Source organism: Cnephaeus nilssonii, assembly GCF_951640355.1.
Source record: "Cnephaeus nilssonii genome assembly, chromosome: 14".
NCBI classification, from domain to species: Eukaryota; Metazoa; Chordata; class Mammalia; order Chiroptera; family Vespertilionidae; genus Cnephaeus; species Cnephaeus nilssonii.
This window is the reverse complement of record NC_137085.1, coordinates 7,584,395-7,706,290: the sequence shown is the minus strand read 5'-3', so window position 1 is coordinate 7,706,290 and position 121,896 is coordinate 7,584,395. Positions and strand designations below refer to the sequence as shown.

General features: G+C 47.2%; 3 protein-coding genes across 21 annotated transcripts in view; 1 reads left to right on the top strand and 2 right to left on the bottom strand.

Moving 5' to 3' along the window:
* Positions 1 to 531: 531 nt before the first annotated feature.
* HSPA5 (heat shock protein family A (Hsp70) member 5) lies at positions 532 to 5,547 on the bottom strand. Its single transcript, XM_079790341.1, has 9 exons — positions 5,426 to 5,547; positions 5,130 to 5,341; positions 4,800 to 5,031; positions 4,278 to 4,415; positions 3,857 to 3,969; positions 3,374 to 3,764; positions 3,014 to 3,251; positions 2,526 to 2,693; positions 532 to 1,440 (listed from the first exon to the last, which is right to left on the bottom strand). The coding sequence occupies exons 2-9, from the start codon at positions 5,249 to 5,251 to the stop codon at positions 878 to 880; spliced, it is 1,965 nt and encodes a 654-aa protein (XP_079646467.1). The 5' UTR covers positions 5,252 to 5,341; positions 5,426 to 5,547; the 3' UTR covers positions 532 to 877.
* Positions 5,548 to 14,313: 8,766 nt separating this feature from the next.
* Positions 14,314 to 70,628, top strand: GAPVD1 (GTPase activating protein and VPS9 domains 1). 7 transcript variants are annotated; one of them, XM_079789765.1, is made up of 28 exons: positions 14,327 to 14,450; positions 18,580 to 18,629; positions 26,519 to 26,687; positions 34,315 to 34,538; positions 35,386 to 36,229; positions 37,706 to 37,792; positions 38,809 to 38,943; positions 39,089 to 39,278; positions 42,559 to 42,719; positions 43,997 to 44,126; positions 45,483 to 45,608; positions 47,417 to 47,590; positions 49,320 to 49,460; positions 50,529 to 50,663; positions 51,102 to 51,221; positions 52,149 to 52,226; positions 52,465 to 52,835; positions 54,994 to 55,081; positions 56,035 to 56,115; positions 59,466 to 59,588; positions 61,280 to 61,409; positions 63,254 to 63,363; positions 63,686 to 63,845; positions 64,711 to 64,898; positions 65,373 to 65,586; positions 67,319 to 67,391; positions 68,241 to 68,438; positions 69,904 to 70,628. In XM_079789765.1, exons 4-28 carry the CDS (start codon positions 34,354 to 34,356, stop codon positions 70,042 to 70,044), a joined length of 4,383 nt encoding a protein of 1,460 aa, XP_079645891.1. In that variant the 5' UTR covers positions 14,327 to 14,450; positions 18,580 to 18,629; positions 26,519 to 26,687; positions 34,315 to 34,353; the 3' UTR covers positions 70,045 to 70,628. The 7 variants fall into 7 exon arrangements, with proteins under 7 accessions (XP_079645893.1, XP_079645889.1, XP_079645895.1 ...); XM_079789766.1 differs by lacking the exon at positions 18,580 to 18,629 and having other exon boundaries at positions 14,317 to 14,450; XM_079789764.1 differs by lacking the exon at positions 26,519 to 26,687.
* Positions 70,629 to 113,267: 42,639 nt separating this feature from the next.
* MAPKAP1 (MAPK associated protein 1) overlaps positions 113,268 to 121,896 on the bottom strand; it is a 193,517-nt gene continuing 184,888 nt past the window's right edge. For all 13 annotated transcript variants that reach the window (XM_079789779.1, XM_079789782.1, XM_079789780.1 and 10 more), the window contains 2 exons: positions 118,530 to 118,627; positions 113,268 to 113,740 (listed from right to left, as the gene is read on the bottom strand). In XM_079789779.1, the coding sequence (XP_079645905.1) occupies positions 113,615 to 113,740; positions 118,530 to 118,627 (224 nt within the window). In that variant the 3' untranslated portion in view covers positions 113,268 to 113,614. The remainder of the gene's footprint in view (positions 113,741 to 118,529; positions 118,628 to 121,896) is intronic.

The window sequence follows — 121,896 nt, the reverse complement described above, 5'->3', positions numbered from 1 at the left end:
CCAAGGTACATGCCCCTGACCGGAATTGAACCCGAGACCTCTCAGTCCACAGGCCAACGCTCTATCCACTATCCACTGAGCCAAACCGGTTTCGGCGTATCCAAGTAATCTTGATGACATAAATGACTGCCTTTGATCCACAATTGCAGTGGAGCTGAATGTGCTTTCAAGGTCACCGTCCTAGCTCCCACTCCAGTAGCACTTGGTAGTGAGAAATTTCAGATGGGGATTCTGACATAGTGAAATTCAAAATATAAAGCCAAAAAAATAAAAAAAATAATAAAAAGGCACCAGAAAGGTTAAGTTTTATAAAGCTAAGGGGAAATAGGACATTTCAAACATGTTCAAGAAAACACCACTCTTGGGCTTGTGAAATGACCCTTGCCTAAGTGAGGATATGGGTGAATTAAATTGAAGTTAGGCAAGTTCCCAATGTTACCTCAAAACCCCAACCCCCACACCCCCACAAGAATCTAAACCTAAAATAAATGATTGACCCAATTAGAAAACTTACCACAAAAATTAGACCAGTGTAAATAACAAACATTTATTGGTGTCACTTATGGTAGAAAATAAAGTTCCTACACCAGATGCACATGACCCAATTGTTAAATAGAACATTTTCACGGTGAACACACGCCCTAAACAGCTTTTTATTCACTTTTTACGGCAGCCAATTTCTCCTCTCCCCCGACCCCAAGACATGTGAGCAACTGCTAATGAAAAGCAGTAAACAGCCACTTGGGCTATAGCATTTTCAACTCCACTCTGAGGTGAAGATTCCAATTACATTTGAGACTTAAGTTCTCTCAATTTTCTCCTAACGAAAGTTCCTGAGTCCAGTATTTACAATATTACAGCACTAGCAGAGTAGTGTCTACAACTCATCCCTGTCTGCTGGTTCCTCTTCCTCAGTTGGGGGAGGGCCTGAACTTCCATAGAGTTTGCTGATAATTGGCTGAACAATTTCTTCTAGTTCTTTCTTTTTAGCTTTGAAATCTTCAATGTCAGCATCTTGGTGACTTTCCAGCCATTCAATCTTTTCCTCTACAGCTTTTTCCATGGTCTCCTTATCTTCAGAGGAAAGTTTACCTCCCAGCTTTTCTTTATCTCCAATTTGATTCTTTAGAGAATAGGCATAACTTTCCAATTCATTTCTAGTATCAATGCGCTCCTTGAGCTTTTTGTCCTCCTCAGCAAACTTCTCTGCATCATTAACCATCCTTTCAATTTCTTCAGGTGTCAGGCGATTTTGATCATTGGTAATTGTGATCTTATTTTTGTTGCCTGTACCTTTGTCTTCAGCTGTCACTCGGAGAATGCCATTCACATCTATCTCAAAGGTGACTTCAATCTGTGGGACCCCACGAGGAGCAGGAGGAATTCCAGTCAGATCGAAAGTTCCCAGGAGATGATTGTCTTTTGTCAGGGGGCGTTCACCTAGAAGTTACACATAAAAATCTTGTTAATGACCAACATTAGTACATGTGGATCCCTGCATTTCAGTCTGTCAGAGCCTACAGTGAAAAGGGCATTCTTATCAAGCCAGAAGTGTGTCACTGGTCTATAAGAAGCAACAAATGGGCTAAGTGAATTAAGTTCCTACTAACTGTTTAAAAATATATATATACATATATATACATACATATATATGTATATGTACATATATATATATTTATATACATATACAGACAGTCCTCGAGTTACGTTGGACTTGACATACGTTGTTTCGTGGTACGTCGTTTCGTGGTTACATTGCCATCTCCCATTTATTTATATAAAAAAAAAGTTCCGTCATTTCGACGAATGTACATATGTGCTTTATGTTTTTTATTATTTATTTACCACAAGTAAAGATCAGGAATTGTTATCTTTAAACATTTTTTTTTACTGTTTCACTTCATTACTGGTGTGTATGTGCTCCACGTAAGTGATGTAGGTGGGTTCCAACTTACGGCGAAAATCACATTATGTCGTGCCGTAGGAACGGATCTCCAACGTAACCCGAGGACCTACTGTGTGTGTGTATATATACAGTATATATGTCTGTATGTATATATATTTATTTCAGAGAGGAAGGGAGAGAGAGATAGAAACTTCAATGATGGGAGATAATCATTGATCAGCTGCCTCCTGCACACCCCACACTGGGTTGCGCGCATGTGCCCTGACTGGGAATGGAACCGTGGCATCCTGGTTCATAGGACAACACTCAACCACTGAGCCATGCCGTCCAGGCGTTCCTACTAACTTTTAATTGAATTTCATCGGCTTTACATGAACCCTTTTCTTGTTCTTATAATTTAGAGCTAACTCAGAAATTGTTTTAATGGGCAGTAGTGCTAGGAAGCTAGATAAGAACTGGATTTTAATGTTCACTATACCAAATTCAACATTAGTTAGGGACCCCCATCTGAAAACAGATATTTCTTTCCCTAGTCTTTTCAATTCAATAGAGTATATTAAAAGCAAGAAGTCATGTTGTTCACACACATACCATGATATTAACAAATATAAGCAATTACCTTCATAAACCTTGATTGTAACAGTTGGCTGATTATCAGAGGCTGTAGAAAAGATCTGTGACTTCTTGGTGGGCACCACAGTGTTCCTTGGAATCAGTTTAGTCATGACACCTCCCACAGTTTCAATACCAAGCGTAAGGGGACATACGTCAAGCAGTACCAGATCACCTGCAAAGGTAATGATAAGAGTTAATTTCTAATTAAAGAGTCATAGAATTACTACTAAGCAATCTCCCCATGACCATTACAACCTTATCTTCTCCGTCTTTCTACCTAGTTAGGTTCTATACAAAACTATTTTAGAAGCAGTTAAGTAAATATAGTTGCTAAGGATCTTAAAACTGCACCAGGTCTTGTCCCCACTGTAGCCTTCACTAGCTATGTGACCTTGTTGCTATATTTTATTGCTTTCTAAAGCAACAGCTAATTATATTCTTCCCATCAAGCTGCTGAAGGCACTGTGGAAGATGCTTACAACATTGACCTACCAGTATCTTGATCACCAGAGAGTACACCAGCCTGGACAGCAGCACCATATGCTACAGCCTCATCTGGGTTTATGCCACGGGATGGCTCCTTGCCATTGAAGAACTCTTTAACCAGTTGTTGAATCTTTGGGATTCGAGTAGAGCCACCAACAAGAACAATTTCATCAATATCAGACTTCTTCAAATCAGAATCTTCCAGCACTTTCTGGACAGGCTTCATGGTAGAGCGGAACAGGTCCTAGAATAAAAGACAATAATTATTATTATGATGCCTGTTATACTGACTTATTGTCTACATTTCTAGATGCCTTGTCTCAATCTTGCTAGATCTCATCAGCAATGCAAAAACAAGGAGCATACCATGTTCAGCTCTTCAAATTTGGCCCGAGTCAGGGTCTCAGAGAAGTCTTCTCCTTCAAAGAAGGACTCGATTTCAATTCTTGCTTGGTGTTGAGAGGACAGGGCCCGTTTGGCCTTTTCGACCTCGCGCCGGAGTTTCTGCACAGCTCTGTTGTCTTTCCTAACATCTTTGCCAGTCTTCTTTTTGTAGAGCTTGATGAAGTGTTCCATGACACGCTGGTCAAAATCTTCTCCACCCAGATGAGTATCCCCATTAGTGGCCACAACTTCGAAGACACCATTATCAATGGTGAGAAGAGACACATCGAAGGTTCCACCACCCAGGTCAAACACCAGGATGTTCTTCTCCCCTTCCCTTTTATCTAGGCCATAAGCGATAGCAGCGGCTGTACTGTTAGGAGAATTTAAAAAAAAAAAAAGTTCAGATAAGTTTACAATTTCTCTATTTAGCAGCTATACCCTCCCTTTGAATTTAACACTTACGGCTCATTGATGATCCTCATAACATTCAATCCAGCAATAGTCCCAGCATCTTTGGTTGCCTGGCGTTGGGCATCATTGAAATAGGCTGGTACAGTAACAACTGCATGGGTAACCTAAAAAAAATAACACAAGGTAATTGTCTGCTATCACATGGCCTTACCCTTATTTAAATTACAGTCAAATCATCACTTTAGTTTTTAAGCTAGTTTGTTTTTAAGATGGGCATAATATATATAGTTTTATACCCAGGTAAAGTCCCTAGCATTTTGTTTGGCCTACAGTAAAGAAAGTATGCACATAATTAAAACTGATATACATGAATGTCATTCAGATTCAAATTATAAAAACAATGAAGGCATTTATACAACACAATCAAGAACAATAATAAAAAAAATACTTAACATGGTCTAGAGAAACTTACCTTCTTTCCCAAATAAGCCTCAGCGGTTTCCTTCATTTTAGTGAGAACCATGGCAGATATTTCTTCAGGAGCAAAAGTCTTTGTTTGCCCACCTCCAATATCAACTTGAATGTATGGTTTAGTTTTCTTTTCAACCACCTATTTTAAAGAATGATTATTATTGCAGACACAGAAGCAACACTTCAAACTTTAAAAAAACGGGGTTGTCAAAAAAAAAAAGGGGAGGGGGATTTTGTCTGAGAGGCACTTCCTCCCTTACAGTTTGATTTACTTTGAGCCCCTGGAGCTAAATACTGACCAACAATACTTCTCTTAAATCTTGAACTATTGTGGACAGAGTAGTTATGTCTGAAGTGTGTCGGTAAATTTTGTAACATACCAGAATTATTAAAATAAATATTATTATATGTACCATGTCTCTATCCTTTTTTGTCTTCAAAACTGTTTTTCCGTAACTTCTCAATCTTAACTACTCCCACCACCACCACCCACTTCCTATCCGGTGAAAAAACCCGGCCGAACCTTGAAAGGCAAGAACTTGATGTCCTGCTGCACAGACGGGTCGTTCCACGTGCGGCCGATGAGCCGCTTGGCATCGAAGACCGTGTTCTCGGGGTTGGAGGTGAGCTGGTTCTTGGCTGCATCGCCGATCAGACGCTCCCCTTCAGGAGTGAAGGCCACATAAGACGGAGTGATGCGGTTGCCCTGATCGTTGGCGATGATCTCCACGCGGCCGTTCTTAAACACCCCGACGCTGGCGGAAAAAAAAACGAACGGAAAGAATCAGCTCAGCCATTCTCTCCGCGGTCCAAGGGGGCAAGCCCCATTCTCCTTTCCACAAACCCCACTTACCAGGAGTAGGTGGTCCCCAGATCGATGCCGACCACCGTGCCTACGTCCTCCTTCTTGTCCTCCTCCTCGGCCCGCGCTGCGCCGAGCAGCAGCAGCACCGCAGCCACCAGGGAGAGCTTCATCTTGCCTTCGCTGTCGGTCAGCAGGCAGGCAGGGCGTCGCAAGCAATCCAGGCACAGGCCCAAGCCAGGAAACGCACCAAGGTTACCGACCTGAGGGAGACACGGGGCCCGGGGTCAGGAGGAGCCGTGGACAAGACGAAGGGCGGGTCTGGAAAAGCAGGCCGCGGCGCTTACCTCTCTACCTCTCGCACTCACGAAACCCCAAAACCAGTAAGCGTGTAATGACTCGGACAGTATCTACCGCGCGGTCCCCCGACTCCGTTTATATACCCTCCCCCCAGCCCCGTCGTGGAGGCCGCCGATTGGTCAAGGCTCTGCTAGTTGGAGCCCGCTGATTGGTCCAGGCCATCAAGCTGGCCGCCACCGATTCGAAGCAGCTTCCTACGCAACTGACGTCACCGCTACGCCCCCAGGGCGGACTCATTGGCTGCTGATCGCGCCCAACAACCACCAATGGGAGTCAACATCCGCTCCCGTGATCTGGGCCCATTGGTTCAGCCGCTGTCCGTTCCTCGTGGCGACCTCTCACCCGGAGGCCGTTTCTACCGGTCACCGCTGCGGTCCCGCCTCCACGCTGGGCCCGCGGGGGCCGGAGCCGGCCTGGGGCCTGATTTCCCCCGAGACAGTGGGGGCTTCAGCCCTCTGCTTTTCCGAAGTCCGCCTGCTTCTCCTCTGTCCCTTTTCCCGAAGCAGGAAGCGGCGCTTTCTCTTCCCGGCCTCCATCCTGTCCCATGCAGCAAGGTCTCAGCGTAGGTGCTATGATCACCCGAAAACGAATTTCTCTGCGCTTTACAGCCACTACCGGTACTTGTACTAGGGGTGTACGAGCCTCTTGCTGCTCACCGGCCGGCGGCCCTCGAGCCGGGACCTGCTCATCGCCCGGCCCGAATCATGGCTCCTCCTAGTCAATATGTCGCCCCTGCTTCCCCTGCAGCTATCTTTGTCTAAACCAGGCCTCCCCACATTGCCCTGCCCCAGGGTAAGTCACAGGACAGGCCGGGCCAAAGGAGTTATCTCCTATCCCCGAATCCCCTCCCCACTGTGACCACCCGCTCCCCGAAGAGTTTCTGATGCCATCCCTCCCACAAGCGTCATTTTTCTAGTGTACGTTACCCCTCTCTTTCCCCTTCCCTGTCCCTCGTTTCCCTTTGTGGCTCCCATTACCATTTACAAGACCTTCCTTATCCTTTGTTATAGATAGCTTTCTACCTTCACTCTTTTTGTCTGATTGTGCTTTTGGTACACAAAGACTTTTTATTTTATTTTATTTTTATTGATTTCAGAGAGGAAGGAGAGGGAGAGTGAGAGAGAGAGAAACATCAATGAGAGAGAATCATTGATCTGTCTGCTACACGCCCCCTACTGGGGATCGAGCCCACAACCAGGCCATGTGCCCTTGACCCCAGTAGAACCTGGGACTCTTCAGTCCGCAGGATCAAGCTCTTTCCACTGAGTCAAACCAGCTAGGGCCACAAAGACTTCTCCATGGTGCCTTAATCTTGTATAGCATTCTGCAGCAGAAAATGATATAGGGTACTATTTACTTGAGGTTTACTATGTACCAATCCCCGTGTCATTCAGTCCTTACAGTTCAGCATTTGGCATTTCCCATTTTCTAGGTGAGAACATTGAGACAGAAAGAGATTAACTAGCTTAAAAGTCATAGAGCTGGTGAGGGATGGATTTAGGATTTCCCCCCCTTTTTTTATTGAATTTATTGGGGCGACTGGTTAATAACATTATGTAGGTTCCAGGTGTACAGTTCTATAATACATCATCAGCATATTGTGTTCACTACCCTGTCAAGTTCCTTCCATCACCATTTATTACCTTCACCCCTTTACTCTCTTGTACTTCTCCCATCCCTCTTTCCCTGTGGTAATTACCACACTGTGGCTGTGTCTATGAGGGGATGGGATTAGGATCCAAATCAGCATAACACCATAGCCAGTGCTCTTAGCAATTTTTTAAAATTAGTGAATACATTCCCCACTAAATGTATTTTTGAGATTCATGGGTATGGACAGTACTGTGTCCACATAGCATTGAAACATCTTACACACAGTTCACTAAGATGCTGAGTGTAGGAGTCAGTACTCAGGAATTTTCATCTATGCTCTTCAAAGGTTATACTGGTGACTCAGGCTTCATTCTTACCATCAAAGTTGCATCAGCCATCTCTTCGAACAGGGCTTGTAATACAACAGTAACACTGACCCTTCTTTAGGTTGCATCAGTCTATTATCAAGATAGAAATCACCATTCAGCACTGGCCCAGTGGCTCAGTTGGTTGGAGTGTCGACCTGTACACTAAAAGGCTGCTGTTTCTATTCCCAGTCAGGGCACATACTCAGGTTTTTGCATTCCATCCCCAGTCCGGACAAGTATGGAAACAAGCAATTGATCACTCCATGTATCAATGTTTTCTCTTTCTCCCTTCCACTTCCTCTCCCTCTAATAATAAAAAAATTTTCAATAAAAAATAAATCTTCAGCCACATTACAGCTTCATATCAATTTGAGCAAATTTCCTGTATACAGGGTGGGGCAAAAGTATGTTTACAGTTCTTTGTATAGGAAATAATACAATAATAAATAATAATATAAGAATAAACGTTCTTGTACTCAAAACTGTAAACATACTTTTACCAAACCCTGTATATCACAGTTCACTTCTATTAAAAACAAAGCTTTCAATTTCAGCTTCACCTTTGATTGATGGAGTAACCTTTTGCAACTCTCTCTAAGATTTAGAAAAGTGATACCTAACTAATTTCTGAGGGGAATTGAGCATATTGGTGGTTGTAATATCTTTTTAAAGCCAATAAATTAGATATATGTTATATTCCAAAGTGTGGTCATATGTGGATTGAATAGGGAAATGTACAGGTAACTCTAGTTTGCTAAATGTTAAATGCTGATAATAGTTATCAGTGCCAATTTATCAATATTTTAGTAAGTGCTAGACACTAAGCTATTTGCTTTATGTATATTTTGTTTTAATCCTTATAAAAACATTTTAACCCCTACTTTAGAGCTAAAGAATCTGAAGCTTCAAGAGGTAAAGACATTTTCCCAGAAAATCACATAGCTGAGAAGATAATGGAGCCAGGATTTGAGACTGACAGTTTGATGTTTAATTTCTGTAGTCTAGGTTGTCATCCTGAGCTTCGGGTTTGTAAGATTTTGTTTTAGGATATAGAGTAGTTATATAGTTTGCAAACATTTTAATAAGGGGTCAGAGACAAATGTAGAGTTTATCCAGTAATTTAAACCACGTTGCTTCACTTGTGTTCCCAGAGGTAAGAAAATAAATTTCCATTTCCCATCTGATCTCAGAAAGCTAAGCAATTAGGACTGATTAGGATTGGATGTCATTTCACTTCTAAATCTTCCTTTCTGAAAGGGAATGAAGGCAGAGGGGTAAAGGAAAAGTCCTAAATAATTGATAAGTTGAATGTTTAGACCCTGATAATTGAGAATTTTTCACATGCTTTTAAAAATATATATTTTATTGATTTTTTACAGAGAGGAAGGGAGAGGGAGAGAGAGTTAGAAACATTGATGAGAGAGAAACATCAATCAGCTGCCTCTTGCACACCCCCCACTGGGGATGTGCCCACAACCAAGGTACATGCCCTTGACTGGAATCGAACCTGGGACCTTTCAGTCCAGAGGACGACGCTCTATCCACTGAGCCAAACCGGTCAGGGCTTCACATGCTTCTGTGGAGAGAATATTCAACTTAAGAGGTAGGGCACATGAACTTGGGAAAAAAACAACCTTCCAGAGCCACAGTTTCTTCAATTGAATTTCAGGGATTTCTGTCCTGCCTGTCTTAGTGGCTTGTTGCAAGGATCAAATGAAAAAGTACTTGGGCCGAAACCGGTTTGGCTCAGTGGATAGAGCGTCGGTCTGCGGACTGAAAGGTCCCAGGTTCGATTCTGGTCAAGGGCATGTACATTGGTTGCGGGCACATCCCCAGTAGGAGGTGTGCAAGAGGCAGCTGGTCGATGTTTCTCTCTCATCGACGTTTCTAGCTCTCTATCCCTCTCTCTTCCTCTCTGTAAAAAATCAATAAAATATATTTAAAAAAAGAAAAAGTACTTGGAAAGTTGTAGAATAGTGATAATATACAATCATGTAAATGTACACTGAGAAGAAATTTCAGAAGCTCTTCATGAACACCACCTCCTTACTGGAAATATTGGGGGGGAGGGAACACTTTGTAAAGTATATGATTATCTAACTGTACACCTGAAACTAATACAAAACAATATTGAAAGTAAACTGTAATTTAAAAATGTAAAAACTCTGCCTCTTAAGAGCCAATTTTAAAGAGTTCTTTCAATGAGAAATAACAACTTTGGTGATAAGTTGAATTTGACAAAGATTTTTGGAAATGCTGCTGCATCTAATTACTCTCTTAATTGGCCACATAAATGTCTTTTATTAAAAGACTGAGAATAATTTCTCAACCTTCATTAAACAACACTGAAGTAAAACAAAAGTATCCCCCTACACCTGAGCTGGGAGCAGTACTAGGGAAAAATCGTCATTTTTTTTCTTTTGAAAGTGTAATATGCTATGCAATAAGTTTTCTTCTTTGTCTTCACTTTTTAAAAGATAATTTTTAATTAATAGATAACCTTCACCTCCCTTCCCCTACACACACACAAATGAAAAGTAAACTGCATTTTTTGTTATATATATACACACACACCCATCTTACACACAGTTCATATATATACTAGAGGTCTGGTGCACAAAGTCATGCACGGGTGGGGTCCAGCCAGCCCACCTCAATGGGAGCAGATTGGGGCTGGGCTGGCCAGGGGGAGAGGCTGCAGGTGGTTGGCAGGCTGGCCCCACCCCTGATCAGGCCGGTTGGCCAGCCGCAGTGTCATAGCGACTGGTCATTCCAGTTGTTCCTGCATTCCAGTCGCTGGCTTTTTATAGATATATAGATATAGATATAGATATATACATATATATTTTTGGGGGGTGGCAGGGTGGAAGAGGATATGCTATGTCAGAAAATGTGATAGGAAAGACCATAGAGTTTAGAAGCATAAAACTATGAGCTCCAGTCACTTAATCTCTCATACTATTTACTAATCTGCACAATGGATATAATTCTGCCTCCTCACAAGATGGTTGTTATGTTTAAGGTATTTGATTAATTGTAAAGCATTTTAACTTTATACATAAATTTCTTTTGAAGTAAAATAATCTTAAGTATAAAGAACTATATGGAATTTGAGTAATAATACTTGCTATGTATATCTATATCTCTTAAATCTCTATATTTTAAAAATAGGAAATATATGTACATGGTATAAAATTCAAAGAGTACAATATGCAATGAAAATAAATCTGCCTGCCACCCATTCGCTAGCCCTGTTCTTGTACACTGGCAAAGGTAACCACTGTCAATACTTGCTTGTATAGCTTTCCAGAGATGTTTAATTCATATACAATGTGAGTGTGTGTTTCTCACATTGATGTCTCTCTCCCTCTCTCTAAAAATCAATTTTAAAAGTTTTCATGAATTTAGCATTTAAAAACTTATCAGAAATAAACAATTTTGCCTTAGCTGGTTTGGTTCAGTGGATAGAGTGTTGGCCTGCAGACTGAAGGGTCCTGGGTTCGATTCCAATCAAGGGCACATGCCAGGGTTGCGAGCTCAATACCCAGTAGAGGGCGTGCAGGAGGCAGCAGGTCAATGATTCTCTTTCATCCATGTTTCTATCTCTCCCTTTCCCTTCCTCTCTGAAATCAATAAAAATATATTTTAAAAAAGGGGGTGCCCAATCTACCATTTAATAAATAAATAAATAAATAATTTCCGTCTTAAAATTATAATCATGATATATCAGTATGATAAAACATATAGCCATTAAAATTGTTGATATCTGTGTTTTTCTCTTTTTGACTTTATTGAAATGACAGTTAATAAAATTATACAGGTTTTAGGTATACAATTCTTCGGTACATTATCTGCATATTATATTGTGTGTTTACCACCCTAAATCAAGTCTTCCATAATATCTATGTTTTTCAGAGTAAATTGTATGTTACTTTTTGGTCTACATTTTCTTGTTATTAAAAAAATCTCTTTATCAGGAACTTACCAAGTTTGAAAAACGTTAAGAACTTTAAAATTAATACAAAAGAACAACAACAAAAGAAAAACATTGTCAGTGAAAAATATGTAAGATACAATTTCATTAAACATTATAATTAATCATGTGTTAAATTAAAATACAGGTAATGCACCAAAGTTATATGGTGACAGCTCCTATCAATCTGGACATCACTGGTACTGGTAGAAAAGTAAGGTTTATAATAGATTTCAATGGGCTGAAGTGTGAGTTGCATGATTTATGACCCTGTTCTACAGGAACCACTTTCCTCATTTTCATTTTCAGTATTCTCAAGTTGTCCTCAGCATAGCCAAAAATTAAAATTCATTGGCAAATGTTATAAAACTGTATGACTACATGAATATAGTCCTCTGACCTTGAAAGGGTCCCCAAACAAGTGAGGGGCCCTAAATTATAAGCTCCATCAGCTTTATAGTAAATTGACCTCTGAGTACTAACTACTATTTCTGAGCCTGCCAGTTGGGGCCAGTACAGGACAACCAAGGGCCCAGAAGACTCGAATGTGTAACTGGAGTCTTGTCCTTTACTTTTCAATTGGGTTACTCCAAAGTGCAAAAAAATATGAGGGAATACTTCTGCTTCCACATATGTCTTCCTGGATTTTTTTTTTTTACAGACTCTAGAGCTTTAGAAAACCTTTTCCCATTAAAAAATAACATATAGCCCTTGCCTGTAAGGCTCAGTTGGTGGAGCACTGTCCCGTGCATGGAAGGGTTGCTGGTTTGATTCCCAGTCAGAGCACATACCTGGGTTGCAGGCTCAGTGCCTAGTAGGGGGTGTGCAGGAGGCAGCTGATCAATGATTCTCTCTCAACATTGATGTTTCTATCTCTCCCTCTCCCTTCCTCTCTCTGAAATCAATTTTAAAAAAAACATATTAAAGTATTTCTTTTAAAAAGTTATTGCCGGAAATAATTTTTTTTAAAAGATGGGATTCTCTATCCTCAGTGAGTATTATTTATTGATTTTGAGCCTCTTTTAACCTTGAGTTCTTTTTCTCATGTGGAAAAGGTGTTGGGAATAATAATACATACTCATATTCCATAAGAATTACTGTTGTAGTGACCCATTGTTTGATGTCTGGGCCTGTATTACTTAGGTGTTCTGGATGCAAAAAAAAAAAGACAACAACAAAAATTGAAAACTGCTGATCAAGTTCTTCATTTGTAGATGACAGCATAGGCCTCCGAACAATTAATTGACCATCCCAGTGCTCTTTTTACTTACCACTCCCAGTGCAGATTCTTCAGGACCCCAGAAAGTTTTTGCCACTTTTGGGGTCCTTTCTTCTCCTCCCTGGCCGGTGTGCTCCAGCCCATTTAGAGTATTCAGTATTGCCTTAACTGGTTTGGCTCAGTGGATAGAGCATCAGCCTGAGGACTGAAGGGTCCCAGGTTCGATTCCGGTCAAGGGCATGTACCTTGGTTGCGGGCACATCCCCAGTAGGGGGTGTGCAAGAGGCAGCAGATCGATGTTTCTCTCTCATCGATGTTTCTAACTCTCTATCCCTCTCCCTTCCTCTCTGTAAAAAAAATAATAATAGAGTATTCAGTATTGAGAGCAAACTGTGAACATGTTCATTTGCGCATTTTGCTTAGGCTGGGTTCTTTCTTCACAACCCTCACGTGCCCTTTTCCTTCTTGAAATCCCACCATCCAGTGTCACTTCCTTCTAGGATCATGGCCTCTCAACTTAATGAAGCCTTTGCTGGAATCTCAGCACTTTGTACCTTAGTTTACTATTACTATCCTTAACCTGCGTGAGCTATCTTTTGAACCTGGAGTGCAAACTGTGTCCTGTTGCTTTTTTTCATTCCTGTGGTGCTTTGAGCAATGCTTTATAATAGCTGGTAAATACTCTTTGTTCAAATTGAATTCTTGAATCAGATTAATGGCAATATGAGAACAATAATACCTGACCAGCTATTGTGGTAAAAAAAAAAATAAGGCAATAAATATGAAGCAAATTTTGACAGTTTTTAAAGGTAATACGTCAAGGATGACTAAATGGAAAGTAGTCTGGGAGCTTATTCACATTTGAAATAGTTCGAAAAATGATAATTACTTTCTTTTTTGCCTGAAGACTCAGAGTGTTGGGAGATATAATCATTGCTTTCAACTTTTTGAAAGGCTGTCAAGTGGGAAACATTCTATATTGCTCCAAGCAGCATAACTACTAGCAGTGGGAGGCAGCACAAGGGAAGCTGATGATTTCAGTTCAGCAGGTGGCAGAACGTTCTAACCCTTAGAGCTGTCCGACAATGGGGCGGGCTGCCTGACTTAAAGGCAGTGAATTCCCTGACATTTGAACTGTGGAAATAGAAATTGGGTGACCGTTTTCTGGTCTGGCTGGAATGTGGAAGAGAGAGAATTCCTGCCCGGGCGGGAGTTGGACCAATGACCTTTAAGGTGTCTTCAACTCTCAGGTTTCTATGATTGTTCAGTTCAGTTGAATATCTGAATTGTTTTTGTAAATAAACAAAAAAAAATTAAATAGATAAATTGTCAATCAACTTAACAACTGTATGGTCAAGTCTACAATAAGTAAAATTTGATAAAACGAGGAGTGAGAAATCAGGTTTAAAAGTCCAGATACTACTAAAGGGGGAGGGAGTTTGTGTTTGGAATGGTGTGTCCCGGGCAAGTGACGGTTGCGCTCTGAATTGTTTCACTTTTCGCTAATACTTGCGGATTTCTCAGCAGTACCGTAAGCGGAAGCGAGAGCCCGTGTTGGGTGAAGAACAAATTTCCCGGAAGGCGTTTGGCGGCACCGCGGCTGTCCAGGTAGCCGACTGGGCAGGCTAGAGCGGAAGGGGCGCCGCTGGCCGCCCGCGGGAACTACCAGTCCCAGGGGTCCCCGCGGCTCCGCGCACGCGCGATGGCCTGGCGGCAGCGCCACCGCAGGACGCAGGGAAGCCAGCTAGCGAGTGGCGGCGACGGCGGCGGCGGTGGCAGTTCGCGGAGAGGGTGACTGCTGCGAGGCCGGGTGGCGATCGGGCGGAGACCTCGGTTCCTTTCTTCGCATGATCCTCTTGGTGAGTGTCCGTCCTCAGTTAACCCGCGCCGAGTGCACGACTCCTTGTCTAGTGACCGGGCTGCTCCGGCCTTGGGCCGCAGCCTGCGCCTGACGGCCGGGCCGAGGGGTTCAGCTGACCCCTGGGCCCTTCCCTCCAGTGTCAAGGGAAGTGGGGGTGGGGAGAGTCACTGTTAGGCCGAGGGGAGTGGTGCTGCGGCGTGCCGGGGCCAGGGCGGGCTGGGGCGGGGAGGGGAGGGTCGCGTGGGGGATGGGACGCGAGGCGGAGCAGGTAGGGAACCGGGTATGGGAGGCGAGAGTGAGATGGAATGTCTTCTGAGTGCCGCTGGTGAAGACGTCGTGCTTCGGGGACTCTTGACAAGCGGGACTCACCCATCTGGCGGGCAGCCCAATTGCCAAAAACACACACTCTACCAGGTATCTTTCCATTTGCTGTTGGAGCTATGGGAGTGAGGGGCCGTCGGTTGCTTTCATCTCCTTTCCTTCAATCTCACCTTTTACTGACTGGCAGAATTCAAATGGGTGCGCTGGCGAGGCAAACCGTAGAAATAAACAGGGCTCTGTGAATAAGTCTGCATAAAAACAGGGAAGTATGGTGATTTGTTCAGATTAGAGCTAGGTCAAAGGAGATTTCAGTGTTTTTATTTTTAAATTGGTGACAAAAATCAGTTTGAGCAAAGATTTGAGCTAGAAAGGCTTTTTAACCTGAGATTCACTGGTTGGTTGGTGAATAGAACTGACGGGGGTCTGGGGTGGGATGGGGGGAGGAGGTGGGGGAGGGTCCTTGAGCTAGAATGAGGATAACTGTAATTTATTATTTTCTCCAATTATGAATGTAGGTAATAAACCACAGTAGAATTAACAATGTCTGGGCTTTTGTCACAATAAAAATTATAGATATTATTGTATAAAGCTTACAAATGTTGCAGATATCTCAAAATATCACTTATGCTTATAATTTCTTCAAATTTATGGTATTGCTAGACTCACTGTTAGATCTTGTTATTTTATGTGATGATAAAACTGCACATATATTACTATATCAGGGTTTATATGTATTCCTGAAATAGAAATACATTTTTTGGGATATATAAATCTGCCTGGAAGAATATTTGAATCATTGAATGAGAAAGAAGACAAGCAGATAGGATGATAAATGTAGGTGAAAGAGGGAATTTTGTAATGAGGGAAGTAAAAGAAAAGACTTGGTTGGCTGAGACCAGAGTAATAGTTTTGAAAGATAGAATAGACCACAGATATTTCATTCAGGGTTCTGGGGAATCAGCAGAATAATCTGAGGAAGAAAGGGTATTGAATGCTTTGGCTTTGAAATGTTCGTATTATTGCATCTCCTAGTTCCAAGTGATGAAGCCCTCCAAGCTCTTGTGTAAGCCTGTGATAGGAAGTTATAGTGTGTGCTGCTTTTCTTTAAATCATATGAATAGTGTGGCTTTTAAAGAATTGTGTCCTTAAGTGAAAAGCCTCAGGATCTCTCTTCAGATATATTTTCCTATTGCTATTACCTTCTTTTTATATTTGATAGAAAGTAAATGTGCAGAATTTAGAATTGGAGAGTTGGTAAGTCATTTATTTTGAAATTCCATTTAAAATTTTTGCAGTTCTTCATTTTGGCATCAGACTTCTCCCTGACATGTCACTGAACATTTTTTTTCACAATATGTGTGACTTAATATGTGCACCTGTTTGTAAAGCACCTGTCAACATCTGGTGTGAGACCTTCTCCCACCCCCCAAGTAATAGCCATGATGGAAAACCACTGCAGCAAACTTTTTCTGGAAAAAATCCAGGGGGGGGGGGGGGGGGGCGCGGTATGGAAAGATGAGGAAGAGTATTTTATGAAGCAAATGTTGGTTCTGGAATAGTTTATGTTGAACACGCCATATTACACATCACTGCCGTGGAGAGGTTTTGCCTGGTGCTTTCTGTGCCCTTACACTGTCCTCTTGTCATTCTTTGTCTCCTGTCCCTACATTTTATTTATAGCATCTCTCTATCTGGTAACATATAATTTGTATATTTATTTAGTATTTTAGTCTTTGTCTCCCCATTCAAATGTCAGCTCTGTGAGAATAGGAACTTTGTCTTCACCACTGAGCTGGAATAGTGGCTGGCACATAATACGTACTCAGTAAATATTTGCTGAGTCAGTAAATGAATAAGTTAATTTATAATGCTAGGTTTTTTATTTCTAGGAGTCAAACACATCCATTTTACATACATATGTACATATATGTATGTATACATTTTAATCCTCACCTGAGGATATTTTTCCATTGATTTTAGAGAGAGGGAAAGACAGAGAGAAACATTGATGTGAGAGAAACACATTGATTGGTTGCCTCCTGCACACGCCCTGACCAGGGCTGGGGCCAGGGAGGAGCCTACAATCGAGGTGCATGCCTTTGACTGGAATCGAACCCGGGACCCTTTGGTCTGCAGGCCGACGCTCTATCCACTGAGCCAAACTGGCTAGGACTAAATATATTTTTTTTTATTAATTTCATGCCAGAGAGGAAGGGAGAGGGAGAGAGAGAGATTGAAACATCAGTGATGAGAGAGAATCCTGTATACCCCCTCCTGAAACATCAACAACATGGCTTTCATTCAATAATGGAGCTCGAAACCCGCAACCCAGCATGTTCCTGGACCTGAAATTGAACCATGACATCCTGCTTCATAGGTTGACACTCAACCACTGAGCCATGCTGACCGGGCTAAAACATACCCATTTTTAAAATTTTGTAAATAGTATTACATATGTATGCTGGGTTGAATTTGAACTTTTTTATTTTATATCTGTATTATTTAATATAATTAATTAATTAAAATAATTAATTGATTTTAAAAAAGATTTTTTAAAATACATTTTTAGAGAGAGGAAGGGAGAGAGAAAGAGAAACATCCAGGTGAAAGCAGAACATTAATCTCTGCCTCCTACACACTCCCTACTGGGGATGGAGCCCACAAACCTGGGCATGAGCCCGACTGGAACGGAACCAGCAAACTTTCAGTGCACAGGACGATGCCCAACTGAGCCACACAGTCCATGGCTTTGTTTTGGGGAAACATCAAAGATGAGAGAGAATCATTGACCACCTGCCTCCTGCATGTCGCACACTGGGGATCGAGCCTGCAACCTGAGCATGTGCCCTGACTTGGGAATTGAACTGTGACCTCTTGGTTCATAAGTCAATGCTCAACCACTGAGCCATGCTGGCCAGGCCAGTTTTTGTTTTTGACCCAGGATTCAATTAAGGATCTTGTATTTAGTTGCCTGCTTGTATATAAAATACTTTTTCAGTTTCTTTTGGGTCTCTTATGAGAGTAATCAGCCAGACCAGTTTTTTTGTAAGATGCCCCTCAGTTTGATTCGTTTGATCTTCATGATCAGATCCGTGTTAAACATTTGGGGCTGGAATGCTACATAGGTGATTTCAGGTCTCTTTTAATGTATCACACACACAGTGAAATTGCTCACATGGAATCTGAAGTCAATATACTGGAGAAGAACCAGAGAGCAAACAAATCTAGTTTTGAATTCCTTCTCTGCTGCATAAAAGCTGAATGATTAGGCAGTAAGTTATGTGACTTTTCTAAACCTGGTTTCTCATCTGTAAAATGGAGGTGACAAATACTTATCACATAGGATTAAATCTAGTAACATCAACAACATGGCTTTCATTCAATAATTGCTAGTTATCTTTTGGCGTTCCAGCTCTCAAACGACTTTCACTCTTTTCCACTTTGGCACCACATCCCTGACTTTAAAACAAGCCCTGCTCCTCTGGTGCCTTCTTGGTCACTATCACAATGCCATCACTTCCCACTTCGCTCAGTTGGCGCCACTGAGTTTATGAGCTGCTTTCCAGTGATGGCACACAGCGCTTACCACCTTACAAGGGTGATGCAGCCGATAATGTCATCCTGGAAATTGCAGCAATATATATTAACTTCATTCTTGGTTCAGTTCACACTACAACATTTATCACTCTTTAAATGTGCTTCAGTTTAAATTAGTTTTATTTGGAAAAATTACCCCTAATATTTGTAGAAAATTGAAGAGGGAAAGTGGATATATCACATTTCATTTGATGTTTAAATTTTTTTAGGAGTGAGTGTACTGGGAAGAGTTGGTTACATTATACTAGGATTCTCTAAGGTAAAGTATGATTTTTAAATATTATTATTATTTTGGTAAAAGCTTGATATAGGTGGAATCCTTCTTACTTGTTTAGGAAAGACCAGTACTTGAAAAAAAATTTCTCAAATGGTGAAAAATTTTTTTTCCCTCCCCTTAAACTTTCTGGTTTTTCACCACACATGTTTTCTTCCCTGGAGTTAATGTTTTCTTAGGCAAGAAGGACTTCAGTATTTTTTTACATTTGAACTGCCTAGCTTGTGTCTTCATAGAATTATTTGTGGTTTAGCTCTTTAAGTAATCCTAATCAAAATGTTTTCATTTGTAAAAGAACTGGAAACCCCTAATTTCTGTATCATGTATACATTTTTAGAAGAAGCTTTAGGTACAAAGCTGTTTGATTTCTGTTTTTTTAAAATTATAGGTAATTAAAATTCCCTTCTTTATGCATACCTCTGGTTTTTCAGAATGTTTTACTATGTATTCAGACTTGGTAAATACATTTTCAGAAGGGCAGTTTTTCATTGTTCCTAAGCTGAAACCATGTGTTGAACTCTGCAATGCAGTGGTCAAAGGAAGTGGTGAATATCTGTTGACACTTCAAGTTCTCTTATTAATATATATGAATGAGTGGTTGAGCAAATGTTTAAAAAAAATTACAGGTTTTTTTTAGGGATCTCTCTAATGTCTTTTTATTTTTGAAGTTTGAATATGAAACTTCAACGTGTATACCTTTTTTGTAAGCCATTTTTTACATGTAAGGCTTTAAGCATACTGTTGTACCATGAAAACAGGCAAGATGTCTGTCTGTTCATTAATCTAAGATGACTGTCCTGAAGGTGCTTGCTTGGTCTTGCTCCCAGGCAACGCTGGTACACCCACGCCGCAGACTAGTGGAAGGCATGTTGTCAAACGTGTTCAGTTCTTCTTCCTTATTAATTTGTTTTCAGTATATTTTCTGTGAGTCTTTAAAAGGATTAAATTGTTCTTTTTCTATTAGAGACAAAAAAATTAGTCGAGGGATATTAGCCTTATTTTAGGGTCAGAGTCGAATTACCTTCCCAAGCAATCTTAATTTTATGCAAATACATGTATTTTGAAAGTTTTTTAAAAAAATATATATTTTATTGATTTTTTTACAGAGAGGAAGAGAGAGGGATAGAGAGTTAGAAACACCGATGAGAGAGAAACATCGATCAGCTGCCTCCTGCACACCCCCTACTAGGGATGTGCCCGCAACCAAGGTACATGCCCTTGACCGGAATCGAACCTGGGACCTTTCAGTCCGCAGGCCGACGCTCTATCCACTGAGCCAAACCGGTTTCGGCTATTTTGAAAGTTTTTAGAACGTATGCTAAATTAATCTATTTTCAACCCACTTTGAGCTGTGCTTTCACTTTCTAATATAGGACTGTGACCCATCTCTTGAGTTTACTTCCATTATTTATAAATCCTGACTACTTCTCAAAAATGCATCAGGTCTAAAAGTCATAGCACTTAAAGATTTGCAAAATGTTTATAAATACTGATTTCTGTATCAGAAAAACTTAGGAAAGAATAGATTAATTCTTTTTGAAAATTTATTTCATTTTTACCACCTCCTTTAGAACTCAAGGCATCTTTTTTGTTGTTGTTGTTAATTCTCACCCAAAGATATTTTTCCATTGCTTTTTAGAGAGAGGGGAGAGGGAAGAGGGGAGAGGGGAGAGGGGAGAGGGAAGGGAGAGAGAAACATCGATGTGAGAGAGACACATCAGTTGGTTGCCTCCTGCACATGCCCCGACCAGGACCAGGGATAGAGCCTGTAACCTAGGTACGTGCCTTTGACCGGAATTGAACCCACCGATACTCTATGCATTGAGCCAGATCGGCTAGGGCAAACGCAAGGAATCTTTGATTCCTTTAAAACAAAATGCCTTTTAATATCTCGCTATTCAAGGTTGGGATGGGCTAACTTGGATTCTGATGGAAATTGACTTACTAAGGCTCTCTATGAGTAAGTTTCTGTTCCATCATTTCAAAACATCATAATAATAGTAATGATAATAATAGGTAACACCAAGTTATTTTTTTTCTAGGTATTATATAAATTATTTAAAATTGCATATTCCATAATTCTATGGAGGTTTACTTTTTTAAAAAAAAGTATGTTGGCCCTGTGTACCAAAAGGTGGTGGGTTCAATTCCCGGTCTGGGCACAAACCCAGGTTGCAGGCTTGATCCCCAGTCAGGGCATGAGTGGGAGGCAACCAATTGATGTTTCTCTCTCACATCAATGTTTCTCTATCTCTTTCTTTCTTTCTTTCTTTCTTTCTTTAATATATTTTATTGATTTTTTTTACAGAGAGGAAGAGAGAGGGATAGAGAGTTAGAAACATCGATGAGAGAGAAACATGGATCAGCTGCCTCTTGCACACCCCCTACCGGGGATGTGCCCACAACCAAGATACATGCCCTTGACCGGAATCGAACCTGGGACCCTTGAGTCCGCAGGCCGACGCTCTATCCACTGAGCCAAACCGGTTTCGGCTCTATCTCTTTCTCTCTCATTCCCTTCCTCTCTATAAAATAAAAATATTTTAACTAATATTTTTTGTGTGTGTTCCAGAAAGTTCCTTTTAGGTTAACACAGTCAGTGGTAGTAATCTTGTTTGAAATTTGATAATAGCCCTAGCCAGGTCTGCTCAGTGGTTAGAGCATCGGCCTTGGGACTGAGGGGTCTGGGTTCGATTCCAGTCAAGGGTACACACCTAGGTTGCAGACTCCATTCCAAGCAAGGTTGGGGCGTGTGCAGGAGGCAACCAGTTGATGTGTCTCTCTCACATCGATGTTTCTCTCTCTCTGTCTCTCCCCCTTCCTTCTATTCTCTCTCTTAAAAAAAAAATCAATGGAATAAATATCCTCGAGTAAGGATTAACAAAAAAAGAAAGAAAGAAATTTGATAACAAATATTTAAAATTTTATGAACCACCATTCTTGGAAATGTGATGACAGCCTGCTGTTTACATGCTTCTCTTAATTTTGAGGGTGGACTCTTGTGTTTTGAAACAGGCTTTACCAGTACTACAGCTCAGCAAAAATGTAGCCAAAGCTTCCTCAAAGCATGTGGGTGGTGACGCTTCCTCTCAGAAGTTTGCAGAGGGTTCTAAGGGTTTTAGATTTTTCTTCAGTTATTTGGTATATCTTGACCTCCACATTTACTGGTATATATGTTTTAATGAGTTGTCACTAGAGATTATTGACTAGGAGGAAATTAGATTGGTGGTATTTAATTTTAGACTAATAAAAATAATGGACAGTTACTGTATCTAAATGTGAAACTTCCTGATACGCACTCATTTCTGGATTGGGCAGATTTTTTTTGGTTTTGTTTGTTTGTTAATCCTCACCCAAGTATATTTTTCCATTGCATGCAGGAGGCAGCAGATCAGTGATTCTCTTTCATCATAGATGTTTCTATCTCTCTCCCTCTCCCTTCCTCTCTGAAATCAATAAAAATATATTAAAAATATTATATATATATTATTTTCAGAGCATTTGTATAGTCCTGAGTGTTTAAGTAATTGCACTAGCAGATCTTTCAGTGGGGAAGAGCTTAGTACCAAGTTCTTATATATTTTTTTAAATTACTAAAGTAATAAGTGTCCTTTGTTTAAAAAACAATTAAAGACAATGCAAAAATGAAAGTTTTTTTTTCTTCCTCATAAATACTATATGCTTTGGGTTTTTCTTTCATCCCCAAAATTATACTTAATGCTTCTGATTCTAAGTGCTTTACATATATTAACCCACTAAACCCTCACAACTCTATGAATATGCCCTATGAAATAGGTTCTATTTTATATCCATTTACAAATGAAGAAACTGAGGCGTGGACAGGTAACTAGTCAAAGGTTGCACACTGAGTTAGCAGCAGCACTGAGATTTGAGCCCAGGTAGTTTTGCTTTATGGTGTGTGTTTTAGCCTGTGGGATCTTACCATGCATAATGTTGTGTGGTTTGTTTTTTTCACTTACTTATACATGCTAGACATCTTTCCATGTACCACTACCTCCTTCTTAATAATTATGTAGTATTCTGGGATAGAGGTGAACCATAAGTTAGTGTCTTTCAAATTTAATCTTCTTTAATATTTTCAAACCCATTAGTAATTATTTCAAGTAATATTTTGAAAATTTCAAGATTTTTGAATTGCAGTAGTGAGGATATATTAGTATTTGTTAAGTAATGCATACTAACTGTCCAGATGTTTTGCTATTCTCTCAGTTGAGTTGTGTAGTGAAACCTGGCTTACCTCACAGCTATTTGTTTTGCGTGGATTTATTATTTTTGTGGTTAGCCTGAGTAACTCTGGAAATTCAGTGGTGTGTTGGGGATAGAATTAACATCTGTTTGGATTTTATTTATTTACTTTTGTTAGGGTCTGGAGTTTTGGTGTTATACCAAGAAGTCCGTAGTATTAGTTTGAAATTTGAGTACTATCTGACTTGATATGACTTGCATCCTCCAAGTAGCCTGCCTTTCAATTTCCTGTATTTGTGCCAAGAACAGTTGTTACTATGTCCATTCTTTCTTCTACAGCGCTTTACTCTTGTTTCAAATATACCAACTAAAGATACTAAAGTATCTCTTGTTTCCATTTTTAACCACATTGATATGCTTTTCTTTATTGTGAGGAAATATTTTTGGTTCATTAATAACTATTTTAAATACGTTCATTGGAAAGTTAGTAGATGTTTTCAACTTAAATTCAGTTACTGTTTCTTAGTCATTTTGGAACTGAGTTAGCAGCAGCTTGGTTGATAGCTAACTGGAGCATTGCTCTTCATCAGTCAGTCACTTATTAATTATTTATAACTCAAACATTTATTCAGCACCTGCTAAATGCTAGTCCCTCTGCTAAGTAATGGGGATACCAAGAGGACTCTGTCCCTACTTCAGGGAACTTGGAGATTTGTTCAGATAACTTTTTGTTGCAAACAGTGTAAAATGCTATGATAGAGATGAGCCCAAATGAGAAAGAATCTGAGTTAAGAGCAGGGGTCCTCAAACTTTTTAAACAGGGGGCCAGTTCACTGTTCCTCAGACCGTCGGAGGGCCGGACTATAGTTTAAAAAAAACTATGAACAAATTCCTATGCACACTGCACATATCTTATTTTGAAGTAAAAAAAACAAAACGCAAAAACACCCACATGTGGCCCGCGGGGCCGTAGTTTGAGGACGCCTGGTTAAGAGTAAAGGCTCCTTCCTCGGTTTGAGCTGGGCCCAGATGACTGAGTGGGATTTAACTGGCCAATGAAAAGAGAGACAAAGGATTCTAAATGGAGTATAGATAGAAATCTGGTCTGTGAAAACCACTAGAAATTATCATTAGAATGCCATGAGAATGTGGGCCCTTCAAGGGCAGACCTCACTTAGCACATAGTAGCTGTTTAATAAACATTTGTTGAAAGGAATGTGTTAAGTAACGTTTCCTGTGCTTGTCCATATTTTTGTAAGAGATGAACTCATTTTTAATACCTGGCAGTTTTTAGATCATGTGGCTTAACAAAACATTGTAAAATGAGTAAGAAACAGCTCCTGGCCCTAGCTGGCTTGGCTCAATGGATAGAGCATTGGCCTGTGGACTGGAGGGTCCCAGGTTCAGTTCCAGTCAAGGGCACATGCCAGGGTTGCGGGCTCAATCCCCAGTAGGCGGCATGCAGGAGGCAGCCAATCAATGATTCTCTCTCATCACTGATATTTCGATCTCTCTCTCCCTCTCTGAAATCAATTAAAAACATATATTAAAAAAAAAGAAAAAAGAAACAGCTCCTTCGTTGAGATGTCTTGTAAGGGAAAATACATGCAGACAAACCCTTGTAATTAAACATGATTATTTAGGGACTCTTTTCCCCTCCCCATGTGGGAGTCTGTGCTTGTTTCTCAATAAATTTCCACCCTTTGCTAAAAAAATAAAATAAACAAGATTATTTATGATTATGAAATATATTTGCAAGGGGTACCCACCTCTCCTATGGATTGGCTAGATCCCTGAAAAGTGGTAGATAATATAAATTTTCAAATTAAACTTATTCGATTGATAAAATACAGGGGCTAACATTGTAGTAGGTCATTTAAAAATGGCAGTCCTGTCCTTTTTGTCCTAAGGACATTAATATGAATTTTATATAAGTACTATGAGGAAAGTGCCTATATAATGAATGAAAAAGTTACTGACAAGGTAAAAGTTCTGTCAAGGGGCAGCCATCAGTGTATACAAATGTTTCCTATGCTTAATCTCTGAGTAACATCATGATTTTTCCCAAATCTGCATACTATCTGTACTATTACTAATTTAATGACTTCTTTTATGGATATACTTTAAAAATATTTTGGCCTGGCCAGTGTGGCTCACTGGTTGAGCATCGACCTATGAATCATTGATGTTTCTATCTTTCTCTCCCTCTCCTTTCCTCTCTAAAATCAATACAAATATTTAAACATATATATTTTGAAGGAAGCTTTATGTTACTACCAGAATGAAAGACTAACATTTCTTACCCTAAATAAAATGCAACTTAAACATAATAAAAACAAATCAGTGTTATAAAACCTAGCTAGCTGCTGTTCGCAGAGGGTAGTGAATTTGAGGCCTGCCATCCTTTAATTAAAAGGAGAGATTAGGAAGTGTTAGGGAAGAGTTGAAGACAGATCCAGCACCTTGCTTAGATTTACTCCATGATGTAAACAGAAGGACCAAAGAGACTCAGTGAAGTAACTTTCCCTCTTAGTGATTCCATGTTTAGTGTCATGGGGAGGAAGGGATGCACTCTGTTGGCCAGTGATTCCCCCAGAACTTGACAGAGGGCAGAGATTTGGAGGCTGGGCCTTAAAGGATAAATCTGAGTTCACTTGACAATAGGAAGCATACGGGCCTCTTAGACCTGTATAACAGCATCTGCAAATATTAAAGACTAGGAAATGATATGGCAGCAATGTCTGATTTGGGAGGAGGGGAAGTGGAGAAATGTTAGGAGATGAGATAGATGTAAAAAGAAGGATTTAAGGGATTAATCCCTGGTAACTTTTTCTAAACTTTCACACATGCTTACTTCGTAGAATTTGAGGGAATTTACATTATTTATTTAGCCCTGAAGTCCAACTAATCCTGACTTTGTCAGTTAGTTTGAAACTTTCAAAGAAAGGGGGGTTGTCCAGATACTGACATATATTAATAGTTGTTGAAAGAGGGGGGTAATTAGAAGTGACCTTGACCACAAATAAAAGCTGGGTGAGCCCGATACACCTGGATTCTACGCTCAGCTTTGCCAGTTGTTAATTTGACCTTGGGCACAGTATTTAATTTCCTCCGTTTCCTCATCTGTGAAATGTGTATAAGAATGCCTACCCTACCGTTCTCTCTCCCTTTCTCTCTGAAATCAGTAAAAATATATTTTAGCCCATCTGGTGTGGCTCAGTGGATAAGCATTGACCTATGAACCAGGAGGTCAGGGTTCGATTCCTGGTTAGGGCGCATGCCTGGTTGTGGGCTCGATCCCCAGTAGGGGGCCTGCAGGAGGCAGCTGATCAGTGATTCTCTCTCAACGTATATGTTTCTATCTCTCTCTCCCTTTCCCTTCCTCTCTGAAATCAAAAAATTAAAAATATATATTTATTTAAAAGTTATTGTTGGACTTACTAGAATAATAAAGAGATGATTAGTTTGTTTACTTGAAGTCTAGCTGATACTTAGAATTTAGAACTATTAGATGCATATCATTAACTTAGAATGTCTTTACTAGGTGTACCGGTTAATAATGGTGGATTTTGTAATCAAAGAAAACACGATAATTTCAAGAGAAACATCAAAAGTGCTTTATTCAAAGTAATGTCCATCTCTAGCTACACATTTCCTCCATCTTTCAGGTAATTTGTGGATATCGTCCCAATAGAACTTTTCTTGTTTTGAGGCAAACCATTCAGAGACCCAGTTTTCCACTTCTTTGTACGTTTTGAAGTGCTGCTTAGAAAGTGCGTGTGCCATCGATCAGAACAAGTGGTAATCTGAAGGAGCAAGGTCTGGTGAATACAGCAGGTGGGTTAATACTTCCCAGGCAAGATCTTTTAACGTGTCTTTAACTGGTTTTGAAGTGTGTGATGGTGTGTCATCATGAAGCAAAATTACTTTGCCGTGTCTTCTGGAACATTCTGGTTGTTTCACAATCAAAGCGTGGTTCAAATAGATTATTTGTTTTCGGTAGTGATCAGTATTAACGTTTTCACCTGGTTTTAGAAGCTCATAATACACCACACCTTCCTGATCCCACCAAACGCAGAGCATTGTCTTCTTTCTGAAGCGATTTGGCCTTGCAGTCGATGTTGATGGTTGACCTGGATCAACCCATGATTTTGTGCATTTGGGATTCTCAAAATAAATCCACTTTTCATCACCAGTCACAATTCATGCAAAAAAGACTTTCTTTCATGCCGTTGAAAGCAACATTTTACTGATGACTTTTCGGTTTTCCATTTGTCTTTCGTTCAGTTGATGTGGCACCCATTTTCCTTCTTTTAAAATCTTTCCCATTGCTTATAAACGATCGGAAATTGTTTGCTGAGCAACATTTAATCTTTTTGCAAGTTGTTTTTGAGTTTAACACGCATCTTCATCCAATAATGCTTGTAATTGTTGGTCTTTGAACTTTTTCGGTTGACCTGGACATTCTTTGTCTTTCACATCGAAATCATCACTTTCAAAGCTTTTAAACCAGCATTCACAAGTATCTTGAGATGGAGCATGTTCACCATAAGCTTCCCGAAGTATTCAGCAGCACTTTTCTTCAAAATAATGAATTAAAACTTCCCGCAAATCCTCTTTTTATGGCACGAAATTCGACATTTTTAAGCTTAAAAATATCTATGATAACACCTTCAGCAAATTTGACATATGAAGTTTTTTTTTAAATTTAAAAAATATATATTTATTGATTTACGAGAGGAAGGGAGAAGGAGAGAGATATAGAAACATCAATGATGAGAGAGAATCATCAATCGGCTGCCTCTAGAGTCCTTCTCTTGAGTCACAAGAGTTTGTTCAGGCACAGTTGCTAACATTTATAATGTGTATCCTCCTTGGAACTTTTCATGCTTTTCTAATTCACACATTTCACCTTATCAGGCTGTGCTTCCTTTCTGTGCTCTGTGTTAGAGTAGGCATGTTTGCTTATCAGGAGTTGGCAAACCCTTTCTGTAAAGGGCCAGATAGTAAATATTTTAGGCTTTGTGGGCCATATGGACTCTGGCACCTGTTCAACTCTGCCACTGTAGCATGAAAGCAGTTTTAGATAATGTATAAACAAGTGGGCATGACTCTGTTCCAATAAAACTTTATGTATACAGACTGGCAGCCAGCTGAATTCGGCCCATGGGCCTCAGTTTGCCATTGTGGAAGGATTTAGAAACCCAGTGCACTTTGCTCTTTCAATTAAAATCTCCCCATTAAAATCTTGTCAATTTGGGCTCTCAGTGATAAGTGTTCATGAGTTCAAAAGCTTAAGATCTGATTTAACTTGCATGGGTATAATCAACTTTATTTTGTAGAAATGTGATAAGCGGAACTGAATTTAATGTTCTGTATTTTAAAAGTTTAATTTTTGACCACTCCAAAAAGAAATGATCTAGCTTGGGAAATGTTTGCAAATTTCAGGATACAAATTCTTGTTGTGATTGACCTGGACAGAAATACAGATCAGGTGAAATTGAGACCTGGTGGTCCAGGGTAGATTTTGATGGAGTTGGCTGTAGGGGTCGATGGAAGGGAGAGAGATCTTGCCAAATACATTCAAAGTTTTCTGGGGTTTCCATTTTTGAATCCTGCTGTTGGAAACCTGGAGAATTAATCAAGGGGTGATCTTAATTGAGCACACAGCCTCACTTCTGACTTCTGCAGGTGATTTAGTATATTCTGGCATTTGGGAAGGTTTGGGAAGGTTTTTATCAAAGTGCTTTGAAAATACTAACCTGTCAGCATAGGATAGGTTGAAGAGAGAAGAATTAGGCAGAGAAACACATTAGGAAATATTTTTCAATTGTCTGGATTCCTGTGACTAGGGAGCCTTGACCAGTGTGGCTCAGTGGGTTGGGAATTGTCATGTGCACCAGGAGGTTGTGGTTTGATTTCTGGTTAAGGGACATTCCTGGGTGGTAGGGGGCTTGTAGGAAGCAGCCAATCAATGTTTCTCTCTCATGTCGATATTTCTCTCTCTTTCCCTTTGCCTTCCTCTCTCTCTATAAAAAAATAAAAATCAATGAAAACTTTTTTTTTTTAACCCTTTGCACTCGCTTGCTTTTTTCTCGATTCCTTTATTCTACTCGGGATTTAATTTTTTAAATACCCCAGATTTTACAAAGCACGGCAGTAGAATAAAAAACTGGAGTTTCTTTTCATACAAACTTATTTATTTGGATTTTTTAATATTTCAAATTATTGATACATTCAAAGAGTAATTTTAATCTCGACATCCGAGTGCAAAAGGTTACGTATTGTTTTGGAGGGGAGGCCACTATCTGTTATTTGACAGCGTTCTGACCTGCTTATAAAAAGAAAAGCAATAAAGCTTATAATTTTTGGACTTGATTAAAGAAAAAGTCCTTAGCAAATTTGTCTGGACAGTGCTTGCTTTGGCAGCACATATACTAAAATTGGAACAATACAGAGAAGATTAGCATGGCCCCTGAGCAAGGACGACACGCAAATTTGTGAAGCGTTCCATATTTTTTTAAAAATGTCTCTACAAAAATGTCTTTGAAGACATTGGGGCTATTGAAGGGTTTGGAAGGTGAGTTCTGGTTTAGATTAGGTGGAACTTTCAAGTGTTAATTTTTTAACTGCAGCAACATTTGAAGGTTTTAATTTCTGAATTGCATAAATTGGTTCATGTTTTGCTGTTATTGGAAACATTTGATGTATCCTCTCTTCTTTAACAGTATTTTGGTTGTAATTAGACTGTGAGCTCCTTGAGATTGGGGGACCTGGCGAGGTGCTAGCAAAAACTCAATCATGTTTTTTGTTGAATTAAATTGTATTAAAGCAGCAAGAAGGGCACCATTTGAGAAGTTCTAAAATACTTTTTCCTGGTTTCTCATTATGAAAAATTTAGGATACACAGAAACAGTTGAAGGATAGCACAGTGATCACCATATACCCACCACCCAGATTCAACAGTTGTTGAAGTTTTACTTTTGATATTTTTTCTGAATCATGTACAAGAAATTGCAGAAATTGTAACACTTCCTCATACTTGTGTGTGCATCTCCTAAAAATAAGATCTTTTCCTGTTTAACCACAGGATTTCTGAGTCATTCTTGTAGAGATCAGGGTAATAGTGTACTAACTCTGTCACCTCTGTGTGGCCTTGCACAAGTTATTTGATATTTCTGACCTCAGTTTCCTAAGCTGCAAGTACCTATCTCAGGAGGGATATTATAAAGGTTAAGTGTGTGAAATTCTTAGAACCATAGCAGGCACAGTTTTAAGTTTATAAAGCATTTTCTCATATAAATTCTCAATTGTGGTGAAGAACACCACACCCACCATTGTTCCCAGAGTGGGAAACTTCTACCTCACCTTCCCCATATGTAGGTATCAACAAATCTCATAATTTCTACCTCCTAACATCTCCCAATTTTGTCCTGTTCTTTCCATTGATACTGCAACAATTCTTGTGTATCAACAATTTCTTTTTTTTTTAAAATATATTTTATTGATTTTTCACAGAGAGGAAGGGAGAGGGATAGAGAGCTAGAAACATCGATGAGAGAGAGACATCGACCAGCTGCCTCCTGCACACCCCCCACTGGGGGATGTGCCCGCAACCAATGTATATGCCCTTGACCGGAATCGAACCTGGGACCTTCCAGTCTGCAGACCGACACTCTATCCACTGAGCCAAACCGGTTTCGGCATCAACAATTTCTTAATCTGTCTTCATCTAGTTCCATTTCCCCAGACTCATCCCCACCTCCTCATCCTTTTCTTTCTTTTTTATTTTGAGAGAGAAAGATACGCTTCGATTTGTTGTTCCACTTATTATGCATTCATTGGTTGATTCTTGTATGTGCTCTGACCAGGGTTTGAATCTGCAACCTTGGCGTATTGGGACGATGCTCTAACCAGTTAAATTACCCAGCTAGGTCTCTTCATCCTTTTCCTTACTGCCAGAGTTTATGTTCTCAAATACAAATTTAATCATATTAACTCCCTTTAAAACTCTTTTCCTAGCACCTACAGTGCCAAGTCCAAATCTCTTAACTCTAGCTTCTATGTATCTTCTGTCTCTGTAGCCTTATCTCTCATTATACACTTTCTCCCCTTCTCCCACCTCACTCTTTTTTTTTTTTTTTTTTTAAATATATTTTATTGATTTTTTACAGAGAGGAAGAGAGAGGGATAGAGAGTTAGAAACATCGATGAGAGAGAAACATCGATCAGCTGCCTCTTGCACACCCCCCCACTGGGGATGTGCCCGCAACCCAGGTACATGCCCCCGACTGGAATCGAACCTGGGACCCTTGAGTCCGCAGGCCGACGCTCTATTCACTGAGCCAAACCGGTCTCGGCCCACCTCACTCTTAACACACACAAACACATGTGCCCCCAAAGTAGTATGCCCCACTTGGTTCTCTAAATATATTCTGTGTTACAGACCTCTGTGCTTTTTGCTAATTGGCTTCCTCTGTTTGGAATTCTACCCCACCTACCATCCTCTTTATGGCTGGCAGAACTTGACTTTTAAGACTAGGTGCAGGTATTTAACTCCTCAGTCGTTCCTTCTCTCTTGTCCCTACTCTACATTGTAGTCTTATAAGTAGTAGTAGTCTATAAGTAGTAGCATAATACTCATAATACTTTCGGGCAGCCATTTACTGCATGTCTGTCTCATTGTAGTAGATTGAAAAGTCCTTGAAGGCACACACTAGTTTTTATCCTTTTTCGGATCCCTAGTATCTAATATGTTGCTTGTACCAGACACAAAACAAATGTAGATATCATGTCCACGTTTTGTGGATGAAAAAAAAAATGAGGTTCAGAGAATATGCATTATGTACCCAATGTAGCAGAACTAATTAATGAAGCATACAGCTCTTTAAGGGCCCATTTCAGTACTGCTTTCATTAATTATACTACTTCAAATAATTACATTTGATGAGTGACTCTGTGCTTAGTCTATGGACTTAGAGCCCCCTAGAGGATCTTAGAGTTCCCACATGGGAGTCTACAAAGTCATATGCATTTTCTGTAGACTGAGTTAGTAAGGTTATATACGTGTATGTATGCATGTCACCAATTTTTGGAATGTACACAGATGTCCTTGTGACTAATAGTGAATTGTCTTGGTGAAGTAGACATACTTATATCTTTTCAGAAGAAAGTAGGAGGGGGCTTTAACCATATAGAAGAGTTAGAATAACATCTTTGCATAGTTTACTAGGGAATTGATAAGGTACAAGAAAGTAGTGTTTGAAAGCAATTAAATTCAGATTGATGGTAATATCTGAAATTTTCCAAGTCATCAGTAGTTCATTAAAATAAAAGAAAGTAAAAAATTTTCTGAAGCCAAACATAATTAAAAGTTGTTAAATCTATTTCTTTAAATAAGGTGGTTTTAAATATATTTTCAGCTGGTGCCATAATGTTTAAATTTTTTGACTTAGCACCAAAATATTTTATATATATGGATACGTTTTCATTGGATCTCTAAACACATTGAAAGTTCTGTGGTCTAGGTTGTCTTCTCTTTTCAAATCTAAATTCACTACAAATTGTATTTTATCACTTCCAAATAGGTCCATTAAGAGCACTTAAGAATCTGACTGGCTGGAACCACTCTCCACCCCTTCCCCCCCAGCTTTATTGAGATGTAATTGAAATATAATGTATATTTAAGGCATATAATGTGATACAAGTATGTATTGTAAAATGTTGACCATAGTAAGGTTTAGTCAACACATCCTTCACCTCACATAATATCATTTTCTTGTTGTGTTGTTATGGTGAGAACATTAAAGCTTTATTCTCATAGCAACTTATGAGTATACAATCATCGTGCTTAATTCTTAATGAGAAGTATTTTTCTAACTTAATGACTGCCTGCTGTCTGGACACAGTGTTGTATTCTGCTCTCTAGGCCACAGGCACTTCTACTGTTGATATAAAGCATTTGTGGTCTGGCAGGCATTCTAGGTTTAAGGGCATAGCTTAAATAATAATGCTTTAAAATATGTGTGCTATTTTAGCTACTAGGTAAACAAGAATTGTGTGATGGCATTCATTCCTTTGGCAAATATTTATTCACATCCTGCTGTGAACCAGGCCCTCTCCTCAGCCCCGAAATGACAGATATGAGTGAACAAAACCGACAAGCCTTGGCTCTGGTGGCCCTACCTTTTGGTGGGGGAGCCATGCTCTAAGCATGATGAGCATGCAAGTGGGTATCTGTGATAGAATTCTAGATAGGGGCCAGTGCTTTAGAAAAGGCCAGGAGAAGGAATAGGAAGTGGTATTTTCTAGTTTAGAAAGAGTTCTTTGAGAAGGCCTTCTTAAAGAGACATTTGAGCAGAGAGGCCTGCATGAAGTAAAGGCCGGATGCAGTAACCTTGCAAAGACAGCAGGAGGAATAGCCTTCCAGACAGAGGGATCAGCAAATGCTGAGGCTTTGAGGACTTTCTAGGAGGGGAATAGAGTGATCTGACGGAGTTTGAAGGGTATTACTCTACGGCGCCATGGAGAGAATAGACTAGTAAGAAAGGAAGCAGGAGATCAGTGAGGAAGTAGTGGTTATGGAGCTTCAGGTGAGAGATGATGATGGAGTGGTGAGAAGTAGTCAAATTTGAGATGTATTTTGAAGAGTCAACAGAATATGGTGATTGACTGCAGTGTGAAAGAGCTGTCAAGAAAACTTCAGTGTTAGTAAATAGGCACTGGACTTGAAGGATATACACAAGGTTTTTGCAGTGGCTTTCTCTGAGCAGTGGCCTTGGTAGGAACTTTTCTTTTTTTAAAAAAATATATTTCTTTATTGATTTCAGAGAGGAAGGAAGAGGTAGAGAGAGATAGAAACATCAATGATGAGAATCATTGATCGGCTGCCTCCTGCAACGCCCCCTACTGGGGATCGAGCCCGCAACCCAGGCATGTGCCCTTGGCCAGAATCGAACCTGGGACCCTTCAGTCTGCAGGCTGACGCTCTATCCACTGAGCCAAACTGGCCAGGGCAAGCTTTTCTTTTTTTTTTCTTTCTTTTTCCTTATCTGTATTTATCTATTTTTCTTTACTGAACCCATAATGCTTCTGTAATAAAATAAATATAGGGATTACTTTAAAATTAGAGTTAACCATGCTACTAAATATAGCTTAATTCTTTTTGTTTTAAGATTTTTTATTGATTTTTAGAGGAAGGGAGAGGGAGAGGGAGAAACATTGATGTAAGAGTGGAACATAGATCAGCTGCCTCCTGCATGCGCCCCCTACCCGTCATCAAGCCTGAAACCCAGGCATGAGCCCTGACCAGGAATCAAACCAGCAACCTTTCGGTGCACAGGATGACACCCAACCAACTGAGCCACACCAGCCAGGGCATGTAGCTTAATTCTTAATGTATTCTATCCCTTTTGATTTGGTAAACAATTTTAGTAACATAACATTTTAAAATTTGTCTTTTTAGTCTTAGTGATCAGCCTCTGTACCTTTTCCACATTTGAAGATGGTGAAGTTAGATATTCATACTCTGGCCCATCACCTCAAGCAGGAACGCTTATATGTGAACTCTGAGAAACAGCTCATTCAGAGGCTCAATGCAGATGTACTTAAGACAGCTGAAAAGTTGTATCGTACAGCATGGATTGCTAAGCAACAGAGAATTAATTTGGATCGACTTATCATAACCAGGTAAATAAAAGATTTTGAGGTCTTAACTTTTATAAACCATTATGGTTCTGTGTTAACTGCTAACTGTAAATAAATGAATCTATTTCCAACAAAGTGCTTGCTTTAAGGTAGTTTAAGTCAACATTAAGGTGAGTCTGCTTATTTTGTTTATTTTAAATCACTTAACACTGTTATGGAGAATTATAACTTAAGTATTAGTATTTTATACAACACCAATTAATTTTGTATCTTTATACATATACATTTTATCAGTGTAGACAGTAAGTTATCTTTGTTCTACTTTTCTTCTAACATAATTTAAGATGTAAATTTCCATGTTTTGCTATTGTATATCTGCTTTTCAGTTTTAGAAACCTTGTTTTTCATTGTGCTAATACCTCATGTTCTGTTGTTCCAAGAAGCAGTTTTTAGCTCTAAGAATAGTGGTACTGAAGCATAATGTTGAGGAAAGAAGCCAGGCACAGAAGAGTATATACTCTGTGTGCTTCCATTTATGTGAAGTTCAAAATGAGGCAGAACTAATCTTTGATGAAAGAAATCAGAACAATGGTTATTTCTTGGTACTTTTCATTGAGCCTGATTTAATATGAGGAATTTGTTTTTGTTTTTCCTTCCTTCCTTCCTTCCTTCCTTCCTTCCTTCCTTCCTTCCTTCCTTCCTTCCTTCCTTCCTTCCTTCCTTCCTTCCTTCCTTCCTTCCACATTCAGGTGCTGATGGTCTGAAAGATTTTAGCAATGAGTGATTTCGTTGGGACTGTAATCAACTCACATTCCATGTTTCATATAATATGTGTGTGATATTATTATTGTTGTTAATTTTATGTTTTGCTTGTCTGCTCATTTTTTAGTGCTGAAGCTTCCCCTGCTGAATGTTGCCAACATGCCAAGATTTTGGAAGATACACAGTTTGTTGATGGATATAAGCAATTGGGATTTCAGGAGACTGCTTATGGAGAATTCTTGAGTCGATTAAGGGAAAATCCTCGTCTTATTGCCTCCTCTCTGGTTGCTGGAGAGAAACTTAATCAGGAGAACACACAAAGTGTTATATACACAGTTTTTACCTCCCTCTATGGCAATTGCATTATGCAAGAAGATGAAAGCTACCTCCTTCAGGTTTTGAGATACTTGATTGAATTTGAACTTAAAGAAAGTGACAACCCCAGGCGACTTTTGAGGAGAGGAACTTGTGCCTTCAGCATCTTATTTAAACTTTTTTCTGAAGGACTGTTTTCTGCCAAACTTTTCCTCACAGCTACTTTACATGAGCCAATCATGCAACTGCTTGTGGAAGATGAAGATCATCTGGAAACAGATCCAAATAAACTAATTGAGAGATTCTCCCCATCTCAACAGGAAAAACTCTTTGGAGAGAAAGGCTCAGATAGATTCAGGCAAAAGGTTCAAGAGATGGTGGATTCCAATGAGGCCAAGCTAGTGACTTTGGTGAACAAGTTTATTGGTTATCTCAAACAGAACACATACTGCTTTCCACACAGTTTGAGGTGGATCGTGTCACAGATGTACAAAACTCTCTCCTGTGTAGATAGACTGGAAGTTGGGGAGGTCAGGGCAATGTGCACTGATCTCCTGTTGGCCTGCTTCATTTGCCCTGCAGTTGTCAATCCAGAACAGTACGGAATAATTTCTGATGCTCCTATTAATGAGGTGGCAAGATTCAATCTGATGCAGGTATGCTTTGTTATTATTAATATGGCATTCAATTTAAAATAAATTGATTAGGCAGTGGGGGTGGGAACAGAAAATGTGATGACAACTACCATTCATAGATTCCTACCATTCTCTTTCTTTTGACTGTCCTAAATATTTGCTTCTTAGACATAAAAGCAGTCATATTGGGATTTAAAAATATTCTTGTCATAAAACATTCTGTGTTAGTTTTTAACTGGAGTCCTCATACACGTGAATGATTGCATTTTCTAGAGCAAGCACATTGTCCTCTTCCCATGATTTCAAAATCCAGAATGTTTGAAAACTGAATCTTTTTACTTCATTTGTTAGCAAAACCCAGCCTGAACTAACAGGCTATTTATAATTGTTTGTTATTCCACTTAGTGCTAATGAATACTCATGTTTTTCTGCTGAAATGTTAACATGTTTGACTATAGGATGCTACCCTAAAAACTAAACATGTTACATATATGTACTAACCAACCTTTCTAAAGTCTCCAAAGTTTGAAATATGAAACTCAGAAAGAGGATTTTTGGACCTGTATTAACACTCCCCCCTCCCCCTAATTATCTGAAGTACTGAAATCATGTTATTATTTCTTAAGCAAATCTTTTAATCATGTCTTATCACTCAGAAATACTGTGAAGAAGAAAGACTGAGTTTATTTGGAATAGAATCTATCTTTGGATGAGTGGTGTGTTTTTTTAAATGATAAGTTTTTTTTATGATCAGTTCTGTCATATCAGGATATTGAGCAATTAACTATATAGAAATCCTTGAAATAAAATTAAAAATTTGTTTTCATCTGTGAAATACTAAATTTATTCTTATGATAATGTAGTTGTAGTTTTTATTTTTGTCATTCTAACAGAGATGGAATCACATATTTTCAAAATGAGTAATAATGGGGAGATTGTCCTAGATATTAAGAAGATGATGCTATATGATGTTAACTTTCAGCAGCGTGTCTTTAAAGAGAATGGGTTAACAGTTCACTTTTGGCAGTAAGGAACTTGCTCTGTGAAGTTTACTTTCCAAACAGCATATGTTTTGTAGAAATTGTTTGTGTTTAAATTTAGAAAAGAAAATATCTACCTGGAGTACTTTACGAACTATGTAGAATAAAGTACTCAACAGTAACTTGAAATAGTTTGAGTCAGCTTTTACAAATTAATTTTTTAAAGTTTCTGAGCATATGAAAAGTACACCATCAGAAACAAAGATGTTGTGTTTTTATTTCCTAATGTCGATATAATATGTTAACAAAAAATTAAAGCAAAATCTTCTACTTATTCTGTATAACTCTAAATATAGTAAAACCTGGTGTTGACAGGATGCACAGTGGGACCCTGTTTTGTATGTCTGGTCAGGTGGTATGAGCATTATTATGCACTAGCATGGAGTGGAAGTGCTTTCATTGAGAGAGGACTTTGTGTCTATAACCTGTGTCTCCCCACCACTGCTTTGGGTTGCAGGTTGGCCGCCTGTTGCAGCAGTTAGCAATGACTGGCTCTGAAGAGGGGGATCCCCGGACAAAGGGCAGTCTTGGAAAATTTGACAAAGTAAGAGTGAATACTATGTCATGTGAAATACTGTTTATAGAAAATTCTGTCAAAGTATTAGCAAATCTAACTTTTCCCTTTCTTAAATCTCGTCCTTAGGTGTTGTATAAATTAGTCTTTCATTGACTCTTGGTGTGTCATAATGTTGGATCAGCAGCACTTAACGGAAAATGTCACTAAAGATGACTAATTCTCACTTATAGAAGTGTCGAGGAGATGCCATTGTAATGAGAACCAAGGAGCTATTAAGATTATTTTATTTCTTGCCCTAGTCGGTTTGGCTCAGTGGATAGAGTGTTGGCCTGCAGACGGAAAGGTCTCGGGTTCGATTCCAGTCAAGGGTACATGCCCGGATTGTGGGCTTGATTCCCAGTAGGGGGTTTGCAGGAGGCAGCCAATCAATGATTCTCTCTCATCATTGATGTTTCTCTCTCCCTCTCTTAAGTCAATAAAAATAAAAAAATGAAAAATATTATTTTATTTTAGGAAGTTTAATTTTTTAAAATTGTCACTTAATCAATAACTATAATTTTAATTGTATTTCATAAATTAATATTTATGGTATTGTTCAATTTAAATAAAATTTTAATTATATTTGAGTAGGCTACATTCAACCTATTATAAAATTCAAAAGTTATACAGTGAAATATCCCTTCCACCTTTGATCGCTAGCCTTAATTTCCTCCCCAAAAGGTTATTGACATGTCTTTTGTGTATGCTTCAACAGTTCTATATGTATACCAGCAAATTCCTTCATATATTTTCCCAGTCACCCACCTTTCCTTTCACAAATGGTAAGATAGTGTGTAATCTTCTGTATCATGTTTGTTTCTTGTACCAGAGTATCTTGGAGATTATTCTGTATCAATTCATAGGGAATTTAATTTTTTAAATGTTAGGTTTAATATCATTTTTAAGAAGAAAACCTTTTTGCATGCTTGACCACCTTCATCAGAAATTTGTTCCCTCATTTTAAAGGGGAGGTCGTTCACTGTGATCTCTTCCTGTTTTAACAGAGCTGTGTTGCTGCTTTCCTTGATGTTGTGATTGGGGGCCGAGCAGTGGAAACCCCTCCAATGTCCTCTGTTAATCTTCTGGAAGGATTGAGCAGAACTGTGGTTTATATAACCTACAGTCAGCTTATTACTCTGGTAATGGCTTTATTCTTTAATAGGATTTTCTCAGAAGTCATTTATCTAAGCCTGGGCAGAGTCATAGATGAGCACATTGTGTCAGACATATATATCGTGTATGAAAAATTGATTTCAGTAGCTAATGTCCTTTTATTTTTGCCAGGTGAATTTTATGAAGAGTGTGATGTCTGGAGACCAACTCAGAGAAGATAGAATGGCTCTTGACAATTTATTGGCAAACCTACCCCAGGCAAAGCCAGGGAAAAGCAGCAGTTTGGAAATGACTCCCTACAATACTCCTCAGTTGTCTCCGGCAACCACTCCAGCAAATAAAAAGAATCGATTGCCTATAGGTAAAGAGCCTTTCTCATATTGGACTTCGCCTTAAATTTAATACTTCTTTGTTAGCCTTTGTTATTTCCCAGTGCTTCAAAATATAGTTTTAAATAATTTGGAAACATCTTTCTCCATGTTTACTGATAGTAATTCAGTTTTTTACAATTGCACTAGATTAATTAAGGTTTAGCAGTAGGCTTTTGCTTTATCTAGATGTACTTTTCATAATTAATTGAAATCATGCCACGTATGGTATACTTTGTATTTTAGTGTCTTATCTTGGAAAATTTTGAAAGTGACAGTTGTTATAACCAGTCATTATTTAAATTATGTAGCCCCGCTAAAACCGGTTTGGCTCAATGGATAGAGCGTCGGCCTGCGGACTGAAGGGTCCCGGGTTCGATTCCGGTCGAGGGCATGTACCTTGGTTGCGGGCACATCCCTAGTGGGGGTGTGCAGGAGGCAGCTGATCAATGTTTCTCTCTCATCGATGTTTCTAGCTCTCTATCCCTCTCCCTTCCTCTCTGTAAAAAATCAATAAAATATATTAAAAATAAATAAATAAATTATGTAGCCCCATCCTTTCTACAAAGTTCTGAATAATATAATAAAATAATATTAGAAGTTTCTATCAGTAAAGTTGAAACTACATAAGTACTATTTTTTTTCATTATTGTTATTAATAATCAGTCTTGCCCTAGCTGGTTTGGCTCAGTGGATAGAGCATTGGCCTGAGGAGTAAAGGGTCCTGGCTTCAATTCTGGTCAAGGGCACATGTAGGGGGCGTGTAGGAGGCAACCGATCAATGATTCTCTTTCATCATTGATGTTTCTCTCTCTCTCCCTCTCCCTTCCTCTCTGAAATCAATAAAAATATATTTAAAAAGTAATAATAAGTCTTTTATCAGCTGAGCAATCTTTTATATTTTAATAAAATAAAGCAAAAGTCCTATTTTATTTAGTTGTTTATTCATTTATTTAAAAATTAGGCTTACGTTTTATTCATTTAGTAAACATCTATTATCTAGATATGCACCAAAAATTTAATTGAGCATATATTGAGTACCAGACACTGGGTAAGCACTTTATAAATGTGTTTCATTTAATCTCCATGCAAAAATCCACGCTAAAGAGTAGGTATTACAATCACTGTCCTGCAGGTAGGGCACTGTGTTAGACACTGGGGATATAAAGACCTTAGGACATGCCCGTACTTTAAGTTAGCTGCCCTAGTCTAGTTGGGGAAAACAAAAAGAGACATTGCCCTTCAGTGTACTGTGTTTGATGGAGATGAGCACAGAGGATTACCGGACACCGAGAGAAGGTGACCCTGGAGCAGGTGAAGCCTGCACTTACTCTTGAAGGACGAAAGGGTGTTCCACAAAGTAAACAAGACTGGGAAAAAGTGTTTAGGCTGAGGGCATGCAGTAGTTCACCACCATTTTTTCTCATGATAATGAGGAGCTCAGCTATAGTTACTAAAGTTTACACATTTGGAAGAATGAGCTGATGTGTTAACTATCAGTTTCTTAAAATTAATCTACCTTACATTTAATATAATATGGAATAATATCATCAACAGGAATGTGACATCATATTATTCAAGTGTTTGGCTTTCATCATTCCAAAATGTAAATTTTCAGAATTAAAAATAGAAAAAACAAGTTTGACACTCAATGATTTTTAATGTTGTAGGCTATTTTTACTATTGTAGCATGAAGAAATGAGTGATTTTTGGTATATTAGATATTTTTTCTCCATATTCACTGCTATACATTAGTTCTTCCGCTTCCTAACTTCCAGAAGTATTATTAAATATGGGTAGAATGGAAAGTAAATTTCAGTTTTTCCAGGAGTATTTTGTATAGTCATGTGACTTGGTCATTGAATTTATTCCCTATTTTTAAAAATGTGTCCATTATTCAGAGGGTTGATTTTCTTTCTGTTTAATGCTTTCGCAACCCAGGACAACAGTTAGCAGCCATCACTGCCTGGGATTCCTCAGCCACCAACCTTACAGCTCATATTACTCTAGTAACCCCATTTGGTGGGTAATAGGCTGTTCTTACTCTTCTTGTGTAGCTTTTATTTAAGAAATAATTTATAAAAGTGTGCTCCATGTGCATGTTGCTTTTGCTTTGTGTTACATGAATTTTGGTCACTTGCATTTTTATAAATTGTGAGGTTTGTTACTTAAAATTCATGAAGTTCATGAAGCTGAATTTAAGTTCACAATTCAGTAGAAGATAGTGAGGTGAACCTAACTTTTGAAAGTTGACGTGTGCCCCAAAATTTTGAAAGTAAGAGTGATTAATCAACACATCTACAACATGGTGGAGAGAAGACGATTGTCTATATTTTTGTCTTTAAGTAGGTCAGCTTTCACTCAAAGTGAAGTTGAAAGACTTGTTACTATAAAGTGCTTTGCTTTATGTCTATACTTTTGATTATTTTGCACTGAAGTAGACTTTCTAGTTAGTATTCTGGTTGCATTGAATTTTATTGACCTCTGAAAGAAAATAGAAACTTACCACAGAAGACTACAACTCACAGAGAAATTATTATCAACTACCCAAATCTTTCTGAAGTTCTTGTAAGATCTATAGGATGAGTTATTTTAGGAAAAAGTATTAGGTAGGGGAAAACACCCCCAAATAATTAGATTCTGTATTAATTTAGAATGTTTCCAGTTAGCAGAAAGGAAACTTGTATTCAAACATAGAGTAATTGCTCCTCTATCTTTGGGAAGAGGTTAATACATTTCAGGAAAACAATGTGTTTTCAAAATCGGATTCTGGTTTTTCAATAGTTACCTAATTAATTATTAATGTACATTACTTTATATGGCTATCAGATTTCTATATGAAATTTTCTAATGCTTTTGAGTTATTAGTATGGGAGACCTGTGGCAGTTAAATCATTTTATAGGAGAAATAATTGAAAGTGTCTTGAACAGATAAGAAATAAGGTAGGTAATGCTTTTCTTGTCATCCCAAGTCTTAAATTGATGGGGACATGTTTGCTGTTCTGCAGGTGTGGTCATCTGTATGTCACTCCCTGTCAGGTGAACATGGGTCATTGTTTCTGATGATCAGTCTTAAAGAAGAATATGTATTAGTCATCAATAGAGTAACTGGGAAGATACAGGGGTTTTTTTCTTACACATATTTTCACCATTCCTTTTTTGTGTGTGCATGTGCAGATGTTCTACATTAATAAAAACATTTTTGTATTTAGTGTGCCATTTTCTTCATTTTATCTTTTTCTCTAAATTGGCAAATTGAACTTCTTTTATTAGCAACTCGGAGCAGAAGCCGCACCAATGTGCTAATGGACTTGCATATGGACCATGAAGGATCATCTCAAGAAACCATCCAGGAGGTGCAGCCTGAGGAAGTGCTGGTCATTTCCTTAGGGACCGGTTCCCAGCTTACTCCAGGGATGATGTCAGAAAATGAGGTATGAGTGTATTGTTCCATTTCACTTATAGCCACCAGAGTTTAGAAATGTGGATTCTATTCTTCTAATTAATGGCCCCTTGCTTCCATCATTCAGTATGCGTTAAATGAATATTTTTCATTATCATCAGTGGGCCTACCATGACGCACCATCTAGTGCTAAACTTCCTGTGCATAGTGCTGGAGGCCCTGCGCGTTGATACATTTATGTCACTGTAGTCGGTGACCAGGCCACACCTAAAGGAATTTTCCTGATAGTAGAAGAGCCAGGGAGCCAGAAAATTGTGGTGTGGAAATCGAAGAGACTTTTCCAGTGACTTGTAGGAAGTGATTTATGTTTATTTTCTATCTAATGATATTCCAGTGGTATTCCTGCTTTAAAGAGCCAAACATTCTTTGGCTAGTTAGGAAGAAATGGAAGAGATAACTGTGGAAAAAAACCTAAAAGTGTAAAATATTTTGAAGAAATGGGATGGGGGGTATGGGAATCATTTTTAAGATGTTTGTAAACAAGAGCTTGGGACAGGGGCAAAGGGAAAGAAGAAATCTTGCCTCCCTAAAGGTAGAAGCCCCTCCTCACATATTGCAATGTATTACATTCAAAAGTGAGTGCTTACTCTTCAACAAACTAGTCCTGGCCTGGGAATAAGGGACCAGTTACAGGGTTGTTAAAGTGATGGTGGTCGTTGGCTATGTTTGGAATTGTGACATCACTCATAGGAAAGAGAACTGTCAAAGTCCCAAACTCTGTCCCTACACACACACACACACACACACACACACACACACACACACACACACAAGAATGAGCTACAAAAACTGTCAGGATCAACGTTTTAGGAAGCCTGGAATGTAATAAAAAACATAACAACCACGGGAATTTGCTTAATAAGGAAAAAACCAAACAGCTGAATGTCACTCAGCGAATTCTGTGCATTTACCTTACTATGTTACTTTTCTTCAACCCTCAGTTTAGTGGCAGCCTTGAAGACCGCAGTTTGTATTCCTACGCAGGGAAATGATCCCTTCTTTTAGTTAATTCATACCCCTCTCTAGGCCTGTTCAAACTCTGGCACCCGTAGAGTGATGGAAGGGCAAAGGTTCAGTTCTTCTCACTGATTCTTACACTTTTCTTCTAGCAGTACTTCAAGCTTGGTCAGAACCTGGTAGATTGGTTTTAAATAAAAAACAATTTAAGGTTAAAAATAACTTAAATATGCATTTGCTGTAGTTTGTTTTCTTTCAGTTGTGACAAACCAATGGCATTTATTTTTTCAGGTCCTAAACATGCAACTTTCGGATGGAGGACAAGGAGATGTCCCTGTCGATGAAAACAAACTCCACGGTAAACCTGATAAAACCTTGCGCTTTTCCCTCTGCAGTGATAATCTGGAAGGAATATCTGAAGGTGAAGGGTTACTTCATTCAAGGAGTTGTGTGATTCAAGTAATGTTTTGTTTTGTGTTCTTTAAAGGAGCCTTATAAATTATAATTATACCATCTGTGCCCCTGACTGAGGAGGCTAATTAAGTTTTCCTCTAATGATCTTGAACAGTTGGCTATAAGATTCGTTCTTGAATAAAATTAAGATTGCAAGAAAAAAAATGTTAGAAAAAGATTGCTAGAGATCTATGGTCATAAAAAATGGAGGTCTGAGTCTTCACTGAGACTTGAATAATACCAAGTTTTGTTTCTCTGACGCTGATACATACCAAAGCGAGTAGAGCTCCTTTAGAGGGATGCGATGCATGTCTGAATGGAAAGAATGGACTCACTAGTGTTTCAGGATGCTGTGTGTACTTCTAACGTTCTGCATATTCACACACTCACACCTTTTATGAAGCAGAAGATAAAATGAAAATAGGAATAAAAAAGAAATTTAAAGGCAAGATTAGGCAGTAAGACTATGTCATTCCATATGCTAGGATCAACTTTTTGTTTTTTTGTTAATCCTCACCTGAGGACATTTTTCCACCCATTGGTTCTTAGAGAGAGTGGAAGGGAGAGGGAGAGACAGAGAGAGAAGCATCCATTGGTTGCCTCCTGCATGCACCCCGCCCGGGGCCCGGGGCCCGGGGATCGAGCCTGGATCAAGCCTGCAACCGAGGTGGTGCCCCTGACTGGAATCAAATCCGAGATCCTTCAGTCTGGGGGCCAACGCTCTACTCACTGAGAAAACCGGCCAGGGCAAGAGCAACTTTTTTAATGAATAAGTTCAACTTTACTAACATTTTAAAAGAAGCATAAAATATAGTAACTTTTTCTTTCCTCTAATTTTTCAAAGCATAAGTAACAGTTTCATTCTAGAAAATGCTAAAAAGAAATGGAATCATTGTAATCTCATCATTCTGTTAATAACAGTTAACATTTTGGTTCATTTGTAGCAAGATTAAGATTGTGCTGTTTTGTAACCTTTTTTTGTTTAACAATATAACAGTAACATTTCCCTTGATGATTTAACATTCTTAAATAACGTGGTGTTTAATGACAGTTTTCTTTCATAGTTTATTTAAACATTATTCTCTGATTAAAGATGTAGATTGCTTCTGCTTTCCACTTATAAGAAGCCCTGAAACAAGCAACCTTAGATGAGTTTTTGAACTTTCCTTAGGATAATTCTCTAGAGGCAAATTACTGGCCTAAAGGGCATATATATATTTTTAAGGTATAAATGCACTACTAAAAGCACTTTAGTCTTTATCTTTAGTGCCTTATCAAGGCATGAAAAATTGCATTTCCACTTACAGTAGAAACATTTCTCTAGGTCCTTCCAATCGCTCCAATTCAGTGTCCTCTCTTGACCTGGAAGGAGAGTCTGTGTCGGAACTGGGAGCAGGACCTTCAGGGAGTAATGGGGCTGACGCTCTGCAGCTACTGGAGCATGAGCAAGGTAAGCTGGAGTGGAACATAGCTGCTCAAGTGGCAAGAACTCCCCTGGTTGCAAGGTGAATGATGTGCTGCCATGTAAGTTGGCTGTTGCAGTGAGAATACATTTGATTATATAATGAGCATTAAACTTGCACTGACTCATAGTTCCTTCAGTTCTTAAAGATATGGTAAGTTGGTAAGTGAATTCTTTAGACTTAAATTACATAGAATAACCAAAATGAATTGCTTGAATTCTGTAATATTAAAATTTTCAGAGATATAAATATAAAACCTGAGGGCTCAAGGTATCTGGAATAGGGAGAGAATGGTACACAAATGATTAGAAGTATCATAAGAGTGCTGTGGCAGTTCTGAATGCGAGACACAGTGGTTGAAAGTGTAGGAAAAGCTTATTGGAAGAAAATATTAGCCTTAAAGCCTGATTGGCATTGCACAGGCAGAAACTGGAGATCAGGCATTCTAGGTGAAGGCATAGTATAAGCAAGCCAGAGAGGTGGCAAACCAAGTCCTTATTCAGGAACTCCCAAGGAGGGGACTGGTATGAGGTAAGGATTGAACAACAGCTGGGTCCCTGTTGTGCTTTAGGAAGATTAATTTGAAAAGGGCCTTTGGATTTATTTAAAGATCCCTGGTGTCCTTCCGGGGAGTGTGGAGGGCATATGCCCTCAACTGGGTTTGAGACTGATTCTTAGACTTCAGTATGTATAAAAATTACCTGGGGAGTTTTTTAAAAAGCCATTTTCCATGTCTCATTTCTAGAAATCCTGATTCAGTCCATTTTAGAGAGGAAAAGAGCATTACCAGTTGGGGTATGTGTGGCTTGAATAAAAGCAATGGTATATTTTACTGGTAATTTGTCATTGTATTAATTAGGATTAAATTTTCTACAAATAACAGAGGAAGAAAACCAAAATAATATTAGTTTACAACAGAAAGTTTTGAAAGACTGTCACTTGCTTAACAGGCCCTCTAGATCATTCGGATGTAGGGGCTTGGCAGCGTACATGTTGTGAACACTAGATTTAAGACATGAATTGTAGACTGCTTCTAATTAGTCAAGGGAAGAGAGAAAACTAGTCTAATGAAAAATATTTTTTTTTAGTATAGGTTTATCAGGAATTATTGCCACAATGTTATGTAGCATACCACCTCAAAATTTAGTGACTTAAAACAATAAACATTTATTTTTCTGTCAAGTCAATGGGTCAGCTGGGGGGTGGTTCTGCTTTGGACTGGGCTCACTCATGCATCTGCAGTCACCAGTGGCGAGTAGGGAGCTCTGCCAGTCTGCGCTGGGGGTCAGGGGGAGCTGGCTGGTCTAGTCTGACCTTTGCATTGCTCCAGTGTGGCCTCTCATCCTCCAGCTGGTAGCTTAAGTGTGTTCTCCTGAGAGAAGCAGGGTGAGAGAGAGAGCAGAAGTTTATAATGTTGCTTGAGGCCTAGCCTCACCACTGATGACACATTTCCTCCATACCCTTTTGACCAATGCAAGTAGCAAGGCCTCTGCAGATTCAGAGAGAGGGGAATATATCCCGATTCTTAATGAAAGTCACATTACAGAGGTTGAGGATACAATCGTATCGATGGCCCCAGTTAATCTACCAGAGGGGGAATACATATACTGGGCTCAGTTCACAGAGGGAAAGCCCACATCTGTGGGGGAATAATTCAGTGTTTTTTGGTACTATGTACCTCATGTTAATTATAAAATATGTAAAATGAAGTTCGAAGACATAAAGTTCTTCGAATTTGATTAAGAAATCATAGCTGTGCTACCATTTTTTAAGTGCTTACTTTTGTTTCTGATAGCCACCACACAGGATAATCTTGATGATAAGCTGAGGAAGTTTGAAATCCGTGACATGATGGGACTGACGGATGACAGGGACATATCAGAAACAGTGAGTGAGACCTGGAGCACAGATGTCTTGGGAAGTGATTTTGACCCTAACATTGACGAAGATCGTTTGCAAGAAATTGCAGGTAATTGTTATTGAATGTCTCTGGAATACGGCTGTTTAGTTATTCACGTCCGCCACCCTTCATGGGAGGGAACTTCAGTGCTCTGACAAACGTGGTGTGTGTGTTAGCCCTGACTGGGAAACTGAGACAGCTGCATATAGCCAGGCATTTGTGTATTTTTTCTTTACTTAAATATAGGTATGTTTTTTTCCTGTCTACATTTAACTTCACCCCCAACCCCCAAAAGAGAAAAACCAGTCTTTTGAATTAGCTTCTCGTCTAGTCTTGTTCGTAGGGCATAGTATATGTTCTTAGTCTATAATTAGGACGTTCTTTAGAGACTAAACGCCTACCTTAAAATGAAAATTTGGACAGATTATAGCCATAAAATCTTTCGGAATAATATGATACTAGAGTCTAAAAATTGAGTTTACTTCTGGAAGGATTAATACAGTTCCAAAAAGTAACTAGCTTTTTTAAAGTATATTTTTATTGATTTCAGAGAAGGGAGAGAGAGAGATAGAAACATCAATGATGAGAATCATTGATCGGCTGCCTCCTGTACGCCCCGCACTGGGGATTGAGCCCACAACCTGGGCATGTGCCCTTGACCCGAATCAAACCTGGTACCCTTTAGTCCGCAGGCTGACACTCTATCCACTGAGCCAAACCGGTGAGGGCGGAAAAATAACTAGTTTTGTCTTTTTTTACATCAAGTTTATTGATGCACAGTTTACAAACATTAAAATTCATCCTTCTGTGAGTTCTGAAAGATTCATACGGTCTTGTCACCACTTTCTTCATTTTTTAAAAAATCATTTCAAACAAGTACAAGAGAGAATAGTGTTATAAACTTTGTGTACCCATCAATCAGCTCCGACAGTTACTCATACACATGGCTAGTTTGTTTCATCTCCTCTCCCACCCACTGCCCTTTATCCCCTCCCCCATTATGTTCAAACATTATATTTATAATTATAATTATGTCATGGGGGTAGGGGCAGGGTGGAGGGGGTTAATGGGGGGGAAAGGGGACATTTATAATACTTTCAACAATAAAGATAAATTTTTAAAAATTATCTGCCAGCCAGGGCAGAACTTTAGTATTTTTAACACAGGTGTACAGTAATGTTTAATCCTGTATGTACTTTTAAGTAGTGTAAATAGATTTCTTAATTGGTTTCTATATTACTTTGTTCCAGATGCTAAGTATTTAGTATTTTTTTCTGGCAGTAAGCTGTATTTCAGCAATGAGCTGTATTTGCAGTTAAACAGGTACTATAGAGGCAGTGTGTTTTCCTGCAAATACATTTTATTGCTCTGAATATGTGGCTAATGTGCCAGAAGAGAACATACTTCGGCCAGTGTAACTTGATGTGGTTAAATGTCTCTGAGTGGTTTTAATCCTTGTAGGACTATAAATTTGAGAGAGCTATTAGGAACACACATAAAATCTGCTGAAAAACCAAGGTGAAAGCTAGTTGAAATGACTTGATTCAACAATGTGTTTTCTCTACGGAGAGTTCAAGGTGCACAGGAGGCAAAGGATGAAAAAGAGCTCGAGTCACTGTGACCACAGTGGGAAATGTGCGTTTTTAGTGGTGTTATTGATTGAAATTGCTCTTACCTTGGCTCCTTTCTTGTGGCTAGAGTAGAGAGGTTTTGTGAGGGTTAGTGTTTGGCTTTTCTCCGTTATCATTGCTCTCCATCAGGACCTTTGTTAACCCTTTGCTCCCCACTGGTTATACAGGTGCAGCAGCAGAGAACATGTTAGGCAGTTTACTGTGCCTGCCAGGGTCAGGGTCAGTGCTTCTTGACCCCTGCACTGGTTCTACCATATCAGAGACAACAAGCGAAGCTTGGAGTGTAGAGGTTTTGCCAAGTGACTCAGGTTAGTATGCTGTCATTTGCATTTTGATTTGCACAGACGTTTTAAATGTAAGGTATTCTAATTTCTGTATTATGGACATTTTGTCAGATATACATTTGACAAGTATGAGGCAATGCAATTGCTAAGAATTTCACATGGGAAATTAGTATAAGGCATTTTCTTTCATCAAGAAAAAATGCAGTTTTGAATGGCCTGGGCTAAGATGGCAGGTGCTTTCTGACTGTTCAGTTCTTTTGGAAGCAACTGTTAGTAACTCATCAGGGTTCTGTGTGGATTGAGTCCAGCCTCTCCCAGGAACTCAACACAAAATAGGAACCCTGAGTGGTTGGATACCTGGTAAGCATGTTTAGATTTACATGGGGAGAACTTGACCCTTTAAAAGATATCGAATGTATTTTTGAAATGTGCTGAAATTCAGACTCTGGAGTGCTGCAAATTATTTTGTGCAGAATTATTATAAATGTATATGAAGTGTTTTGTACTTCGTTTTTTCTTATGTATTGCATTTCTACTCGCCCCCCCCCCCCCGATTATGAAGATAAATCTTTGCCTTCAACTAAATGTCGACTACCAGAATGCAAATATAAATAACTATGCCTGAATTACATTCTGTCTGATCTGCTTGGCTCAAGAATAATAAAGTGATCCTATATGTGTTGAATAACGTTAACATACTCAGACATGCTAACCTTACATAAGGAGCCAGTAGGATTGGCTCACTACCTGTTGAGCATCCATAGGAGTTGTTTTTTAGAAAGTGGTTGATTTAATGCTAGGTTATTTCATATTCTCTTGTTTAGTTGACTTGCTAACCAAGAACACATACTATGAGATTAGTGACCTGGAAGAAGTTTTCATTTTTACACAACTAACTGGCCTAGATTGGGGCTGAAAATAACAACCTTGACTTTCTTAACACTTGATCTACTAACTTTGCTAACTGGCCCAGACTTAGAAATCTATTTACACTGGTTTCATTCATGCCCTGGTAGCTTTCATCATCTGGGTCACAAGCTAAAACTGGCATGCTAACAATCACTAATGTGACACCTCACGTCTTCTGTTTAGAGGCCCCAGATCTAAAGCAGGAGGAGCGTCTGCAGGAATTGGAGAGCTGTTCGGGACTGGGTAGCACATCTGATGATACGGATGTCAGGGAGGTCAGTTCCCGCCCCAGCACACCAGGCCTCAGTGTTGTGTCGGGTATGTCTGTCTTGTTTTAAGGAATAAGGATCTCAAGGTGTGTTCCCACATCTCCATTTACAAAGTTGATAGCAAAGAAATAGGTTTTATTTAAGAGCTGAGTAATTTTTAGGAAACAAAATTATTTTTATGGGCCCTTGAATCTGAGAATTTAATGTGTAGCTTTATAGAGCCTGTTGAAGTAACTGGCAAACAGTCTGGATGTGTTCCCTCTACTGCTCTGTCTGTTCTTGGTAGCTCCGTTACTGTGTTTAGATAGCACATGGTAATTCTGGTTATGTTGCACAAGTCCAGGCAAATGTATTTAAGCAATAACTCACATGTTTAGAAGTAGGGCACAAAAATTTGAGAATATTTATATTTCTCCAAATCTCATATACTTTTTGTGTGGTTATTTTATTCTTCTTGCTGTTTATTTTTTGCTTTCTTTTTTTAAAGGCATAAGTGCAACCTCTGAGGATATTCCCAATAAGATTGAAGACCTGAGATCTGAGTGCAGCTCTGACTTTGGGGGTAAAGATTCTGTCACTAGTCCAGACATGGATGAAGTAACTCATGGTAAGAAGGGAAAATGAGATGACTTTTTAAACAGTCACATTCATGGTGAAACTGGCAATCTTACACATTGCTGGTGATGATATCAACTGTTATAACACTTTGGGGCATAATTTGGCAATACGTATGTAAGGCCTTAAAAGTTCACATACCAGATTTGGTCCACGTTAGGAATCAGTCATAAGGAAATAGTTCCATGTATGGAGAAAGTCTTATGCACAGAGATGTTCTTCATAACATTATTATTTGCAAATAATTTAGAAATAACCTAATCATTAAAAACCAGAATGGCTAAATGAATTTTGATATAACCACTTATTAGAATTTATGTAGTTATTTTTACATTGGGGATCAAGCCCGAAACCCAGGCATGTACCCTGACTGGGAATCGAATCGTGACCTCCTGGTTTATAGGTCAACGCTCAACCACTGACCCATCCAGCCAGGAAGTAGTATTCATATTAATATGAGTTATTTAATAAATTGTCACTTGCTGAGAGCAGTATTAGAATTTCACATTTTCCAACTTTTTGTTTATACTCCTTCTGTAGGTAGTGTTGCCCCTCTTTGTATAGGCAGAAGCTGAGGCTCAGGGAAGTTGTGACATTCTGAAAATTTTGAAGATTTACATCTGCCTCTGTGACCTTTGCATTAACTATGATATAATTTGGCCATCAAAAGTAGCAGGCAGATAGATGATAGACCACTTAAATGTAATTAAAACCCATATATGTAGAAAAAACATAAAATGAATTTGGAGTAATCAGAATTTGATCTTTAGTAGATTCTTCTTTTTTCCTTATATGCCACTCAAGCTCTAATTGATGAAAAAAGTTTGAAAAGTGTGGAAAATGTCAAAACCATTTTCACTGTTGAAACTCTCATTGAGTCCTGAGTTCTGACTTGGTCTCACTGTTTTGTCTGTTTTAGGCGCCCACCACCTGACCTCTCCCCCTTCTCAATCAGAGTCTCTGCTCGCCATGTTTGACCCACTGTCTTCACATGAAGGTAAACTAGTCAAGTGAACTTTTAAAAAATTGAGATGTAATTGACATATAGTATTATATTCGTTTCAAGGGTACAACATAATGATTCAATATTTGTAAATATTGTGAAATGATCATCAAGTGAGCTTTTTGACTCTTGTCTTATCAGAGTCAGAAGTAGGCAACCAAAGCCCATTGTTAATAATGCCTTGGTTAGATCAGTTGTGTTTCAGTTGCAAACTTTTCCCCCTGTGTTCCAGGGGCTTCTGCTGTGGTAAGGCCAAAAGTTCACTATGCCAGGCCTTCGCATCCACCACCAGATCCTCCGATCCTGGAAGGAGCTGTGGGAGGAAATGAGGCCAGGCTGCCAAATTTTGGTTCCCATGGTTTAACTCCAGCCGAAATGGAGGCATTCAAGCAGCGGCATTCTTACCCTGAGAGATTAGTTCGCAGCAGGAGCTCAGACATAGTATCTTCCGTCCGGAGACCCATGAGTGACCCCAGCTGGAACCGCCGCCCAGGGAATGAAGAGCGAGAGCTCCCTCCAGCTGCAGCCATTGGTGCTACCTCTTTGGTGGCTGCACCTCATTCGTCATCTTCATCCCCGAGTAAGGACTCCTCAAGAGGAGAGGTATGGGACACAGGCCACGGAGAATTTGCTGATGTGGTCAGCTTTAATGTCTGTCTGCCTAATTCTCTTAATATCTGAAATTAACATGGATTATATACATCTAGGGTTAAGAATGGACAGTAGTCATCATTAACACTTTAAGCGCCCAGCCTGTTTGGTCTTCCGGGCGGAAAGTATAGCGTCAGTCACCGGTGACTGACAGGGCGCTTAACGTGTTAAAGATGATTTGTCAAGTATATCCACAACCTTATCCGTAGGAAACCTCTAGTACTTTGTTTTTGTAGTGTTGTATCTTGCATTTTTATGATACTTTTAACTTTTTCCAAATAATTTTATATCAAATTTAATTTAAACCTCTAATTTCCTTCTGAGATGGTTAGCTATTATTTTTTTCAATGAGGCATTATTTTTTATTTTGTTCTTCATCAAATTTTTAATTTACTTACTTATTAATTATATTGATGGTCCCATGGTTTTCTGTTTTAGTCAGTGGGTTTGTTACTGTCATTATTTTTGTCCCCAATTTGTTCAGTGGGAGCCCCTTCAAGCTGTCAGAGTTTCTTTTGATATGCTGCCATCATTCTTTGAGTATTTCTTTCCTTTTGGCACAAAATGTTATAAGCTTATATTGTACTGTGTCTGTCCTAGTCCTGGATCAGCCGTTTCTCCAAGGAACCCTTGTTCCTTTTAGTAGAAAATGGTTTTTAGAAACGGAGATCTGGATACTAGGTGTGCTCTTTGCTGTAGGAGTGTTGCTACTCCCAGGATCTCATAGTAGACAAAGCCATGGGGAGAGAGTGTGTGTGAATATACATGTGCATACACACATTTACATGTGTATTTATTTTTATATGTATCTTTCCCTTTATATGTAGAGAACTATGAACGTACACCTATATATTTCATTCTTCTCTAAAAACAATAGTTTATTTCATCTTTCTCCCTTCCCATATTTGTAACTCCCTTCTGCAATAGAAACCCGTTTTCATTATTCTTCATGCATATACTTACTTGATCAGTCCTCATGTATGTAGTCAATATCCCATCCCCACTGCTAAACCGTCGCCCACAGATGCCCTCATCTGTCTCCTTGGGTTCTGACACCTCATCTACAAGGATGCCCTTAGAGAAAATATTTTTAGTTCCAGTTTTGTAGGTGAAGAAACATATTAAATGATTTGTTTAAGGTACATGATTGACTACTGATACGTGGTCTTAATGATAACTGAACATAACTGATGATCAAAACATGAACTTTGAAGTTGGTCAGAATCTAGGCTTGAGTCCCAGCTGTGCCACACACAGGCTATATAACTTTGGGGAAGATGAGTAATAACCTTTTTTAGCCTCATATTTCTCATCTACAGAAAGGGCTTAATAATAGTATTTATATCCTAAGGCTCCTGTGAGGTTTAAATGAGATAACATATATCCTTACACTCAGTGTTTGGCACACAGTACAGACTGGGTTTTATTACTTAACTAGAGGCCCAGTGCACGAAATTCATGCATTTGCAGGGGACCCTCAGCCCGGCCTGTGCCCCTCGCAGTCCGGGAGCCCTGGGGGATGTCCAACTGCTGGCTTAGGCAGTCAGACATCTTTAGCGCTGCTACAGAGGCAGGAGAGGCTTCTGCCACCGCTGCTGCGCTTGCCAGCCATGAGCCCAGCTCAGGGCTTCTGGCTGAGCGGCACTCCCCCTGTGGGAGCGCACTGACCACCAGGGGGCAGCTCCTGCATTGAGCGTCTGCCCCCTGGTGGTCAGTGTGCGTCATAGTGACTGGTTGTTCCACTGTTTGGTCGATTTGCATATTAGCCTTTTATTATATAGGATACTACTGCTACCATCTCTATTACCCTTCTAGACTTGATTTGCATTGCACTTACTCCTAAGACTGTATTAAGTGCCTACTCTATGCTAGGCTCCATTATAGGCTCTGAGTTTACTCACTGATGAGATAGTGCCTACCCTCAAGCAGATCCTTGTCTGGTTTAAAGGTATACTTCCATGTTCCCGAAGCTTCCTCTACAGCAATAGGAACAGTTTTGCTTTTAAGACAAACCTGAGGGGTATTTGTATTTCATAGACTAACTGAAATCCTTTTCGTAGTAATTTGCCTGCTGCCCAACTCCAAATAAATCATCAAACTTTTCCTACAGACTGAAGAACGCAAAGATAGCGATGATGAGAAATCAGACAGGAACAGACCTTGGTGGAGAAAGCGTTTTGTTTCTGCCATGCCTAAAGGTAATTTTATAAAATATTAGAATGCCATATTAGCAACCAGAAGCAAAGCCCCGAAATCTCTCTCCGAGCCCGCATCTCAGCTCCTCTCTCCCTGAGGTTTGCTGGGCTTGTTTCCAGCTGTTTTTGCGCAGGTGGATGCTAAGGCAGAGCTTTAGCTTATTCTTTGCAGGAAGTGGTAGTGGTTTCATAAATGGAAGTCATGAAAGTGGTTGTTTAAATAAAATATCATGTACCCTGATGTTAGACATGTAGGACTTTTGACATATGTATTGCCAGTAATTATTGCAGGAAAAAAGGGACGCTATCAGTAATTAAGCTGAAAATTTGAAATTCATCCTTTACATTCCTGGAATAAATTTAAGTTTTTAATGTTTATGTGCTTTGAGATTGTTTATACCCTGAACATTAGTGAGTGTTTATTTTGGAAGGCAGTTGTATAAAATTGTTTGCTTCTTTTGTGAATAGCCTGGCATCATACTAGTAGACATTGAGATTTGAGTTTGCAAAAGTATCTCTTCCTGAAAGGAGAGATCATCCAGGATTGGAGTTAGGGACTTCTTCCGAAGGCCTCTTCTCAGCCCTGCGGCGCTCGGGAGCTGAGGCGCACCGCCTTCGCCGTACTCCAGCCACTTGAGGACGAGGAGAGCATGGCTCAGAGTTTTGAATGTGTTGTTTCTGAGCGGAGGTTAAGAGGCAGTGGTTTTGATTTAGTCCCAATAGATTCCCGTTAAATCATTCTTCCTGTGGCCAATGACTCTGAACGCTTCTTTAAGAATCTTCAATGCTATTTTAAGAACGATTATCAATTGACACTTGGGATTTCTTAGCTTTTAAACTTTTCACCTTCCTTTCACTTAGAAATGTTGGCACACCAGTTAACTCCAGAATGACTGCTGTCTGCCGAGTAGTGCAGTATGTTGTATGTCACACTACTGACTTTATTTAATTTCCAGCTCCCATACCATTTAGAAAGAAAGAAAAACAAGAAAAAGACAAAGATGATCTGGGGCCTGACAGATTCTCAACACTCACAGGTTTGTAGACCCATGGACTTCCTGGCTCCTTCATTCCCAGAGCACATATTTCATAACACTTTTTCTTGGGTGCCATTAGCGTTGCCTTTTTAGAAGAGTGTGTCTGTGTGTGTACAGTGGGGAGTATGTTCTTCATAGCTCTGTGGTTTCCAGTTGGCGGCCACAGTGAATCTGTGTGCTCTTCCTGTAGACCGCCACCACCATCATCATCCTCATTATCATAACCTCCATTTATGGTGAGGCCCCTGGTCCTGGGCCTCTAGACACACCCTACAATTCGACATCTTAGTGGGATGATGCCACGTAGTGCCTTTTAGGAAAGTGTGGTGATGGTTTTAGCTCTGTGCATGCCATATCTTTGGATCATTGATTGAATAATTTTTGCTAACGTTGATCGTGGAACTCTAAATTTATTTTTATCTGTAGCTCTTGATTATTCAGGATCATAGTGAAATTCTGTTTTACCTAATCATTTCCTTTTTTCATAATAAGGTGTTTGTTCAAACAATATAATAAATTTATAAACTTTACCAATTTTTACAGCTTGAATCAGTTTACCATTGCTCTCTAACCTGAGGAAAATACAACTAGGGTTTGGGTTCTTACCTTATTCAGCATTTGTATTTTTACAGCTTGTTCTTGGCACATTATGATTGAGCACCATGAAAGGAAAGAGTGTGAAAAGTAGTGTTAAGGACTCAGCCTTGAATTTGATAGCTGTGTACTGTAAATTGTATACAGGGAAATTCATTTCTCACCTCTTTTTTTCTTATCTTGATTTGACATTACATTCTAAGTTAAAATGAAGAGTTTTATTTAGAAATGGGATAGGTTTCAAAAGAACATCCTCCTCAAAGCTCAGCATAGTACAGGTAGAATCCCATTATAATGCATGGCATTCTAATGTCTAGTTCTGTTAAATTTAGATGTAATTCCTTGGCCTAGCACACATCCCTGCTTTGATGCATGACTTTCCTGGATAAAGGGTTTTGAACAGCAGGCGCTGTGCTTCCAGGCCACCGTCCCTGCCGAGAGCAGTCAAGCCCCTCTTATTCAGTCAGCCAATACTTGTTGAACATCTGACTCATGCTGGACACTGTGCTAAGTGGCGTGGGTAGTAAGTCAATTCACACATGACCCCTGTTCTTCAGGAACCTACTGTCTGAGACACGTTGGAAAGGCTTCTTTTTGGCAAGATATTTGTGTTTCTTGACCATTTTCCTAGTGTTAGGCCACCACCAAGTTTGCAGAGTGGAATCTCTTCATGAAATCTCGTGTTTTTACAATGTTGAATTGATAATTTTGGAGAAGTTATAAATTATTTTTTACTTGACTTTGGGCAATATATTTTTCTTGGTTCTTGGTTCTTAAACTGGAAGCTAGGTAGAGTACAATAAAATTTTAAATAAAGTATTTCATTTTCTTTCTGTTCAATTCAAGCCATTTAACTTCTCCACTGGTGCAAAAACTTCTACCCAATCCTAACTAATGACCCATTGGAAATTATTAAATCTATTTTAAAATGCTATGAAAGGAAATTTCTTAACAGTCTGCCCATAATACCACCATGCTAACTATTCTTGTGGGGTTTTTTTTCATGTTCTCTCCCAGTCTTTTTTGTGTGTTTGTACATGGCTTTTCATGATTTAATCAGATTATGTATGTAACTGTATTCTTTTAACACATGTTATTTCATAAACCCTCTCCCAGTTTCTACTAGACAGTGATTATTTTTAGTAGTTGTTATTGACTCTACGATAATCTATCATCTGATTTTACTGCAGTGTGAACATTCTCTTGCTTTTGGATATTTAAATTGTACCCAACTTTTACTATGAAAGTACTGCTCACAGCTTCATATATGTAGCATTTTTTGTTTGTTTTCATTATTTTCTTTGGATAAAAATTTTAAGAATGGCATTATAGAAATAAAGTCTATAAGCAACATTATGGCTTCACTATAGTTAGCCAAATTCTGTTGTCCCTTTTTCAAGAGTCTCAACAGCACTGAAAACCAATAGCAAAAAGTACTCCCCCTCCACAAAAAGATTTTGTAACAATAAAGATTTTTCAGTTTACATTTTGAAGATCAGATTACGACGCTGATCTGGCATTCAAATGTCATTATAGCAGAAAGATTACATTACTTTGGAAATCCTCTCTTTACTACAGTTTTACGGAGACAGAAATACAAAATATTATTTTCATGGAAAAAATAAAGAAGAGCCTATGAGCATAAGTACTTAGCCTCTCTATACCTCGATTTCCTTTTCTGTAAAATGGGGTGATAGTAGTACCTCCCTATGGAGTAATTGTGATGATTGGTTGAGATTGCTCATATAAGGTGCTTAGCACAGTTCCTGGCATGTGGTCAGTGCTCAATAAATGGTAGCTGCTATTAACACACACATATATAAAGTCTAGTGACTTTCACGTGATTTTAGACTTTTTTAAAAATGGGATTCTACCAGAATGTGGACATTTATGGTAGCCGCCTGCTTGGCCTAGATCTATCGCAGGAGTTTGCATTTCACTCTGGAACTTTCTGTGTCCCATAGATCTATAGCAGTTCTTTGCTTTGATAACTGTTAATTACCTTGACTACAGGAAAACATTGCAATGTGCTGATTTTGCCGACAGGATGGCAGTCCTGTCAGCAAACAGTGCTGTGCTGTGATTGTGATAAGCTTTTTCTCTGTGCACCCCAGGTACAATTCCAGCACTCCCCAGCAATGTCTAGGTTCTCTGGGAGTGCCTCTGACTCCATTGCATGCACACAAGTGCTCTGTTCCAGCAGCTGCACTGTCATGGTGAGATCCAGTGAGATAGCATATGAAAATCGGAAGTTTTCAAATCTGGTGTAGAGAGAGAAATCCAGGAAGACTGGAGGAAGGCAATTTTTATTATTACTTAAAAGGCTTTAATTCTCAGTTTGAATACTTCTTTGTTCCTTCAGCATGGAGATGTCTGAATAAATGAAGTCTGCATATAAAATTGCATTGTGGGAAGTTCTGTTAGCATGAGTTGCTAATACCAGTGGTTTGAGTGTAAGCACTTTAGAAACCCATCATCCATTCAGTCCGCACTGAACTTTTTGACACTGTCATGTGGAATTCTGGCGATGATGAGAAAGTGGATTTAATTCTCCCAATTCCGTGCTTTGGCAAGGCTCTCAGACCCAGAAATGGGAGGAGTAGGCAGCTGCATGGTGCCTCTTAACACTGAGATATGTGCTCTTTTTAAGTCTTACCTCCTAATCGGCCTTTGGGATTATGCTCCTGGTGTCGTACTAACATCAGAATTGGTACAAACCGAAGGGAGCTAATTCTCTCACTCTCCTTTCCCCGCAGATGATCCCAGCCCTAGACTCAGTGCACAAGTTCAGGCCGCTGAGGACATTCTGGACAAATACAGGAACGCCATTAAGCGAACCAGCCCCAGTGAAGGAGCAATGGGCCACTATGACAATGCAGGTGATAACCGTGGTAAAGATTTGAATAGTAACCTTTGTGTCACAGTGATAAAGATGATCTGAATTAATGGTGCTACTTTTGAATCGCTGTCTGGAAAATATGATATAATTCTCAAAATAAATGCAGAGGAACCAGAAGTATATAAAGCATAACTTGTACGATGCATGTATTTATGCTTGTATGTGCACTGGGAGAAGAGACAGTAAGGGGGAGTCTGGAGAGAGGTGAACTTAGCACAGCTTTTGTTTTGAAAAGTTTTTAAATAACAGAAATGTTGAAAAAATAGTACAGTGCAGGTCCACATTCCCTCTGCCCAGACTTATCAGTGTTAACATTTTCCCACATTTCTCTCTCTCTAGTTTTTCCTAAAGCATTTGAAATTATCTTCTAAGAATAAAGATTTTTTTTCCTGTACAAGCACAGTATCTTTATTACACTAAGGAACTTTTTATTCCTTTTGATTTTATATATGCATATCTTATCTAAATTGATCCGTTAAAAACATAAAAACAAGTGTGGAACCACAGATCTGTCCTGGCTGCATTTGTGAGTTCACCCCCAACTCAATCCTGGGCAGAGGGAGAAGCCCTGGGGAGCCATGGCTCGCCAAGGGGTTTGCAGCTGTCTTCTATGGGAGGATTCCGTGTCCATAAAATGAGGGGTTATGTAAAACGATTTTTGAGACCCCTTTTAGTTCTGTGGTTCAGTGATTCCGATTATGGAGTAGTAATATTTTTTAAAAATATGTTTTTATTGATTTTTTTGAGAGAGAGGAAGGGAGAGGGAAAGAGAGAGAAACATAGATATGAGAGAGAAACATCATTTGATTACCTCCTGCACACACCCCTACAGGGGAACTGATCGAACCCAAAACTGGGGCATATGTCCTGACCAGGAATCAAACTGGCAACCTTTTGGTGCATAGGATGACAACCAACTGAGCCACACCAGCCAAGCCCAGATTGTTGTTATTATTATTATTATTATTACTACTACTACTAGAGGTTTGGTGTATGAATTCATGCACCAGTGGGGTCCCTCGGCCTGGCCTGTGTGATCAGGCCAAAACCGGCTCTCTGACATCCCCCGAGGGGTCCCAGATTGCGAGAGGGCGCAGGCCAAGCTGAGGGACCCCATTGGTGCACGATTGGGGCTGGGGAGGGACGTGGGAGGTTGGCCAGCTGGGGAGGGACCGCAGGAGGGCTCCAGGGCGTGTCCAGCCTGTCTCACTCAGTCCTGATCTGCTGGACCTTAGCAGCAAGCTAACTTACTGGTTGGAGCATCTGCCCCCTGGTGGTCATAGTGACTGGTCGACTGGTCGATTGTCTGCCCCCTGTGGTCAGTGCACACAACAGCGAGTGGTTGAGCGGCCTTAGCATATCACTAGTATATTATGCTTTGATTGGTTGAATAGCCGACCAGACGACCAGACACTTAGTATATTAGGCTTTTATTATATAGGATTATTATTATTAAATAAAGACTTTCATTGTTTTCAATTAGGATTGGTATAAGAAGTAAAATCATTCTCTTCTCAGAAAGTGGTCTCTTGATATATTATCATTGCTATAAATATCTTGTTGTGTAAAGCACAATGCTAATTTATCACTGAGTTGCTCAGAATAACTTCTGGTGCCAGAACATTTCAGATTAAGCTGCTTATTATCCTTTTGGGGGTGGGCTTTGTTTAGAGGTTATGGGTGACGGGGAAAGTGCACACGATTCTCCTCGAGATGAAGCACTGCAAAACATCTCCGCCGACGACCTCCCGGACTCCGCGAGCCAAGCGGCCCACCCTCAGGACTCGGCCTACTCCTACAGGTATTCCTTCTACAGGATTAAGGACTTTGGGGTTGGACTTTTCATCACCATTGCAGTCACTTCAGTCATGTGATTCATTGTGTCACTTAATAAAGGTATAAAGCAGAAAGATAAGAATGAAATGGCTATTTCCTGAGAAGACAGCTTCCTGTGTGGATGTCATATAGCAAAGGCTCGAGTTCAGGGATAAAGGAAAACCTCGTGTGCTCACAGGCACCACATAAGCCATTAAAATGAAACAGGTGGCAGAGCCTCTGCCCGTGTAAAGCTCCCAGCCCTGTGAGAAATGCTGGGGAGCATGAGGGGGGCGTGGGAGCTGGGATCAGCCATCCCATAGACCTGAGGAGCCCTCAGTTTGTCGTCCTCCTGACCCAGATGCCACAGTCACTAATACACGGCCAGTGTTGTTTCACATTTATTCCCCCCAATTAGTTTAAAGAAGACCCTAATACATCATTTTATTTATAAACATTATGAAGCTTTGTAATTTTTTTCCTACAGTAAAATTGGAGGGAGTGGCAGACAATTTTTATGTTTCAGCCATGACTTTACCATTATATATTTTACTAGTAGCCCGTTTGCACGAAGATTCGTGCAATAGACCTTCATTCACCTGGCTGCCTGCACCAGTTTTCTGCCGGCACTGGGGACCCAGGCCTTGGCTGTGGCCACTGCCTTCTGCCTTCTTTCAGGGTCGGGGCTTGGCCCCGGGCTGTGGCCTTGGGCTCGGCCGCACCCAGCGTCCCTGCTACTGATCGCAGGAGCCGACCCCCAGTGGTTTCCTGCGATCAGTGCAGGCTCCCCGCTGGTGCCCAAGGCCGGGAAAGCCTCCGCCCGAGGAAAGCCTCCGCCTTGGGCTGGGCCACACCCAGCGTCCCTGCTATGGATCGTAGGAGCCGACCCCCTGGTTGTTGCCTGCGATCCGTGCAGGCTCCCTGCTGGTGCCCAAGGCTTTCCCGGCCTTGGGCTCCGCCACACCCCAACGTCCCTGCAACGGTTTCCTGGTGGGCGTGGTTGGTGGGCGTGGCTTGGGCGTAGCGAAGGTACGGTCAATTTGCATATTTGTCTATTATAAGGTAAGATGAGACTGCAGAGTGGGTGAATATTACATTTGGTAGGCTTAATCTGTAAGTTACTCATTTTATAGGAAGCAAGCCAATAGGAAAGACTCGGAGCTGCCAGGTGGGTGGACAGTGGGGATCCTGCAGGAGGAGCAGACTTGGCCTGTTCGCTGAGGGGTTTCAGTTCCTTTCTTTGGATGGCAGCTTCGGACATTCTGAGAAGCTCTGGTCCATGCCCTGCGGGGTCAGAAAGGGCCACAGCCACCAGCAGAGGAGAGCATGCTGGTGGCATCTCTCGGGGTGAACAGAGAGCTGCACTGCTGGAGGGCAACACCTTACTGCGGGGCGCTCTACCCTCGGTGGTGGTGGGCGCCGCAGTAGTTGGAAGTTGAAAGGAGCAGCTTTTGGCTCCAGCCACAGAGCAGTAAGAAAGGGTTTCCTGCCAGGTTGTGAGCTGTCTGGTGGCAGGATCAACACTTGTTGAGAGCTGTAGTAGATGGCATTCTGAGTTTGAGGCGTGTCTCCCAGATACGCCTTTCTGACTCTCATAGTGCCTGCTCTCATAGCACATCTTGCCCAGAACACTTTTACGTCCTTGCTCCTCGGGTCACTAGAAAGCCTGTTCCTTTAAGTGAGGTGTCAGTAAGTTTAAAATCTCCTTTGATTGTGACCACTTACAACATTTGATTCCTGAGATAGCATATTAATTTACATAGCAAATGTTCATAAAATGTGATCCTATCTGGAAATAGAAATTAATGAATTTTCAACTCCTTTTTTCAGAGATGCAAAAAAGAAACTGAGGCTTGCTCTTTGCTCTGCGGACTCTGTTGCTTTCCCAGTGCTAAGCCATTCAACAAGGAATGGTTTACCAGACCACTCAGACCCAGAAGGTAAGTTTGCTATATGACCATTTATTTTTTCTTGTATTTGAAGGTTGAACCATATGAAATTGCCAGTATTCAACTGTATTTAAGCTTTATAGCAATTCCATATGGTTTAACTTAATAGATTTATATTAGGATCAGTAACGACACTCGATTACTGCTGATTCATTAAATGTTCAATGTTTGAGAGTGGCAGTTCAGCTTAGTTCTACTGACACGTTGCTAAAGCAGAATCAACATCCCAATGGCTGAGGGATGACATACCCCTTAGGTAAGCACGAGGATTTTCTCAGCAATAACAGAATTCTTGTTTTTTTGTTTTGTTTAGAGAATGAAATTGTATGCTTCTTAAAAGTTCAAATAGCCGAAGCAATTAATTTACAAGATAAGAACTTAATGGCTCAACTGCAGGAAACTATGCGTTGTGTGTGCCGCTTTGATAACAGGACTTGCAGGAAACTGCTGGCCTCTATCGCCGAGGACTACAGGTACCATGCAGCTTTGCTTTAGACCTTGTTTCAGCAGCGAGTATTATCTTCTCGGTCCTTACCTCGGTCCTTACATGGAAGTGCCTGGCTCTGTTCACTGGACGTAGATTCCTGAGGCACACATTTGGCTATTTAGTCTGCCGTGTAGTGATGAATGAGCAGCTCTTACAAACAGAGAAGTACCCTCTTCTTCAGCATTACACAAGGGAGCTTTAGCAGAGGCGGGGCCTGGGTAACGAGGGCATCATTTCGCCTTGGTCGGGGAGAGAGGGAAGACAGCTTCCCTGGACCAGGGAAGCAGGAGCAGGCCCAGGAATGTGCTCCCTCTGTCCCTGGCCAGCCCCTTGCTAGCAGTTGAGGAGAAACACGTAATTTAGACGCTGAGGAAGTGAAGAGGGCTTTGAGGCTGAGGGCACGGGTGCTCTAAGATGCTCACATTTAGAGTGTCTGCCAGTAATTGGTGGCGTGTTTAATGACCTAGTGGTATAGTAACCTGTATTTTGTTCTTATTTCAGTTTTCTCTAGCAATCAGTTTCCTGTTAGGTGCGAGGCCCTACCAGCGTGGAGGCTGTGCTCCATTATAAAATAGGCCAGCAATGTGAGGGACTCAGCCGTGTTCAGTGAGTTAGGTAGCTAAGTGCTCAGCCCAGGAGATGCTGTTCTTCACAGACATGCAGCTCTGTTCTCGAGCTGGCGGCATAATTCGTCTTCCAGACTGTTGTCTGCAGCCTGACATGCTAACGTGTAAAACCAAAACCCCTGAAGTAATCCTTTTTTTTTTTTAAAGAAAAACTAGGACTCTTAGTTTCCAAAGAGAGTGTGCACTGTATATATCTGGTGTCCTACAAAGCATGTTTCCTTTCAGGAAAAGGGCCCCCTACATTGCTTATCTCACCCGCTGTCGACAAGGACTGCAGACCACGCAGGCTCACCTGGAAAGGCTGCTGCAGAGGGTGCTGCGGGACAAGGAGGTGGCCAATCGATACTTTACCACCGTCTGTGTGAGGTTGCTGCTTGAGAGCAAAGAAAAGAAGATCAGGGAGTTCATCCAAGGTAACTGGAGACGTTAAATTGAGCATCTCTTCGGCCACAGCATTGGGAAGATTTGGACATTTTTGTTTTGCTAGTTTGTTTGAATTCCTACATGTCTAAGAGCAGCAGTTCCTTAAGTTCCCAGTTATTTTATGGTCTCTTGATAAATAAATTTTATTTTTATTGGTTTGAATATCTGTAGTTTATTTAAAAATGGATATAATTGGTAAAGTTTTGGATCCACACAATTTTTTCTCAATTTTTAAACCTAAGCATATAATTTTTATAACACACTCCTTATTCTTAAACTTTTATCTTACCTTTCTCCTGACTTTAATGATTTGGCCACATATTCTCCTAAAATAAATCATGCCCAGACACTTTTGGCTCTAAGAGCACAGTATCTGCATAGCTAGTGATTAAAGTTATTTCTACAATTTCCTTTTTAAAATTATTCAGATAGTGTATGTTTAAAATTATTATTTTGCATTGGAGACTTTCAGAAACTCACAGCAGCTGATGATAAAACTGCTCAGGTAGAAGATTTCCTGCAGTTCCTCTATGGCGCGATGGCCCAGGACGTCATCTGGCAAAATGCGAGCGAGGAGCAGCTTCAGGACGCTCAGCTGGCCATCGAGCGAAGCGTGATGAATCGCATTTTCAAGCTTGCTTTCTACCCCAATCAGGATGGGGACATACTCCGTGACCAGTGAGTGCTCTCGGGGTAGTGCCTGTGTTGGACCACGTAGGGGGATGTCAGCTAGCCCATACGTTAGAGGAGCTATACGTAAGAGCGGAATCTAATGGAGAACTGCATGTTGTTACCGTTGTCCACCCGTCAGAATACAGTAGCGAAAAGGACGCTGTCCCCTGTTTTCGGGGATGTGGGGACTCAGGCTGAAGGGTGCGCACATTGGGCTGGCCTTTCTGGAAGGCACTGCTGTTTGCCTGGATTTAGCATTTTTGTTTTTCCTCTTCTGCATTTTCTTCTTTTTTTTTTTTAGAATGGATCTCTTGTCCGTTTAAAAAATTTTTTTAAATTGATTTCAGAGAGGAAAAGAGAGGAAGAGATAGAAACATCAAAGATGAGAAAGAATCATTGATCGGAGCTGCCTCCTGCACATCCCCTACTGGGGATCGAGCCCACAACCTGGGCATGTGCCCTGACCGGGAATGGAACCGGGTCTCTTCGCTCATGGGTCTATGCTAAACCACGGAGCCACACCGGCCGGACCTCCCCTGCATTCTCTTGAGCAGGGGTCCTCAAACTACGGCCCGCGGGCCACATGCGGCCCGCCGAGGACATTTATCCGGCCCGCCAGATGTTTTTGCCGCTGCTGCCTGTCCTGCTTAGCAGCCGACTCGTCCCGGGCCCGCAGTGCGCATGTGTGGAATGTGCGCCGCACTCTCCGACTCCCCTCCTTCTCTCGGAGGGACAGTGAACTGGCCCCCTGTTTAAAAAGTTTGAGGACCCCTGCGAATCTTGAGCATTGCTTTACAACCCGTTTCTCCCTCAAGCCCGTTGAGGTGCCCACTGTGCTCCCTAGCTGTAGCAGTGACTGAATGCGCCAGGGACTCTCAAGGGTCCTGTAATAGCATCTCAGGGGGGTCATAGGTGGTTTTTGTAAGTTTTTATTTTTTCATGGAAGTTTTAAGATATTGCATGTATATTTGGGAGCATTCACTTTCCTCTGAATGGTTTAGGATCGTCCCAGCCTGCCTCTCACTCATTCATAGTCTCAGAGGCTGTTAGCCCACCCCGAGCCCCTGTCCTTAATACACCAAGTGGGACCTGTTTTCTCTCCAGAGCACCAGTCTTTGGCTTCCAGCGTGGGGTAAGGAATAGGGACATTCAAACTGTGTTGGCTGCAAAGAGCACTTTGAAGCAGGGGGTGCCTGCCTTCTCCTCCCCGGCATCTCTGCAGGTGTTACAGAGGGAGAGCTCACGTCCTCTGGAAAGAACACCAGCAGTGGGAATGCTGGTTTAATTAAACCTTCGCCTGTTTAAGCCGAATTACTCTCCCCTGTGAAATGAGAGATTGTTTGTTGAGTCCCTTCTCCATCTAAGCATCGTTGGCTTCTGGCTTTAGATCCTCTACCTCGTGACAGCCTGGTTGCTAATCAGTGTAGCCTGGTTGCTAATTAGTGTGTCAGGCAGTTTGTGGGCTGAGCGCTCCTCTCTTCCTTGAATGCTGTCTGGTCTGGGCAAGAAGGACTTCTGACTGCATCCCCTCGCTCACTCAGCATTTCTGAGCAGATCCTGTAAAAATGTGACTTTTTAACAAGATAATACCTACAGCTAAGATAGGGTCTCAACTGTAGTTGTAATCTATATCTAGAACTAAGTCTAAAACAGTTCAAGTGTTTTAAAGAATCAGTTATGACACTGTGTGCCTTACTTTCTGACATGTATTTACATATTTGTTTTGCGGGGTTTCCAGGGTTCTTCATGAACATATCCAGAGATTGTCGAAAGTGGTGACTGCCAACCACAGAGCGCTTCAGATCCCGGAGGTAACGCAGGGTTACAGCCCGGGAGGCGTTGGCAATTAGATCTGCACTCTGTACCGTGTGCATGTTGCCAGTTTTTCAAGGAAACAGAATATAATACAATATGTAACACTGTTTGCGTTAGAGGAGCTTCAGTCTAACGGAAGTTCTTGAAGATACTCTGGGGATTAAAAGTCCTGGCGAGGAAGCGACCTGGGTGGAGGAGAGGGCGAGCCAGGCCTCCGGGCTGCAGAAACCGCTGCTCCGGGGATTAGTTGCACCGGAATATGACGCCAACTTACCTTTTAGTTATTGATGATAGAGTTTTTACCTGCCATACATACAGTTCTTACAAAACAAGGAAATTTCATGTATGTGAGCTTTCTGGTTGTTTCATTAAAATCTCCACTAATGGAGCATTGATTAGCATAAAATTTTTGTCTTTGATTTTTTTGAATCCTTTATTTCTAAAACTACTGCAGCAAAGACACATTAATTTATAAATTGCTTTCTTTTAAAAGTAGCTTGTTTGTGCTTTTGGAATCAGCTGCTACAGTAGAGAAGCTCCATCCTAGCTATTTAAGAAAGATGGAAATTGTATGAATTCTAGATTCTGTGTTACTGTATGCCATTTCCTCCACGAGAGAATATCTAAGTTTTTTTTACTTTAAAATGCAAAGCAAATTATTTTAAAATTAAGCTTCAATCTTCAGTGGAAGGTGAAGGAACTGAGATCTTGTTTTACCGAAGAAAGGGAAAGGCAACACGCGCCCCCTGCCTCTTGACCGGCGGGTGCTGTGGCGGGTGCTGTGGTCGCTGTCTGTGGTTGCGGGCAGATTAAAGACCTGCCTGCCTGTCTGTGGTCTCCCTTAGGTTTATCTTCGGGAGGCGCCGTGGCCATCTGCGCAGTCAGAGATCAGAACCATCAGCGCTTACAAGACGCCGCGGGACAAGGTGCAGTGCATCCTGAGGATGTGCTCCACCATCATGAACCTGCTGAGCCTGGCCAACGAGGACTCTGTCCCCGGGGCGGACGACTTCGTCCCTGTGCTGGTGTTTGTGCTGATAAAGGTGGGCCCTCCCCACTGCTTGTGAGACAGGTTCATCTGGCATCGAGCACGTTGGGGCACACGTGCCCCAGGGTGTTAGACACGTGGCTCTTCCCAGGCCTCGAGCTCTGTGTGTCCAGAAAGAAAGTGTCTAGCGTCAGGGGTTGTTCTGTCCAGAAGTCAGGGTTTTCAGGAGAAAGGGCGGGAGGATCAGATTCCTAGAAGAGCGTTTTGAAGCAGGGCCCAAAGTCCTTGGTTGGGGCTCAGTGTATAACTACGAGTGAAAGAAAAATTGAGCTTTTACATCTTCTTTCACCCTGGTTTTTTATAGTACTTGTCACATAAACTACTAAATTTGCCAATTATCTCTCTCCTCCTTTGGCCTCTTATTTTGTAATTGTACCATATTATTTCAAAAAGCCCTGCCAGCCCCAGCTAGTTTGGCTCAGTGGATAGAGCATCAGCCTGTGGACTGAAGGGTCCCGGCTTTGATTCCAGTCAAGGGACATACCTCAGGTGCAAGCTTGATCCTTGGCCGGCATGTGGGCCAACCAATCAATGTGTCTCTCTCACATTGATGTTTCTCTCTGTCTCTCTCCCTTTCCCACTTTCTCTAAAAATCAATGGAAAAATATCCTCAGGTGAGGATTATCAACAACAAAAAACCCTGACATATTTTGTCCTTAAAATTGAAATTTCATCATCTAAACAATAACATTGAATAGTTATTTTGAACGTTTTGGGGGAACCATGTGGTTTGGGTGCATCACTCATGTGTTCCAGTCAGCTTGCCCATCTGTTGATGTCTAAGGTATGCCTGACACCTCTCTCACGCATTCTTAATGCGTGCAGTATTTCTGCAGCCTCAGCTCTGAGTCAGAAACCCCAGGAGCAGTGTGTGTGGCCTTCCTAACTCCTCCCGTGGGCCCTGCTCTTCTCTGTTCCCTGTGAGAACCGGTGTCAGCTGGCTTTAAGGAACAGGCCTTGGCTCGTTTCCTAACCACCTCACACCCCTGTGTCCTTTCTCGCCACGTGAAGGTGGAAAGCAGGTTCCTGTGTTACCTCCTGCAGCAGAGGGCATGTTATCTTTTTAGTGTTTTCTTTCTCAGCTGCTTCTACCTGCACTTACCACCCAGCTATCACCCAGTTTGCCTGCAGCATTTATTTCCCTCCGAACACTCTGGAAGCCTGGGATACTGAGTAGGTCCACTGGTGGTTCAGCCTCCTTAGGGGCCAGTGGGGTTCAGTGACCTGCAAGCATAGAAAGCTCGGGGCAGTTCAGCTCGGACTAGGACCCACTCGCCTCTGCAGTGCGCTGTTGCTGCTCACAGTGGCGAGGCTTTACGGAATAGTTCCAGAAAGGGAACTCGGGGGGTGCTTTCAGAAGGACTGGTGTCTCTTTCAGAGACAAACATTTGAGAATATTAAAAGATTTTTGCAGAGCTGTACGTCTGACCAATTGACTCTATTATTTCTCATTTCTCTAGGCAAACCCACCCTGTTTGCTGTCCACTGTCCAGTATATCAGTAGCTTCTATGCCAGCTGTCTGTCCGGAGAGGAGTCCTACTGGTGGATGCAGTTCACAGCGGCGGTGGAATTCATTAAAACTATCGATGACCGAAAGTGACCAGGACCCAGGCCAGCCAGGCAGCAGACTGTTCGGCCGGCAGACCAACCTCTAGGAAAACGTGCCAGCTGCTCTGCGGGCGGGAGCTTGTTTTGTATGATATTGTACAGCATCCAGACATTTTAAATCGATCTTTACTAAACAGATTAATGCGCTAACAAGCAGGTTCTCTTTCCTTCGGGCTCTTCTTTCTGAATTGCATATTGTCCTTTCTTGTCCCCGGGTAGAGAATAGTACTGCAAAAAGGGACCACATTTTTCAGGTATTTGAAATACTAAGACCTCCTAGGAACAAAGCAGAACCTCCTAGAACATTTTTAGATCTCCGTTCCCGGATACTCATTTTTTCCTTTTATTGAACAAAAAAGAACATACACGCCTTTCAGGATGCTGTGTGACCCTCTAGGGGTCCAGTGGAGGGAACGGGCGCTGCCCTGAGGGTTAAAGGTGACTTCGTGGCATTATCTATACATACACTCACCTACACTGAGAGCTAAGAAGGAAATGTAAATATAATATATATTTATATTTGATGTAATATGGACATCTTCAGATTCTAATAAACAAGGAATATTGCTGATAGTAGATTGTGATGTACCCTCTTGTGAAATGGTTTCCTTGACAAAACTTAAGCTGAGCTTAAAATCAGAAAACAAAAAAATATGCAGAAATATTTATTAAAGTGTAATACAGTTTATTGAACTTTCTAGGTGTGGGGTTTGATGCCCAGGGCTGCCTTTGGTGAGAGGTATCCGTCATGAGTAAGTCGCCCAGACATTTCTCCCTGCACATCTCCGAGCTCAGGAGGAGAGATCTCTAACCGCCATACACTGCATCCAAAGGAGCAGTTGTGTCTAACACTTCACTGTGGTACTTCTCATCTGAAATACGAAACATCGCATAGAAACCCCCAATGGAACTCCTTACCACCCTTTCATTGCCATATATTTTTGATGATTCACATTGAATGCACAGACCAGGAATTCAGTGAATGTCATTTTTTAAAACAACTAATTTGTATTGTCTGCTCTAGTGATCCAAGCTTTATTAGTGATAAGCTATTTTAACCAACCATACAATTCTTACAGAAATCATCTATTTTGGCTGGTTTCTGTGCCTTTATTCCCTCTTCTGAAGAAAAGTATGTGTTTTGAGATTTTGTTTTGATTGTATTTTGATAATTAATCAGGAGTTGGTTTTAGTGTCTGAGAAATTGGCCAAGGAGGCACACCAGAGCTTTAAGCACAATTCTTGTAGCTGGTCACCACCGACTGGCTTCACTTTGTATGTTTCTAATCACGTTTAGCTTCTTTTATAACAAACTCGGTCCCATACCTTGAGCTCGTTACTGACAGCGCTTCCAGGCGTTTTGGAGCCGATGAATACAGAGGTTGTCTTCTCCCTCCCTCCCAGATCTCCGAAGGAAGCTGGGTTTTCTTTATTCCTCCGCCTCTTCTCATTCATTTATTTTAAAACACCAAATAACAAGTTGCATAGGAGTGTGGGATGTGGTTTCTGCCTTTTGGGGAGAGCTCAGAATTAAACCAGTACTACAACATGTCCTCTGGAGTGTTAGGTCGTGTGCTTCCTGGGCTGTAATGCTCAAACTTGCCCAGGAACAGGAAGTCAAATCCCATCGTAAATACTTTACAAGACAGACTGTCAAACACAATTTCTAAGACCTAGAGGGAGTCCATTTTCTTCAGCATTTGATTCAATAAATGTTAAGTCAACAGAAAACTTGGAATAGTTGAACATCATTGTTACGGGATTTAACTCAGCAGTCAATGAGAGACTTTCCCTCCGTGGTTGCTAAATCTGTTCCATGTTATCACCATGGAAATAAACATGAAGATGTGGACACTGTGCAGGGCTCTTTTCTGTGGAGCAGAAGGTGTTGAGTTTGGGGTGCAGGGCTACTCTGAGGCAGGAGAGGGGCCTCTAAGGGCGTCGTATTTTGTGTTCAGGTCCTGCTTCTGGAGAAAGTTAAGAAATGGAAACACAGATTGAAGACCGTCTTGTAAAATTCTTCTTTTTAAACCTGGTAAACACTCCACTCCAGGTCAAATCGCAATCACAATGATTGCTTTCTCTTTCTTTTACAAACCTGCTTAGGAAAGCCTTTTTTATACAGGCAATTACATCGCTGCGGTGAGAGGAGAAGGCTTTGTGAGGGATTGACACTAGATACGATGCGTGGCTTTTCCTGGAAGCCTTTGTATAACGAGGACCTTCAGTAGACGTGTATTTGAGGTGCATGAGCAATAGGACAAACGCACCGCCCCACCCCGGCCCCAACAGCACGGAGCCCAGCTCCTGCCGTCAGAATCCTGCCAAGTGCGAGTGTCTGACCGGTTCCCTGTTGCCTGCCCTGGGAATTCCGGTTTGGGCCAAGTGGGTGTTTTAAATGAGGGGGCATTTAAGAACTTTCTCTGATGTGGGTGGGAGTGGTGAGGAAAGTAGGACCCTCTCAGAATTGAGTGGATGGCAGAGGCGTGATCCGATGTGGAGTCAGCGTCCTCGGCCTGCCTCGCCATCCTGCTTTGCTTCTTTTTTTAAACTATATTTTTATTGATTTTAGAGAGGAAGGGAGAGGGAGAGAGAGATAGAAACATCAATGACGAGAGAGAATCATTGGCTGGCTGCCTGAAACCCTGGCATGTGCCCTTGACCAGAATCGAACCCAGGACCCTTCAGTCCGCAGGCTGATGCGCTATCCACTAAGCCAAACCAGCCAGGGCTGCTTTACGTCTTCAAGGAGAAGCATTTGCCCTCCTTTGGTGGGCTTATTCTGTATGCGGTTGCATAATTTAGAGGGAAATGGGAAGCAGTTTTGAAGTGGAAAGTAGATCACTAGTGGAGATACTTGAGGTATTGTGAACGCCAATCAACTGAGGGATGTAGCTCACGTGCAGTGAGACTGTGGAGGTGGCCAGAAGGACCGGGGGTGTTTGGAACCCCTAATAGAAGAGGCTGCCACTGCGCTGACTTGGGGCACTTGAGTCTCTGGCCAGTGAACGCAACTTTAGGCACTTAGCTGCCTTCCAACCTTCTTGAATGAACTTGAACCGTGACTGGTAGGAGTTCCTGGAGTGGCAGCCCCCCTCCGACAAGCCGCCCGGACACACGGACAACCTGCGGGCGCAGAGATCACTCGACCCGTTAACTAAAAGGCTCCCTGGTGAGCCCAGGTTCTATGCTGTGGGCACGAGCTGTGCGGCGGCAAGGGGATGTCTGAAGCTCTCCCCTCTGGTTTGGATGCTGCGGTCCTTAGGGCCCCGCCTCTCGTGGTCTTCCCTGCCCCCAACCCCTGGGGCGCCCGAACCTCGGGAGGAACCTCCTGCAGAAACAGCTCTTGAAAGGGCCTCCACTCCACAGCACTTTTCCCACCTCCATTAGCACCCGGCTCCTGACTGGTTTCCATGCCGACCGGCTCTGTCTCCCAGGTGCACATACAACTAACCAAGTCCCATCAGATCCCTCTTCTGCCTAAAATCTTTTCTAGTTTGGTTCCTACTTGCTTTTCAGCCTATGCCTTTGTGCCTTCTTCCTCTCCAGCCCCTCAAAACTCTCCTTTGTACCCCAGGGAAACCATGCTTTGCCACCTCTAGGCCTTTGCCTGCCCCTAACCGCTCCTCGCCTCCCCAGCCCCCATCCTTCCCTCCTTTTCCAATGAGGCCTCATCCCAGGACCTCTCTACAAAGCAGTCACCTCCCTGGAGCCCACGCTCTCCTTGGGGACGTCGGGCCCCAGGTGGCCCGTGTCCGGGACGACTGCAGGTGGGGATGGATGAGGGGCAGGTAGCGCACCTGTCCCCTGTGGGGATGTCACTCTGTTCCTCTCAAATTGGACCCCTGCCGGGACAGGGGCTCTGCCTCCTTCCACGCGGCCTGTGGCCGGGCTGCTCCTCACGTTCCCCGGAAGACACTGGGCCGGGAGCTCTGAGCCAGGTAGGCCAGGTGGTGGAGGCTCCACACAGCCCAGCCCTGGGCCCCCTCCAGCACCCCTCTCGCCAGGCGCTGGGCAGCCGGGCCACCCCCTGCCCTGTACCGTGCATCCCGGGGAGGGAGAGGCCTGGTCACCAAGGTCACCCCTCCCAGGCCGGCACCTGGCACCTGGCACCCGGCCTCCTGGAGGGTCAGGCTGGAGGCCCAGAACGCCCAGTTCTCAGGCTCCAGCTGGTCCTCAAGTCTGGAGACCCCAGGACACTTGGGGCCTCGGCGGCTCCTGCTGCGCTCCCTGGCCCGCTGTGGGGTCCTCAGATCGGGGCTGCAGGCTGCCCCGGGGTGGGTAGGGGACCAGGGCCAGGGTCAGGCCTTTCCTCTTCCACTTTCAGGCCCTTCAGAGGATAAGCCAGTGTCACCTCTCCGCCCCCCCCCCCCCTCAGGCATAGGCAGGGAGGAGGCTCTCAGCCCAGCTGCACCCAAATCTCCCCGAGTGGTTGTCACCTCACCCCACTACCCTGCCCCCCTCTTCCGCAGGCACAGGGTTTAATCCTACCCTGTGAAGTCAGGATTATCACCCCTATTTATTTATTAACTTAGGTGGGGTCTCCACCCCGTGTCCTCTGGGGACACCAGTGCCGTGTTCTGAAGGAAATTCTGGGATTTGAACCCACTGCAGCAGGCCTGCCTTGGGGGGCTCTTCCCTGAGGCACCCCAAAGGTGGGGCGGTGAGCGGGCTGTGGCTGGAATTTGGAATTTGCTGTTGCCTGGGTGAGGTCGGGGCTGGCCCGCTTCCCTGCAGGCCTGCTTGGCTGTTCCTTGGGTGACATCTTGTGGCCAAGACAGGTACAAACCACGGTGGAGAAGGCCGCCGGTGAAGGCCGCCCTGGGGGAGGGGTCAGGATGCCCAGGAGGGAGGGGGGCTCCTGGGCACAGAAGTACCAACCAGCCTGTCACTGACCTCTTTACCAGGTCAGCTCTAGGTGGACCCCCAACTCGTCCATGTGCCCTAGACCCACAAACACACCGGGTTCCTCTCGGCCCGCCTGCGATGTAGCAGGTAATAACCACTATTCTCTCCATACAAAGCTTTTCTTAAATATTTTTAAAATATATTATTTATGGATTTCAGAGAGGAAGGGAGAGGGAGAGATAGAAACATCAATGATGAGAGAGAATCATTGATTGGCTGCCTCCTGCACGCCCCCTACTGGGGATGGAGCCCACAACCCGGGCATGTGCCCTTGACCGGAATGGAACCCAGGGCCCTTCAGTCTGCAGGCCGACGCTCTAGCCACTGAGCCAAACCGGCCAGGGCCCTATAAAGCTTTTCTATAACAGCCCAATGACAGTGAGCCCTGAGTCACACAGCCAGTGAGTAACCAAGACAGGGCACTGACCGTCTCTAACGTAGGAAATTGTGCTGAGGACCGTGGGAGCCACTGCACCCCATTGTCTAGGGGGGTGCCACCCAGGGTAACAGTCACAATACACCTTGAGGCCTGGGGCCCCTCCCATGTGCAGGCGCAGAGCGGCGTGCTTTGCCCACATTGCCTCCCAGGCTCCTCCTCTGAGGCTCAGGGAGGTGAAGCGGCTTATCCAAAGCCACACGGAAAACACGTGGCAGAACCAGGATCTGAGCCAGGCCTAGGCCATCAGGACGCCTTCTTAGTAGTTGCAATGGGACCCTGTGTGCCCCCTGCAAAGTAGCAGCCCCGCAGGATTGTGGGGGCATCACGGGACAGAAGGAGCCTTGCAGGCGGTGGGGGACCCGGCCCGTGCTGGTTCGTTATTGTCCTGATCCTGGAGGGCAGGGCCGGACGCCGGTGGCCTCCCCAGTGCCCGCCAGGAGCCTGGCACACACTGAGCATCAGCAGATCAGACCGAACTTGAGTCTCTGGAGCAGAAGAAGCCCACTCACCCCCTCCTGCCCCCCCCCCCCCCAGGCCCACTGCCTAGAGTCAAGGCCACGGCAAGGACAGGCGGACCGTCTCCGCCTCCTGATTCCCCTCGTTCAGACGGAGGTGACCTTCCCTTCCTCCCTGTAACGGGCTGGCACCTGGCCTCCCACGGGGGGGGGGGGGGGGGGGGCCGGGGAGGGCCCGGGCGCTGGAGCTCCCCCCGGGCCCCGCGAGGAAGCAGCAGGGCGGGCGGAACAGGCGGCGGGTGGCGAGGCCCCGCGGGCCGCCGCCTCCTCCCGGCGCCCAGATTGAGCCCGTGATGAAGACGGATGCGAGCCCTTCGCGGGGAAGCGCGGGGGGCCATCCCGCCGCTCCCCGGGCCGCCGGCCCCCGCCAGCTCGGGGCAGGGAGACGTCAGCACGCGGGGTCCGGGCCGCCGGTGAGCGCGGGACCGGAGCGCCGACGACCGGACAGACGGCCCCGGCGGGCAGGGACCGGGCAGCCCCCGCACACCGAGGACAGCCCGCACCGAGGAAGGCAGCGGGGGGACGGGGAGGGAGCAGGCCGAAACCCCCCATTTCCCTCAATGCGTCCACCGCGACGCCGCACGTGACCCCCGGGCGCAGGCCCCGCGGCCGGAAGAGCGGTTCGCGGCGCGAATTAATGTTGTCGACGAGATGGCAGGGGGCGCGTTTAACTCACTTCAGGTGCTCCAGACGCCTCGGTAAGCTAATTACAAATCATGCCTATTTATGCATTCAACGGGGCCTGGGGGAGACTCACGGAGGCAGCGCCGTCTCCACTCCATTCCGTTTGCAGGCCGTGATGAGGCGGAGCTCGGCAGCCAGGCTCCGGAACAGGCTCACACCCGCCCTCTCCCGGCGCCGGCTGACCTCTCGGCCCTCACGCCGGGCCTTGTCATCCTTCTCCAGACCGTCAGATGCGCACCCGCCACTTGGGACTTCGGGCAAGTCCCTTCACCAGCCCACGCCTCAGTTTCCTCATCTGTAAAGTGGGTTCATGCAGCTCTGGCTGCCAGGGTTCCTGAGAGGAATGAGGTGGTTGATGGATGCTGGGGGGCTGGTCCAGGATCCGGCCAGTAGCTGTGTCGTGAAGGCTTGTCCCTGCCCTCCTCGGATGCACGTGTACACCCATGGACTGTCGCTAAGACAGGGGCCCAGCGTCCCCCAGACAGCCCTTGACAAGGAAAAGCTTAGTCCTCTGCCGCCCTGGGGGCCGGGCACAGCCCTGGCGCACAGAGGCCGCATGCCCAGCGCAGGGTGGGACAGGCCTGCTGTCTCCTACCCATGACCCTGGGAGTCCAGGTCCCCTCTCGGATACGGTGACCACCGTCTCAGTGTGCCCAGGACTGAGGAGTTACCTGGGATGTTGGATTTCCAGGACTAAAACCAGGACAGCTCCAGGCAAACTGGGACAGTTAGTCACGCTGCAATCAGAGCCCCAGGAAACCCTCCTTCTCCAAGTTCCCTCAGATAAACTGAAAATAGAACTACCTTCACCTTGGATCCTCCAAACGTCTGGGAGGCTCAAGGGTTATTTATTATCATCAATAAATTATAAGAACCAAACAGCCAACATTTGCTTAGCATTTTCCAAATCACAAAGGGCTTTTCATTTACAGGATGAGTGTCTTGGGGCTCCCCGCCCCCCCATTTAGTCAGCACCCCGGGCTGAGCCCCAGAGCCGATGTGGGAAATAGTTCAGTAGCAGGACAGGCTCTTGTTCCTCGTTCCCTGGGAGGCCACGGAGCTGGCTGCTCCTGGCGCTCTTGGGCCCTCAGCTCTGAGCCTGGCTTCTGTCCCCACTCCTGCCTCAGCCAGAGGCTCTGATATCTAGAAAGGGTCCTTCACCAGGAAATAATAATATATTAGCTTGAACCATATAAAAAATCACCCTTTTTGTAGATTCTAAACTGTTGAACAGCAGCACTTCCATATGGTTCAACTTAATCTAGGAATGGTGACGTTCAGGCCACGACGCAACTTGGGACAACTTAAATCTCTCTGAGCCTCAGTTTCTCCTCTGAAAAATGAGGATCTTAATAGTTGCTATGTATGGTACTGGTGTTGCTGTTGGAATTATATGAGAGCATCCAAGGATGGCATTTCAGCAGTGCCTAGATGGCACACAGTAGGTGCTCTGTGAATCCGAGCTTTCACTTTCGGCTTGCATCTGTGCTTGTCCTTCGTTGTTCTGAGTTGCCTGTGGTCAACCACACAGCGGGCGTTCGACAAATGTGGGTTGAATGAAGGAGGGGGAGTAAATGTATCTGCCTCCCGCTGGTGCTCCCAAATGACCTTGAACTCAGGCTGCTTCCTTCTGCGCCATCCGAGGGGCTCTTCCTGGGCCCCCCTTCCGGAGGCTTGGACGCCTCTTGGTAAAGCACCCCGGTTTCCGTGGCTCCCGCGGGGGGCCTGATGGGTTTCAAGACATGTATCCATCCCCCCCTGTGGTTTCTAAAACATACAAATCATCTGGCTGCACTTCTGTGTTTCATTACTAGGAATGCACATTTGAAAACAACAGAGGGTGAGGTTTAAAAGCAACATGCAATTTTTATTACATATATCTCCAAATCTGCCATTAGCCCCGTCCCCGTGGTGTTATTGACCTTGATTCTTTCTCATTTGCATCCTGCATTTTTCATCCTTTGGAATATGGTGTTTTGGGACTTCTCCATCATTAAGTGGATTTACAGCAATTTCCCTGTGTGTTTTCTCCAAGGGATTCTGTTATGAGATGCACATTAAATCTCCATTAATACCTCATTATCCGACTGATAAGATTACCATGATAATGAGGCAGAAATTCTAATTGTTTCACTTCTTATTGTGCCTTCCACTTAATCCTTTACTCTACCTGGAAGTCGGTCATGAGCTGGCGAGCACCAGGCAGAAAGAGGCTTTCGGGAAGGAGGCCTGGAGGCTGGGATCGCTGTGATCAGCGGTGATTGGGGGAAGGACGGAGGCGGGACAGTGTTTCAGTGAATTTCCTGGGCAAAGAGTTTGGGGCGGAAAGCCATCTGGGGCGAGCTTAGTTGGATTTATGGAACTCCTCTGCTTCAGTCCAGTACACACTCACACACGTGCACATGGACACACACATGCACATACATGCACACACAGACATGTGCGTGTCCATGTGCACACACATGCATAACCACTCACACGTGTGCACATAAGACACACACACACACACAGGCCTGCACCCCAGTTCCAGACAGCCCAGCCTCTTGACCTCCTACCCTATTCTCCTACCTGGACCCCCTTCCAGACCCGTCTAGCTCTGGGGCCAGGACCCTGCCTTCCAGGTTGAGGAGCTGGTTCCATCAGTAGCAATGAGCCGGAAGACACAGGGTGGGGGGAGGGGCACAGAGAGGGGACGAGAGGCCTCTTCAAGGGACAGTCTGTGCAGAACCCTCTGTGAGGGGAGTCCCCCCAGCCCCCCAGCCCCCCGCCCTGGGCATGGCCAGGCCCCAGGGGTGCTTGCTGCTTCAGCTCAGCTCCCTCCATCTGTCATGCTCAGAGCGCACTGAGCTTTGTGTGTCACCAGGAAATCCCTCTTGGCCTTGACCCTCCTCTCTGCGTGGAGTGCAGGCTCCCAGCCTCCCGGGAGCCCCGCCCTGAGGCAGAAAGAGCTTTTGGGAGCCTCTGCAGGGATCTGGGGGTCTCAGGGGACTGGCTGCCCGTGCGGAGGTCTGTGGCAGGAGACACAGCGCATCTGAGGGTGCTGAGGCCGGGGGAGGGGGGGGGTGCTCGGTGGCCCAGGTATTATAAAGGTGGTCTACCGTCTTTCTAGTTGCCGTGGGTTCCGTGGCAAACTAGTGCTGGTTCCAGTTCGCTCTGTGTCTCTGTGGTGGATTCCTAGGGCTGAGGGGACGAAGGCCAGGACCTGGCTGGCTCCAGCAGCAGGAGGGCCTTGCTCAGGGCGGGCAGCTGGACGTCCGAACCAAGGTGCCTCAGGGTCACGTCCCGCTGAGCGTCCAGGTGCAAGCCTCGCCTCTTAGCTTCTGGCCGCGTCCGTGCTCCTGGCCGGCAGGGCCTCACTGTCTCCCCTGCCCGCTGCCGGCTTCTCCCTGGCGGCTCTCCTCTTCTCAGGACGCCAGTCCGACTGCAGGAGGCCTGCCCTAGACGGCACCTTAACTTGATGGTTAGTGAAGACCTACTAGGCTCACTCCTCCCCGTGAAGACCCACTAGGCCCACTCCTCCCCGTGAAGACCTCCTAGGCCCACTCCTCCCCGTGAAGACCTACTAGGCCCACTCCTCCCCGTGAAGGCCTACTAGGCCCACTCCTCCCTGTGAAGACCTACTAGGCTCACTCCTCCCCGTGAAGACCCACTAGGCCCACTCCTCCCCATGAAGACCTACTAGGCCCACTCCTCCCCGTGAAGGCCTACTAGGCCCACTCCTCCCTGTGAAGACCTACTAGGCTCACTCCTCCCCGTGAAGACCCACTAGGCCCACTCCTCCCTGTGAAGACCCACTAGGCCCACTCCTCCCCGTGAAGACCCACTAGGCCCACTCCTCCCTGTGAAGACCCACTAGGCCCACTCCTCCCTGTGAAGACCCACTAGGCCCACTCCTCCCCGTGAAGACCCACTAGGCCCATCCTCCCCGGACAGAGCCTGGCCCCTCCACCCCCACCTCCTGCAGCGCCTCAGACACGCTCCTCACCCGTGTGCGGGATGCCGTCCTGCAGCACCCAGGGCTCTGCGCTCGCTGGGCACAGCAGTGGCTATCCGGTCGTCTCCCTCCACAGCCCCTGACTTCAGGGTCTGAAGGCGGCCATTTCAGTGCCTGATTCCTGGTTGCCTGGGCGGGCCACCGTGGCCCCTTCACTCGTGATGACAGTGTCCTCACCGCCTCCACGTCTCCTCCCGCCGGAGCCCAGTGCCAGGTGCTCACCCCTGAGGGTCTGCGCCCAGAGGCGCGGCCACGATGCCAGTCTCGGCAGGGCTAGCCAGGAGGCAGAGCCGCGTGGGCGATGGACATGGATTCATCACAGGGGGGCCTGACACAACTGTGGCCAGGGCGGGGAAGTGAGGGCCAGCGGGGACCTGGGGGGCCAGAGGAAGGGCCCCCGCTGGGCCCCGGAGCCGCGCCTCTGTGTTCTCAGTCCGGCAGTGGGCCGACCGGGGAGCTGGCCGATCTATGCCTGGGGCACTCAGGGTCCGCCTGTCTCCCATCCAACGACCGTGACCTTCAGAGAGTAAAGGTCACTGCTTCACTTCCATTCTCCAAACCTTACATCCCAGACCATACAGGAAGGCATTCTGGGAAACGTATTTTGGCATCCCCTCCCTACCTGACTCTCCCCTCCTCCTCCCAGGCTGGCTTCTCCTCTCCCAGCACCTCCCCCAGGCCTGCCTCCCCCCACAGACCGTGAGCTCTGAGATGCTGGGCTGGGTCTGCCCTATTCATCACAGGGTGACCAGCACCTGGCACAAACTTGGAACAGATCAGCGCCCAATGTGTTCGGCGAACGGATGAATGGAAGCATGGATGGTGCCTGCTTGGTGCCAGACCTAGTGCTGAGTGCGGGGAACACAGAGAGGAAGTCAGACAGAAGAGTGAGCTGCTGTCAGTTATTCTCGGCCGGGCCTGGCTGTATCGGGCTGGAGGAGGGGGGCAGAGGGGAGCTGCGCCATGAGGGACTGTAACACGTGTGGTGGATGTGCTCAGGGCTCTCGGATGAGCCCAGTAAGAAAGTTGCCAGGAGCTCAGAGGAAGTAAGGCCGCTGCCAGCCAGGGATTCACGGAGGACTTCCTGCAGGAGGAGGTCCCGTGGCGGGAGGACTGAAACAGGTGGAGTTTGGGCGGGGCAGGTGCGTTTTGAACAGAGGGAATGGCTGGGGCACACAAAGGCTTGGGCACACGCTTGAAAGGGTGAGTTTTTTATTTTTGCCCACACTGTAGGCTGTGGGCTTGCCCAGGTTTTGCCTTCTAGCATGATTCCTACTATTAAGGAGGATGGTCTTGTTCAGGTTAAGAAATGATTATTAGTCTTGAAAACAATTGAAGTGAAATGTCCTTCGATAGATGATTAGATAAAGATGTACATATACACAATGGAATACTACTCAGCCATAAGAAAAGATTAAACTGCCATTTTTTGTTGTTGTTGGTTTAAGTATAGTTTTTTTAAAAATTGATTTTAGAGTGAGAGAGGAAGGGAGAGGGATAGAGAGATAAAAACATCGATGTGAGTGAAACGGATCAGCTGCCTCCTGCACGCCCCCTACTGGGTATTGAGCCGGAAAACTGGGCCTGTGCCCTGACTTGGAATTGAACCGGGGACCTCTTGGTTCGTGGCTCAACCACTGAGCAGCACTGCCAACAGTGACAACATGGATGGGCCCTGAGAATATCACGCTAAGCAAAACAGATCAGAAAAATCGAGAACCATATGCTTTCCCCCATATGTGGGATACACAACTGAAACTCATAGACACAGACAACAGTATGGTGGCTCCCAGAGGGAGGGGGCAGGGGCAGTGAAGGGTAAAGGGAGCCAAGCATAGGGTGACGGAGGATGGTTTGACTTTGGGTGGTGGGCGGACAATGCAGTATGCAGGTCATGTATCAGAGAAACGCACCCCCTGAAACCTACATGGTCCTATTAACCAATCTCACCCCAATAAATGTACAAGAGGAATCTGTGCTCGTAAAAAGAAATAATCAGTCTTCATGGTGTAACAGGAGGTGCAAGCAGGAACCTAGCTCCTGAGTTCACTCCTGCCTCCAGGCGCAGCCCCTCGGTGCACTCTCCACCCGGCGGGCAGAGTGGTACCTCTAAATTCCTCCGTGGCCCAGCCGGCGTGGCTCAGTGGTTGAGCATCGACCTATGAACCAGGAGGTCACGGTTCAATTCCTGATCAGGGCACACGCCCGGGTTGGGGCCTCATCCCCAGTGTGGGACGTGCAGGAGGCAGCCGATCAACGATTCTCTCTCATTGATGTTTCTCTCTCTTTCTCCCTCCCCCTTCCTCTCTGAAATCCATAAAAATATATTTAAACAACAACAACAACAACAACAATTCCTCCATGGCTCCCCATTGCCCTTGGGGTGCGGTCCAGCCTCCTAATACGACGGCAGGTTCCTCTCTTCTTTCTCAACCCGGGGCCTCCCCACAGGCTGCTCCCGCTGCACACACTCTTCACCCCTCGAACGCTGCCTCTTCAGAGCAACCTCTTCTGCCTCTGGCCTAGGGCAGGGGCCCCCTAGTCTCCCCAACTTCCCACTCACCATGCCTTGTTGGGTCAGAGACCCCCAGTTATCCCTGTACACCGCTGAATCCTGCTCAGCAGCCTGAGCAGTCCCTGCGGCCGGGCTGGACGCCCTGTGGGGGCCTTACACCGTAGGGGAGGGGCACCTATACCTGGTATGGCTCAGGCGGGGGCTGCCTCTCAGGGCCACGCCTTCCCTCCAGGTCACTCCTGACGTAGGGATTTCCTTAGCTCCGTTTTGGGGACAGTTCTCATGTGACAGGTGCAGTCTGGTCCTGGCTGGTGAGGATGGTCGCCTTCACAGGCTCCCATCCTGTGTCCGTCACAAGGGACAGCAGGGAAGTCTCCATGCCCTGCCTTCCAGAGCCGGCCGGTGGTCCCGAAGCCGCGCGCGTGGCCTTTCGGAGGGCAGTGGGCAGTGGGCAGTGTTCCTCAAAGGCCTTAAACATCACCATGCCCTTTGACCCAGCAGTCCCACAACTAGAAATTATCCCTAGAAATAATTTGGCACATGCACAAGGATGTTCATGGGGTGTGACCCGGCGATAAGTAACCCACACAGTCACGCACTCCTGATTCATCGCTTCCCTTCCTTTTTCCTGGGCTCACCCCCAGATCCCGGCTGCTTCTGGGGCAGTGGTCGGCAAACTCATTAGTCAACAGAGCCAAATATCAACAGTACAACGATTGAAATTTCTTTTGAGAGCCAAATTTTTAAAAAAATATATATTTTATTGATTTTTTACAGAGAGAAAGAGAGAGGGATAGAGAGTTAGAAACATCCATCAGCTGCCTCTTGCACAACCCCTACTGGGGATGTGCCCGCAACCAAGGTACATGCCCTTGACCGGAATCGAACCTGGGACCTTTCAGTCCGCAGGCCGATGCTCTATCTACTGAGCCAAACCGGTTTCGGCGAGAGCCAAATTTTTTAAACTTAAACTTCTTCTAACGCCACTTCTTCAAAATAGACTCACCCAGGCCGTGGTATTTCGTGGAAGAGCCACACTCAAGGGGCCAAAGAGCCGCATGTGGCTCGCGAGCCACAGTTTGCCCACCACGGTTCTGGGGGGAACCCCCACAAGGCAACAATTACCTGGAAAAGGTACACATAGAAAAACGGCAAATGAAAATTTATTTAGTGCTTTTTCTTGGGAATGAGTTTGAGAACCAGAAATTTTCCTTTTTATTCGATCCATGTCCGAGTTATTTACATCTTAAACAATTCTTCATTATAATTTTTAAAAGTCTAAAAATTTTCCATCAAAGCCGAGTCCAGTCTCATTACGCCCAAGGCTGGGCCGAATGAGTTAATCTCTGAGAATGTGAGCCTCAGACTTTTTGTACAATTTTGTACATGAAATGGACCACTTAACTATTTTGAAGCATACAGTTGAGTGGCATCAAGTACACTCCCGTTGTCCTACAACCATCACCACCTCCATCTCCAGAACCTTTCCATCCCCCCACGCTGACCCTCTGTCCCCGTAAACACTAACGCCCACTCCCTCTCGCAGCCCCTGTCAGCCGCGGTCCTCCTCCTGCCTCCACGAATGTGGCCACTCCGAGTGCCTGATGGAAGGGGAATCGTACCGTATTTACATGTTTGTTTCTGGCTTATTTCACCGAATGTGATGGTCCCATACTGGTCCCTGCCATGCTCCCTGGCCCGAGACCTGCACCCGCTCTGCCCAGGTGTGGCCGGTGGACACGGCTATAGGACGTGGCACGCAGACGCGGCTGGAGGGAGGACGGGGCTGGCCTGGTGCGGCTGCCCAGGCACTTGGTTCCGGACCAGCTCACGGTGCCTCCCCTTCCCCAGTTCCGAGCAGAACTGCTGGGCGAGGGTTAATCAACATTCAGTCGTGTTTCCGAGTTTAAATGGAGCATTTGTTTAATTATGTGTAAGTAGCAATACATTGTGGCCATTATCTAAATCACTATTTTATTTCCTGGATGTGGCTCCATAATGCAGGGTTTCTGCTCCAGCCCAGCATCATTAACAGAGAAGAGTTAATGAATATAAAAGCGTAAAGGCTAATTACACTTTAATTTACAATCATAGTCTCATTTTGGGACCGCATGAAATCTGTTTTGAAAACAATTAAAAAAAAGAAAGAACACCCGCTCTTGCCCTGGTAAGTGGAGGGACCCTGGCCAGGAGCCCCGTTCTGCCTGCCCGTCGTGGCTGAATGGCATCGGCTGGCACCGGTGCCCGCCCTGGTGCTGTGACTGGGAGGACGGTGAGGCCAAGTTCAGCGCCCTGTGACTCTGTCTTCTGTTTCCAGCAATTTTCCTGGTGCCTTCGGTGTCTGCTGTGGCTGCCGGGGAGAGTGGGGGCTGACCACATTCTGAGGTGGCCTCACACCAAGCCAGGCCCGTAGTGTTTTTAATTTTTTAATATGTTTTTATTGATTTTAGAGGGAGAGGAAACATTGATGTGTCCTCCCAATACCGAGGACGGAACCCACCACCTGGGCACGTGCCCTGACCTGGAATCGAACCAGTGGCCTTTCGGTACATGGGACGACGCTCAACCAGCTGAGCCACATGGGCCAGGGTTCGTGTTTTCAAAAGTGGTGGCGACGGAAGTTGGTGGGGGGATGCTGACATTGACTAAGTTCCTACTGTGTGCCAGGCACCATGCAAGGTACTTTTACATTATTACTTATTCCTTGAAATGGCTTATTAACAGCAATTAGTCTCCCTGAAATTTGACCTCTGGAATCATTGCTCATTTTCTTAGGTATAATAATGGCATTGTAGTTATATTAAAAATGTCCTTATTCTTAGGAGATGAAAAGAAGTTTGGGGATAAGGTTATGATGTCTGCCACTCCCAAAAGCCTCAGAACAAAAATTATGTCTATCTAATATAACATAACATATATTATATTATATATATTATATGGCTACAGAGCCAGCAACAAAGAGATAAATGGGCAAAGTACGAATCACTGTTGAATCTAGATGGACGGTATACAAGGGTTCACTGAGCGATTTTTCAACTTTCCTGTTTTGAAAAATCGTATAATAAAAACGGGGAAGACAGGACACCGTTCCCACTGTCTGCCACGAGCTGCGTCACCGTCTTTTCTTGTTAAGTAGACTCCTTCCTCCCAACGGAGGTCAAAGGTCCACTTAGTGAAGCCCAGCCTTTGTCTGTGCGGCTTTGCATTATGAATTCCTGGGTCTGGGATAATAATCAGATAAACACGTAAAAAGGCAAAAAAGGCACAATAGCACAGAAGGATGGCCCACGGTGGGCCCAGGTGCCTCTCGTTTCAGAAACTCTCAATTCTGTCTTCCTTGTAAAGAGCCATCGTTTAAGAAAATCGCACCTGACATTGACCCCTGTACGTTGGGGGGTGGGGGGTGGGGTGGGGGTAGGGGCTGGGTGGGTAGTAAAGGGGCCCATCAGGGAGGGCGCTTGTCGCATTTATGTTAAAAGTAACAGTAGGGACAACCTATTGACACAACAATAGAAGTGGCAAATATTTATTTACAATTCAAACAATATTTGAAGATTTCTGGATTTCTACACAGGATTTGTAGGGTCTGCCCAGCTCACAGGTCCCCACCCGAGGAGGTGAAGGATGGGCAGCCATGTGACTCCGCCCCCTCGGCCGTAGCTGATTGGATAAGAACAGACACTTGCGTGGTGGGCCCGCCCTGCAGCAGGACTTTGCAGGCCCCTCACTTGGCCAATGGGAGGCGCTGGTGGGAACCGGAGGGCGGGAGAAGGGAGAGACCAGGGTATTTCTCCCCCGTGGCTGGGCCACGGGCAGCCTCCCACAGTGGCTGTATTCCCTCCGCAGCTCCAGCTCCCCCCAGCTGGGCCCTCCCTGGTTCCAGCTTCACCAAGTGGCCTCTGGAACCCCCTCTCCTCCCTTTGTGCCCCCTGGCTCAGGGGGAAGTGGCATCCTGCCACAGTGATCGGGTCGCTGCCCCATCCCACCTGGCTTCTCAGCTCTCTGTCACCTGAATGGTTTATTCCTGGAGCAGATCCTCCCACTTTAAATACCTTTTTCCTGGTGCACTGCCCATTGGTGCACACCTACAATCTCATTTTACCCTCCAAACGCCCCTCTGAGGGAGGGGTTGGGACCCCCCTCCCTGCCACTTTGTAGGCGAGGAAGCTGATGCTCAGAGAAGCTAAGGAATGTGCCCCAGAGTCACAAGAGTTGTCACAAAGCCCAGCGCTGCTTGAGCTCTTTTTATTATGTTTGCTGCACAGCTTTTTATCGTCACCTCTGTAGTTAGGAAAGTTATTAAAGACACAAAACAAAACGATTCCTGGCCGCCAGGCCCCTCCAGCCCCGCCCAGCTTCTACCTCCGGTGCCTGGCAGCCGCTCTGCCCAGGCCTGACCCCCTTTGAGGCCTGTGTTTTGGCATCAGAGGGACCTGGGTGTGAACTCTGTCCCACGTGCAGGAGCTGTGTGACTCTGAGCACGTGGCTTACCCTCTCTGCGCCCCAGTCTCCTCAGGCATATGCTGGCGACGATGATGAACCCAACCTCGCAGGCTCAGCCATGCAGCAAGTCCTTGCCGAGCCCCTGGGCCCAGGTGGGTCGGGGAGGCGATGGGGATGCAGCCTGGAGCCGGCAGTTAGAGAGGGAGCTGCTATCACGACAGTGAGAACGGCCACGTTTATCCGGCCCTCAGCACGGGCAGGGGTGGTGCTGAGTGCTGGACATTGGCTGACTGTCCACGCCAAAGCTCACACACTGAGTGGACAAGCAGGGCTTGGAACCCAGGCAGAGTCCCGCGGTGACTGCCCAGCTGCCTCAGTTTCTTTCACTGTACTCTGTTGCCGGGTTGGGTGGGGACTTGTGATGGTGTCAGTCAGTCCTTGAGGGTTGTGGTCCAAAGTGGGGGAGCCCTCTCGGTACCTTTGAAAGTTCTGAATCCACAATGTTTGGGGATGTGGCCCATCTGATGGCACCCCGGGGGCAGTCCCCTGGCACCCTCTGCTGGCAGGAGGCCCCCTGTCCTGCCTCGGTCCCTCAAGGCTGGTGGGTGGGCAGCTCCTTGCCCCGTTGGCTCGATGCTCCTAGCACCTCAATGCCATGATCAGAGGTGCACACTGTCCTGGTAGCCCTCACTGCTCACATTATAAATGTGGTAGATTTTCTAAAGTTAGGACCATTTTCTGAAAATGGAAGTAAAATGGAAGTCAGAGTGCCTTTTCCTAATTCTCACAGAGATGCTGCATGAACCAGACTCATTTCTACTTTGGGAGAATGGCACCTCAATACAGTGAACTCCTATTCATACTTCAAAGCCCAGCTCCAGAGATCCCTCCCCAGGAAGGATCCCTCCTACCCTCTGTATAGGAGTCACTGCCTACTTCCCTGCCCAGGGCTCCCTCAACCCCATCCTCTCTTCTGTGAGCTCCTGGGGGCGTCGATGGCTGCATTGGGTGGGACCCCACCTAGCCCCACCCAGCCCCCGGCCTTTGCCTGCCCAAGGAGAGCATCCATGGGCATCCCAGAAGGCCAGCCTACACCTGAACCAGGCACCTAAAACTTTGGAGCAGGGAGGGCCGGCCAAGCTCCCACCCACCTCCATTTTACAGATGGAAACACTGAGGCTCAGAGCAGGGACGGACTTGCCCAAGGTCCCCAGTGAGTGAGGAGCCCTTGTCCTGACTCCCCACTGAGGCGCCCGCATGGTGGGGAAGCCAGCAAGGACGGCAGGACAGGCTGGTGACAGAGACAAGGACTCGGAGGTACCCAGGCCACCGCCCCCCCCCCCCCCCCCACACACATACACCCCATGGCCCTGGAGGTCATTTCAAGCAGCTTCCTGGTGAATTCCTGACTTAGAGCAGGACGCGCAACTCCTTGGAGACAGCTTTCCTGGCAGACCTGCAGGGGCGGATCTCAGGGTCTGAGCTAGGGGTCCAGGGGCCAGATGGAGACCCGGCCTGCAGCTGTCTGGACCCAAAAGTTCCCTCCCCCGACCTGCTGGTGGGGCGTCTCCACTCCCCCCGTCATCCGCTCCTCTGCATCCTTCGGAGATTTATTCCCGGGCCTCGGAGCCTGGAAATAATTTGCTGACAAAGCCCTGTCCCCGGCAGGTGCTTTAATTGGTTTTGTGGGAGCAGGTCTGAGCGCATCTATTTAGAAGGAAATAGAAATTATGGCGGTGCCACCCATCCTTTCTCTGTAACGGGGGCTGCTGAGGGCGGCGGTGTGCGTGGTGGGGGAAGGGTGGCGTTGAGGAAAGCAGAGGCCTGGTCACAGGGATGCAGGTGCTTGGGCCTGGGGTGTCGGGGGCAGCGGGAGAAGGGGCGACAGGCCAGGCCCCTCCCCAGCCCTAGATCAGCCTCAGAATCAGGGCAGCTTCTCAGCCTCACAGAGCTGAGGGTGAGAGCAGGTGCTGGAAATGAGGGGTCCAGGGACAGGAACGTGGCTGGGGTTAGAGATCAGGGCCTGGTTCCCACCCTGCCTCAAGGGCACCCTAGACCCTGCCCGGTGGGCACCTTCTCAAACACAAATCGCCTTTGTAACTCTTTGGCTCAAAGCCCTTCCATGTCTCCCCTCTGCCCTTAACAGTCAAGGTCCCTCACCAGTCTGTCTGACCTCTGATGACCTCCCCAACTATGCCATTCTTTGCTCCCATCCCCAGCTGCTCCGTATCAACAGACTAGTCTTCCCTCCTGGCACCTGTGTGTCCCTCCCTGTGCGTCCCTCCCTGTGCTAACCCGGAAAGGGCCCAACGTCTGAGAAGATCATCATTACTCGCATTTTACAGACAAGGAAATGGGGGCTCAGAAATGTTAAGTCACCTGCCAGAGGTCACACAGCAGGGCTGGGACTATCTAGTGCCAAGTCCATTCTCTTAACTACCCAGGGGCGGCTGGAACTAGCCAAGCTCCATCAGGCCTCTAAGGCCCATAGCTTCCCCTGAAAGGCCCCTGCCTGCACTTGTCCACTGACAAACTCCTCCTCATCCTTACAACCCATTGAAGTCGCTTCCCTGACTGACTCCTCTCAGGGCTAGTCTGCCTTTGGGCTTCCCCAAGCCCCAGCCCAGCCCACATCACCTCAGTTCTGGTCTCTGAGTTTGTCACTGTCTGTGTCAGTGTCTGTCCCCTTCATTCTACTCCCCCCACCCTCCCACCCCCATTGAGAGCTCCAGGGACACTGTGGATCCTACAGAGCGGGGGACGGCAGCCCTGGAAGCTGAGGGGGGTCAAAGAGCCCGGGGCCTGGACTCCTCTAGAGCAGCCTAGACCACAGCTGCCCTGTGTGACCCTGAGCAGAGCCCGTGTCTCTGTGGACGCAGTCTGCCCATCTGTGACACAGGAGGGTCAGCCGGAGACATCAGACTCTCGGGGACTCTGAGATCCAGGCTCGGGCTGGAGCCTCACGCCAGGTGCCTCAGGTGGTTTTGGCGGGGTCACGTCACAAGGCCAGCGCAGATGGCCGGCCCAGCCGGTTCTGCGGGGGAGGTCCTGGCATGGGGGAGGGCTCTCGGATCAGGGCTGGACTCCCAGCTCTGCCACTCGCCTGCTGTGTGTGACCTCGGGCCAGCCTCCGGGGCTCCACGAGCCTCAGCTTCACCTGTGGAATGGAGCAATAACACCCACCCCAGGTCTGACTGGCTGTGAATGACAGGCGAGCTGCACAGGGCCTGGCCCAGAGCATATGCTACAGGTTCGCCCATTGTCATACGTGCAAAAGACGTGGTGTGCCGTGTCCCTGCGGGGGTGGAGGGCGGCAGGCGCTCAGTGTAGACAGACCAGCAGGCTACCTCGCGGAGACCAGGCCAGAGCAACGGGGCCTGCGTGGTCTCCGGGCCACGGTGGGCAGTGAGGCCAGGTCCCCCAGGGTCTGTGCTCTTGGGGTGACACAGGCGGGAGCAGTTCCCGCGGACAGAGGGGCAGGTGTGTGTGTGGCGTGGTGCTCAGAGGAGGCAGGAGGTGGGCAGAGCTTCCTGGGTGAGGCAGGTGGTACAGTGAGGAGACCACGGTCAGTGGCCCAGGAGCGGGCAGGCCAGGCCCAGCGGACCCAAATCCACCTGTGCCAGAGCCAAAGTCCCTTCCTGATGGTGGGCCGAGCCCGTTTCCTCCTCTGTAAGTGGACACAGTCCCTGTGTGTGCCAGGGGCGGGCAGCCAGGGCGGGCGGGCATTCGGCCTCTGCACCTGGACTCCATGGGCAGGTCACCGGGTGGGTCTCGGGAGCAGCACAGGGCCGGTGGGGGGCTGCCTGCCGGGCGGAGGGGCGGCCGGGAGAGACAGGCAATCCAGGAGAGGAGCCGCAGACCCTCCATGGAGCCGCTGGGCCGGGAAGCCTACGCGATCCGGACCGCAGGTGGCGCCACGAGGCTGCGGTTGGAGCTCCCCAGCGGCTCCTGCGGCCGGGCCTTGGGGCGGCGCGGGGCTGGGTCGCTAGGGGCGCGGGCACCGCCGCGGGTGTCGTGGCTGTGTTCGGTCCCGCGTGTCTATCACCATCGCTGTCGGTTCATCCGTTTGGGGCCCCAGGGATCGCACCCCGGCCGGCCGAGGTCAAGGCCGAGGCCCAGACGGACGCGTGGGAATCGGACCGGCGGGCCCTCCAGCGCCCTGATCACCCCCTTTCCCTCTCAATACCCGCCGCCGCCGCCGCCGGGCCTTGGCGATGAAGCGGCAGCAATGCGGGCCCTAACCCTCGGGCCTCTGGACGGCGGGGTGGAGGGTCCCCCGAGCGTCCCAGCGGGAGTCCCGTGGCTGTGGGTCTCCGGGTGCAGATCCACTTGCGTCGGGAGCGCGGCCACGGGTGGGAACAGGGCCGTGTTTGGGGAGACCTGCGGGCGGTGTGCGGGGTGTGGGAGGCGGGGCTGGGGCGCCTCCTTTGTCCCGCCCTCCTCCCCCGCAGGCCGGGGTGTCCCCCTCCCCCATCGCTCCCGCCTCGGCCCCTCTGGGCTCCTTCGCCAAAGGGGACTTGAGTGGGAGAGGGCCACAGTCCCTGGTGAAGGAAATGGAGGTGTGTGTGTGTGCGTGTGCTTGTGTGGATGGAGGCGTGTGTGTGTGTGTGGGGGGGAGGAGATGGAGACGTGTGTGTGTGTGGAGATGGAGACGTGTGTGTGTGTGTGTGTGTGTGTGGGGGAGATGGAGGCATGTGTGTGTGTGTGTGGGGGGGAGATGGAGGCATGTGTGTGCGTGTGTGTGTGTGTGTGTGTGTGTGGAGATGGAGACGTGTGTGTGTGTGTGTGGGGAGATGGAGGCATGTGTGTGTGTGTGTGGGGGGGGAGGTGGAGGCATGTGTGTGTGCGTGTGTGTGTGTGTGTGGAGATGGAGACATTGTGTGTGTGTGTGTGTGTGTGTGGAGAGATGGAGGCATGTGTGTGTGTGTGTGTGTAGATGGAGACGTGTGTGTGTGTGTGTGTGGAGATGGAGACATGTGTGTGTGTGTGTGTGTGTGTGTAGATGGAGACGTGTGTGTGTGTAGATGGAGACGTGTGTGTGTGTGTGTGTGTGTAGATGGAGACGTGTGTGTGTGTGTGTGTGTGTGTAGATGGAGACGTGTGTGTGTGTAGATGGAGACATGTGTGTGTGTGTGTGTGTGTGGGGAGAGATGGAGGCATGTGTGTGTGTGTGTGTGTAGATGGAGACGTGTGTGTGTGTGTGTGTGGAGATGGAGACATGTGTGTGTGTGTGTGTGTAGATGGAGACGTGTGTGTGTGTAGATGGAGACGTGTGTGTGTGTGTGTGTGTGTGTGTAGATGGAGACGTGTGTGTGTGTGTGTGTGTGTGTAGATGGAGACGTGTGTGTGTGTAGATGGAGACGTGTGTGTGTGTGTGTAGATGGAGACGTGTGTGTGTGTAGATGGAGACGTGTGTGTGTGTGTGTGTGTAGATGGAGACGTGTGTGTGTGTGTGTGTGTGTAGATGGAGACGTGTGTGTGTGTAGATGGAGACGTGTGTGTGTGTGTGTGTAGATGGAGACGTGTGTGTGTGTAGATGGAGACGTGTGTGTGTGTGTGTGTGTGTGTGTAGATGGAGACGTGTGTGTGCGTGTGTGTGCGTGCGTGTGTGTCTTTGTCCAGCTCCTCTTGAGTCCGCACGGGGCTTTCCTGACTGCAGGCCCAGGGAGCTGGGCCCATTTCCCGTTTGCGGGTAGGGGGTGGGATTGACTTGTCCCAAACCAGCCGTGGAAGAGAGGCCTTGGGTGGTGAAGTGTGGAACCTGGAGGTTTTCTCGCCGGGGGACTTAGGTTCTTTCCAGAATCCGCAGTTCACACAAGCAGCTGCCCTTGCTGGCTCTGCCCAGGGCAGGGGGGGGCGGGGTGGTGGGAGGGGGGCTTGGAGAGAAGTGCAGGGTGACCTGGGTCAGGTGAGCTCCGTCCAGCGGGGCAGGCAGGACAAGAACGTGTGACTGCACATGGGGAGGGAAGGGATCAGAGGAGGTGGGGAGGGCGCGGCCTTGCAGGAGCCAGAGCGTGGAGGTCCTCAAGGCCAGAAGAAAGAAAATCTGGACTTTCTCCCACAGGACCAGAAAAATCCCCCCCCCCCTTCCCTGCGTCCTGCCCCCACCCCAACACACACACACACACACACACACACACACACACACACACACACGGGAGGAGAACTGCTATGTGTGATCTGGGTGGCCGCTTCGCTCTCTGAGCTGTTTGTAAGACAGGCCTGTGGTAACTTGATTTTGAGGTCCCACATAGTTCCCTCCTTCCCTTCTGGTGGCAAACCCTTCCCCACCACCAGGTACCGGGAAAGAGGGCCCATCCAGGCCTGGCCAATCAGAGTTCCCCATCCTGATCCTGGTGCTGTGATTGGTTCAGAGGTGGGCCTGTGACCCCTTCCTGGTCAGGGCTTTGCTGCTGGAAGGGCAGTGGGAAGAGTCACATGGTTTCCTTGACTTGGAGCCACACGTGACTTCAGCGGGTCTGGGTTTTTGCTGTTCGGCCACTGGGGAAGTCCTGAGCAGTTCAGGAATAATAACAGGGCTTTCCGCGTGGCAGGGTCAATGCTGGTGTGTGTGTGTGTGTGTGTGTGTGTGTGTGTGTGTGTGTGTGATTCCCAATGGGAGCCCTGCAGCCGGGAAAGAGCTGAGGTCGGGAGTCAGACCGACCTCGGGCCCCCCATCTGCAGCCGCCCCTGAGGGACCCTGGAAAGTCAGTGCCCGGCTCTGAGCCCTGGTTTCCTTCTGTGAAATGGGGCGTGGTGTGCGGGGGAGGCCCTCGGTGACTGTCCTCAGATCCCTGAGGTCTCCCGCCCCCCCCCTCTCCTCCCCACTTCTCTCTGGCCACCCACTGCCTCTCCGGTCAGACCAAACCTGGGTGCAGCAGCCTCGGTCCGTGGGTCCTGGCTAGGAAAGAATTCAAAGTCCAGACCCGAACTGAAAGGGAACATTGATTGGGTGAATCACAGAGGCAGGAGAAGTAATTCCTGGAAGAAATGGGCTTAGGAAACGCGTGGTGGCGGCGAAGGAAGGGCCCGCAGAGTTTGGGAGCGAGGAAGCTAATGGTAAGGGGCGTGAGGGTGGGGGAAGGGAAAAGGCCAGGCCGGGGCGTGCTCCATCCTCAGGGTTTAAGGGCGGAGATTTTAAGGGAGGTGGGGGGTCCCAGGGGAAGGTCTCAGTAGAAGATTCAGTAGCTTTCCAGGTGTGTCCTTCCAGGGTTGATTGGCAGGCACCCGGCAGGGGGCAGTATCCGATGCAGCTGGTCCGACGTCAGCCTTGGCTGGGTTTGCTGCTTTTCTGGTCCAGGAGCTGAAATACCACGGAGGCCTGGATGGTATCTCTAGGGAGGGAAGGTCAGGGGGTCCAAACGCAGGACCAGCCACTAGGAAAAGTGACCCTGGGGCAAGGTCACACCCTACAATGGGTTGCCCGTTGCTAGGCACCTGGGGCTTCCCATCCTGGTGACCTCTGTACCTGGCCGTTGTCCTTGCTCTGCTCACGTCCGTCTGACTGTCCACAGCACTCCCCGCCTTCAGTTTCCTTCTCTCTCGTCCACTCTCCACGGGACAGCCAGGTGGCTCTTAAACCCAAACATGCCTGAGAGCCTCCCTGGCTTAAAACCCACACACGACTCCTTATTGCTGCTGGCCCAAGTCCTGACTCCCTCACCACCTCCAGGGCCCTGCCTGACCCTCAGCCTCCCTCTCGCTGCACCCCCATCCTTAAGTGCTGGTGAACTGGGTTCTCCTGGGCCCCAGAACCCCTGAACGCCAGGTCTGGAGCCATGCAGGGCCCGGGGTTTGGGGTTTGAAGCAGGACTCCCTCTCTGCTAGTTGTGTACCCACAGGCAAATCCCACCCCCTTTTTGTCTGGGCTCCCTAATCTACAGGATGGTAAGTACCCATCGCACCAGGGGGTGTCGCAGGGCCTGATACCCAAAGGGCCAGATCCTGGTGAGCCATGATTTTACCATCAGTGCCCGTTCCAGGAAGTCCCACCCAGCCTCTTACCCCCCTCTGCAGGGAGCCCTCGCCGGCCCCACGTGAGACTGGCCGCCCCTCTCCCCTCTTCCCTCGGGGCTTTGTTCCCACAGTGTGGAAGCACCAAGGTCTTTGGAGAGGGGCCGGCATCTCTGCTGGGGTGCCTGTGGCGCCCTGACCCAGGTAGGGAGGGAGGGCGGCACGCCCGGCCATGGGGGTGGAGAGCCCTGACAGGGACCTGGGCCATGAAGGGACACAGGGGCTTTGTCATCATTTTGTGGATGAGGGAACGTCCAGTCTAAGAAAAAGTCTTACAAGAGTTTGAGCCAAACTGATGGCAATTGCCACAAACAAAGTCCTGGCTGGAGCCAGTGCCGGGGAGAAGGGCAGTTCTGCGGCCAGTGTGAGACCTTAGTCAAAGGAGGAGACCTGAGGAGGCACAGGAAACCCGGGGGGGGGGGTACGTCAGGGGGAGGGAGGGAACAGAGGGGAAGGAGGGAACAAAGGGGGTCTGTGGGACCGGATGCAAACTGAAAGGAAGGGACACATCCCGGTTTTACATGGGGTTTTACATGGGGACTTCGTTAATAATGAACATGGCAGCACACACAGTGCTGTTTGGGCAACAAGAAACAATGAGGGGCTCTGTGGGCTCTGTCTGTGTGGGAGGTTGTGCCCTGAGGGGTCTGGAGAAGGGGTCACTGACCTTTCAAAGGTGTTATCACAGATGCAAAAAGGCAACAGACAGGCTCACTGCAGGTCAAGACTGACCTTCCTCGCGGAGGCTGCGGACCTAGGACGAGACCATCCCCACCGCCCACTTCGGGTCAGGAAAGCTGTGTTCAGACCGACCTAGGCCAGGCCTGCCACGCTGGCCTCCCCAGCTTGTCAGGTTCAGCATGCAGCCATTTTATTTTTTCTTTTCTTTTTCTTTTCTTTTTTCTTTTCTTTTCTTTTCTTTTCTTTTCTTTTCTTTTCTTTTCTTTTCTTTTCTTTTCTTTTCTTTTCCTTTCCTTTCTTTTCTTTTCTTTTCTTTTTTCTTTTCTTCTTTCTCTTTTCTTTTCTCTCTTCTCTTCTCTTCTCTTCTCTTCTCTTCTCTTCTCTTCTCTTCTCTTCTTTCTCTTCTCTTCTCTTTTTTCTTTTCTCTTCTTTATTTTTTTTTGGTGTCCCCTTTTTCACCCACAATTTTCAGGTAAGTGCAGCGATCGGGAAGGACTGTCTATCCTGGGACAGGGAGGACGACATTGGAGTCCCGAGTGAGGCGAAATGTGGCCTGAGCAGACTAGTGTGGCAGGGAGGTGCGCACGGCCGGCTGGGGGAGGTGACTCGGTTAGGGCCACCGTAATGAAACTCTGCCTCTAAAGCTCCTCTCGTTGTTCTTGTTGCCCAGGCTGAAGGAAAAAGTACTTTCTTCCCATCGCCAGAGAACAAGGGAACGGCGCCCTCTATCCACCACCCACCTGGTTCTCTGCCGCCTGTGATCCCCTCCTGACAGCTGTCAGATGTTGCTGCTCCTGGGGGTGACGGAGGGAGCTGGGGGGAGGGGCACAAGCCCACCCCTTCTGTGGAGCCTGCCCCACTCCGCCCGCCCTCAGACCCAGGCTCCTTGGGGGCAGGTCTGTCTGGCTCTTCCCCCGGCCCCAGGCCGCCAGGAGGGCTGGGCACAGAGGACAGACACGGGGAGGGTTTGAGGGACACTGAAGGGCCGGGGGCTGGCACTTTCCTTTACGCTACAATAGTTATTATTTTTTTAATATTTTAAAAATCCTCACCTGAGGATATTTTTCATTGATTTTTAGAGAGAGTGGAAGGGAGGGGGAGAGACAGAGAGAGAGAAACATCAATGTGAGAGAGACGCAGCAGTTAGTTGCCTCCAGCACATACCCTGACCAGGGCTAGGGATCGAGCCTGCAACTGAGGTATGTGACCTTGACCGGAATCAAACCCAGGACCCTTCAGGCCAGAGGCCAAGGCTCTGAGCCAAACCAGCCAGGGCAGTTATTTATTGAGGGGCTGCAGTTTGCTGGGTCCATGCTGAGCATCATGAGCCCTGCCTCCAGGGGCCCCCAGGCTACCACAGGCTGCACTAGGAACATGCATTACTTGATTTCAAGGAGTTCAAGAGCTCATAGCAGGGCCTGGTCTCCACCGGGGGCACTGGCGCGGGGACCTCAGGGGTCCAAAGGGACCGTTAGACAGAGGGGCCAGCCAGGCAGGTGCAGGAAGGCGAGCTGTGGCCGGAGGGGGTGAGCGGTGGGGGCTGAGGCCGGGGAGGCCTGCAGAAGCAGCCTGCAGGACCCCAGGCCCCAGGAAGGAATGTGGGCTTTGTTCTCAGAGGGCCAGGAAGGGACTGGGGAAGAGGAGCAGGCCAGGCCGGGTGGGCTTTCCCAGGCCGCAGGCTCCCTGGTGTCTTGGTCAGGAGAACAAACCTGAATGCAAAGCCTGCTGTCTCCACAGCATGGGCCAGTGGGGGAGCCGGAATCCGGTCCAGGGGAGGCAGAGTGTGGTGGGCAAAGACCATTGTCTCTGGTGTCAGAGAGACCTGGGGGCTCAAATTCTGACTCTCCCACATATCGGCTCTATGTTGGGCAACTGGGCCTCTCTGAGCCTCAGTCTCCTCTTCTATAAAGTGGGAATAATGGTAATTCCTACCTCCTTGTGGGGTTGTTGGAGAGACTGAAATGAGAGGACATTGTGAAGTATTTGGCATGGCATATAGTAAGTGCTCAATGCATTTGAACTATCCTATATAATAAAAGGCTAATATGCAAATCGACCGGACGGCGGAACGACCAGTCACTATGATGCGCACTGACCATCAGGGGGCAGACGCTCAATGCAGGAGCTGCCCTCTGGTGGTCAGTGTGCTCCCACAGGGGGGAGTGCTGCTCAGCCAGAAGCCAGGCTCACAGCTGGCGAGCACAGCGGCGGTGGCGGGAGCCTCTCCCATCTCCTCGGCAGCGCTAAGGATGTCTGACTGCTGGCTTAGGCCTGTTCCCACAGGGAGCGGGCCTAAACCAGCAGTCGGACATCCCCCGAGGGCTCCTGTGAAAGGGTGCAGGCCAGGCTGAGGGACCCCCCGCCCCCGAGTGCATGAATTTCATGCACCAGGCCTTTAGTTATTATTATAATAGGTCTTGGATGCACCAGTAAATGTTCTACCTCAGACCTTTGCAATGTTATTTCCTTCTCCCAGAATGTCCTGTCTAGTTGGTGTGCCCCATCTTCCAATGCCTATGTCAGGGGTCTTTTCTTTTAAAAAATATTTTTATTCATTTCAGAGAGGAAGAGAGAGGGGGAGGGATAAAAACATCAATGATGAGAGAGAATCATTGATCAGCTGCCTCCTGCATGCCCCCTTTAGTGGGGATGGAGGCCACAACCTGGGCATGTGCCCTGACCGGGAATCGAACCGTAACCTCCTGGTTCATAGGTCGAAGCTCAACCACTGAGCCACGCCAGCTGGGCAGGGGGTCTTTTCTGGAAGCCCCTCTGAGCTCACCCCAACACCCAGCTGACTTGATTCATCCCATTGTGTGCCACCCCATGCCTGGTGTACCTTCTTCACCAATGGCCGTCTCCCCTCTCCCAGACCGGCCACCAGGGGTGCTGGATCTGACCTTTCTCTGTGTTGCCAGGGCCCAGCCAGAGGTCCTAGGACCTCCCCTGTCCCCATCGTGCTTTCTGGGTCCCCACTTGAATTCCAGATCTCTTTCCCCGGGGCTGGGTTCAACAACACGAGGCCAGGAAGCGGGGTGTGGCAGGTCAGGCAGCTTAGGGGGCAGCCAGATCCACACTGGCCTGGGCTGGGCTTGGTGTGAGGAAGGGGCCTGGAGGACCAAGGTGGCTAAGGTACCTGTGGGGGAGGCAGATGGAGGTCAAGCCCACGTGAGAGGTGGTGGCCATCTTTGCCTAGGGCATGCTTGGGCACGGATATAGGTAATGAGGGAACAGGAAATGTGGGCGCCCTTTTAGGGGGGACAAGGCCCAGGCAGGCAGATGGCCTGGTCCGAGGGCATGGGCAATCCTGCCGGGCCCGGCACGGAGGTCCATCCCAGGCCTTTCCGCTCAGCCTGATGGGCCTGGCATTGGGTTTCGAGTGGAGAGGAGGGTTTTACGGCCACGGGGAGGGGAGGTGGCAGACAGGCAGGGGGTAGATGGCTTTCCCGGAATCCCAGATCGCGCTTTAATAATTTGTTTCAGAATTAATGTCCATTCACGCCGTCTTCACAGTTCCAGCTCATTGGAAGATTAAATAAAACCCCGCGCCCCTCCCCCAAATGGAGGGAGACCGGCCCTGTTCTTTCCGGCGGGGCTGCTGCCTACAGCCAGCGCAGGAAATAAATCTCTCGGAGGAAACCACTTTGCTCACACGGTTTCAATCCAACAGGGCATCGTGGCCCCAGTCACTTCTTGTTTTATTTAGCTGGTAATCTTTTACTGTATCAGGGGACCCTTGGGGGAGCACTGTCTTACAGGCCCGAGGCCTCCCCAAACAGCTGGGCGCCGGGCCCGGCCCGAGGGGAGCGCACGCTCTCTTCCCTCCCCAGTGCCCTTCCTGGCTGCCCTGCTGTGCCAGGTCCCAGAGGGGTGGGTGCCAGGGGGCCCGGGCGCTGGGAAGGGACCGGCCGTGGCTCCGCCTGGCTCCACTGCACAGGTCTGGGCCCACGTGGAGGTGCCAGGCTTACGGGACCCAACCGAGGCATCATTCATTCCTTCACTCACTCGTTCAGCAAGTATATATCGTGTGCCTTCTCTGGGCCAGACGTGGTTATTTCATGGCTGGCATGAGCCACGGTGAGTGAGGAAATCTGTGTGGGTTCCCCTCATTCGACAAACATCTGTGGGCCCTGTTTTGGGTGGAACCCAAAGAACCCTGACCGTGGGAAGGAAGGGGCAAGGCCTGGTAGGCACGTTCAGGACTGGATAGCTTGAATAATTTCGATGGTCAGCAGACCGGCCAGATCCCTGTCTTCACAGGCTGCCCTCGTGTAAGCCCCAGGCTCGGCCTCTCTGGTGGGAGATGGTGAGACACTTCTTTTTTTCTTTTTCTTTTAAAGTATACTTTTATTGATTTCAGAGAGGAAGGGAGAGGGGGAGAGATGGAAACATCAGTGATGAGAGAGAATCATGGATCGGCTGCCTCCTGCACGCCCTCCACGGGGGATCGAGCCCGCAACCCAGGCATGTGTCCTGACCCGAAACAAACCATGACCTCCTGGTTTATGGGTCGACACTCAACCACTGAGTCAAACCAGCTAGGGCTAGACCAGTGGTTGGCAAACTGCGGCTCTCGAGTTTGCCGCTCTGTTGACTAATGAGTTTCCCAACCACTGGGCTAGACACTTCATGTTAGGGGCTGGAATGTGTCTCCCCCCCAAATTCCTATGTTGAAGCCATAATAACCCTGTGCCTCAGAACGTGACTATTTGGAGACAGGGTATTGAAAGAGGTAATTGTGTTAAATGTGGGGCCCTGATCCAATAGGACTGTGTCCTTGTAAGGACAGTTAGGACACACAGCGGAAAGAGTGTGTGAGGTCACAGTCACCGGGAGGAGACGGACATCCACAGTCCAGGAGAGAGACTTCAGAATAAACCAACCCTGCGACACCTTGATCTTGCACTCCTAGCCTCCACAATGTGAGAAAATCACACTTTTGTTTTGTTTTGCTTAAGCCACCCAGTGTCTGGTACTTTGTTATGGCCTCCTGAGCAAAGATAAAACACAAGATACAAGTTACATTTGAATTTCAGATAAAAGCTTTTAGCACACATCGAATGGGACACACTTCTACTAAAAACAGTTACTGCAGCCCCAGTGGCGTGGCTCCGTGGTTGAGCGTTGACCTAGGAACCAGGAGGTCACGGTTTGATTCCCGGTCAGGGCACATGCCCTGGTTGCGGGCTCGATCCCCAGTGTGGGGCATGCAGGAGGCAGCCAATCCATCGCTGTTTCTATCTCTCTCTTCCTCTCCCTTCCTCTCTGAAATCAATAAAAAATGTATTTTAAAAATGTATTGTTTATTGAAATTCAGATGTCACTGGGCATCCTATATCTTCATTTGCTAGATCTGGGCTGGGGCCTGAGGACCAAGTGGCTCCCCCCAGGACAGACGCTCAAGGACACACAGACCAGCCCTCGCTGCCCGGAAGAGGGTGCGAGCCGGAGGCGGCCTCCCAGGCCTGGGCCCCTCTCCCCAGGGCCTTCTCCCGCACAAACATATTTATTGGGCTTGATGGCAAACAGATTATGCTTGTCCCAGGAAGGGCAGCTCGAAAGAGAAAACCTTGAAGTCCGGGAAATAATGATGAGGGGAGTTAAATTAAAGTGCACGAAACCCTCCCGAGAGATAACGTCAGGGTGAGTTACAGGCCCGACCAGGGGCGGGGGGCTGGCAGAGGGGGCCGGAAAGGTCGCCCGGCGGTGCGCGGAGGACTAGGAATCATAAATATGGGGCCAGATGCCCAGCCGGGTCGGCGGGGTGAAAATATTGGGGTCATTCCAAAAACAATTACCCTGCTTGGTTTGCTCTTCAGGTCTTGTAAATCTTTCACCTTTTATAAAAGATTTCGGCGGAAAGAAGCACTTTGGAGGCTTTAACGGATTCCTGTAGCGGCCTCTTGTTGGTTCTGCTGCAAGAAAACATAAGACAAAGAGGGGGGCGGAGGGGGGGAGTAATTACCCAGCATTCTCAGGGGCACAGGGAGAGGCCGCCGGTTTCTTCTAATTGGAGAACGGAGGCTGCCCTGGGCTTGGACTCACCCCATTTGGAGTCCCCTCACAATCTAACAATTAATTTGTTGTGTTTTGAAAGCAGTCACAGTGGGGCTTTTGGTATCCAGAGGACCCTGGTTTGGGGGGGGCAGACCAGGCAGCTGTGTGGTGGCCCCCTTGACTCATGTGGCAGTTTTCTAGGGAGACGTGTCCCCAGGCTCAGGTGCCCACCCGGCGTCTGAAGCTGGAGGATGCGTCTGTGCCTCCATGGCAACCCCCGTGTGTCACTGCGTGTCCCAAGGGACCCTGGCCCTGGCTGGTTTGGCTCAGTGGATAGAGCGTTGGCCTGGGGACCAAAGGGTCCCAGGTTCGATTCCGGTCAAGGGCGCATGCCTGGGGTTGCAGGCTTGATCCCCAGTGGGGGGCGTGCAGGAAGCAGCCAGTCAATGATTCTCATCATTGTTGTTTCTATCTCGCTCTCTCCCTTCCTCTCTGAAATCAATAAAGATATATTAAAAAAAACACACACAAAGGGACCCTGGTCCAAGCTTAGGGCCTCTGTCTGTGTTGCAGGGCAGTGCAGCACCAGCAGGAGGCAGTCGTTCCGTCCACAGCAGCTCACTGAGGCCCTGCCGTGTCACTCGGTTGGCTGGGTGTCGTCCTGTGCACCAAAAAGTTACTGGTCTGATTCCTGGTCAGGGCTCAGGCCCGGGTTTCGGGCTCGATGCCGGGTAGGGGATGTGCAGGACGCAGTCGATCAGTGTTTCCCTCTCATATTGATGTTTCTCTCTCTCTATCTCTCCTCCCCTAAAAACCAATAAGGATATATTTTTTAAAGTTTATTGAGCACCTGTTGTATATGCCAGCCATCGTGTGGGGCCCTGAGGCCTCAGGCTCAGCCACGGGCTCGTCTTGAAGGCAGCCGTTTCCTAGGTTTCTCTGTCCCTCTGGACGTAGCCCCCAGGTTGGCTCTGCCTCAGAAATCTCTCTCCCATTACTAGCTCCTTTAATTCTCATGACCCTGTAGAGAAGGGATTACTGGCTCCATTTCACAGACGGGGAAACAGAGGCTCGCAGAGGTGAAACGTGCCCGAGTGTCACACATAGGGAGTGAGGCAGAGCTGGGGCTCCAGAACTGTGTTCTTCCCCAAGTCCCGTGCCTCTCAGAAAACAACAGCAAAGGGTTAAGACTGTGGGACCTTGGGTGAGTCACTGAGCACGCTGAGCCTCCCTCTCCTCATCTGTATAATGGGCGCAGTACTTAGTCCTGCCACAGGGGGTGGTATAGAGTCAAGAAGCTCAGGCACCAGGTGCTGGGCCCAGGCCTGGAGCCTCTAGCGCCCTCTAGAGGTGGAGACTGTTGTTTACGTGTGCATTTGAGAATGTCTCCCAATCATCTCTCCGTTTGCCAACTTCCAATCTATAATAATAAAAGCGTAATATGCTAATTAGACCAGACAGCCGAACGACCTTCCGGATGTCCTTCTGGATGAAGCTGGGGCTGCGAGGGCAGAGCCCATCGGGCCTCTAGTAAGTTATAATTATCCAAACTGAATAAATGTTTGCTGGGTGGGACTTAGACTTTCTTTAGATTCAAGCCAGACTGATCTATAGGAGAGGGGTTGGGAGGGGGTGGGTGGTGGTGGTCGTGGGCTGCTTGGCCAGGTCATGCCTCCTGTGGACTAAAGTCACAGTGTTCACATAGAAATGCTCATTCATTCATTCATTCGTTCACACATTCAACAAATGTTATTTTGTGCCAGGTCTGCTCTGGGTGCTGGGGACACAGTGAGTGGGGAGCAAGACAGACTTGAGTCCAGAGCTCATATTCTGGGGTGGGAGACAGGTGGGAGCCAGAGAGGCCAGTGGGGAGGCCATTGCTGTGTATGCCAGGAGGGCGATGATGGCAGCCTGGACCGAGATGGTGTGGCCCCGACGATCCCCAGGGACGTGATGGGTAACCGAGGCTCACACAGGGAAAGTGACTTGCCCAAGGTCGCCGAGCTCGTAGGTGGCAGAGCTGGTTTGCTTGACTCCAGAGGCGGGCTCTGGCCAGGACCTGGCACGGCTCCCCTGGGGAGGGGTTGCCGGAGACAGCAATGCTAACCCGCGTTCGGAGCTACCCCAGTTCTGGAAATGAGGACACGCTTGGCAAAAAGGGTGCTTGTGACACCCTGCATCTGTCACCCCCTCCTGGAGCAGAGTGCACGGTGGCCTGTTCAAGGCTCTGAGGGGAACCGGCTTAGCCATGTCAACCCAGCGTTTCCCAAGCCTCTGTGTCCACGGAACCCTTTTGGGGAGCAGGGCACGTTTTAACATTAATTGTGTTTATTCACGAATATTTGTTGAGCACGTGCTATGTGCCAGGCACTGATGGAGAAAAGCAGGTGTGGTCCCTGCTCCCCGGGAGCTGCAGTTGACATAGGTCACTTCCGGGGGCGTCATCCCAAGAAAGAGTGTCTGGGCAGGAGCGTGTAGGCGACTGCATGGTCACCACCCTCCATTGTCCTGACTTCCGTGGACAGAGGGACACTGCCGGCCAGAAGCCCCTCCCTGGCGGGGCCAGGGCTGTCATTGCTGACCCACCCAGCCCTCTAGCAGTTAGTGCTCAAAGGTGGAGCGGCGACAGTCATGGTGGCTGGGGGGACCCCGGGGGCACGTGTGTCCTCACCATCCAGGTGACCAAAAGGGGGACATGGGGAGAGGTGACTGCCGCCCAGCCCTCTGAGAAGGGGAAGGTGGCTGGGTCCTCGAGGGCCGGGCTCGGTTCCCAGGACCCCTGGCTGTGCCGAGGATGGCGGCTTGTTCCGGGAACCCCTTTGCCCGGTCCATCCTGGGCCTCCCCGCCCACGTCAAAGCGCCGCGGCTGAGAGGATGCCGTCAGGGCTAAGCCTCCAGCTCTGTGGCTCCTGGATGCTGCCAAGCAGCGGCTCTGCAGAGAGGGCTGGGTGGGCCGTGCCGGCTCTGCAGGCTTCCCGTGGGAGCGGGTGCTGAGGTCAGGCCAGCAGGACAGCCCGGCTCAGGCACCTGCCGGGAGGCCCGTTCAGAGCCACCTCTGCTGTGTGACCCTGGGACAAGGACAGGACTCCGAGCCTCGATTTCCTCATCTGCGAAATGGGATAATGACCGCACGGCAGCGTCATCCTTAGGCCTGAGCCCGGGGTGGCCCAGAGGACGCTCCCCCCAGGTGGGTGCCGGCCTCCCGATGGAGGCAGGAGGGCCGCTCACACCCTTTTCCTCCTCGCAAGAGCTGGAGGCTCGGAACATTCTCTCTGACCTGAAAAAAGCCCCACCGGACGCTCCTGTGGGTCTGTTACAGACACGACTCTGCAAATCAGATGTGACAGGGAAATGTGTGCCAAGATGGTGGCCAGCTGTTCAGCCGTGAGGAAGGGGCTGCTCAGGGACGGCTCGGCCTCCGCGGAGAGCAGGTGGCGTCGGCCTCGCTGTGCCCGGCACACAGGGGTGTGAGGGCGGCGCCCCTGCCCTGGACGGGGCCGGGCAGCCGCTCGTGGATGAAACTCGCACACACTAGGTCACGTACACGCACACACATGTACAGTGCTCACACACAAGCACACACACTCTCTCACCACTTCTCCCGGGGAAGCTGAGGTTGAGGCGAGGCGATCCCCTCCTTTGTGCCTGACATTTGGGGCTGGAGTCAGAAGCAGGTCTGCGTCCCACCAGTACCCCTTCCTCTCTGGGCACAGCTCCTTCACCCTCAAGCCTTGTCATTGTGGAACGAGGCCACGGCCCCTGCTTCTTGGTGATTTTAAGAAAAAGGGGTACTTGGCACAGTGGTTGGCACCTGATCACCGCTGAGGAGGTACACTGGTTCTACCTGTCCCCTGCCCCCTTTCTGCCCCATAACCAAGGCCCTTCCCCGCCCCCTGTGGCCCCAGAGGGGCTGCCAATCACACGAGTCCAGCCCTGGCCACAGGGATTGGCCCAGGGATGGACATGTGACCCCTGCCAGGCCAATCAGAGACCTGGCCTGGGATGTGTATATGGTTTTGGGGAGAAGTCGCTCCTGAGGCTTGAAGACGTACCCATGTCCCGCTTGCTTACGTGGGGGATGCTCTTCTCAGGAGGAGAGAGTGAGCCCCGAAATGGGACAGTGGGGCTGAGGGTGGCCACGGTGCTGCAGGGCGGCTGCTGAGCTCCTGTCCTCCAGTGACACTTGCAGGGACGAGAGGCTGGTCTCGTTGTTGGGAGGCACGTGTTGGGAGCTGCTCCGTGAGAGTCCGTCCCCGAGGGCCCCTCACAGCATCCTCGGAGGGACAAGGTAAGTCCCTCCCCCAAACTCCCTCCTCCCCAACATGGGCAGGAAAAACCAACCACCCGGGAGTCGCCACCAGGAGCCTCTTTCCACAGTCAGCGGAGGGTTGCTGGGTAATGATGGAGACACCCGTTCGGCAGGATCTTTGCGCAGCTGAGCTCTCAGCCCCTGTGGAACCATAGCCGCAGGCCCTGCAGCGAGGCTCCCGAGCCCAGGGGGAGGCCGAGGAGCCCTCTCCTGCTCACACATCTCCCATGGAGGGGGCTGCACTTGGCTGGCACCCTCCTTCCTTCCGCTTGGAGAATTCCTCTTGGGTTCCTCGCCTCGGAATCTGTGCTCCCCAGGTCCCCGCCAGCTTGTCACCCTCTAATAAGATCCATCGGAGCCAGGCCGAGCCTTTCCCCAGGAGAGTTCTCCGCCCGCAGCTGCACACAGGCCTGTGGGAGAAGGCTGTGTCTGCACACAGTCCCCAGGCACAGCAGCTCCTGTCTCAGACATCTGGTCACCTGAGCCCTAGAGAGTGGGTCTGGCCCCATGGACCATGAGGTCCCAAAAGAGGCTGTCGGGTAATTTCTGCGCCGTCAGGGCCCGGCCGGCACAGCACGGGGTTGGCATTAGCGGACACTTGTCGAATGACTGCTGAGGGCTCGCATTCCTCCAGAGGCAGGGAATGCACTTCCCATCGGGAAACAGTTTTCATCTTCTCGGTGGGCGGGATTCCTTGGGCTTCTTCTGGGCAGGCTGGAGAGGGGGCCCTGCCTGGTTCCCGGGTTCCCCCAGCACCCCTCACCAGCGGCAGCTCCCTCCCACCCATGCCTTCCTCTCGCCAGGATGGAGACAAGCGCTTTGCAAACCTAAGTTGAGCCTGCCGCTTCGGTCACAGACGCTGGTCGGAGCCCGAACTGTGGCTCTTCCCTGTCCATCATATCATCCCCCAAAGCGATGAGAAGGCAGAGCTGTCCATCTCACTGACGCTCAGGTCTCCACATTGTGAATTTCTTGCCTGGTTAACGATTGCTTGGACAGACGGCCGAGCGAGCGAGCTCTTTGTGAACATACCTCGTGTTCACAACTCCTGCGCGTGGTCCCTCCCCTGCACTACCTCGCCGGTCCTCCCAGCAGCCCCCCCACAGGCTTGATTATTTATGCCCCCATTTCACAGACGGGCCCTCAGAGAAATTGGGGGGTTCACTCAAGGACTCACGGCAGGTGTGTGGGCCCAGGTCGGTGCCGCCCAGAGCCCAGAGTTCAAGGCTGGTGGCCCTGCAGGCCCCAGAGCTCAGCCTTGTGAACCCCACCCCACCTCCCCCCAAAGGCTGCCGTGAACCCCCTCCTCACCATTTGCAGGGCCTGCCCCTGGCTGCCCTTGGCGGAGCCCCAGGACGAGCACTAAGGGGAGGCGGCAGCCCATGGGCCAGTCGTGGGGCTCTGCGAAGGCACCTCTGACTTTGCAAAGTCCTTGCATCACTGGGTGACGGAGGCCTCCCGCTGGGAACTGGAGCTGCGTGCAGGTCAGTCGCAGGGATACGCTCTGACCCACTCGTCATCGCCCCTCCTCTGTGGAGCTGATAACCTGCTCGTGAACGCTGACCTGGCCGCAGGGCCCAGGCTCTGGGCCCCCAGGCCGCCCGGCTCCCCCTGATCTGGGCCGCTGCTGTGCTGATTCCTCTGGTACCCCAACAAAGCCACCAGCCGCAGCGACTCCTCCCTGTAGGAAACGGAGACTTCCGACATCTCCCCAGGATTCCAGGGTTTGGCCCAGACATTCCCCAGCCCAGAGGAGCAACTCCCAAGATGAGGTGGGCACGAAGGTTTGGGGGTAACCTTGATTCTAGAACTTTCTCTACTAATTTACAGCCTCCCCCAGCGCTTTTCTCCAACGCCTATCAGCGAAGCCCTTAAAAGAGTCAAGGGCTTGAAGAACGCTAGAAATTTAATGTATGTTAAAAGGGTATTAAATTCTAAAGTAAAATTTACATGGAAATATGACATTAAAATATTTTTAGCTTTCAGGAAGCTGGGGGCTGGAATGCTATAATATAGACAAATTTTATCATTTTAGAAAGAATTAGCTTCACAGTATTTCTTATGTATTCACAGAGTTAATGCATGAAGATGTCTGAACCCTGCCTGGGGCTACGGGGCTGAGGCAGGCATGCACCTGGGAGAGAAAGCTGGTGGTGGGGCCCCGGAGGGAGGGCGCCGGCCCCCGGCTGGATCCTGGGCTCCCCTGGGGGTGCTAGGGCGGCCCACTGAGCCCTGAGGTCCCGCCAGCAGGGAGAGGCCTCGGCCTGTGTGTTCCCAGGGAGGATGTGACTGGGCAACCTTGTCTCCGTGGCTACCTGTTACTGATCCCCTACTGTGCGCGGCCTATGACTTCATCTTATTTACTCTTCATGCAATTCCGTGAAGAAGGTGGGATTTTGTCCCAGCTGAGCAGATGAGAAAATGGCTCAGGGAGGTTGAGTCATGAGTCCAGGTCACACAGCAGGGAGGCACATTTTCATTCCTTCTGCAGATTCTCAGCTCAGTCTTGAGACTCTTTGAACCTTCACCACCTGGCTGTCCCCGTCCTGGTTCCCCAGCATCCTGGGTCCCTGCCCCCCCTCACCCTGGAGCTCTGGCTCTCATCTCTCCCAGACCCTCAGTCCCAGCCGGCCTTCCCAGCCAGGTGAGGGGCCTGCAGGACACCATCCCCTGGGTTCCCGCTCACGGCAGCCCGAGCACCTAGAACAGACCCTCCCAGAGGGTGTGCCAGACCCTTGTGGGGTGAAGGGCCGAGTTTAGGTATAGCAAGTGCTCTCTGCCAGCACCCCCATGCCAGGCCCTGGGCAGGGGGCTGGGCACCCAAATATAACAGACCTGTCCCCCGGCCCCCAGTGGTGGGTTTGCCTCTCAAAAGTCTGTGGCTGAGTCCTTTCCTGGAAGGGGCACGGGAGGGCGTGAAGGGGGTGCTTGGAGGTGGGACCAGCTGTGACTTCCACAGCGTGAGGTGTGTGCTGGCTCCAGGGCCGGAACCCCAGGCCTCAGGGGGGTCCTTTATCCTTACCCTGGTGCCCTCCCTGTCTGCAGGGCCAGGGGTCTGCTACAGGAGGGTGGAGGGTGGAGGGTGGGGAGTGGACACATGTGACCGACAGGAGGTGGTTTGGGGATCGTGGAGACTGAGGGACCGATGAGGGGGAGGCTTGGCTCTTTCTGCTCCTGCCATAGGGACCCTCTAGATGGGGGCTATCTGGCTCAGCTCAGGGGTCCCGACTCTTCAGGAGCAAAAGAACTAGAAGGGGGGACCCTCAGGCCAGAACCCAGGGGCCCTAAGCCAGCTGCCCCTCCTCCAGCTTACCTCTGCTCCAGGCAGCACCAGAGCAGGGAGCCCTGCCAGCTCTGTGACCGTGACCCGGCCCATCTGCAAAGCCCGATGGCCAGAGGTCAGGGTGGAGGACGGGCCTGTCCCAGGCGTCCAGGGAACCCACCGGAGTGGGCGCTAAGCACAGCGCAGCCCCAGCTGTGCCCCTGAGCCCTCACCATGGAGATGAGCGCTCCCACCAGCCCCACTTTACAGATGGGAAAACCGAGGCTCCTCAATGTCCTCAATCATCCGGCTGGACAAGGGCAGGGCTGGGGTTTCCACCCAGGGCTGGGTGACGTCAGGCCGTGGCTGTGTCCCCGTGGCTGCGAGGAGGCCCCCCGCCCCTCTGCACGCTGACAGCCTCGGGTGTGAAGTGAGGAGTGGCTCACACTGCGGCGGCTCTGGCCCCAGGAGGACCCCGCCAGGGCAGGGGGGCCGTGCTGGCGGAAATGACCGTTCGCTGCCTGGCAGGCACCTCTGGGAGGTCACTCATTGGCAGTTAAAAATCTATTGTGACTTGTCAGAAAAATGAATAAATGGGCACATTATTTTTTCATTCCAGACCTCAGCATCTGTTTGTCTAATCAGGGAGGAGAGTGGGAAGTCGGTGAGGGCTGCCGTGCGTTTTATGTAAGTTTTCCTCTGTCACAGGAGTTTAAATGGGTAATGAACAGGCCGCGGTGATTTGAAATATAATCCCATTACACTGACGAGATTACGGGGCTTCGAGACTTCACAAATCACTCTCAGGGCTTTCACGGCAAACACCACCCTACTGGGACTTCCCATTTAGGCAGAGGTGTTTGGTGGGTATACAACTTGGCAGGCTTAACCCTCCCCTCTCCTTGGCTGCTTCCCAAATACAGGGTCCCCCCAGCGGTGCCTCGGTGGGGCCTTCAGGACCTGGGGTGTTTGGGCCACCGGGACAGCTTGTGTGGGAGGTGGGAGAGCTGACTTCGCCACTTCCCAGCTGCATGGCTTCAGGTGAGGGGCTTTGCTTCTCTTTGCCTCAGTTTGCTCATCTGCAAAATGGGGATTAGGTGGACAGATGATGGACTGAGAAAATGGTTAGTAAAATAGTAACTAGCTTTACTTGAGGACTTGAGAGGCAGGGGCAGGCACTGATGCAGGACTAGCGAGTTACACCCCACTGTCCCCTTGAAGCAGGTGTCACCATGTGACTAATTCTGGCCAGTGAAACATGAGTGGAAGCGGGCAGTGACAGGTGTCACTTTTGAACCACAGTATGTCATTTTTGCTGCTCTTTCTCCAGGCCCCTGCCCCCCATCTGCACCCCAACCTTTATGGAAACCTGAGGATGGCTGGATCCACGGCTGACTGTGAAGAGAAAGGTTAAGCCACTGAGGCCTTGGGGCTGTTTGTTGCCGAAGCAGAGCCTCGCCCATCCTGACTAGCAAACTCATACAATCCTCACAATGCCCCTTCGAAGTATTATTGTCCCCATTTTACAGAAGGGGAAACTGAGGTTCAAAGAAGTAAAGTAGCTCATCCAAGGACACACCAACCAGGAGGCAGAGCTGGACTTTGAGCACCATCTGCCCGACTCCAGGACCTGCTTTTTAAGAGGGTGCTGGGTGAGCGGTTTGTTTCACATCAGTTGGTGAGAATGGTGGGGGAGAGTGCCAGAGGGTGGGACTTGGACTGGGTGTAGCCCGATGGTGCCAAGCCCTCCAGTCAAGCTGTCTGCCCCTGAGGCAGAGGGCCATGGCCTGGCTCCTGTGTGCCCTCCTTCCTGGGCACTGAGGAAGCTGGTCTTGGCAGCTGCCATGGGCAGCCTCTTCGGCTCTGAAATTCGAGGGGACAGCTTGGCACAGCTGGGCCTCCTCTGGAGAGGGTACTACTGGGGAGCACCATGGAGATGCTTAGGCAACTGGACTAAGTGAGGTGACAGATGTCACGGCCCGCTGCCCAGGCACTGAGCACGTGCTGTCTCATTCAGTTTTGATTCCAGCTGGGAGAAGTGGGCATTTTCATCCCATTTTACAGACCGGGACACTGAGGCGCAGGGAAGTTAACCACTTACCTAGAGGTCACGAGGCTGGTGAGTAGAGGAGCTGGGACTGTGTGCAGCCACAGAGCCTGCACACCCGCCCTCCCCCCACCCCCCGCCCTCCGGATGCCCACAGGGAGCGGAATGTAAACAGTCTTGATATTTGGTTGACTTGGGTGGTGGTTGCAGCGTTCCCCTTAAATGGTCCCTTCCGTGGACACGTGTCTCATGTGAACTGCGTGTGCTGTAACTCACCTTACGAGGAGGGTGTTGATTTTGTAACGGAAGGAGGCGATGCTTTCAATGTCCCGAGTGCAGAGGGCCACCCTGTCTCGTTCAGTGTGAAGGTGGCCCCGGTGCGTTTCCCGGACACTCGGTTCCACATCCACTGGCACCAGGCGATCACCATGGTCACCGTCTCAGGATGACACACTCGGACTTCAAGGATTCAAAGCAATAGGCAAGACGGCATGTATAGGACTTGTATTTTAATATTGAATATGTCACAGGGTTTAATGACCAAATTAGCCATTTACATTTTCCAAAGATATCTAAATATAAAATTGCTGAAAATTCAAATACAGATAGCAAGCTACAAATATTATTTCTTTTGTTTCTGGGGGGAGGGTGGAAGACGTTAGAAAAGGCTGCTTCTGTTGGCTGAACAAAGCTCAGGAGGACAGAGGAGTTCATTAAAATGACCCGTGTGCAAAGAAACACACTCGACTTTGAGATGCGGTCTTCGTCACATCTCTTCCTGGACCATTTAGAAAACGGTGTGAAATGCAGGTCCTCCAGCTACACCTGGTCCCTGAGCCTGGGCCGGAGTGGGAGGACGGCGCCGGGAGGACCTGGAGGCCGGTGAGGACCGCAGAGGCAGCTGCGCGGCCAGACGTCCGTGCTTCCCGCCCGGAGCAGGCTTCCCTGGGCCCCGCGTCTGCTCACTGCTCCCCGATGTGGTGGAGAGCGGAGAAGCGCCCAGGAAAAACCCACACGTGGGCCTAATCGCTAGTTGCAATGGACACTTGCTACTTAAGGATGGAGACCACTTCGGGCGGGAGCCGGGCATAACCTGAAGACCAGCCCCCCGCAGCTCCCCCTGAGGTCGGAGGTGCTGGGACGAGCTGGGGAGAGGCTGTGAGGGGAAATGGCGCCGCCCGGACACACACCACCAGTCCCCTTCCTAGCCTTAGTAAGAGACTCCTCAGAGCACTGCGCTCATTTAACAAACGGCAGAGTTAAAGCTATTGACTAAGCCCTAAACATTCCTTCTGAGAAATCGAGCCACAGCTTTTCCAATCTGCCTGTTCAATATGGGAACAGATTTTAAAGCGAATAACATAATCAATCCTCTGCCCCAAAGAATGGTCCGTCACACCAACCGTGATAAAGAGGACACCTGTTTATTAAAAGGAAAAAGAAATGTACATTTTTGTTCTTCAAGAAATTTGATCAAGTTGTAAGGAAATGTGTGGGATGGCTATGTACATCTCGGCGGGCGGGGCGGGGCGGGGGCTGGGCAGCGGGCTCCCCTCGGCCGCCTGGCCTGCGCCCTGCCACTTAGCGCCGCTGCTGCTCGGGCTGCGGCCCGGGGAAATGTCCCAGCCCCGTCCTAAGGGGGCCGCCCTTCCCCGGAGCCACAGCCTGCCCTGAGGACGGCAGGACGGGGAGGGGGGGGGGGGCGCTGGCCCTGGGGCAGCTCTGAGCCGGAGCAGACTGAGGCTGGAGGCAGGGTCACTGCTGCCCTGATTTCTTCTCCTTCTGGAAGCTGAAGCTTGTGCGTCTGTTCAGTTTTCTTTGTTTCTGAGCAAAATAGTCGGCCCGGGCAGTGCTGGCTCGTGACTCCAGGATGTAGTTGACCTGGAACAAGAGGACACACCCGGTCACGCGCCAGCAGCCACCCGCTCACCCAGGGCGACAAAAGACGGCATGTGTAGGGCTTTGAAATGTCTGAGCACCCTCTGGGGCCTCCTGTGCTTGGGGCGCAGGGTCGCAGCAGGCTGGGCCGAGGCTGCACTAGGTTGGGAGACACAGGCTTGGAGGACGGTGCTGGCCCGGCCTGCCCGCCAGGCAGCGGGGGCGCTTTTCGGACCGCAGAGCCTGCGGGCTCACACGTGCTGCCTCCCAGAAGGCTGTGCACCCCTGGGTAGCACATAACGTCCCTGAGCCCCACTTGCCCCGTCTGAAGGACAGAACCAAACCAAATCCAGGCTCTCCATTCAGCCCCTCCTCGCCCCCGCCCCGGCCCCGGAAGGTGCAGAGCTCCCAACGAGGGTGCTTCACTTCACACCCACAGCCCCCAAAGCCAGGGCTCATCTGAGGAAGGGAGAGCGAGGCTCTGGGAAGAGCGGGCGCTGACCGGGACCACGCAGAGGGCCGGGCAAAGCCGAGGGGCTGAGGACGCCGGGTGCAGAGTGCCCAGCCGGCCGCCTTCCCGGTTACGGCTCGGACGCGGAGCTCGGCCTTCTGCACGCTGCTGCTCTCGGGATCCTTTTCTATCCCCACACGCGGACCCGCCACATGCTGGGGGCTGACACACATGCGGTCACGGTCACCAGCATCTGCCACGCCTGAGCCTGGCCCCATGCTCGGTTCAAGGTCTATGTCCCGAGGAGCCCACAGCCTAGCGTGTCCCCGGCATGACAGAGTGACAACAGATAGAGCGGAGCACGACGGAAGGGGTAGCTGCCGGGGAGGACGGCCGGAAGGCCTGCAGGGGGGATGGAGGAGCGAGGGTCGGAGAGAGAACGAGGAGTGTGGGGCGTCCCTGGAGCTGCAGAAGCTCGGTGGCGGTCCAGGTGAGGTGGGGAGGAGCCTGGAAGGGCAGCGGGGCCGTGAGCAGACCTGCGCCCAGCGGCGAGGACCAGCCCCTGGGTGGGCAGCAGCAGCCTTAGGAGTGGGAGGCCATTATCACCCCCAACGTGCAGATGGGAAAGCTGAGGCACGGAACAGTAATGACTCTTCCTCAAGGTCACAAAGCTAGCGTCTGGGCCAGGATCCGGGGTGGGGTGAGTGTCAGGCCCTTGACGGACACACCTTCCGCTTCTCCAGGCCCCACCTCTTCAGAGGCACCCCACCCCCTCACGCCCTGACACCACTCCTCCCACTGCCCCCAGCTCCTCTGGCTGGAGCTCTGTGTGGGCAAACACCATTTCCCTTCACTCTCAAATATGTAAAGTCATGACTAGAAACCTGAGTACTTTTGGGTACAGAAACCAGCCACCACCTCTGAGGGCCACGTGTCCTCCACCCAGAGCCGGGGAGGCAGCGAGGGACGGCACACCTCACAGGGGGCCGAGGCTCCGACACTGTGTTCCCTCCAAACTTTCTGCTCTGATAGTCGCCAGCAGCAGGCATTAAAGGCTGGTGTGTGCGTACAGAAGGCCTGACACGCTTGGCCCACTGCCTCGCCAAGTTACCAGCTGAGAGCAATAAATCATGAGGCCGCAGGGCCGGCTGACGATCGGGACACTCCAGACCGTGTGTGGAAATAAGGTTTTATCATTCTTAATGAGAGCAATCTTTGCATTATATCGCTTGCACACTCAGCCAACCTAGTGTTTTCGGCACATACAACTTGACAAAAGCATTTCAAGATGATCCTTAAGTAGCCAACTATTTCCTAAATTTGTTATCTTCAGTGCTTTGTGATAATCACATAGATAATTTTAATGGAAGATTAATGTAATAATCAAAAGATAAAAACGCCCTTTGGTCTGCCATTAGCTGGTTAATATGCTGTGGCTTAAAACTTGCACAATTTTATGCACTATGGAGTGCTTCACTTTCAATGCATTTTACAGCTCGAGGCATAAAAATATAGGGAGTTTTCATGGCCAATAAAGCCACAGCCTCCATCACTCGATCATGAGAAGAACCCGATTTGAAGAGACCAATGATTCCTCCGAGATTCATCTGCAAGCCTGCAGAACCAGGGACCACACGTGGCTTAGCTCAATTATATCCCGGCCGTGAGGCGTGGCTCAGGAGCGCCTCAGCCTGCGTCCAGCTGAAGCTCCGCCCTCTGCGCTCTGTGGTCCTGGGCCTCTCTCCCCTCATCTACAAAATGGGGATAAAGAGCGTCCACACTGCAGGCCAGTTGTGAAGACTGAATGAGATAATGCATATGCAGTTCTGCTCAGTAAATGGGAGATATCAATGTTTCTGCACATGGAAAAACACAATGAGAAAAAAATAACCGGATGGAGAGTTGCCTGTTCATCATAGTTTCTTTGACATCAGCCTCTGGCCCTTGTTTCCTCCTTCAGTTTCAGTCGAAAGCGCTCATTTTAAGCAAAACACCTGAATTCTAGAGCCACCACGAGGATTACTCGTGCCTAAGACTGAGCCCTGAAGAGCCTCTGATGGAAACATTTCTGCCGAAGGACTGGACGGGGCGGGGGCCGCAGGCACTGGGTGCTGGTGCGAAGCTCACGCAGACACCGTGGGGACGGCCACAAGGCTACGTATTCAAACTGCTATAGAAGTCAGAGACAGGAGGAGTGAAATGTCATCTTCCGTCAGGACCGTGGCCCTCAGCTCTCTAACTAATCAGGCCTGAGTGCACGGGACTCTCCCGGAGTCTCGTGCAGGAGGCAGTATTTCTACAAACAAGTGATATGAAAACAGACATTTTAGGGGCGGCGACGGGCTCGGGGATTCTGCAGGGCAGCATCTGCTTCGGGAGCATTTGGTCCTGGGAGATGATTTCTCTGCACTTGCTCTTCCACGGTCTCACACTGAAGTCATAAACCTGTGTTTCTGTCATCAATCTGCTGTTGTGAAAATTATTTGATGTCAAACACAGGATTATAATTTTACTAGAATCCTTCTCAAGTCTTGAATATTTTAATGCTGGCTATAAAAAAAGCCCAGCCCTGACAGGGTAATGGAATATTGCTTTACCTAGGCCCCGAATACTCCGCACAAGTTCCCTGTGCTGTGTGGTGACGAGACGGCAAGTAACTCTTAGCTCGCTGGTTGTAAGCATCCGGCAGGCGCTGTCCCCGCGGCCGGGGCCCGGGGTGGGGTGAGGGGGAGCTGTGATCCAGGTGGTCCATGCACCTGCTGGCCTCCCCGCAACTGACAGTGTGACTCTGTCTCCGCTCCTGACTGCCCCCCCAGCAGCAGCACCTTTTTAACCCTCATCTACTACGTGTGGAAATCTTGTAGCCACGGGGACTTTGCCTCAGCATCTTTCTGTAAAACAATTCCATTTCGTTGAAATCCCCCCCTCAGCTCCCTAAGTCTGCACACTCTGGGGGTTAGGAGCACCAGGTCTGGAACCTGGGGCCCAGTTCTGGCTTTGCCAGCATGGCCCTGGCTAAGGTGACCTTCCTGAGCCCCGTTTCACCTAGGCAGTGGGACCCTTAGACATCGCTGCACGCCGAGTTGTGAAGAACCAATGAATCAGCATGTCAGTGCTTAGCCCGGCGCCGCACTGCGCAGGCCCCTGGTGGATCTCTGCTGCTTTCGATTATTATTCCGTGATGATTCCACTCTCAGGAAGAGAATGAGTAACCACCTAAGTGGGTTTATTGCATCTCATTGGATTTGTGTTCTCACAGGCCTGTGTGGTGTGGGGCAGTGCAGCTGCCATGACCCCACTTAACAGGCAGGGAAACTGAGGCGCCCAGAGGCAATGCATCTCACAACTTGGAGCCCCTCTGGCTTTACGACCTGCTCTGCCAAAGCACACTTTTTTCCTATCTGATCAACTCCACATGAATCAGCTGGAGGGAAGGATTCTGTTTGGAAGTCTGAGAACCACCAGTCCAGGGCTACTGGAGTGGTGCCCAGGGCAGCGGCCTGCAGCACCTGGGAGCATCTTAGAAACGCTCACCTCAGGCCCTCCCCCGGCTCCTGGACTGGTGAGACCCCGGGGCAGCCTTTCCCAGTCCGACCGCTTTGGGAGGTTCTGTGTGGCCTGCCCCTCCAACCTTCCTCTGCTCCAGCACAGGCCTGGTGCAGCCTCCCAGCCAGGCTGTGCCGGGCCCTGCCCCTCTGCCCCTCGCAGGCTGCTGATAGTTGTTATGTGTAATGTTGTGTCCTCTGACGGAGGCAGAGCTCTGAGGGCAGGGGCTGGCCGGCCCCGCAGCATCTCAAGCACTGGCCTGGCTCGCGAAGGTGCTCAGTGAGCACTGTTGAGTGGCGGTGACATACACCTCTAGCATCGAGTTAGGTGTGTTTTGAACAGGTTGCTAAGATTACCTTGGGCACAGTAAGGTGTCTTCAAATAATAACAGTTTCCTCAGAGTCTGCTCCAGGAGCCTCAAGGGGCTTCTGGCAATAGGTGGAAGGAAAGAAATGGTGCTTAAGAAGGATACATAAGTACACGAGGAATCAGGATTTCTGGGGGCTAGGAGGAAGCCGAGGGGCGTCCTGCTTTGGCTAAGTGGGTGCAGGGCAGCTGAGCTGTGGTGTGGCCCTGGGTGCAGTACTCACAGGCAGGGTTCCTCCTCCGTAAAACTGGGCCTGAGAGCCTTGTCCTGTGTGTGCGTGCGTGTTCGTGCGTGCACGTGTGTGCGCGTGCGTGCACGTGTGTGCGTGTGCGCGTGTGTACTGAGGGGTGAAGAAGATGCTGCCAGGCCTGAGAACCACCCAGCAGAAGCCGCCCTGCACACCGAGTGCTGGGGCCGAGGACACTCACCTTGAGCATGATTTCATTGACGGTAGCAGCGTCAGATTCGAAGTAGAGGTGTTTATAGTCATGATTGCTTAGATACGTGAGTTTAAATATTGCGTGACCTGGAGAGAGAAAAAACAGTGCTGAGGGGTTACCGACAGGGGAGACCCCCCTGATTCTCCCGTCATTCCAGATCAAGTGAGAGCAAGTGGCGGCTGTGTGGCAACTAGTCTTCACAGTAGTTCATTTTTCTCATTACAGGCCGGGGAGAGACGGACAGTAGAAAACATAAAACTATCAGGCCAAATGGCTAGTGAGGACCCTTCTTACTCTGGAGTGTGTTCAGGGCAACATCGCATTAGGAAGGCGTTAAGAACCTCTTCCACACAATAATTTCACGGAAAAGGTGGTATTTTTGAGGTAGAAGGCCAATTACCTCCAAATTATTGCTCTAAAAATAACGGTGAAGTAAAATAAATGAGCAACAGGAAGGAGAAAGGCCGGTAGCAATGCCATTATGAGCCTTCTCCACGGCCCTGGCTCCTGCTGTGAGGGGAGCCGTGGGCTTGTGACCCTGCAAGGAGGCTGCTCCCACGGCCTCAGCCATTTCTCCCTGGAAGGATGGGTGGCCTGGGGGACGGGCAGAGGGAGGGTTGCTCTAGACACGGCCAAGGACAGCTAGCACTTCCCACAGCAGACCGACCTCAGGGGTCCGAACCTCTAAACTGCCCCAGATCCAAGTTCTCACACCCCTTCCCCATCACCTTCAGAATAACCATGCCAGTTCTGAGACTGCCTCCTGGTTTAGCCTCCTCTCACGCCACTGCCCTCACATGCCACAGGCCAGCCCACCGCACACCCCGCCTGCCCAGGCCTGGGATCTCAGTGACCCGTCTGGAGAAAGCCTGCCATCCTGGGGGACTTGGCTCAGCTGGTACCTCCCTGAGCAAGGTTCCACAGCTACCCTTCTAGGCACACTTCCCAGTGACTCCCACACCGTACATACCATCAACTGCAGCCCTGCCTGCCCTCCGTGTGCCTGTACCTGGGGCACACGTGCCAATCAAATTACCTCCTCTAAACTGAGACGTAGATGCCAGCCCGTCTCAGTCCAATGGGAAGCTGTCCCTGCCCCATCAGCACACGTTGTCCTTGGGTTCTGGAAGCCCCCTGTGGCCCCTCTTTCTTAAGGAGAAAGTCCCGTTTCCCCTTAGGCTAGTTTGAAACATCGGACATAGAGTCTGCTGCAGACTCGGTGCTGATAGGACTCGAATTCAGCATATCCTTCTATTAGGCCTTCTCACCCGTTGTCCTTTTAATTGAAACAGCGCTGGTCACAGTTATTAATTAATAATATATCACCCATATTACCGTAAGTTCACCTCTTTCCCGGAGAAATTTTCTTGGGGACTTTATTTACAGTAGGTAATTCTTCAGATCTCCAAAAATAAACTGATATATGTGGTACATATGTGGCCAGAAAAGTTGAGCTGCTGGTATTTTATCCTGGAAACATCATGATATACTAATTGCGACTATAAATTCTATATGGAAAAAATCAGCTAATAATTTCTGAAAAACCTCACTTTCAGTCACTTGACAAATTTAGCCTGATTCTAAATGGTGGCACTAAATTGTCAAAATCCTTAGCCGGAAGCTAATCATTCTGTTAACACAAAGTTCTTTGTTTCTGGTAAGAAAGTGAACCTCATGTGGATGAAGCTGCGCGCATGTGTGGGTGGGGTGCTCCTGGGTCTTCAAAGGCCCGCCTTGGACAAGAGTCTCGTCCATGGCCATGCTGTGAGCAAGCAGAACCGTCTGTGAAGGTCACAGGCTGTGAAGGACACACACACACCCCTCTAGGAGGCCTTGCTGCTGACACCTGGCCATGGCAGACACAGACTCCAGGGCCTGGGGCTACAAAGGACCGGCAGGTCTCAGGGAGGCCGGTAGACCCGAAGCTTCGGGGTTCACTGACCACTCTGATAAGCGATCTCACGGACTGTCTACACCACCTGCTCCCACTCGTCACTGACAAAGCCAAACCTCAAGCTGCCAGAGCAGGTTTCACCTGAATGACTCGGACACCGCTACAAACCCACCCCGACGCTGGTTAGAGCTAAATGTACACACGGCACATGTGGTGTGCAGTCTGCACGGGCCCGGGAGCCTCTGGATGGAAGGCAGCCCTGACACCGTCTCCATGGGAGCTCAGAGGGGAGGCCCGAGGTTCGCCGGCCTGACAGTCACATGAAAAAACAAAAAGAAATCATCCTAGATCAGGCCTCCTGAAAGGCTGCCTACAGAGGCCCGGTGAGCACCAACATACCACCTTCTGTTCTTGCTGTGTGCCCCTGGCCTGTCCCCAGCGCTCACTCCAGAGCCCCCAGGGAAAGTGAGGTGGACAGGGACGAGGAGTCCCACCCCACCAGCTCTCCGAAGCCTCTGACTTACTAGCATCCGCCTTTCCAGCGAAAGCATTCATGTCCCTGTGAGAACGGAGACGTCACCTGCAGTGCTTGTGCTTGAATTTCAACGGAGCAGCCCCGTTGTGACCATCACAGGGCCACTGGGTTAGCGACTGGGTGAAGGTGAGGTGGGACAGGCAAGCAGAGAGCTGCCTCTTGCTCCGTGGGGGGCATTTCGAGGGAGAGCTCTGTGCATAAGCTCAGGTTAACATCACAGCCATGTTTTGTCATACACGGTCGACTCACTCCAGGGATCTCGGTTTTGCTTGGGGCCAGAAGGGCAGTTTTACTGGGTTCAGGCCCTGCCGGGGACACGGGCTAGTGCAAGGATCTGCTGTGGAAACACTGTGTGGAGGCTGGCCTGGTGGGGGTCAGCTGGGTCAAGGTGGGGTGGAAAAGGGTAAGGGAGGAGTGTGGACGAATGTACGGGGGCAGGAGGCGGCAGACAGGATTGTGTATAGCGGACAGCCAGGTGACTCAGGGCAGCTACAAAGGGCTGGGGTGCCAGATTCACCAGCCGAGGAAGCCACTAGGGGGTTGGTTGTAAGCTGGGCAATGAAGTAAGTGGTCAGACTGTGCTTCTGGATGTTCACCCTCGCTCCCCAGGACCTGGAGACATGGGGGACAGTGCCATGGCCATCAGGTAGGTGCGGATTCGGTTTTGAGCTGAACAGGGTCAGAAAGGATGCTGAGAAAGGAACTGACTTGAGAGCTATGAGAAGGGAACATTGGCAGGACTTGGGGAGACTTTTATAATAGAACTAGAGGCCTGGTGCATGGCATTCGTACACTGGGGGGGGGGGGTCCCTCAGCCTGGCCTGTGCCCTTTCGCAGGCAGTCCGGGACCCCTCGGGGGATGTCGGAAGCCTGCTCCCTGTGGGGAGTGGGCCTAAGCTGGCAGGCGGACATCCCCCCTAGGGGTC

Bases quoted from the DNA above. Each gene is read 5' to 3' on its own strand.
- HSPA5 (XM_079790341.1), bottom strand. From the start codon at position 5,251: ATGAAGCTCTCCCTGGTGGCTGCGGTGCTGCTGCTGCTCGGCGCAGCG. The intron at 4,416-4,799 runs GTTCGGCCGGGT...TCTTTAAAATAG, and splicing joins TCAAGTTCTTGCCTTTCAAG to GTGGTTGAAAAGAAAACTAA. The intron at 3,970-4,277 runs GTAAGTTTCTCT...TATTTTTTTTAG, and splicing joins AGGCTTATTTGGGAAAGAAG to GTTACCCATGCAGTTGTTAC.
- GAPVD1 (XM_079789763.1), top strand. From the start codon at position 34,354: ATGGTGAAGTTAGATATTCATACTCTGGCCCATCACCTCAAGCAGGAA. The intron at 67,392-68,240 runs GTAACGCAGGGT...GGTCTCCCTTAG, and splicing joins GAGCGCTTCAGATCCCGGAG to GTTTATCTTCGGGAGGCGCC. The intron at 68,439-69,903 runs GTGGGCCCTCCC...TCATTTCTCTAG, and splicing joins TGGTGTTTGTGCTGATAAAG to GCAAACCCACCCTGTTTGCT.